The sequence below is a fragment of the Euleptes europaea genome, chromosome 10, assembly GCF_029931775.1.
Source record: "Euleptes europaea isolate rEulEur1 chromosome 10, rEulEur1.hap1, whole genome shotgun sequence".
Taxonomy (NCBI): Eukaryota; Metazoa; Chordata; class Lepidosauria; order Squamata; family Sphaerodactylidae; genus Euleptes; species Euleptes europaea.
Window position 1 is genome coordinate 12877371 of NC_079321.1, and position 143505 is coordinate 13020875.

The 143505-nt window shown below is 44.5% G+C and overlaps 5 protein-coding genes and 1 non-coding gene across 6 annotated transcripts in view; 3 read left to right on the forward strand and 3 right to left on the reverse strand.

Annotated features, from left to right (window-relative positions):
- Positions 1-10419: 10419 nt before the first annotated feature.
- Positions 10420-37672, forward strand: RCBTB2 (RCC1 and BTB domain containing protein 2). The gene is made up of 11 exons (XM_056856451.1): positions 10420-10551; positions 15450-15600; positions 18026-18192; positions 20954-21112; positions 22786-22893; positions 24645-24787; positions 26711-26901; positions 29317-29443; positions 31849-31988; positions 36141-36271; positions 37449-37672. Exons 1-11 carry the CDS (start codon positions 10426-10428, stop codon positions 37587-37589), a joined length of 1584 nt encoding a protein of 527 aa, XP_056712429.1. The 5' UTR covers positions 10420-10425; the 3' UTR covers positions 37590-37672.
- A 3432-nt stretch (positions 37673-41104) lies between these two features.
- Positions 41105-107932, reverse strand: RB1 (RB transcriptional corepressor 1). Its single transcript, XM_056856854.1, has 27 exons — positions 107829-107932; positions 103249-103309; positions 100919-101025; positions 99329-99463; positions 97196-97234; positions 94420-94487; positions 92521-92631; positions 91462-91604; positions 90070-90147; positions 89648-89754; positions 87238-87315; positions 86389-86476; positions 85283-85399; positions 84106-84162; positions 83987-84018; positions 83816-83892; positions 81849-82057; positions 54215-54333; positions 52253-52368; positions 49428-49573; positions 48485-48589; positions 46713-46826; positions 46402-46565; positions 43825-43855; positions 43240-43382; positions 42615-42664; positions 41105-41184 (listed from the first exon to the last, which is right to left on the reverse strand). Exons 1-27 carry the CDS (start codon positions 107930-107932, stop codon positions 41111-41113), a joined length of 2673 nt encoding a protein of 890 aa, XP_056712832.1. The 3' UTR covers positions 41105-41110.
- On the forward strand, positions 74012-75049 carry LPAR6 (lysophosphatidic acid receptor 6). The gene has a single exon (XM_056856249.1). It carries the CDS (start codon positions 74018-74020, stop codon positions 75047-75049), a length of 1032 nt encoding a protein of 343 aa, XP_056712227.1. The 5' UTR covers positions 74012-74017.
- A 9503-nt stretch (positions 107933-117435) lies between the features above and the next one.
- Positions 117436-136410, reverse strand: ITM2B (integral membrane protein 2B). Its single transcript, XM_056856398.1, has 6 exons — positions 136279-136410; positions 127869-128003; positions 125362-125568; positions 123803-123913; positions 120488-120638; positions 117436-118141 (listed from the first exon to the last, which is right to left on the reverse strand). Exons 1-6 carry the CDS (start codon positions 136408-136410, stop codon positions 118053-118055), a joined length of 825 nt encoding a protein of 274 aa, XP_056712376.1. The 3' UTR covers positions 117436-118052.
- On the reverse strand, positions 129013-129081 carry TRNAP-GGG (transfer RNA proline (anticodon GGG)). Its single transcript has one exon. It is a non-coding gene; the product is annotated as a tRNA-Pro (tRNA).
- Positions 136411-142733: 6323 nt separating the features above from the next.
- The window catches only part of MED4 (mediator complex subunit 4), a 10629-nt gene continuing 9857 nt past the window's right edge, over positions 142734-143505 (forward strand). The window contains exon 1 of the mRNA XM_056856514.1: positions 142734-142754. The gene's annotated coding sequence lies outside the window, so the exon portion shown is untranslated. The remainder of the gene's footprint in view (positions 142755-143505) is intronic.

The window sequence follows — 143505 nt, forward strand, 5'->3', positions numbered from 1 at the left end:
CCAGCTTGCTGGGGGTAAAGTGTAGATGACTGGGGAAGGCACTGGCAAACCACCCCGTAAACAAAGTCTGCCTAGTAAACGTCGGGATGTGACATCACCCCATGGGTCAGGAATGACCCAGTGCTTGCACAGGGGACCTTTACCTTTAGAAACGTATACATAGTGTCTGTGATTTCTAACACCTACTGATAGGTCAGGCTATCTCACTCTTGTCAGATTTCAGAAGCCAAGCTGGGTCAGCCCTGGTTAGTATTTGGATGGGATTCCACCAAAGAATTCCAGGGTGGCTATGCAAAGGCAGGCAATGGCAAACCACTTCTGAACATCTCTTGACTTCAAAACCCTGTGGGATGGCCATAAGACAGCTATGACTTGATGTCACATGCCTCCCCCCCACCCCAACAGATGTACCTACAGATCCCCAGTTTTGGCGCAGTTGGTTATATCTGCAAAGGAATTACATGGAATATTGTTTTCTACTGCATTAGTAATCTGGATGGAGAATACTGGGCAGAAGAGAAGCCTGTTAGCCAAAAAGCTTGTGGGACATGCAAGAGTCTCACAGAGTGAAAGTGGTGTTGTACATGTAAGAGGGCTTTCGTAGTCAAGAAACACACACACACCGGGTTGGATGGATGAACTTAATTTCTCATGGCATTACACAAACTCAGTTTTTCAAGTTCTTTGGTATGGCTCATTGTCTTATTGTAGTCAAACTTGGAGGCGTAGTTTGCTTTCATTCCTATTAAACACCAAATAGTTTGCATTGTTTTCCTAAAATGTGTTGTTATTTATGTTGTTTGTCAGGAATAGAAAGCATCCAGAAGAAGGCAGAAGATGTATTTCCATTATTTAGTCTGGTTTTGGATTCCTCTGTCCCTTGTTGACTCTGGAACTCATTATCTTTGCCAGAGAATCTGCTTTTGCAAAGAGGGGGCTCTCTTTGTGAACTGTTCCGGAGTCAGCATTAGGTCTGACCTAACTTTCCCCCCTGAGACAGAACACTTGGATCTATCAAACAGCAACTTATCCTCCATTCCGAGCAGAGGTCTCAGGTCCCTCTGGAAGTTGCAGGTTCTCCTCCTGAGAGACAATTATATCAGCAGAATTGAGGAGAGAGCATTCGTTTCCCTAGAAAGACTCCACAAACTTGATATTTGTAGGAATGAGATTTCATTTCTTGGAGACACTTTTTCTCTGGGACTGGTTTCTCTCCATGAACTCTCTTTGGCCTCCAATAAGCTGCAGAGGCTTCACTACAAGAGCTTCAGGAACTTTGAAAACCTCCAGAAGCTTAATTTGCAAAACAATAATATATCCTCTGTAGAAACCAGTGCTTTCCGCAGCCTTACCCGCTTGCGTCAGCTTTATCTTCAGGACAACCGCCTTCACACTCTCCACGACGGAATATTTTCTATGCTGCAACATTTGGAAGTTTTGAACTTGGAGGGCAACATGATTAAACACATTGCTCCTGGAGTCTTTACTTCATTAAGTAGCCTCACAATACTGAACTTGGTCCATAACAAAATTGAACATATTCGATTCAAAACATTCCTTTCTCTCCAGACACCCGGAACTCATATCTTGCTCTCGGACAATCCGTGGTTTTGTGACTGTGACCTTCAAAGGGTATTTGCGAAACTGCACAGCGTCCGGAGGCTGATCTTGGACGACTATCAAAATGTGACATGCTTGGAGCCTCAAGTCCTGAGAAACCTTCCTCTGTCCTCTGTGGATACCCAGCTGTGCATTGCGGAGACAGTGACAGTTCTTGTCATCACATTCACGGTCTTTGTCACAGTGGTGGCTGCCATTGTCATGGCCGAAAGGAACAGAAAGAAAAGGACAGGCAAACACTGGAGTGAGGACAGTGAGGTCTCCTATGAATCTCATCACTGACTGAGCTACTGGAAACCTGGCGATCTTTCTGTACTTTGCAAAATTTAAATACGTCTATAGGTCAAAATGAATTTGTACAGCTAGTACTTGTCATATCACCTCAGTTGTTGTTACCTGAAACTTTTGGATTCTTTTAATGCTGATCACTCCAAATCAATATTTTAAATATATATCCATCCATCCATGCCTAGGAATGATGACAAAATCAATATCATCTGGGATCAAATTTATGGATATTGATGTTTTCCAAGGAGTTGAGACAGTATTCAATTGCCACTTTGTAGATATTCTCCATTGAGTTAGAACACACTGAAAACCATTACTCTTTTATAACCAAAAATCTAGAATCTCTGATCCTAAATCCTTTTTATTTTAAAATGTAAAATTTGCCTTGACCGGTAAGATATTATATCTGTGATTTTACAATTATTAATGAAAGAAGACTTAGAAGGCATATGTGTATTTATTTTAAAGCATTGTTTTTAAATTCCCTTATTCAAAAATACAGGCTCTACTATTGTAGTGATATTGCAGAAGCTCCAATACAAACACTGTCAGTTCAGTCTAACAATCCATCTATTTCCTTTCTTCCCATACATTTTTCACAACTGTTTCTTTAAGTTATTTGGTTAGTTCAGCCTCTGAGTGTCTCTCTTAATTCAATCAATAAGATAGTCCACAGGTCAACTTTCAACTTCCTTCAGTGGTTTGCTTCTCTCTGCTGGCAATAGTTTGGATTTAAAACAGTGCTTGGGTAAGCAGGAGCCTCTTCCCCCAACTCTTGGAAGCAGATTTTCAAGTGGTGTAAAAGATGGAGAGTAGGAAAGATCTACTCTGCAAAGAGAGTTGCAGTCAGTTCAACCTAGTGTGAATTCTAATTTTGTGCATACTCACAAAAAGGGCAGAATGCTACAAATGGAGGAATTATTAAAACAACTTATTGTTGCCTGGTTATCTTTTGATGTTTCCCCTGCTTGTATTCAAGATGTTATGGCAGACCCATAAATCAGGCTTTCAGGATTAGAAGCACAGAGACCCTGGCCAATTTTCTGGAAAAAAAAGGTTTTTATTCAGCAGCTGCTGGTCCCAAGCTTTGCTCTCAGGAGCATTAAAATAAGCTGGGGGCCCAGAACAAAAGAGTGCACGATCTTTTATAACCTTTAGCAAGCTCATTACAATACATTATCTATGCATATTTTTATAATAACTTTTTATTGGATACAGAGTCTTAGCTAATAGCTTATTGGCTAATTATAATATTTAGTGTATTTCTAATTGGTTACAAAATAAAGGAATATAATTGGTCAACATAAATGCATAAAAGATCTCATTGGTCAACATAAGTTCTGTTTGAAGTTCATCACTGCACCTGGTATTTTATCTGGTTACCATTAATCATATCCCTCCCTTTGGGTTCTGGCGCCTGTCTTTCTTCTAAGATCATTTTAGTATCTGGTTAGCCTTGGACCAGCCAAGTAACATTCCTGTCTGGTTTTTGGTATCTTTACCTGTTTGCCTCCTTCTGTCTGCCCCTGAATTCCAAATCTACCTGGGGCCCTCTTTTGGAGTTTAGTGATTTCTATTTTAGCGGCCTTCTGTCTCAAAGAAGAGATGACACAGCAGCTCTTTAAGACTGAATTAATTTAGCATATCTTATGTGTTGGATATACTGATCGCAAATTCAGAAACAAGATCAGGGAAACTACACTGTGTAGTTAAAGCTTTTAGTTACAGCAGTGTTAAGGAACTCAACAAGGTGTATCTGCATTACAAGTGTCCAACCATATTATTATTTTAATAACATTTTAATCTTTTGGTTCTTGGTATCCCTAGGTCAGGGGTCTTCAACCTGTGGTTGGGCATGCAGGTACCTTTAAAACTCTGACACAGCAGATGAAGCCAGCCCCAAAATGGCTGCAGTAGCTTACCTTCACTCACACAGCGAAGATCCTTGTGCTGTGGAAGCAGAGGCTGCCAAAGCAACGTTTCGAAAAATCTGCACATCCAATCAAACCTCCAGTGGCCAATCAAAAACCGGGGGGGGGGGCAAAAAACCCACCTGACCCCATGTTAGGGACCCTGGCCCTTGGTCTTGAAGTGCCCTGGTTGTCTTATAGAGTCCAATGAAGACAACTAGGAGGAGGCTAAAAAGAGCAACAGTTCTTTATTTAGCTAAACACAGACCCTGGGGGTGAAACAACCCACAAATATGTGCAGAGTTACTCACCAGAGGAAACAAAGGAAAGTCAGGATCATTTTTGCATTCGCATGGGGCAGGCCCATGGCTGCTGACAAGCAGATTGATACACAAAAGCTCCAATGCACATTAAATGTCCACTTCACTCTCATTAGCATAGTCATAGATATTGGCCGAAGGCTGTCTCTAAGCAAGTTCTAGGTCTTGTGATCTTCGTAACTAGAAACCACATTCCTGCAGATGAAGGTAATTCAGAGCTCTCTACTGGTGAGAGGCCGTACCAGGCACAGAGGGCATGATTTGTCGGTTCATGGCTCCCGGATGCCGACTTCCCCAAAGCTTCCATGTGTGTGCGTATGAATACATAGTTGTTCTAAACCAGCCCTTATATCTGGGCATTACAGTCTTAGCATCTGTCACCTATGCCTGATAAATACCAAACTACTAGGGAACAAAGCATCCATGGCTCATTACCTGGTTTCTCTGTTTCCATTTCACACTCTATCAAATCTATTATTTCATAAGGTGGTTCAATCTTTTTTTTAAAAAAAAGTTTGACTTTATAGATATACTATTTAGTATTCTAATTCTAAAAAGGAGGGGGGGAGGAAAAAAGGAAAGACGGTGATGGTAGGGGGAGGAGCGGGGGAACTCAAGAGGTTTTTAAAAAAGCGGGGGAAGAGGACTGTTTTAAGAGGCCGGCAGGAGAAAGAAGGGCCGGCAGGTACGGAGCTCCGCGGGAGAAGACAGCAAAGGCGGTGAGCTGAAGGAGGACTCCCGAGAAAGCCTCGGGCGGCCACGACGGGCCTACTCGGGCCGGCCCCGCCATCTTCGGCCCAGGTAGGCGCCATCAACGGGCCTGCGTTTCCATGGCAACAGGCGGAGGCCGCCCCGGCCCCGCCATCTTCGGCCCAGGTAGGCGCCGTCAACGGGCCTGCGTTTCCATGGCAACAGGCGGAGGCCGGCCCGGCCCCGCCATCTTCGGCCCAGGTAGGCGCCGTCAACGGGCCAGCGTTTCCATGGCAACAGGCGGAGGCCGCCCCGGCCCCGCCATCTTCGGCCCAGGTAGGCGCCGTCAACGGGCCTGCGTTTCCATGGCAACAGGCGGAGGCCGGCCCGGCCCCGCCATCCGCGGCCCAGGTAGGCGCCGTCAACGGGCCTGCATTTCCATGGCAACAGGCGGAGGCCGGGCCGGCCCCGCCATCCGCGGCCCAGGTAGGCGCCGTCAACGGGCCTGCGTTTCCATGGCAACAGGCGGAGGCCGGCCGCGGCCCAGAGGCCCGCCTCCTCCTCGTCCTCCTCCACAGCAGCAGCCCCGCAGGACCCGCCCCGGGAGCCTCCCTCAGGGGAAGGGCGATGGCGGGAGGCGCCAAGCGTCTCGGCTTTCCCGCCTTCCTCGCCTTTGAGGCGGCGCCAGCGCCGAGCCGCCGCTTCATCCGCCGCCCGGCCCGGCCTGGCCTGTGAGGGGAGGTAAGCGGGGGCTTCGGCTCCTCCGCCGCGTGGGAGGTGCGGACGCTGGGGCGGGCGTCTCCCGGGGGCGGCGGAAAGAAGCGTCCCCGGGGACGGCGGGAAGCGGCTCGGCCTCCAGCCCCGTTTCGAGCCGTTGCCGCCTCCCAGCGCGTTTTTTGAAGCACGCGCGTCGGCCCGTTCGCACGTACTGTTGACACGCAGCATCGCGGGCGGGGGCTGTTCGCTCGCGTGGTGGAGGCGACGGGCGAATGGCGGGCGGGCGGGTGCACGGGTGTTCACGCACAGAATCGCAGGTCGCTTATGCACGGGTGGTTTTGCCTTGTCCCTCCCTAGATGTACAGTTTTCCCCATCTGAATTCTCAAAACTCTGCATGGGGGGCTTGTTTTTGAGGTCGGAGAATTTGGATGGGGGAAATGGGCATCTCGAGAGGGGCGAATCCAAGGCAAAACCTCCCGTGCATAAACGGCCATAGAGTTGGAAAAGACCACTAGGGTCATCTAGTCCCAACCCCTGCACAATGCAGGGAATTCACAACCACCCCCCCCCCACACACACACACCCCAGTGACCCCCTACTACATGCCTAGAAGATGGCAACAAAAACCTCTACAAGATCATTGGTTCTTGTAGGTTATCCGGGCTGTGTGACCGTGGTCTTGGTATTTTCTTTCCCGACGTTTCGCCAGCAGCTGTGGCAGGCAGCTTCAGAGGAGTCACACTGAAGGACAGTGTCTCTCAGTGCCAAGTGTATAGGAAGATTAATATATAGTCAGAAAGGGGTTGGGTTTGAGCTGAATCATTGTCCTGCAAAAAGTATCAAAGGTAATGTGCTAATCATTGTCCTGTAACAGATCACTTCAGGATACAATGGTTCCATATTAACATACCACACCCTCATTAGCACATTATCTTGATACTTACAGGACAATGATTAGCACATTACCTTTGATACTTTTTGCAGGACAATGATTCAACTCAAACCCAAGCCCTTTCTGACTATATATTACTCTTCCTACACACTTGACACTGAGAGACACTGTCCTTCAGTGTTACTCCTCTGAAGCTGCCTGCCACAGCTGCTGGTGAAACGTCAGGAAAGAAAATACCAAGACCACGGTCACAGAGCCCAGATAACCTACAAGAACCAATGAACTCTGACCGTGAAAGCCTTCGACAATATTCTCTACAAGATCCCTAGCCAATCTGGCCTGGAGGAAAATTGCTTCCTGACCCCAAAGTGGTGATCAGCACTACCCTGGGCGGGCAAGAAAGGGCCACACGCAGGAGCGTGAGGAGGTCGAACAAATTGCTGGGACTGCAAATAGGAATCCGGCATCACAAGCCCAGAGAAAGGGGGAAGCTTTTTCCCTCTTCGGTGGATTTTTCCACATGCAGGGAATTTTGGATGAAAAGGACCACTCAGAGGTGGAATTGGTTGCCTGCGATGTGCCCTGTTCTACCACTTCAGGTTACACCTAACCGTGATGCTTTTCATGGAATGCTTACCCAGGTGAGCATTTTATCTGGGGTTGCCCTCACATCCATTTCAGCCCCCACCCTGCCATGACCCAGTCTAGTTGAAACACAGGGCAATTCCTCCTGCATCTTAAATTAGGTAAATTTGGTGGCAGGTATTCTCTCTCTGCAGAGGAAGGCAATGGCAAACCACCTCTGTTAGACTTGCCTTGAAAACCCTACTGGGTCACCATAAGTCGGCTGAGACTGGCACTTTACACACACATCCTCTCTCTGTGGGGTGGATGCAACCATCCTCTGAGTAGCCTTCCTCCAACTTAAGTGGCTGTTTGTACAACAGAAGAGCCACCTAAGTTAGCAGAAGAATCCTTAGACTGGGGGGACCTTCAAGTTTGAGCCCAAATTAAAAGTGCTGTATACATATTTTAATAAATGAATGCATAATTTTTTTCTTAGGGGCATGGTAGGATCAGGATCCACGCCAATGACTACTTAAACATAAGTAGTAGAGTGTAAGCATGTGTGTGTGTGTGTGTGTGTGTGTGTGTGTGTGTGTGTGTGTGTGTGTGTGTGTCACAGTCTTGTTCCACCTACCCTTACCTAGTGTTTCCTGAAATTTTGTTACCAGGGCATTTTTTTTTCTAGAATAACTTTGCAGGCATCCTTAGCTCAGAATATCACAAGTGGATTTTATCAATTAGATGCCATGGCACTGCTGAGTAGCTCAGTTTTTATTTCCTCTTTCTGTTCTGCCTTGCTCTGTCCCCTGTCCATCAGGATTAAGGAATGGGACAGGAGGGCTTCTAGGATTTCCTCATACGTGGACTGCCTTGGAAAAACCTATTCCCTTGGGATGATATTGCTGCCTGTATACTGGCAAAGAGATTGGGGAATCAGTGTTGCAAGATACTAAGCAAGATTACTTAATGTGTTGATTTAAATTGAAGCTGGTTTATGTCCTAGGTAAAGACAAAAAAACAGCAATTGTTGCAAGGGAAAATATTTAATATTTGAATTGCCCCTACGCATTTCACATATGATTCCTCAGGGGGATCTTTTGTTTGGTTTGGTGCGGCCCTCTTTTCTTTTGTTATGTCCTAGGTGCCCATGTGTTTGTTTCCAATACAGACTGCTGTTTGATGCACAACAATGTCCAATATAGTCTTATTTGGCTAGAGTGATTTCTTAATTTTTAAAATTATGAAAGATGGGTAGCATTCGTATTGCAGCGTAGAGCCTCAAAATCCTAGAGAGTGCAAACTTGATACCTTCATTATATGGTATACCAGCCAAGGAACAGTGATTTTCATATAATTGCACTATCAATCCTTTGTTGATTTAATTAGCATACCTATATTTTTCTTTCAAGAGATACTACAGAATGTATGGTGTGAAATTCAAAACAGTGTTGGAGAAGCTGGAGGAAGATGGCAATCAATCAGTGCTTTATTTGTTAAGATGGGAAATTCTTGTATTAAATCTGCTTGGTGTTCTTTTCCTCTCTTGTCTTTTCTTTGTTGACAGAATATGGCAGCCTGCCTTCTGACAGGAGTGGATCAGAGAGAAAATAGAAGAACAGCATTTCAGCAGTTTTACTGGTTGGCACTTGCTTTCTGGATGCAGTTCAGCATGCTGATTGGGCAACATGGGGCCTGTGTATCTAAGGGAGCCCTTATTACTCATATATGAGCTCTTATGATCCTTAAGATTTGTGGTGCATACCTTACCAGTTATATACTAGGTAAAATGAACAAAAGGGCATGAGGCATTAATGGTGGTGGCCAAGCTTTAGGTGTCTTCTATTCCACTTTCCTTCTCAATTCACAACCAAAGCAGCCTGTAAAAATAAACAAAAGACAACAAGAATAATATGCTGCATCTTGGACTGGGAGTAGATCCACTCTGGTGGCTCATTCACTGCTACAGGCTAAAGCCAAAGGGTTTTGCCAGAAGGCCTCATACCGTTATACCTGCAAAAGGAAGGGAAAAATGGAAGCTCAGCTTATAGAGCTGGAAGGACTTTCTCCTAAGAACACTTTTTTGTGGTTCCAAACTTCGCACGTTTTTCTGTAACACTTTTTTCGTTGTTGAAACTGCCTTGTATTAAAACCGACCATTCGTCCCCTGAGCACACAACTATTGACTCCCTGGGACAGCAGCTTTCCAAGGTCTCAGACAGGGACGTGGCCTTGCATCCTTTTAAACTGGAGATAGTCCAGAAATCGAATTTTGGACCTTTATGTCTACATAGCATGTGCTCTGCCAACGTTAACAGAGATGTATTTAAAATTGGTTTGTCCTTTTTTCTCTGTGAGGTCCCCCCCCCTCCGTGTTAGGATTTTTAAAAGTGTGTGTGTATAAAATTTCAACTATGAAGTGGTTATGTAGATAACAGAATAGAAAAGTATAGAATCATAAAGTTGGAAGGGGCCATACAGGCCATCGAGTTGAGCCCCCTGCTCAATGCAGGATCAGCCACCCTAAAGCATTCCTGACAAGTGTTCAGACTTTTGGGTCAGGCTGTAGCGATTAAATTCTGCTTGCTGTTTTTTTTTATTTCCAGTTTTTGAACCAGCAGTATTATGAGCCTAGCTTAAAATAATGGGTTCGATCCAGTGATAATTTCTGGTGCTGGAAAGGTTTTCTGTTAGCAGAATAGGATTTTCTTGCCTCCCCGAACCCTCTGCAACTTGAATTATTTCCAGAAATTCTGCTGCTGGTGGGGACAGGGGTCCCTAAGGAACAACATGAGGGGGAATTGAGGGTCTTCAGTGGAAGGGGGGAAATTGATGAAAACTGCTTCTCTTTGGTTGGCGGTGGAAAGTGATGTCAAGTCACGACTGACTTATGGCGACCCCGTAGGGTTCCCAAGGCAAGAGACGTTCGAAAGTGGTTTTGCCATTGCCGGCCTCCACGTGGGCTGAAAGAGTTCCGAGAGAACTGTGACTGGCCCAAGGTCACCCAGCAGGCTTCATGTGGAGGAGTTGGGAATCAAATCCGGTTCTCCAGATTAGAGTCCGCCGCTCTTAACCATTACACCACGCTGCCTCTTCTCTTTGGTTAGCAGAAATCTTTTGCTGGTTTCCACGCAATATAAAGGAGGTCAGAGTGTAATTCTCATTGGTTTCAATGTGGCTTTGACATAATATGTTTAGTGTCAAGATGGTAAGATTTTGTCCCATTATTTTATCTAGCATTAGATTGGCTCTTCTCCTGAGGTTTTTTTCCTTTCCCAGAGCAATGTGACCCTTAGCCCTTTTTAATATTTGATGACATGAACAGAATTACTCTTTCCAATGGATTGCATTTTTAATTTTACCACTTGCTTGTTTTTCTGACTGTCTTTAAACAGATTATACAATACATTTGTCAAAAAGAAGATGCTGGATGTTGGGAAATGGCCGGTATTTGCTCTCCACTCGCAGGAGGAGCTAAAATTAATTCGCCAGGCCTGTGTATTTGGTGGTGCTGGCAACGAAGTGCTGTACATCACTGAAAATGATGAGGTACTTATCAAATAATAAGACTGTTAAATGATTTAATGTCTGTTATTAGCAGGCCTGTGGATGTGTCATGATTCAACACAGGATCAGAATTTGATCTCCTGAAAATACCAGTTTGTATAATTTTAACAAGCAAGTTTCTATTCCTAATGATTCAAAAGGCAGACCCATAGTTCTTATAGTTAAAAATGCAGACCTGAAAGCCAGGTGAGTCTCCAAAGTGAAAGAAAAAGAGGAGTTGGTTTTTATATACTGACTTTTAAGGAGACTCAAACCGGCTTACAATCACCTTCCCTTTCCCTCCCCACAACAGACACTCTGTGAGGTAAGTGGGGTTGAGAGAGTGTGACCAGCCCAAGGTCACTCAGCTGGCTTCATGTGTAGGAGTGGGGAAACAAATCCAGTTTGCCTTCAGTAGTTATTACATAGCTTATTAGCATTTTGAAGAGTGAAGGAAAGTGAAACAATATTTTAAAACCTTGCTGTGCAGACCTTTTCCCCATTCATGCATTTTTTTTAAAGCATACATTTTCTTTTCTTTCTTTTGGGGAGCCCTAGGGTTGCCAGGTCCCTCTTCACCACTGGTGGGAGGTTTTTGAGGTGGAGCCTGAGGGTGGCAGGGTTTGGGGAGGGGAGGGACTTCAGTGCCATAGAGTCCAGTTGCCAAAGCAGCCATTTTATCCAGCTGAACTGATGTCTATCAGCTGGAGATCAGTTGTAGTAGCAGGAGATCGCCAGCTAGGACCTGGAGGTTAGCAACACTAGGGGGCACGGGGCAACTTGTTTCCTCCCTGGTCCCTCAAGTGGGAGAAACACCCCCACCTCTGGACAGTGTGGCAAAACTGAGTCCTGGATGGGGATCATGGGCCATGCTTCAGCAAATGCTCCTTGGGATTGGTGAACATGTGCTTTAGGAAGTTCTAGGAGGGGTAAACATGGCAGAAGCATATGCACAGTCTTCAGCAGAGGGACCCAGTTGCTTCTGAGGCAGCCAGTCAACCGTTAGCTCCAAAATGTATTGCTCCTCCCTTGATTAGGAGGCGTGCACATATGATACAAATTCTTCCCCAGGTGATCTTTGCGAGGAAACGTTTGTTATTTAAATTGGGTGCTTTTTGTCTCGACGTTCCCTTCGGGCAGAGGTCCTACAACAGAACCTGTGATCTTTTTTTTTTTTTTAAGGTTTATTTTTATAATTAAGGGGATACAGAAGGGAAAAGAAGGGAAGGGTAAAAACCATTTGATATACAAAAACAATATAGCAGATTCAATAGAAAAATAAACTTAAGTCGAATACAATACCATATAACAAGCATGAATATTAATCAAGTAAAATAAAATATATCTAAATATGTGATTGTAAAAATATAAAAATCAATCAGATTATCTACCTATTACATAATAAAAGTGTATTATACCGTTTGAAAACCCAGGAGTTACATGACAAATGGTTGGAACATAATGGATAAAACATTGCCTATTACTCATTCTAGTACTATTCGGTATATATCAATAATTTGATTAACTGGAAATCATGTAAATGTAAAATGATTCCCACTTTTCGTCAAATTGTTCTGTAAGTTCGTTATGATTGGGGTTCAGCATAAAAGTCATTTTGGCCATACTGGCGTAGTCTAGCAGTTTTTCTTTCCAGTCTTCTATTTCGGGTATTTGCATTTGCTTCCAGGTTCTTGCCAGAACCACTCTGGCTGCCGTTGTAGCATACTTAAAAACATCATGAAATCTTGAAGGCAAATTTGATGGGACCATACTGAGCAGGAAATATTTAGGGTCTAGTGTTACCTTCGTTATTGTTATTGTCTGTTAATTCTCGTTGGATCTTTTTCCAGAACGTTTGTAGTTTAGAACAAGTCCACCAAACATGAAAGTAAGAACCATCCGTTTCTTGACATTTTCAACAAGCGCCTTTCTTTCCGGAGGAAGTCATCTGTGAAATCATATTTGGGGTCATGTACCATCTGTAGAATGTTTTATACCAATTTTCTTTCACTTCTTGGCACACAGTATATTTCAATTCAGACGTAGAGTTTTCCCCATGATTCCATTGTAACCATTTCACCAAAGTTTTGCATCCACTTGATCATATTGATTTTCACTTGTTCTTCTTCTGTGTCATATTTCAAGAGGAGTTTGTAGATTTTTTCCTAATAAGTTCTTGGTTATTGTCAATTCGAATTCAGTCAGTTCTCGAAATGGGCGAGGATGTAGACAGTTTTTTGTAGATTGGACCTGGGTTTAAGGTAAGTTAGCCAGTTTAACTTTTGGAATTTTTCTTGAAGTTTAGTTAAGCGTTTGATTTCTCCTGTAGGCTCTACCATGTCACTACGTGAAATGAACAGCCGTTTTCAATTTAACATTATCATGGTAGGCTTCGATCTGAGACATTATGGATGGTGGAGAGGGACTGACTCTTCTTTTATACCTTTTCCAAACTTTTAGTATCGCCATCTTAATATCACAGTCTTCTGATTCTTTATCCGTTGGAGTTGTTGTTGAGGAGTCCCACAAACTTTATGGAATCCTTGCCCAAAATCCGCTCGTTCTAAAGTGACGTGTCTACTTTTAGGATGTTTAATCCATTCTGTAATCCAAGTTAAACAGGCAGTGTGATAATATAGTTTAAGATTGGGTAGCGCTAATCGTCCTCTTTTCTTTTCGTCTTGCAACACTTTAAATCTGATTCTTGGCTTTTTCGCATTCCACACAAAACGATTGATTTGTTTTTGCCAATTTTCTATTATTCTGTCTGATAAATAAATCTGGAGAAACTGAAATAAAAAAATTAATCTTGGAAGCACATTAATCTTTATCACAGATATCCTTCCAAGCCAGGAAATATTCACTTTGGACCATGAACTTAAGTCTCTTTCTGTTTCTCCCCAGATTTTCAAATAGTTTAGTTTTAGAAGTGTCTTGTTTTGTGATGGTATGTTGACACCCAGATATTTAACTGACTCCTTTGTTATTTGACATCCGGTAATTTCTTTAATATGGTTGTCTTCGTTGTTTGTAGTATTAAAAGTCAGAATTTTTATCTTTACTTTGTTCAATTTATAACCGGAGTACTTTGCAAATTCCATAATGTGATGATGAACAAACGGGAGAGTTTGTTTTGGGTTTTGACATATTAACACAACATCATCTGCGTAACTTTTAATTTTATGTTCTTCATTTACTGCTGTAAGACCTTTAACGTTTGGATAATTTCTTATATAGTTCGCGAGAACCTCCATAGACAAATCAAAAAGAAGTGGAGAAAGTGGACATCCTTGTCTGGTGCCTTTAGTGATGTTGAATTCTGTTGATAGACAGCCATTAATTAGAAGACGTGCCTTTTGAGCCGAATATATTGTATTGAATACCTTAAGAAGGGTGACTCCACAATCCATTTGTTGAAATGTTTTTAGGTTGAAATGCCAGGAGACATTGTCAAAGGCTTTTTCTGCATCTAAGAAAATCATAGCGGTCTTTAATGATTTTGACTTAATATGTTTGATTGCACTGAGGACCAATCGTAAGTTATCTCTCATAAGTCTCTTTGGAATTAACCCAGTTTGATCTGGGTGCACCAACTTCCTGATATGTTTTTGAAGTCTTTTGGTGATTATAGAGACAAACAATTTATAGTCAATATTCAGCAAAGAGATTGGTCTGTATGCCTGAGGAAGAAAGGGATCGGTGCCTTCCTTTGGTATCAAAGATATATGTGCATCTTGCCAGGATGGTGGAATCTTTCCATGTTCAATTACCTTATTATACAGAGATAGTAAGACAGGAGTTAGTTGTTGTTCAAAAAGCTTGTAAAACTTTGGAGTAATCCCGTCAGAACCTGTGATCTTGAAGGTCAGCAGAAAGACCTACCCGGGGTGGGAGATGCTGTTTCCCAGCATCCTTGCCCAGGATAACCTCCTCTGAAGGAGAATGGAACAGGTGGGCTTGACTGTGGATGTTCCTCCTTTGGGGAGACAGGAGGGAACTCCTTTCCCGCCTATCATTACTGAGTCTGCTGATTTTCTGCAGGATTTTTCTGCAAGCTTCATTTCTCATCAGAAACCAGGGGGTTACCGCACTTTGTATTCCCAGCGATGTATTAAGAGTTTGAAAATGTTATAAAAAACACCACTTTAAAAGGGTTTTTGGATACCACGGCTTATAAATGGTTGGAAGACGTCTTCACAGCTAAAGGGGCCAAACAAAGTGCAAACAGTATTTTTTATAACATTTTCAAATTCTTAATACATCGCTGGGAATACAAGTGCGGTAACCCTCCCAATCTGGATTTATGCAGGTCTGTGCATGAGGCAAATCTCATTCAATTTTCTTTCTAATATTTGTTCCTAGTTGTGCTGTTGCTGTTTGATGCTTGGAAGGCTCTTCTGGCCTGATTGGGAGCAGTATTTTTCTTCAGCGTGGTGTAGTGGTTCAGAGCGGTGGTATGGAGCGGTGGACTCTGATCTGGAGAACTGGGTTTAATTCCCCACTCCTCCACATGAGCGTCAGAGGCGAATCTGGTGAACTGGATTTGTTTTCCCATTCCTCCACATGAAGCCAGCTGGGTGACCTTGGGCTAGTCACAGCTCTCTTAGAGCTCTCTCAAACTCACCTACCTCACAGGGTGTCTGTTGTGGGGAAGGGAAGGTGATTGTAAGCGGGTTTGAGTCTTCCTGAAGTGGTAGAGAAAGTCGGCATATAAAAACCAACTCTTCTTCTTCTTCAGGTCCAGACTGAGCAGGGATCTCTTCTGTAAGCCCTGCTTTGAATTGGGGTGTGCATTGGGGGGGGGTCACCATGACCACACTGCCTTCGTATATCTGGAGGGAAGGAACATGCTCACTAAGTCCAATGTGCTGTTCTGTACTAACCATATCACTTTGTAACAGGTTTTCGCCCTTGGCACTAACTGCAGTGGCTGCTTGGGGATAGGAGATATGCAAAGCACCATCGAACCACAACGAATAGATACGTTGTGCGGCAAGAAGATAGCCTGCGTGAGCTGCGGGACAGGCCCTCATGTTGTGGCAGCTACTACTGGTACGTTCTGTGCTTTGAAACATGGCAGTATGTGCGAATTGAACCCTTTGAGGGGAATATTGGAGAGCCATTCCAGTGTGGAGAGGCAGCGCTGTGTAGTGGTGAGGCTATTATGCTGGGCAGTCCTGGGTTCGCTCAGTTATGAAACTCTGCATGACCTTAGGCCTGGCCCCTCTTCTCCTCTCCCGCCTAGCCTACCTCAGAAGGCTGTTGTGATGATAAAGTGGAAGAAGGGGAATGTACGTCACCTTGAGTTTCTAGGAGAAAGAGTGAGATAAAAAAGTATTTAATTTGTACTGGTGAGAGAAATGCAGGACACGCTTTTATGCTGACATCAAGAGGATTTAAGTATTAGATTCTGGGAGCTTGTTTGTGTCTAATTTTTGTTTTTTGTCATTGGTACAATGGTCTTCTGTATCTGAGACTTATAATTTTTGGGGGACGTGTCTGTTAGAATAACAAAATGGAAGCTATTAAACGTATTTAGAACTCTGGTGTCGAAGGTTTCACAGGCAGATAGAGGCTGGAGGAGCAGCCCAACGAGGACACAAAGAGATTAAAATCCAGTCTGTTTGAGGGCTTGTGTGGAAATCTTAAGGTTAGGGCCAGGTTTTCTTGACTCTTTCTCATTATTAGAATGCGTAAATGTTACTGTGTTCTGTGCTCCGTGTTGGATCCCATCAAGCCTAGCAAGGTTTCCAGGAAAAGGACAAAAACTTTAATTCCCCTGATGTAGCCCTGTTCTTGGGAGGTCGCAGATAATGCGATCGGCTTTGATTTCACAGAACTGCCTGTTAGCAGCAGGTTTAGAATCCCTGTAAGCAAAAACATGCTGCTTATGTATACTGCAAGTAGTTTGGGTTTGGAAATAGAAGCACTGGACATATCCTGTCTCCTGAGGACTATACGAGAGTGCTGTTTTTTTGTTAAGAACCAGTGTGATGTGGTGTGGTTAGAATGTCTGACTACAGCTGCGTAGACCTGGGTTCAGATCTCTACTTAGCCATAAAGCTCATTGGTTGACCTAGAATCCATCACTTTGCCTCACCTGGTTGTGGTGAAGATAAGACATAGGATAGCATGCTCCAACATAAGAAGAAGAAGAGTTGGTTTTTATATGCCGATTTTCTCTACCACTTAAGGAAGAATCAAACCAGCTTACAATCACCTTCCCTTCCCATCCCCACAACAGACACCCTGTGAGGTGGGTGGGGCTGAGAGAGTGTGACTAGCCCAAGGTCACCCAGCTGTCTTCATGTGTAGGAGTGGGGAAACAAATCCAGTTCACCAGATTAGCCTCCGCCGCTCATGTGGAGGAGTGAAGAATCAAACCGGGTTCTCCAGATCAGAGTCCACCGCTCCATTTAAGCTCCTTGGAGAAACAGTGCAATAAAATTATAGTAGGTTTTTTTTCTAAATAAGTCCTCCTTTTAAGCATGCGTCTTTCAGCATTGATGAGCAAAGCCTGGAGTGTTTCGTATTCTTTGTGTGTGTGTGTAGTGCTGTCAAATCGTGGCTAACTTATAGCAACCTCTAGTGGGGTTTTCAAGGCAAGTGATCAAGCAGAGGTGGTTTGCCATCGCCTTCCTCTACAGAGTCTTCCATGGTGGCCTCCCTTCCAAGCACCGACCCTGCTTAGCTTCCGAGATCTGATGAGATCGGGCTATACTCTTCCATATCCCTTTGTATTCTGCATATAGTGTAAAATTGGGGGGTAGATTTTGGCACTTCGGTATTTTTCTGTGTTTTGTAAATAAATAAATAAATAAAATTACAATAGCAAGATCCCTTGGGATGGTTACTGTCCTGCCCCCCCCACCTTTTGTAAAGGACAGAATGGGAAATTAAAGCTTTATATTCTGAGTATGTAGAGGCTAAATCATAATTGTTATTTATTTACTTCATTTATATCTTATTTTTCTGTAGAGTACTTAGGACAGTGTATACATTTACAACGTTAAAAATAAAAAGTAAAAACCGATATTAGAAACTTCAACAACGAATACTGCCAGTTGAAGCGGACGCTAACAGGCAGGCTCATATATGGGCAAAGGCAAAATCTGCAATAGAGGAGAAAGTACAGATGAATACTTTGGGGAGGGAGCATCAGCCATTACTTACCTTGGGGAGGTACTTACATGGGGGGTGGCTGTGGCTCAGTGGTAGAGCATCTGCTTGGCATGCAGAAGGTCCTAGGTTCAATCCCCAGCATCTGGACTGGGTAAGTAAGGTGATGTGAAAGACCTCTGCCTAAGACCCTGGAGAGCTGCTGCCGGTCTGAGTAGACCAGACTGACTTTGATGGACCAAGGGTCTGATTCAGTATAAGGCAGCTTCAAGTGTAGCTTTTCTGGCCTTTAAGAAAAATAAAAGATGGATTGTTGATAATGCTTTTAAAAGCTGTCTTTCTCCCCTTTTAATTATAGACGGAGAAGTGTATTCGTGGGGTCATAACTCTTACAGTCAACTGGGAAATGGAACCACCAATCACGTCTTACTTCCTTGCCAAGTCTCCACTAATTTGGTGAACAAAAAAGTGATTGAAGTTGCCTGTGGCTCTCATCATTCTATGGTTTTAACATCAGATGGAGAGGTGAGGTCAGCTGTTTCGAGGTGAACAGGTTGTTTCTTAGTTCTCTGTTGTATACTGCCCTGACCTGGATGGCCCAGGCTAGCCCAATCTGGGAAGCTAAGCAGAGTTGGCCTTGGTTAGTGTTTGGATGGGAAACCGTCAAGGAAGTCCAAGGTAGCTATGCAGAGGCAGGCAATAGCAAGCCACCTCTGAACATTTCTTGCCTTGAAAACCGTATAGCAGGGGTCCCCAGCACCTTTTGGGAGCCAGCCAGCACCTTTTGGGAGCCAGAGTGGTGTAGTGGTTAAGAGCGGTGGTTTGGAGCGGTGGAGTCTGATCTGGAGAACTGGGCTTGATTCCCCATTCCTCCATATGAGCGGCAGAGGCTAATCTGGTGAACTGGGTTGGTTTCCCCACTCCTCCACATGAAGCCAGCTGGGTGACCTTGGGCTAGTCACATTCTCTCAGCCCCACCTACTTCACGGTGTCTGTTATGTGGAGGGGAAGAGAAGGTGATTGTAAGCTGGTTTGATTCTTCCTTAAGTGGTAGAGAAAGTTGGCATATAAAAACTCTTCTTCTCCTCCTCCTTTTGCTTTTTCCTTGTCTTCCTCTGCTTCTTTTTTCTGGAGCCCACCAAGTGTTTTTAGGAAGTGGGTGGTGCCAGGTAGGGGTTTTGCTCAGCAAGGCTTCTGATTGACAATTGGAGATTTGATTGACTGTGCAGATTTTTAAAATTGTCGTCTTGGCAGCAGCTGCCATCACAGCCCAAGGAACTGCACTGTGTTACTGAAGTTAAGCTGTGGCAATAGTTTTGTGGCTGGCTCCTGTGGCAGCCATTTTGTGGCAGCCATCTTGTTGCCACGCCCACCAAGCTGTGTCAGAATTCCAAATGTGCCCGCAGGGCTCAGAAAGGTTGGGGGACCCCTGCCATACGGGGTCGCCTTAAATCAGTCGTGACTTGACAGCACTTTTCACCACTACACGGTATACAAAGAAAGAGGGGAAGGAATTCCGCCTTAGATAAAAACTATTTGAAGCTTTAGTGCCAGTGACCATGTAATCTGATGAAGGTCCTTGTTTGGGCATTTTGAGGACTACACACTCACTTTATGAAAACCTATTTGTAGCACATGCATGTACCTGTCTTCTTTTGCCTCTTGCTTTAAGTGCTCTGGGAGGTTTGTGAGTTTTGAGTTCACCAAAAGTTCTTAATTGAAAATTGCACTTCTGGAAAGAGTTTGTGAATTTCCCCCCATGAGTTCCTTTTGATCTCTCTTCTCAGGGTTCCTGCTTCTACATACCTGAATTAAGGATGTGGGAAAGTCACTGGGCTCACTCTGCTGTTAGGAGAGGGAAGAGGAGGAGAACTGCTGGTTTCTGTGGTAGCCGAATAAGCTTAAGGGTCATAGGAAGTTGGAGAGTCAGGGAAGTGATGTGGAATTGCAAGTTTAGTCCCTCCTGATACCCATCTAGCCGCCACAAAAGCCTTTAAGCCTGGCAGTGGAGCAAGCCTAAATGAAGTGGGGCAATTAAGACTAGGTAGCTTGAGAAAGAGATGTCTGAAACGTTAGTGTTTTCTTAACTGGCTTGGCTTCGGGGACAGGGAACTTGGCCTGTGGTCTTTGCTGAGGTGGCTCTTAACTAGGAAGCATACTCTGTTAGGTCACTGCCTGCATGAGTCAAGATTGAGAAATTGGGTGTGTGAGTAGAAAAGGGCAAGAGTCCAGTAGCACCTTTAAAGACTAACAAAATTTCTGGCAGGGTATGAGTTTTCATGACTTCTCAGTTCACCTCTTCAGATACAGCTAGAATGTGAGTCCATCTATCCTTAAGTAGAGAAGAGTGAATTCAGACACCCAATGGCAATAGCATGTAAATGTCAATAGTAGATAAATGACACTGGCAGGCGTGATTAGATTATGTGTGATCTGTAGAGGAGCTGTAGGCGTGGAGAAATCAGCATTGGTAATGAGACAGGAGTCCCAGGTCTCTATTCAATCCAGTACAATTCATTGTCTTTAGCTTCATTATTAGTTGTAATTCAGCAGTCTCTGAATGGGTTTAATCTGATCTGATGTTAAAACCATAGAATCTTAGGTGTATGAGTGACAGATGTGGCTAACAACATTAGAAAGGCATTGCTTGTGTTTTATTTGAGACATGGACACATGAAACTGCTTTGTACTGAGTCAGACTCTTGGTCCATCAAAGTCAGTATTGTCTACTCAGACTGGCAGAGGCTCCCCAGGGTCTCAGGCAGAGATCTTTCACATCACCTACTTGCCTAGTCCCTTGAACCTGGGACCTTATGCATGCCAAGCAGATGCTCTACTACTGAGCCACGGCTCCAGAACCTGTTCTACCACTGAGCCACAGCTCCAGAATTGGGCCAGAACTTGTTTAAAAGAAATGAAGTTGTTGTCCCAGAATATATAGGGGAAAATCTGTCTCGTCGCAGGCCTTAACCTACTAAGGTTTTGCATGTGATGATATAAGCTGACGTTTCTGTCCAACATGGCACCGGGTCATTCCTGACCCACGTCACATCCCTACGTTTACTTTGTGTACGGGGTGGTTTGCCAGTGCCTTCCCCAGTCGTCTTCCCTTTACCCCCAGCAAGCTGGGTACTCATTTGACCGACCTCGGAAGGATGGAAGGCTGAGTCAACCTTGAGCCGGCTACCTGAAACCGACTTCCGTCGGGATCGAACTGAGGTCGTGAGCAGAGCTTGGACTACAGTACTGCAGCTTAATACAGTTTGTCACTGGCTCCTCTTTGCAGGTCTACGCGTGGGGCTATAACAATGCAGGGCAAGTCGGATCTGGCTCAACGGCCAATCAGCCAATTCCACGAAGAGTTACCAGCTGTTTACAAAACAAGATCGCAGTTAACATTGCTTGTGGACAGATGTGCTCAGTGGCTCTAGTGGAAAATGGCGAGGTAAGAGTATTCGTTGGCATTACAAGCACAGTTACTTTGTCCGATTTCTTTTTTGTACAACGTTGATGGTCTAATTACTGTAAGGCTTTTAAAAAGGAAAGCTGGCATTGCACAGTGGTAATGTGATAGTTGCAGAAACATGCAGTACACATGCAAATTACACACTATGCATTTTCCTTGTGTGCGCATGCAGGCTTCATTGCTTAGTCAAGTCACTTGACGTTTTGAAGTCTATGCGGAGTGGGGAAAACATCCTCAGAACCAGGAATTTGGCAGGAGAGTGTTATATTCAGGCTAATGCAGAAGAGTGTTCTAAGCAAGCTTCCCCAAAGACGAGTCATGAACTCTTACAAAACTATATGGAATGAGGCATTCCATATAAATGGAAGACCTAAAAATGAGACAGGAAAAGTCCTAGGCCCCAATGTGTCAGTAAGGTCCCTGTTAAGTATGTCATTCTGGATGTTTTCTGACATCTCCGCACTTATCACACCCCTAACTTCCCATGCCTTGTCAGGAAAAGTGGCAAGTTCTAATGATTCCTTGCCTCTTTGAAACAGTGATTAACACTCTGTAGAGGAGCTAGGTTTGAGGCCAGCAGCACCTTAGAGACCAATAAAAAATTTGGAGTATAAGCTTTCGAGAGTCAAACTTGGAGAGTCACACTTGGAATATCAGTCTCCACACCTAAAAAATGATATTGCAGAGTTTGGGAAGGTGCAGAAAAGAGCAACCAAAATGATCAGGCGACGATCATGGGGGGAAATTCACAAACTCTTTCCAGAAGAGCAACTGCCCTATGGGGGTCGGTTAAAACGCTTAGGGCTGTTTAGCTTGGAAAGAAGGCAGTTGAGGGGAGACATGATAGAGGTCTATAAAATTATGTATGGTTTGGAGAGAGTGTTCAGGGAGAAGCTTTTCTCCCTCATAATACTAGAACACGGGGTCATCTGCTGAAGCTGTAGGGTGAGATTCAAAACTGATAAAAGGAAGTATCTCTTCACACAACGCATAGTTCAGTTGTGGAACTCCCTGCCCCAGGATGTGGTGATGGCTGCCAACTTGGAAGGCTTTAAGAGGAGAGTGGAGGAGAGGGGTATTCATGGCTACTAGTCAAAATGGATCAGAGGAGCATGCCTAATATATTAGGTGCTGTGGAACACAGGCAGGACAATGCTGCTGCAGTCATCTTGCTTGTGGGCTTTCTTAGAGGCTCCTGGTTGGCCACTGTGTGAACAGACTGCTGGACTTGATGGGCCTGGGTCTGATCCAGCATGGGTTTTTTTTATGTTCTTAAAGCTCACTTTGTCAGATACTTTCATCAGAGCTTTGACTCTCAAAAGCTCAAACCCTGAAAATTTAGTTGGTCTCTAAGGTGCTACTGTATTCAAATCTAGCCGTTCTATTGCAGACCCTTTTCCTTTTAGCAGTTTTGTTTTATTGCATTAGCTCAAAGCCATAGAAAAATAATAAAAACAAAACAAAAACAAGACAATCACAGTGTCGAGTAAAATCCATAAAATATCCGTTAGACGATTACACTACATGAAAAGCATTTAAAACATAGCCTTTATAGCTAAAAGAAGCAGAATTAATGGGTAACTTATTATTCCTATAATAATAAGGAGTGATCCAGGGTACATACAAATCAGAATCTCTTTATTTCTTCTCAGGTCTATGTCTGGGGTTACAATGGTAACGGTCAGCTTGGACTCGGCAACAACGGCAACCAACCCACGCCCTGCAGAATAGCAGCTTTGCAAGGCATTCGTGTGCAGAGGGTATGTGTTGCCCACTCCTCATGCCCGTCTTTGTCACAGTCATGCTTATCTAACTATCTTAAATCATTAAGAACTAAAAAAAACAACCCATACCTTTAATAACATGACAGGAAATGGTTCTTGTTTTTATGAGGGACCCAAAACACTAGTCACAATCATGCTGCCAAGGGGCACAATCCATTTTAAGACTGCTCCATATGTATTTCTTATTTATTTATTTATTTATTTACAAAGTTTGTGTCCTGCCTTTTTGCACTTACAAGGGCCACTGAGGCAGCTAACAATTGAAAACATCCATGATAAAAATCACATTTGCATTATGTCCTTCACCATGTACTTTACAAGTAACATATCCCCCCATCCTTTATTTTGTGTAACGTCCTGCCTGAGGAAAAGTTCTATAGAAGTCCAAAGCTGTTTTTCAAGTGTAAATCCAGATAATTTGCTCCATCTGTGAAAATCTACTTGACATGGAGGTGTAATCTTGCCAAAATATAGATAAAAGCCATTGACACGTATCCAGATTAATGGCAGTTTAAAAAAATTGAACTGAGAATGGATAAATATGTGGGTGTGTGTAAAGTGCCATCAAGTCTCAGCCGACTTATGGAGAACCCCTTATGGGGTTTTCAAGGCAAGAGACTAACAGGTGGTTTGCCACTGCCTGCCTTCATGTAGCAACCCTGGACTTCCTTGGTGTCTCCCATCCAAGTACTAACCAGGGCTGACCCTGCTTCGCTTCCAAGATCAGGCTATACCATTCTGCCTTCCTTCCCATGGATAAATATAGCTCCTTCCTTCCTTCCTTCCTTCCTTCCTTCCTTCCTTCCTTCCTTCCTTCCTTCCTTCCTTCCTTCCTTCCTTCCTTCCTTCCTTCCTTCCTTCCTTCCTTCCTTCCTTCCTTCCTTCCTTCCTTCCTTTTTTTGTTGTTGTTGTTCCTGTGTGCTGTCGTGAACGGGTTATTTTGTTTTGGTTCACCCATTCTCATTGGTAATTTCTCCAGAGCAATTTATATAAACATTCAGGTTATACATATAAATAAATACGTATTTCTGTATTGAGCCACAGATAGTACTAGAAAAAATATTTTGCTGGAAAATTAACTGTGAGGGAACAAAACGGTGCAAAAATAAAGATTCACAGGTTCAGTTCACACAAGGAAGAAGCAAGATCAAAACTAAGATTTCCAAGTTGAACCAGCAGGGAGCAGAGCTTGGATAGCTTCCCTGCTTTGAGCTAGGGGCTGTTTGTATTTGCTCTTTGTGTGTGTGTGGTGTTTTGGTTTTCTTTTTTTGGCCACTGTAAACATACTTTGAATATCACCTATTTCAATTTTTAAATACCTAAAAAGGCTTAACATTCATGTGGACGTATTCTTATAACTTCTGTTAAATATCTGTTGCCAGGACAATGGGAAGTAATCCCCTCCCCCCCACCCTTGGGCATCTTTGCTGCTTCCTTGGATGTGACTAACCTGGCATGTTGTCATGGCAGTTCTTTAAATTTATGTATAGTGTAGGTATCCAAGTACATCTGAAAAGAAATTCTCTCTCACTGGGTTCTCCACAAACTCAGTACTGATGCACAGGTGGTTTAAGGGAAGGGAAAGAGGAAACACTGGGGGAAGGGAAAGTGAGATGCCCCTTGCAAGTCCTTGGCGGGTTCCTGCTTGTATTTTATATTTCCAGGTGCAAAAATTAAAATGCAATAACACAAATCACTTTAGGAATTGACAGTGCCTTTTTTTGCAGGTTGCCTGTGGCTTTGCACATACATTAGTGCTGACAGACGAAGGTCAGCTGTATGCTTGGGGGGCCAATTCCTACGGCCAGCTGGGCACTGGCAACAGAAGTAACCAGTCGTATCCTGTACCAGTCACTGTGGCTAAGGACAGGTAATGTGGGATGCAGAGTCACTCCGTTAGCAATTACAGCCCGATCACGATGGCTAGCCATGTTAGTCTGTGAGCTCACGAAAGCTCCTACCCTGCCAGAAATTTTGTTAGTCTTTAAGGTGCTACTGGACTCTGGCTCTTTTCAATTACAGACAGAGGCTTATCGCACCCAGTCCAGGGAACGTTTCTGAACCCTTTATAACACGGAACATTCCTTCTCTCCCGCACCACATTTTCCCGTTTTGGTCATGAAGCCGTTTTAGAAACCTATAAAGCCTGCAATATCCCAAAACAGTTTTATGATGATTTAAAAACTTAAGCCGTTCCCTTAACGTTCTAGCCTTGGGTGCGATAACTCTCAGACGCTTTGAGGACCCTTCCCTCTGCCCACGCCCACTTTTCCCAGCTGCCTCTGACTCCTCCCCTCCTGGTCACACCTCACCTCCCCCTCTGGTCAATCTTGTGGTCACTCCTTTTATTTGCTTGCGTCCTCCATTTTTTTTTATTGCCATCTGCTTTTGCTATCGTTGGGACAAAGGGAGGCTTGTTCGTTGAGACGAAGGGGAGGGAGTAGAAGAGAGCAGGCTACGGGATCCCAGATGGGACAATTTCAGCTGTGTACGCTCCTTTCAGCTGTGCACTCCTCCGATCACATTGGGGAATTGTCTGCTGTCTACCTAGCCTCAACGGGAATTTCATGTTTTTGGAGAGAAAAAAACCCTTTCTTAACCTCCGAACCACCACAGCGAGCATTCCTGGCAGCCTCTGGTAATTGAAGAAATAAAAGTGTACGCTTGCAAGCTCCCCCCTTTTATTTAAACCATGATAACTTCTAGTGCACCCCCCCAATCTCTAGGCAGAAGGACTTTCCCTATTCTGCTTCTGGGTCCCGATTGATTGCAAGACCCCTCTGTTTTCCCAACCACCCAACTTCTAGGGCACCTTCCCCCCCCCCCCCATTAGTTTCACTAGTCGGTTACAATGCAATCTGATTAGAGAGTTCTGTGTGTGGTTTGTGTCCGCGAGAGAACTAGAGGTGTCGGGGGGAAAACGTGAGCCTATTGGCCTATCGTTTGTCCTGTTGCACCGACGATCCTGCGCAGGCGCACCAAAATGCCGAGGGGGGGAGGTGGAGGGGAACCTAAGCAATGTCACGATTACGTGTTGCTCCCTCCACTCCCCCCCCTTTCTTGTGTGTGCGCTATTTTATTCGAGGTGCGCTCTGAAAGCAGACGTTTCAGAGATGTTAGAACAGGCAGGAGTACGAGGGGGAAATTGGAACTCGCATCCAGGACAAATGTTTTTAAGGTGTTTTCCACGTGTTTCCTGGACTGGGTGCGATAAGCCTTACAGTATTGCAGTGATTATATTATTTTTCTCAGGTTTTATCTATTAAGTTAGGATCTAAGGAAAAAAGTGCCATTATTGGATCTGGTTCTAAAGCATGTAGGTCCATAATAAGAGCATTTGAAAGGCAGGAGGGGATGACTCAGCACTGGAGACGGGTGTGATTTCACCCCCTTGCTTTCCCCTGCATTGGTAGCTCTTGGCCCACTGTGGTCTCCATGGTGGGAGGGGACCATTGGTGAAAATCACTCCCCCCCACCACAACACACACACAAACACACACTTGTGGAAATACCCTGGCGCTGGGGGAAATAGACAATAGGATCCTACATGATATTGCAGTGAGATTTAGTACTACGTGCAGTACAGCCTTGTTGCATTGTTTCCTCACCTGTCTTCTGTATTTGTTTTGTTGAAAACCAAAGGAATAGAAAGCTTTGGCAGCCATGCGAAATGGAGCATGGGGCGCACGCAGACCTCAAAAAGGGGCTCTGATGCTCCCGGCATTGAGGGCTCTGAGCTTTTGCCACTGCATGTTGTTCTTACGCCCGCTGTCTTGTTTGCTTTTGAATGCAGACTCGTTGAGATCGCTGCGTGTCACTCGGTTCACACTTCCGCTGCTAAAACTCAGGGTGGCCAAGTGTACATGTGGGGTCTGTGCCGGGGTCAGTCCATCACTCTTCCGCACCTCACCCACTTCACCTGCACCGATGATGTGTTTGCTTGTTTCGCTACTCCCGCTGTGACGTGGCGCCTCCTGTCCGTAGGTGAGCTCCAAACGGGCCTTCTTGGGTTTGTGTTGCTGTGTTGTAACTAGCAATTGAAGGCATAGAAATGATATCTTCCATCTAGCTTGGGTCTCAGCTTGCCTCCTCTCCTGTCTTCTTTCTCTGACGTTAAACGCTTATTATCCGTTCTGTTCCCCTTGCTGCTGGTTTGCAAATGCCACTGGAACTAAGGATGGATCTACCTTCCTCTGCTGTTGGAAACTCTTCTTTGCTTGGTGCTCATAGACTGACACACATTACTCACACACATTACCCATCTCTTGGATATATTTAAATCAGACTTAAAAGCCCAGCAGTGTATTTGTGCCAGCAGTTTTTTCTGGGAAGAGGTGCAGGAACACTCATACGCTGCTCTGTATTTTGGCGGTATTTTCAATGAGAGCCAGACTTTGTGCTCTCTCTTCACCAGTGGCTTGAGAAGAAGCGCTCCGGTCTATTCCTGTCATGTCCCTGGATCAGTTGTCGAGGAAGGGCTGCAGCCTTCAAAGGCGAGCGGCAGGCCGACGCTCTTTTTGAGCTGCAGATCAGCCGATTTGGGGATAAAGTTAGTTGAGATCCACGGGGTTCCTCCCTGAGCTAGAACTCGTAAAGTTGTTGCTAAAAGATTTAGCACTAGTGGTGGCGAGCTGCAAACGGTGGCTATATTCTTGGCCGCCATGTATCCTTTTTTTGTTTTGCTTGTTCAGATAAGAAGCCTAATTAGGCCAAGAGGGTGATGATGAAAAGTCTCAGCTGACCCTGTAGGATTTTCAAGGCAAGAGGGGGTCAAAGATGGTTTGCCATTGTCTGCCTCTGCGTAGCAACCCTGGACTTCCTTGGTGGTCTCCCATCCGAGTAGTAACCTTGGCTGACCAAGGTTAGCTTCCAAGATCTGATCAGGCTAGCTTGGATCATCCAGGCCAGGGTAGGCCAAGATGCTGTTTATCTGTTGCCCCAGTTGTTTTCTGTTGCCCCAGAAGGTCGGACCAGAACCAACGAGTTAAAATTAAATCAAAAGTTTCCAACAGTTAGAGCGGTTCCTCGGTGGAACAGGCTTCCTCGGGAGGTGGTGAGCTCTCCTTCCCCGGAGGTTTTAAGCAGAGACTAGATGGCCATCTGTCAGTAATGCTGATTCTATGACCTTAGGCAGTTCATGAGAGGCAGTTCATGAGAGGGAGGGCATCTTGGCCATCTTCTGGGCATGGAGTAGGGGTCACTGGGTGTGTATGGGGGTGGTAGTTGTGAAATTCCTGCATTGTTCAGGGGGTTGGACTAGATGACCCTGGTGGTCCCTTCCAACTCTATGATTCTATGATCTTTTTAGGTTGGGCCTTGGACGGAGAGTTCAGGATATTGCTGCCCTGCTGAAGGGAAAAGGCAAGAGCTTAACGGCAGCCATGAGCTGCCTGTCCGCCAGTCTTCCCCCGCCCTCCCTTCCTGGGTCTTGAAAATATACCCCCCTGTACTTCAGGGTGGTGGCTGCTGAGAGGAAAGCAGATAAAAATTAGTTCAGCGAGGCAGAAACTCAGTAACAGACCAAAGTCTTGGAATGAAGGCCATTCATGAGCTACCATTGCTAACTCTTCTTGGTATCATTTATCTTGAAGATAAATGATACCAAGGTGCTGGTTTTTGCTCAAAGGTGCTGGTTTAAGGACCTCAAGGAAATTCAGTAAGCGGCTGGGAACGTTGCCCTCCTGCACCTACAACGCTTGGTTGGGTGATTTTATTGTGTTGGATTTGAATTGTCCTGTATTGTATATTTGTTAGCACTTTGCTGACCTCTTGATTGAAAAGCAAGGTGTAAATTGCATGTGCTGTGAGAATTTTCAGCTGCTTATGCGACAAATGAGGATGTGGTTAGCCCATCAGTCACAAGCCAGACTGGACGATTCCTGTGATAAAGAGAACATCTGATGTGGCAAGTGCAAATTTCCTCTTCTGTGGAGGAATGCTGTATTAATTCATTTGCTACGTTCTCGTCAGGGAGTTTTGTAGCACAGAACAGTCTGTTTCTATTACATGCATAGAGTGAAGTTCTGCTTCTTGTTGGTTTGCATTGACGTAATTATAGTTTCAGATGAGTAGCCATGTTGGTCAGCGGTAGAAAACAGTGTTGCACTTACCTGCACAGAGGCCACGAAGATGAACAGTCCGGTAGATACCAGTCCGGTAGCACCTTAGAGGCCAACAAGATTTTGGGGGGTATGAGCTTACAAGAGTCAAAGCTCCCTTTGTCAGATACAAGTTGGACTTGTATCTGACAAAGGGAGCTTGGATTCTCTAAGGCTCATACCCTGAAAATCTTGTTGGCCTCTAAGGTGCTCCTGGCCTTCTATCTAATTGATACCATTCTTATAAAACAAGAAGTACGAGGCAATATTTTAAATGTATTCACTTATGTCTTTATTTTAGAACCTGATGACCATCTAACAGTAGCTCAGTCCCTGAAGAAGGAGTTCGACAACCCAGATACTGCAGATTTGAAGTTTCAAGTAGAGGGAAAATACATTCATGTTCATAAAGTCCTTCTCAAAATTCGGTAGGAAGCTATTTTGAACTTAATATCGCTTCTCCCTTGCTATCATCTTAGTTTTTTGCTTTTCTTTTCTTTTGACATTAAAACATTTACACTTTTTCTTGACCTCAAGGAAATTCAGTAAGCGGCTGGGATCGCTGCCCTCCTCCTGCATCTACAACGCCTGCAATTTAAGTGAGGGGCTGTGGCTCAGTGAAAGAGCCTCTGCTTTGCATGCAGAAGGTCCCAGGTTCAATCCCCAGGATCTCTAGTTAAAAGGACCAAGTAGTGGGTGATGTGAAAGATCTCTACCTGGGACCCTGGAGAGCCGTTGCCAGTCTGAGTAGACAATACTGGCTTTGACGGACCAAGGGTCTGATTCTGTATAAGGCAGCGAGGGATGGACATTGGGGGGGGGGGGCGGTTGGCTTCTTGGAATGCTTTGTTGCTGGATTTCACTCAGTTGAGCCAGATTGCCCAAGAGTTTGTATTCTGCTATAGATTTCTCGAGTTGTACCCACTTTGTATGGTATGCTGACAGTATGGCTGGTAATACCATTTCATGTAAAATAGGTGAAAGTGCTGTCAACTCAAAGATGCCCTTTGGGGGCCATAAGAGAAGTGTCACGGATGCAGTTGGCAGTAGCATTGGGGCTGTAAAATAGCAGCTACACAGCTCTGCACGTTTGGCCAACAAGTCATCGTCCTCCTCTCCCATCTAAACAAGTGAGCTCAAGATCAATAAATACTGGCTTCCATGAAGAAGTGCCCTTCTGAGAAAGAGAACTGGTATCCACAGATGGGAGCCAGCATGGGTAGTGGTTAAGAGAAGTGGTTTGGAGTGGTGGACTCTGATCTGGAGAATCCAGGTTTGATTCCCCACTCCTCCACATGAGCAGCGGATTTGTTTCCCCACTCCTACCCATGAAGCCAGCTGGGTAACCTTGGGCTAGTCACAGCTCTCTTAGAGCTCTCTCAGCCCCACCTACCTCACAGGGTGTCTGTTGTGGGGAGGGGAGGGGAGGGGAGGGGAAGGGGATTGTAAGCTGGTTTGATTCTCCCTTAAGTGGTAGAGAAAGTCAGCATATAAAAACCAACTCCTCTTCTTCATGCCTTTGCCAATTGCCCACAATGTGCATAGATCTCCATTTCCTTTCGGACCAGACTGAAGGACAATTTCCTTGTTGCTGCCCGTCATGTGCCTTGTGTCTGCTGCATCTGGTGTTCAGTGGTTGTTGATGGAATGCAGAGGTAGTTACCCAACTAATAAGCCTGTGTAGCAGTTAAAAGAGCGAAGTGTGTTTCAGAAAAGGACATTAACCACTTGTTAGAGCTTCAGGAGTGGAAATTGTCAGTGTTGTGATTACACCACCTACCGCTGCTAAGTGGACAGCATGCGAATGAGTGTCTGAGCTCTACATAATTTATTTGGTGGGATAAAACAGCATCTATTAAAATATTCTTCACCTTTTTCCATCTCTTTGCCTGCCAGAGAAGAGAGTTGGTCTGCTCAGGATTCCAAGATGAAATCAGTGAAAGCTGTACTTGTGTGGTCCGCAGCTTCTTCAACCCTGGCCTGCCTTTCTTCTCATCCCAAGCCCGTTCTTCTGATAAAAATCCTTTGACTCGTGCTCTTTCTCATCACTGAGATTTTGCCCATTTTCTGCTCCTGTAATCTGTAGATCGCAGACTTCCTTCCAAGCATTCTCTCTTGCCTCTTCCGCTCCCTTGTGACACCTTGGTGCCAGCGTGGTGTAGTGGTTAGGAGCAGCGGACTCCAATCTGGTGAACCGGGTTGGTTTCCCCACTCCTACACATGAAGCCACCTGGGTGACCTTGGGCTAGTCACAGCTCTCTCTGAACTCTTCCAGCCCCACCTTACCTCACAAGGTGTCTGTTGTGGGGAGAGGAAGGGAAGGAGATTGTAAGCCTGTTTGATTCTGCCTTAAATGGTAGAGAAAGTCGGCATATAAAAACCAGCTCTTCTTCATGTTAGGCAGACTAAAGGTCCTGCCAAATGCAGAGCTCAGAGGCACTTCACCAAAACTCCATATTCTGGCTGCTACTGTTGCTTTCTACTGGTGTCATAGAGACCATAAATCACCTCATCTTATTCTGTGATTGATAAACACCACTCAGACTTCTGGATCATACCTATCCCGAGTAAATATCAGATGACTGTGGGATCCCAAGTGACTTCTCTTTTGGTAGCAGATACCAGTCCGGAAATGATGAGTTCCGTTGCCAAATTCTTAGTACTTGTGGTTTCTTCATGGTACACCTTAAAGGTAGAAAAAAACAGCATATAAAAACCAACTCTTCTTCTTCTACCTTGACGCCTTCCATGGTTGTTTTTTGTGTTGCACAACCATCTTCTCGCCATTTGCCGGTGTCATAATTCACATTATCTTTTGCATGCAACCTTGCAGGTGTGAGCACATCCGCTCAGTACTGAACAACAATAACGACGAAATTATTGAGATAAATGAATTCTCATATCCCGTTTACCGAGCGTTTTTGGAATATCTGTACACCGACAGCATCAGCCTTCCTCCTGAGGATGCGATAGGTAATACGTTTACTTAGAAAAGCTTCGAATTCATTTCCACCAGGCTAATATTGGCTATTTTTGATCCCAGTTGCAATCCAGTGAACAGGGAGAATGACATGAAGTAGTGTGTTACAAATAGGGTTGCCAACCTCTAGGTGGAGGGTTGGGGATCTCCTGGAATTACAACTGATCTCCAGCTGACAGAGATCAGTTCCCCTGGAGTAAATGGGTGTTTTGCAGGGTAGACTCTATGGCGTCAGACCCCTCTGGGGTCCCTCGCCTCCCCAAACCCCGACCTCCCCAGGCTCCATCCCCAAATCTCCTGGTTTTTCCCCAGCAGCAGCTGGCAACCCTAATTTCAAAGCTTTTGTGTGTGTGTTGACAGCAGCAGCTTGGATAACCTGTTCAAATCCTACTACTTAAGCACCTGCAGATGGGCAGGTTGTTAAGAGACAAAGCTGCTGGAACGTTAAAAGTGCAAAAATAAACATTACCCTGCTGGATCACAGAGGAGGCCCTTCTGGTTTTTCACTCTTGAAGACAAATGGGGCACAGCAGAGAGGGCTGTCTCCCGATGTTTGTCCTGTCTCTAGCAATCTGTAGCTTCTTGTGTGTGCAACTTCACCATGAATGCATCTAATGCTGCTTTAAAGGTATCTAAGCTTGTGGCTGTGGCCACATCTAGTGGGAGTGAATTAATGAACATTTAAGGAACCTAACAGTTGGATTGCAGCCTTACAGCACAATCCTACAGAGAGTTACTCCAGTCTAAGCCTATTGAAATGAATGGGCTTAGACTGGAGTTAACTCTCTTTAGGATTGCAGCCTTGTTGTTAACTTTATCAGTGTAGAATTCCCTGTTTTGCTTGTACACGCCCTAAGCCCTCACTCATTCTGCCCGGGGTTGGGAGCAAAGGTCGTGGCTGTGGCGTATTCCCTTCTCATGCACTGAGTAAATGCCTAGCTGGGTACAAGGGGCTGATTGCTGAGCCCCTCGTTCAAACTAGTTTCTTACAGCTTTGTCCTGGTCTTTCACATCCCCACTAGGTAACATGTCTGCATTGACTTAAGACTGTTCAGCAGATTTTGTAGCAAATTTTTGCTGTGCAGTTTTGCAAAGATGCAACAGCAAGCTTTTTATTTCCCCTTTCACTTTCAAAGAGGAACTTTATGTCTGTCAGATAAAATTCTGCACATGGTGGAATCATTATAAAATTCCAGTTAGTAAGCATCTGCCTATGTGTTCCTCTTGAACTTCTGGTAAGAGAAGAACCCCTAAGAAGGATGGAAATAGGCCTGGTTTTATCCGCCTCTTAATCTTTTGACTCTCTCTGTGCTAGAGCTACAGCAGACTAAGCTGAAGCAAGGTGGAATGCATATGTAGATGGAAATGGCTGCCAGCGATGACTATCAGCAATGGAGAGCCAGCGTAGTGTAGTGGTTAAGAGCAGTGGAAACTAATCTGGTTTGATTCCCCACTCCTCCACGTATGTGGCGGACTCTAATCTGGAGAACTGGGTTTGATTCCCCACTCCTTTACATGAGTGGTGGACTCCAATCTGGTGAACCAGGTTGGTTTCCCCACTCCTACACATGAAGCCAGCTGGGTGACCTTGGGCTAGTCACAGCTCTCTTAGAGCTCGCTCAGCCCCACCTATGGGGTGTCTGCTGTGGGGAGGGGAAGGGAATGTGATTGTAAGCCGGTTTGAGTCTCCCTTAAGTGGCAGAGAAAGTTGGCATATAAAAACCAACTCTTCTTCCACCGCTTGCTTTCCTTGTATCTGTTTCCCTGAGGGTGCTGCCAACTGTGTCAACCAACTGTTATGCATTCTGTGCCACTCACTGATTTGGCTGCTCCCCCAGCCAGGCGTTTCCTACTTGCCGTGTCTTGAAGCCTTGGTTAGTTTTTCTACATACAGGGAACTGCTGACATATAGAGGGGTTACGAGAATGGTGGCACCAAAAATAGTTCCTGATTGGGAGATAATCAGGAGAATGGAATGAGCAATCGTCTGTAGGTGGAGGGATGTTTGGCAAAGGGCCTTGCCCACTCCATATTTATTTCCCCAATTTGGTGTGCATCTTTCTAATATCTAAATCTTATATTATAATAGCCGTCAGCCAAATCTTTGGATACTTAAATCTGTTGACTGGAGCTCCGAATGGGCTAGATGGATCTTTTTACAAATCTGAAAAGGGCCCCAGGTTTGCAGAAAAATCTGAAATCTTAAAAAAAGAAAAGAAAAAAAAAGATTGGGGAGTTTTAAAAATCCAAAAAATATAAAAAGAGTGCCTGTAGCTTTAAGCAACGGATTCCCACAGTGGCTATTGCTAGGCAACCACAGTTTCCAGGCTTCAGTTTCTGTCAGTAAAAGGCAAGGGGGGGATGAGCCCTTTCCAGGCCTTTTTGGCCTTTTAGGGAGGACTCACTGAGACCAGGCCTGGCAAGGGTTGCCAGCTCCTGGTTGGGAAACTCCTGGAGATTTTGTGGTTGAGTCTGATGAGGGCAGGGTTTGGGGAGGGAAGAGGCCTCAGCAGGGTATAATGCCATAGCTTCCACCCTCCAAAGCAGCCGTTTTCTCCAGGGGAAAAATCTCTGTTGTTTGGAGTTCAGTCGTAATTCTAGAGGATCTCCAGGTCCCTCCTGGAGGGTGGCAACCCAAGCCTGGCAGCAACCTCTGGGTGATTTGACACCACCCGACTTCCATGACTCAACTAGGCTTGGCTGCTTGTTACTGTTCAACATCAGCCACCCTATGAAAGACAGTGTTGTGCACCAGTTAGAGCTTCAGAGCAGGGTCTGCGAAACCCAGGTTCAAATCCCCATCTTGCTGTGGAACCTCACTGGTTTTCATATGATGTCACATACTTTCAGCCTGACCTTCCTCATAGGGTTGTTGTGTGGATAAAAAGGAGGAGAGTAATATAAGCTGTTTTGGTCCCCACTGTGGGGAAAGACCGTTGTTTTCCAAGGTAGAGGCTGCTGGAGCGGGTAGGGACACAGAAGACAGAGGCCAGTAAAGGTAGGCTGGCTGTTGGGTGGGAAGGGGATAGGGTTGCTAACTCCAGGTTGGTAAATTCCTTGAGATTTGAAGGGCGGAGCCTGGAGAGGATGGGGTTTGAGAAGGGGAGAGACCTCAGATTCCACCCTCCAAAGCAGCCATTTCCTCCAAGGGAACTAGCGTTGCCAAACTCCAGGTGAGGGCTGGAGATCACCTGGAATTACAACAACTGATCTCCTGATGACAGTTCCCCTGGAGAAAATGACCACTTTGGAGGATGGACTCTATGGGATTTATACCTGGCTGATGTTGCTTCCCTCCCCCAAATCTCCAGGAATTTCCCAGCGTGGAGCTGGCATCCCTAAAGGGATCTCTGATCTCTGTAGTTCGAGATCCGTTGTGATTCTGAGAGCGAGCTGCTGCTGCGACTGCTGCTGTGGGAGGAGGAGAGGAAGCAAGTGGGCGGCTGAGAGGGTCATGGGGAGGCAGAGAGAAAAAGTGATGGGGTTGGGGGGGCAGATACAGAAAGTGACAGGCCTATGGAGGAGAGAGGGAGAGTAAGAAAAGGGTGGCAGGAGGGAGAAAGAGTGAGACAGAAGTAGAGGGAGTGGGGGGGAGCAAAGGGGGGGGATGGCATAGCTGCTCCCGCAAGTTTCTTGCTGGTCCCCACTTGTACGGTTCTGATCTTCAATTTGGCCTGTCTGGAAATTAAAACCATCGCTCGTGTTGTCTGCCATATGTCCATTCTGGGCAGGTGTATTCTGAATTTTTTTAAAAACGAGCTTGTAGAAAAATCTCAGTTGACTAGGAACGAACCCATGCATTGAGGAATGCAACGCTTAAACGTGATGTGTGAGAAAGAGACAGAGGGGTTATCGTCACTTGTCATGCTCTGAACTGCATACGCTGGGATCTTGCATATCCTTTCCGCTCACAGTAGATCTTTGCGCTTACAGAAGAGGGGACATTCCTGCGATCCATTAACCCAGGTGTCAGAGTATTGGGGGAACATGAAGTTAGTGTGGAAAAGGGACAGTTTATTCAGGTCAGGCCTTCTTTTGTGCTGCATAAGCTCCAAGCCTTAGATTTTGTGATTTTTGTTAGGGAGGAGCAGCAGGAATCAAAAGTCTTCCTGGTTTTGTATCAGCTTGTTTCCTTTCCCTGGCAGGTTTGTTAGATTTGGCAACCTACTACAGAGAGAACAGACTGAAGAAGCTTTGCCAGCAAACAATCAAGCAGGGCATCGGTGAAGAAAATGCCATCGCTCTTCTGTCAGCCGCAGTGAAGTACGAAGCTAAGGTATGGAGAACATCTAGCCTCTTACGTCCTTTCTGAGACAAGGTTTTTGAGATGTCTGAGAGCCATTCATCTGGGGACCTGGTGTAGTGGAGAGGCGAAGAGGCCAAGCTGCAGATTAGGATGCCCTACCCAATCAGATCTGGCGTGATCCACATGATCAGGTAGCCCACCCACTCTTAGTCTCTCCCCCAATTAGCCTCACCCCCAATGTATGACACCTACTTTTGCTGTAAAGTCCTGTGCTCTAACTTGTCCACCCCCAGTCTCAGCAATCAAAATAGTACCCCATCCTGGTTGGAAGGCAGGGCACACCTTCCGACTTCATTGGCTGGGGGAGGTTCCTGGGTTCCTAGCCAACAACCTGGAGGGGAAAATATCCTGCCTCCGTAATGGAGATTTAATGGGATGTATTTTTTTAACTAGGTGATGTGGTTTACCTCCATGCTGTGGAAAGCATTATCAGCTCATTTCCTCACATTAAGCCACTCTTAAAGGGACAGAACATTTCCCCCCAGGCTTGTTGGCAACCCCTACCTCCCAAGCCCTTTAGTTTTGGGGTGGGTGGGAAATAATTGGTATTGAGAGCAGCTGTGAAAGTTTGAAGGGGGAATATAGCAGACCATCCCTGCAGGCTTCTACCTGTCCTGTGTGCTGAAATCCACTTGGTAGCGGGCTGCTGCATATACATGTTGAAACAAAGAAATTTATGTTAAGAAAGTTTCTTATCCCTGCAGCCAGATACGATTTTGTTTTTCAGAAGCACCCCAGAAAGTTCAGTCCCCCACCCCCAAAGTTTGCACCCTTAGTGCTCTCTCGCCTTGACCTGGATAGCCCAGGCCAGCCCGCTGTCGTCAGATCTTGGAAGCTAAGCAGAGTTGGCTGTGGTTTGGACTTGGATGAGAGACCACCAAGGAAGTCCAGGGTTGCCATGCAGAGGCAGGCAATGCCAAACCACCTCTGAATGGCTCTTGCTTTGGAAACCCCACAGGATTGCTATAAGTCAGCTGTGACTTCATGGCATGCTTGTGTGTGTGTGTACACACTATAGTGTTCTCTGTCTCTCTCTCTATAGTGTGTGTTCTCTCACAGATATTCCTGGGTAATTTCCTAGGATTGTTGCTTGACTGTGGTTACTGATGTTGCTCACAGACGGATGCCGACCTTTTTTCATTCCTAGGACTTGGAGGAATTTTGTTTCCGGTTTTGCATCAATCACCTGACTATGGTTACTCAGACCCCAGGCTTTGCGGAAATGGACCACGACCTCTTGAAGAACTTCATCAGCAAAGCCAGCAGAGTGGGAGCATTTAAAAACTGAAGGACCTTTGCAGAAAAACAGAAACGCCTTTAAACCTAAAGTGCCAAGATCCTGCCTGGATGCAGAGACCCCTCTCGTTTAAGCTAATATGGATGCATTTTGGTTTCATTAGCTTCAGAACACTTGGAATAAAAAAACCAACCCCACTTATGGATCATATTTACACACCGCAGCTTTAACATTAAGCTTTCCACCTGTCATGTGAACTAACTCCTTTCCTTGAAGTCTTGCTCTGAAAAGTGTTTGAAAAAGAGCTCTTCCGCCGTGTTTCGGCAGCATGTAGGTGCTCTTAAGAAGAACTTGACAAATTAAATGCTGTGATCAGAAAATCTAGACGATGATAGTCCTTGAGTGTTCCCTTTCCTTGGCCTCCTTCATCTGCTGCTCTGCTTAAAGGATTCCTCCATTGTTGACCCACATCCTGTCTTCCGAGAGTACCGGGTTTTGTTCTGCATTTAAGCTTGAGTGTCTGAACCTTAACTTGTGCTCAGAATCGTTAAGGAGCTATTTTATCTGTGCTACTTTCTGTCTAAACGTTTAGGCGTGTATCCAACCACATTCTGCTGACGTAAGAAAAGTACCCTTGGGGGGTGGCAGCAATTTTTTTCAGTTCCACCCCCCTTTGCAGCCCCCTATTTCGCTGTTACTGAGGTTCTGCTGACCTCTGAGAACAAAACGAGAAGGGGGGAGTCACTGAATTGCAATAGGAGGGGGAATCTGTGGCCATTGCCACCCCCCCTTTAGAGAAAGGGGCACTTAAGTTTTCTTGACTGTGTGATAAAGGCCCATGCTTCTAGGGAAATGGTTACAGCAAGCACATCAGTCTCTCTTGTGGCAATTTAAAGACTAACCGATTCGTTGTAAGGTAGGCTTTTGTGGGACAGAGCTCACTTCTTCAGAGGGAAGCTTCAAAACAGTCCTGCCCTTAATCCAGGTTAATGAAGAACAACCCACTGAATACCAAACAGCCTTCTCTGCTCTTGCACGATATAAAGAGTTCCTGCTCAACCCATTCTCCCAACCAAGCTTCTGAGACTGCACCAAGCACTAGTTCCACAAACTTCTCCCAATAGCTGCCCTGCCTAAGTTAAAAACAGACAAGTTACGTAAGTAATTTAAAGGGAAGCTGCTGCTAGGCCTTGCGTGTCTTTCCCCCAACTTTCCCTTTAAATGGGAGTTTAAATGAACACTTTGGAGGAAAGCTGCCAAAAGGGAACTACTCAAATATTTGGATGCGTGTATCCCTCTAGACCTCACAGATTCAAAATGTGTACCCTTCTTCAATTATATGTACTTAAAAATAATAAACAGCAACTATTTCACTTGCTTTTCAGCTGTCAGATTAATGATTTAAATTCTTAGTACCGGTACATGCATATCTCCCATAGATCTTCCCAGCGCATGGGCACAACTTTGCACGTGAGTACCTGGAAACTGAACTCCAACATCCAGTCTGTTCTGTGAGCAAATGCCACTCATATTTTGTATCACTATGCGCTACTGGTATAGAAGAGCCATGGATCTAGTTACAGCAGTGCGTAAATGTCACAGACCAGTACATAGCATTATCAGTGATCAACTGGGAAGGGGCAGGTTAAAGTGCTCATTCCCCTTACATACAGCTGGAATGGAGTTAATCTAAATTAGAATAGGCTTTGATTTTTCATTAAGGGATTTAAACTCCAAAATTTCAATTTGGAGTGAACTCTAGTAGCTTTGTACAGATAGGGCTACGAGCACATTAGATGAAGTACTTAAAAAACAAGGGAAGCGAAGATGCATACTTTAAATGTTTTACAGAGATAAATTCAGTGAGGGTCAACATTCTAGTTAACATCTAGAATTGTGAAGTAAACTGGAGTTTTCAACATGCAAGCAACTACCTTTCAGTGAAAAATTATTATTGACTGGAACTATTTTACATTCCCAGTGTGCTGACTGTAGTGTGTGCGTCACATTAAAGGTTAAATTCCATCTACGTTTCAAGTGTTGTAGAAATCTGTTAACATTGCAACCATTAATAAAATCATACAAACAATTAACATATCCCCTTGGTCTTTTTTGAAGAAGAGTTGGTTTTTATATGCCGACTTGCTCTACCTTTTAAGGAGACTTAAACAGGCTTACAATTACCTTCCCCTCCCCACAACACGCACCTTGTGGGGTAGGTGAGGCTTAGAGAGTTCAGAGAACTGTGACTAGCTCAAGGTCACCCAGCTGGCTTCATGGGGAGGAGTGGGGAAACAAACCAGTTCTCCAGATTAAAGTCCACTGCTCTTAACCACTACACCACGCTTTACTATCATAATTTTTTTAAATGTACATTTGTATTATTGTAATCCCTACTGAGCCAGCTGTTCCAGCAGGAAAATAAAACACACATTGAAAGTCAGATAGCAAGAAGCTAGAAATCCTCTCTTCTCCTAAGCTATGCTAGGACGAAGTTCCGAAGCAACAAATGAAATATGTTGTATGTCATTTTTGTAACAAAAGTGTTGCACAACTAAAGATAATCAATGCTTACTTTAAAAACTTTTATTTGTCCATAAAGAAGTAACGTTAGTATGCAGAACAGTACTTCTAATGTACAGTTGCCAATTTTCTGGAATATATAGTCATAATAAAATAAGGCTACTTGTAGTTTTCTATCCAAAGTCTTAAATAAACCTATTACTAGTAAAATCCCAGGGTTTCAGTTTCGTCTCTTTACATATTCAGTGTTTACAATCCCAGTTCTGATTTGTATGAAACCAATGTGTCTAAGAGCCATTCACACTATGGCATTTTAATCTCTCCATGTTCATGATGCAGACAGAAAAGTGCACTTTGAGTATTTTGTACTGCTGAGGGAAGAACTGCTATTATAATTTAGCGAAATTCAACCAGGCATGCCGATAACAAATAAGTGCATGTTTTAACATTATAAAAGGGTAAAAGATGGAAATGTTAACGAGGTATAGTTTTTTTGTTTCAGTAGTATGCCCAGACACTGAGTTTACACCTCACCGTCAAGTTCTACACATAGTTGTAGGGCTCAATCCTGCAGACACTTCGGCACGCGTTGCTGTGACTCCGTGGACTACAATGTGGGGACTGCATTTTTAAACACTGCAGTATTTGGATTCTAGTTTACAGAAAGGTAAATAGTGCATCAATTTCTAATATAAAAATGACATTAGTGCATTTTGACTAATTCTACTTAAACTTCAAACTTCCCCCAAACACAGGAGTTCAGTATAAATAGAATAAAATGGTATCAAACCAGTAATACTACATTGGGGAAGCAAAGAAATTTTCACTTAAAAAACCCTAATTTATATAAATTAACAATTAAGTAGATAATATTGCATACATGCTGCATCAATAGCATAAACTTTGGGAGGGGGGGGGACAAGTAAAAAAGCCGAACTACTTCAAATTAGCTATTGGTTACAAAAGGAGAAGCTAAGATTTGTTATTCAAGGGCCCGGTAAGAGTTAGCAGAGCACAGAGTGTGCGTGATAACGGCCTGCAGGGGAATTTCACTTTTGATCAGGGCTGGAAATGTCAGCTCCATCATTCAGCTTCTGATTTTGTATCCTGGTTCGAGTGGATGCTGCAGAAGAAAGCATAATTGTTTGTTAAAGGTGTATTTAAGTTGTGGCAAACAGGACATTTAGTTTAAAAACACACACACACACACACACACTGGGAGAAGACAAACAGCCAATTAATGTTGCATTCATTTTCAGAAATTATTTGTTTCATGCAAACAACAGTGCCGCAAACGTTAGGCTAAATACACTGAGGTCTCATAAGTTCTTAGAAAGTTCACTGTGTGTAAGATAAAGCTAAGTGTGGTCTTTTACACATCCACAGCAGCCCTGCTGAGCCCTGAGAAAAACTGATGCTGGGAATCTTGTGTACAAAAGTTGCCCCATTCCCCCTCGTCAGCTCCCCCTGTGTGGCATTTGCCCATGATGTCCAGCGTTAGTTTTATGGAGGGCATGAGGTTGCAGAAGGAAATGGGGAAGATCGGGGGGCTTGTGTTATCACTTTAAACTATTATAATAATCAAACGGAACAAATCTGCTAAGCCATTAAGTGTTCTACTGAAAGGAAAATTTATCATAAACATTTACGTAAAACAAATACTCATCAATGGTAATTCACAGTGTAATCTAGCCCTCCAATCCAAAGGAGAGCTTCCCAAAACTGGCACTACAGAGCAAAAACCGCAAATGTATCACTGGGAATGGAGAATGATACACATATATCATTACTCTTTTGTTGGATTGGGCATTTAAAAGTTTGTCATCAAAGTGCATTCTATAAGTGAATGCTTCCAAAACGTTTGAAGACTCTTTTTACAATATTCCGCCTCAAAATGTGAATTGCAATAGGTACTAAATAAAGTTCCTAAATGTTGACACTGTTGAAAGGAACATTGGCTGGGCTCCAAAAAGTTCCCGTAGGCACTCCCAGTGGGATTTTAGTCCCCCTCCCCATGAACTAGAGATCCTGCTGCTGGATCACAAACTGCTTTTTTAAAACTCCATTTTGTTTCTGCAGTGGGTTTGCCCTGAGGCACAGTGGACAGCTGCCAAGAAACGAAAGCCTCCCTCAGCACTTAAGAGGTAGAAGAAGAAAAGTTGGTTTTTATATGCCGACTTTCTCTCCCACTTAAGGAAGAATCAAACTGGCTTACAATCACTTTCCCTTCCCCTCCCCACACCCTCTCACGTAGGTGTGGCTGAGAGAGCTGTGACTAGCCCAAGGTCACCCAGCTGCCTTCATGTAGAGGAGTGGGGAAACCAACCCAGTGTATCAGATTAGCCTCCACCGCTCATGTGGAGAAGCGGGGAATCGAACCCGGTTCTCCAGATTAGAGTCCACCACTCCAAACCACTGCTCTTAACCACCACATCACGCTGGCTCTGTTGTGCAGTGGCTCTTGGGGGTTGCCATCGTTTGTGAGAACCTGGTTACCAGTTCCTTTGTCAATCCCTACCTGTAACTCTCTTGTGGCAGAAGACACATACTTACTCATTTCTGCAAGCTTCTGCTGGAACATGGACTCTCCCGAGAGGTGTTCCCTGTAAAGTGAATTTTTAGAGAGAGACACATGTGAGTTCAATCCAGAGACAACTACCACATGGCTAGTGGACTAAGACAACGACCCGGGGGAAAATCTACATGATACAATGCAAGCGGCAACTGTACCGACCGACTCCTTTTCCACTTCTAACTGAGCAAAGGAACCCCTTGCGTGGAAGCCTGCTCCCCCCCTGCCCCAATCCCACTTGGTGAACTGGGACCACCTCTCTGTTGATTCCTTTCAATGCTATTTCAAGCTCATTTGTCATAACCCTTTTCAAGATGCATACTAGGCAGAGCTCCTCAATCCAGTATGCTTGAATCAATTCAAATGTCGTCTGCTATGCTCAGATTTGGGACCTTGACAAAAACTGAGGGCTGTTGCTTCTGGCTCCCCCTCCCTATTGCTCTCTCCAGCACCCTTGGAGAATGGCTTGTGGTATAGCCGCAGGAGGAAACTTGCAGCCATGCCATTGTTTCTTTCTTTAGGAAAAAAACGTGTTAAATGGGAGACTTAAAATCACTTAGGACAACCTAACTCACCAAGTGGAAAGGACAGACTCAACCAACCCACCTGCCGTCCGCTTCATCCTGCCCTTCCATGTCAAAGCGCAGCCTCTTCAGAGGCTTGGGCATGGTGCTTGTTTCCGCCCCGCGTTTCAGGTGGCGATCGCTGTTGCACATCATCTGGTTTATCTTCTGAAACTTTTCGGCAGTCTATGACCACCGGAAGACAGTGCAAAATGTCAAATGGAGCCCTTGTTTTTAAAATGAAACACCTTCTTTTGAGATAGGGCTGCACACCATTGATGCTTCACAACCATCGTGGCTCAAGGGTAACTTTCCCTGATTTTTGTTTTGCTTTCCTTGACAGAGAAGAAGAAATACAGGGTCCTGTATTTTCCCCCCTTGCAGATAGAAAAGCATCTTAGAGGGAGGGGGGTGTCAACGTATTGCTGGGCCAAAAGGTTCGCTCACTTTGGTGCTCTTTCCTCACCCTCCCTCCTGCTACTGCTGCCTGCAACGTCAGGTGGCTGCTTTTCATAAAAAAAAAAAAAAAAACCTCTAGGGAATTACACAAGACCTCATTATCGGTAGTTTGACCCTAATGCTCTATACCCCAATCAAAAACAGTTGGCATTCGACACAGGAAACTCACCCCAAAGGATTCACCTATTGACACCAAGATCCTGAAAAAACAAGAAAAGCAACTTAACATTCTTTCACTTTTCAATGACATGGGGCCCCACAAAGCTATGCAGAAGACTGATGCAGAGTATTGTTCAACATTCCCTATCCAATTCACGTGCGTGCCTTCCAGCATAGCCTCAGGGTGCCAAAATCCATGGTACACTCTTCTGTTCAACTGTGCCAGCTTTGACATTTGTCTCCCTCAAAAAGCTTTGCTTCCCACAGGTGGAAAGGCATGGGAACCACTGTTTCTTCCCTTGCTGGGGTGGGGGGGATGCGGGAGGGGGAAGAGAAGCAGCTTATGAGGGAGAAGTAGCCAGCAAAACTCTGCTCTTAACCTACCCTTCCAAAGACATTTGACTTCTGCTTTTGGGCCACATGGTCAGTAACAGATACGCAGTCTGATTGGTAACCTGAGCTTAGACCAGAGAATTTTGGGGATAAAAATGGCAACTTTTGCCTATGCAAACTTATGCAGTCTAGATGCCAAGATGCCAAGCTCTGGTATCCATGGCCCATCCTTCTGACATTTTGATTATTTTATAGGTCAGACATGCTGACAGATTAGACTCTGGCACTGGAGGATTTCAGCTTCTAAGAAGTGATGCTGTCGCTTTACTCGGCTCTGGTTAGACCTCACCTAGAGTACTGTGTTCAGTTTGGGGCACCACAATCTCAGAAGGATGTACACAAGCTGCAACGTGTCCAGAGGAGGGCAACAAAGATGGTGAGGGGTCTGGAGACCAAGTCCTATGAGGAAAGGTTGAAGGATCTGGATATGTTTAGCCTGAAGAGGAGAAGACTGAGAGGGGATATGATAACCATCTTCGAGTACTTGAAGGGCTGCCATATAAAGGATGGCGTCGAGTTGTTTTCTGTTGCCCCAGGTCAGACCAGAACCAACGGGTTGAAATTAAATCAAAAAAAGTTTCCGTCTAGACATTAGGAAGAATTTTCTAACACTTAAGAGTGGTTCCTCAGTGGAACAGGCTTCCTCGGGAGATGGTGGGCTCTCCTTCCCTGGGGGTTTTAAGAAGAGGTTAGATGGCCATCTGTCAGCAATGCTGATTCTATAACCTTAAGCAGATGATGAGAGGGAACGCATCTTGGTCATCTTCTGGGCATGTAGTGGGGTCACTGGGGGGAGGGTAGTTGTAAATTTCCTGCATTGTGCAGGGGGTTGGACTAGATGACCCTGGTAGTCCCTTCCAACTCTATGATTCTAGCCTGGTAACATTCCTGCCTCTTTGAATTTTGTAATTCTGCCTATTACTAAAAGTCTGGACCAGCTTGCTTAACTGTGTAGCCAGATGTTTGAACTAGTTTTCTTGTCTTGCCTTCTCACTGCTTGTTATTTTGAAAGTATTTTAATAAATTACCTTAATCTTGATTCTTGCAGTTTTTGTCTTCAGGTTGGCTTCAATCTAATTCCAGTTCCTCGACCTAAGTGGCTCACCTACCAGATACCTATATTGTTAAATTCACGCTGCAAGTGGTCTACCTTGCAGGGTTGGTTTTCCCAAAGTAAACTCCCAGGAAGGCTGGAGGCTTGCCCCTTTGGTTCTTAATTGTTTGGGATATAGAAACAGGCTGGTGGCGCCTACTGGTGCTGAGGTGTGAGGATTTATACCCCAGATTTTGTTAATTTTGTATAAGTGCCGCAACCCTAACGAGACCTCACTGGACAGGCAGTCCTGTGGCTTCTCGACACGTCCCATTCCAGGGCTCTCTTCTAGGAGCTGGGGCAACGCTGGTGTAGGAAGAACCTTCACTGTGTGACTCCTCCTAGGTGACCAGGGACATGTGACTTACTAGACCCAATCTGGGGAGGATAATGAACTGGCCACACTGGGAGATGGAAGGGGGAGGAGACTATGGCAGCAGAGGGAGGCTCTTGAAGCTCCATAGTCATAGCCAAATGAAACCTAGTAAAAGGCTTGCACTGGCCAGACAGGTATTAGGCAGGACTGAGTTGCAATGACCTAATAACATAGCTAGAATGGGTCCATTTTGACTTTTTTTTTGGTGCCGACAAATTGCAGCTTATGGCGACACTGTAGGGTTTTCAAGGCAAGAGACATTCAGAGGTGGTTGGCCATTGCCTGCCTCCACATCACGCCTCTGGTATTCCTTGGAGATTGCCCATCCAAATACTAGCCAGGGCCGACCCTGCTTAGCTTCTGAGATCTGATGAGATCAGGCTAGCCTGGGGCTATCCAGTTCAGGGATTCTGGGATTTGACATGATCCGGCTAGTCTGGGCTATCGAGGTCAGTGCGTTTTGAGAATTAGGCTGCATTAATTTTTGTTCACATTTTGAAGATTACACTTTACGTAGAAATCAGTTAATATAAGTGATTATATGGCACATAAAATCAAATGGTTTGTGTTGCAAGCTAACTGATGACCAGCAAAACCAAATGGTATCGCATTCACATAACTGAAGGAAAGGCAAGAGCTAATTGTTTCTGTTGGGACAGAATTATTCCCTTCAGCTTGTTCTTGTATTTGGCTTAGTCATTTGCTGAGAGAAAGAGGGTACCAACCTTGATCCCGGTGTCATTTTGTTGGGAGACAACAGCCTTTCGGAGAATTTGGAGGGACTTTTCAAAGGCGAGATGTAGATGTTGTTCCCCGCAGGGACGCGTAAAGGAGAATTAGACTTGTAAGGGCTCTGAGGAATGTGTGGTATCGGTGATAATGTTGGAGGCTGTAATTCAAACACGTTGTCAGTGGTGTGGAGCATTGCTATTATTTAAAAAAATGTTAAGTTCTTTCAGATCCCAGCTCTCCCCAATCCCCATCTTAGAATTCAAGAGCTCACACCGGGCAGGTAGGACAGGAGCAAACTACTTACTCTGTTGGAAGCATACTGCAAAATGTTAGTTTTCAGTCTTTGCATGAACACCAAGTTGTAGAAGACTATGATGGAGTCGTATTGTCCTTCCCTGATCAAAACACACTTGAAAGTCTAGAAAGGTCAGAAAGCCATATGTCAGTCAATCAATCAATCACTCAATCAATCGACCTTTATTGGCATATTCTCAGAAATATAGCATAGATGGTACACAAGAATCCTCAAACCATACATTTCCCATATAAATATAATTTAAACTCTGATCCTAGCCTTGACAACTTCCATCAAAAATTCCGCCACCTTTAATGTGACTTCAGGGATAGAGTCATTCATTAAAAACCAGCATACGGAAGATTCTTGGCTAGATTTCATTTTATCAATCAAGGGTAAAATTGTTTTCTTACGAGGGCCATCATGCAGAAGACAATTTATGATTAAATGCTGAAGTGTATCATGTTGACTTAAACCGCATAAAGCCATATGTCAGTCATCTTTAACGTTTGCATTCCCCCCTGCCCATCCCATCCCCCAGAACACTCCTAATGGAAGTGGGCCAATCTTTGGAGTCTGCCCTGTGGCTCCAAGATCATATGGGGGGCCCTCACTGGGCAGAAAGGAGGGCGATAAATGCTGTAAATAAATACATAAACAATCTTTTAGCAGGAACCCAGCAACCTGGCTCCTGACAGAAGCAACAGCCAGGCCCATGGCATGAATATGGATTTTGCAAGCATGTTATAGCTAGCAAACAAGTACACAAAGTTACTTTCAACACTTGCAATTCTAAACAGAAGCCTGCTGACCTTGGTACCGTGCCATAAAACTTGCCAGGTGCTGCAGGGGTTTGTCAAAAGTCACTTAGAGATCAGCAACGGAAAATCATGTTGGTTCTGGTCTTTGGGCGAGTTTCAACGGGGCATTGCCAAGAAAAATAATTACTTCGCCTCAACGGGGTCAAAAAGGGGGCTATGTAATTTTGGAAACTGCAGGAATTCAGAATCTTCTTACTTGAAATGACTCGTGCATTAAGACTGTTCAACACGTACACAGAAGGGAAGCACACCAGTGTATTGGGAAAAGGAAATTATATATCTAATTCTGAATCTGGCACTGGAGTGTGGAAGAAAAGGAAGTGGAGGAGGTAAAGCTAAAGGGGGAAGCAGAAAACATTGATTGGCAAAAGAGAAGGGGAGAGGCTGCAGGGGAAGAGAAGGAGGGAAGGAAGCAGGGAGAGAAACTATGGGGGCTGTCAGGAAGAGGGAAAGAGTAAAAGCAGAGGTAGTATGGGGAAGGGAGGGAAGGCGGCATGGTATAGCCTGATCTCGTTACATCTCAGAAGAGAAGCAAGATCAGTCCTTGGAAGGGAGACCACCACAAAGAAGGCTCTGCAGAGGAAGGCACTGGCAAACCAATTTCTGATTAATAGCCTGTCTTGAAATCCCTTGCTGGGTCCCCATAAGTCAGCTGTGACTTGACGGCACTTTACACACACACACACACACACACACACACACACACACACACACACACACACACAGTGTGGGTAAAGAAAACGAGATTGCCCTCTGTGAGTCCCCACACGTCCTCTGTTTTTTTGTATGTTTTGTGTTGTGTGTGTGTAAATAAAAACATTGGCTCTTGGTATTGGTTGTATAAGGTCAAGTCATTTTTTGACCTGTCTGCACAATGTAACAATATCTGAGGAATCCTTGAAGGATTTAAAATTCACATTGTTTTTATAGGAAAGAAAAATTCGATAAGCTTTTCCATACCTCTTGGTTTGTATTGGGGAGTTCCTTGTATGCCGTCACAATGGTTTTAAATGTGAGGTCGATGTTCTTCACCTTACATATGCCATACATTGAACACATCATAATCTGTTGGAAAGCAAAGAGGGGACGACCATTGAGGCAAGGGACCCAATTTCATTCTGCTACTGTTTTGGCATTAATTTAGAACAGGGAGCACCGAAATCCGCTTGCTGCGGCAAATTAAATTCCTGTTTTGAGAAATCTGGCATTTTAAATAGCAAACATATAAAAATCAGCCTTATGTTTGGATACAGGCTTATAAAGAGAGCACAAGAGTATACATACAGACATATTTTGGAGCAAATGAATCTGCATAGCACAGAGAACAGGAAGAAGAGGACTGGCCCTTTCCTGTGTGTGTTTACCATGGGTTGGCACTGTGCTTTTGTTCTCATTCTCTGACCCTATTCATTCATTTGTCCATCTGTAAAGGGCTCAAGTATCTCACAGATCAGAAATGGACACAGGGGCGTCGAACTTAATTGTTACGCGGGCCGGATATGTCATAAATGTCGCTTGGTTGGGCCAGGACATGCCTCACCAGACCCAGATCGAGGTGGGGGTGGCTGCCGGGGGCGAGATAAGAGCTCTCAAGGGGCCGGATCCGGCCTGCAGGCCTTATGCTTGACACCCCTGCTCTAGCAGGTCACTAGGCAATTTCTGCTGTGCCATCTAGCAGCTTGACTGCTGGGATTCTTGCAAAGAATGCTGGCCAAGTCTCCCTTAGTACAATCCCTCAGGGCACATTCTATGTTCCTTTGAGCAAGGATGATCGCTCAGCACAGATCTGTTACGAGATCTACTTTGTAAATGTAACATATATTGGTGGATAATAGGGATTCTAGTAAAGAAAAAAAACATAGCCCACACAAGGCTGGTCAGTCCGCATTCAAGAGGTAATTACCTGGTCTAAGTGCCTGTCTTTCATAAGTTCATATTCATTTTGCAGTGTATGATGAAAAAGCGTCCAGATCAACTGTATTAGGTCCGGGTGGTCAGGGAGAAGACGTGAAGCTAAGTTATTCAATCGTATATAGGCCAGGCAGTACACTAGAAATAAGAACAAATTGTTATTTGGAGATAGCAGAATCATTTCCTGGTCTCTGCCTGGTTCCATAACAGCCTGCAACCACACTACAGGACTCTGCGACAAAGCTCTGCGATTTTCAGTAAAGCAAAGTTAAGGTTCAACTTCTTGTAACAGTCTGTAGACCAGAGGTCCCCAACGTGGTGCCTGAGGTGCCACAACGCCCACCGACACCTTTCCTGGTGCCTTCTGGGTGTTTTTACAAAGTTGGTGGGGCTCCTGCCCAGCAGGACTCCTGATTGGCTATGCAAATTAAAGTAACACTGTTTTGGTTGCAGCTACCACTACAAGTGTTGGTTTTACTCTCTTTCCCAGTATATTTTTAAAAATTACTCCTCCTGTCCCTTGAACTTGGGCTTCCTTTGTGTGTGGCCCTGCCTCTCATAGCAGCCATTTTGTAATTAGCTCCGACTTCCCCAGCTGACATTTTGAGGTTGCGCTCACCACTTTGTGTCTGAATTCAAAATGTGCTCAAGGGCTCAAAAAAGTTGGGTACCCCTGCTGTAGAAAAGTCATGTTTACAAAGAGCATGCATGGCATTTTGCTGGGGGGGAGGGAGAGAAGGGTAATAAATCACACAGCAGTTTTGAGCATAGCACATTTAATCTCTCCAGGGCTCACTAACTGGCTCCAAGAATTAATACAGAGGCCCGGTAATAATAAAAAATAATTAAAAAGTCAGTAATGAATGTACATTAATCTTCCTTATATATGAATTTTTGTGTTTTATTATTGCCTTTTAACACTTTATTTTACTTGGTTATTGCTCTTTTATAACATCTGTAAAATATTTATAGTATCACTCTATTACTTGGTAATTTTCACTATTATTGGTGGTTTTATGCTCCCGGTCACTACTATAATTCACCAATGCTGGAAAAAACCTTTGACTGGGTTGATTGTATGCTGGGAAGTGTGTGTTAAACATTACAAAGAGGTTTGGTTAAATTAATCTATAAATAAAGTCTCAATCAATAGAGACCCAAAGGTCAGGATAATGATGTCTAGGAAATTATCAAAGGGATTACCGTATATACTCGCGTATAAGCCGAGTTTTTCAGCCCCAAAAATGGGCTGAAAAAGCCGGCCTCGGCTTATACACGGGTCAATACGGGGGGAGGGAGGGAGGAGGGAGGAGGGAGGGAGGAAACTTACCGCCGTCGCCGCCGCCGGGCCCGTGCCGCTTCCTGCCGCCTGGAGCGGCCTGGGGCAGCCTCCTGCAGCCGCAGGAAGGCTGCCCCGGCCCCCGCCGCCATTTTTCCCGGGCGGGAGGGGCCTTGGGCAGCCTCCTGCAGCCGCAGGATGGCTGCCCAAGGCCCCCCGGCCCCCGCCGCCATTTGTTTCGGGCGGGAGGGGCCTTGGGCAGCCTCCTGCAGCCGCAGGATGGCTGCCCCGGCCCTTCCCGCCCCCGCCGCCATTTTTCCCGGGCGGGAGGGGCCTTGGGCAGCCATCCTGCGGCTGCAGGAGGCTGCCCAAGGCCCCCCCGCCCCCGCCGCCATTTTTTTTGGGCGGGAGGGGCCTTGGGCAGCCTCCTGCAGTCGCAGGATGGCTGCCCAAGGCCCCCCCCGCCCCCGCCGCCATTTTTCCCGGGCGGGAGGGGCCTTGGGCAGCCATCCTGCGGCTGCAGGAGGCTGCCCAAGGCCCCCCCCGCCCCCGCCGCCATTTTTTTCAGGCGGGAGGGGCCTTGGGCAGCCTCCTGCAGCCGCAGGATGGCTGCCCAAGGCCCCCCCCCGCCGCCATTTTTCCCGGGCGGGAGGGGCCTGGGGCAGCCTCCTGCAGCCGCAGGAAGGCTGCCCAGGCCCCCCCGGGCCGCGCCGCCGCTGGACCCTCGCCGCTGGAGAGCCCTGTCAGGTAAGCCTGCGGGGGGGGGAGGGGTTATAAGCCGACCCTCGGCTTATACGCGGGTGCCTAATTTTTCCCCATTTTTGGGGAGAAATTAGGCACCTCGGCTTATACACGGGTCGGCTTATACATGGGTATATACGGTATGTTTAGAAACAGAAACACAACAACATTGTTCTTTGTCCTCACTTCTGTTTGCTTGGCTACTGAACTACGGCTAGGAAAATCAGATTAGATCAAGATGTCAAAAGTATAAAGACTGGCAGAAGGAAGGTATAGATATTTTTGTAGGCTGACAACAGACGGATTAGATATTAAGAGGTAAGGGAAGGGACAGAGACTCCCTGAGTTTACTCTGGTAATATAACAGAGGAAAGGTTACAAAGGTTAAACTTTACATTTAATCTGCATGTTGCATATTACTACAATTAGTTAAAGATTCAGAGCTGATATTGTATCGAAATAAAACTTGATTGATTGAATTAGTTGAAGGCATCACTCTTGTTTACTTTTAAACTACAATGCGAAATAGATAAGCAAAGGTTTTGAGTAGCTTCCAAATATACAGGTGTGGATCCAAAGCGTAACTTGCACGAGTGGGAAGACTCATTTTTGCATGCGGAGGTCACCAGTTTTGAGCCCCCCCCCCCACTCCAATGAGCTAGTTCATATCCCACCACGGAGAGTCCTCCAGCTTTTCAAAAGATGGGGGTAAAGGAGGACTGTAGCTGGAAGGAGAACATTGTGAACAGCTGTTTGGATCCAAGCCACAATTTTTACTTGTCATTAATATTACCAACCTTTTTTGTAAAAAAGCGAGAGGAAAGTAGACTTCTGTGGTCTCTGGGGCTGATTTACCAATGCTGGCTGAATATCCGGAATTACGGCGGAGTATGCTGAACCTGGGGAGAGATATCTAAGGAAACACCACCACAGGAATGCTAGTTAATATTTCCAGTTTGTAAGTCAGTTTCACAATGACTGAAATTGAAAAAGTAACTAACAAATGTCTTTGTAACAGTTCTTATGATTTTATTGCTTTGGCTGGGCACACCCTCATTGCTTATAATATTGTCATAACAATTTCTGGGTCTCATCTCTGGATATATACTGTCCAAAGTCTACTGACTGTATAGTGACCTAATGACCTCAGTGGAGCAATCTTAAAGGGATTAGCTTAATCCACTCATTGTAAGGTACTAGACAGCCAGATGTTTGCTGTAAAGATGCTAACTCCAAGATAGAATGTATCATTGTTTCTCTGTCTTAATCTCATTAATCATTAATCGTGGTATGCATTGCCTAAAATTCCATTGCCAAAGTAATGATCAACCTTGCTATTCATTATGTGTCTTTCTTAATAAAAACCTGAGAGCCCCACTCAGATGGCAGAGCTGGTTCTCTCACGAATCAAGATACACTTGTGTGTGTTTTCCCTTCATGTCTTAAACACCATAAAATCAATTCAATAATTAGTTACCGTGAACATATTCAAATCATAAACACACACCCGCCGCTGATTTGGTTTTGAAATACAACTCTCAGCACCACGGCCTGGATTCCTTTTCTTCATCTGCATTCCAGCCCTGCTAACACTGGTAAAGCAACAGGGTCACACTTAAAAGCTGTGTGCAATTTGGTTTAAGCGTGAACAGAAGAAAAGGAACGTAGCCTACAGCCCTCAGTACACATTTAGAAAATGTGGAACGAACTGAGTTTGGAACACAGGACTGGCTCATGCTTATGGTAGCTTCCATAGAAGCACGCCAGAAACATGAGGGGATTTGGTGGTAGACACAAAGTTGGTGGTACTTATTTAGAGAGGCACTCGCTCCCCGTGTTATACAGCAGACAAATATATTTTGCTACCTTGTGTAAATGTATTAGGGAGCTGTGATTAGTACCACTTCTCAGACATGTATAATACACAAACCTAGAAAACAAGAGTCTGTTGCATACAGATTTTATGCTTGTGTATGTGCTTAAAAAAATTAAAAACCTACAAAACATTCGATTGACAAATATATGATAACATTAGCCACTGATTTTCTTGCTTTCTCAAATCCAGCTTTTCCTTGCGTATAACAGTTCTCTTATCCAATGTGTGCATATCTGCCCACGATGTCTTAAGTATATGCTGACGTCGCTTTCCTATTCTCGACAAATTTTTATAGTAGATATAATTTCAGTTAAGATATAGAGAAACCAATTTCATAATGCTCGAATCAGAAGATTTAAACACTATTTTTTTTTCTGCCATCAAGTCCCAGCTGACTTCTGGTGACCCCTGGTGGGGTTTTCAAGGCAAGAGACGTTCGGAGGTGGTTTGTCATTGCCTGCCTCCATGACACGACCCCGGTGTTCCCTGGATGTCGCCCATCCAAATACTGAACAGGGCCGACCCTGCTTAGCTTCCGAGATCTGACGAGAGCAGGCTCGCCTGGGGCTATCCAGGTCAGGGCAAACACTATATAAAACACTACATAAGATAACAAAGGTGGAGAGCCGAAGAAGTGCCACAGTTTAGTGGTAAACCTTGTGCGTACAATGTCTCCGGTTCAACTCACAAGTTGCACAACACTGATTTGTTTGATTTTGTTCAGGTTCAACTCACGGCATCTCCTGCTAAAAGGAATTAAAAAGCTCGGCTGGGAAAAACCCTTGCCTGGCATTGCAGCCGGTCAGAGTACACAGTCCTGGAATAGACTGACCAGCGGCCTCACATGATAAATGGCAGCTTCACATGTTCCTGTTTTACTTACAAGTCTGCGGAAGTGTGGTTATGCTGTGGAGGCGGGGCAAGGCAGCCGGCAGGTTCAAGTTGATCAGCCTGTCCGTCTCGCTCCCTTGACTGTTGTATAAGTTCAAACAGCGGTGAATCCTAGAACAACCAACAACAACAACGATTTTCATTTCTTAGAGAAAGTATATAATATTTAGTGGTACAGAAATGTAGTTTTAATTCCATATTTAGGTAATTATTTGGTTTGCGGAGACATTAAGCAATTACAGATGATGACCATTTATTGACTATGCTATTTGTACAACTTGCCCAAACATCAAAATGCAAAGCAATGTTGTTTGCTTGATCTGCACTAAAATCGTTATCTTTTAGTTTGTTAATGGTATGTTAGATATTTTTATTCTTCCCCTTTTCCTGTTTTTCTTCTGTATCCCTTTATTATTTGTGTGTGTGTGTGTGTGTGTGTGTGTGTATAGTATTGTTTTTTAAAAAACAATGATTTTCATTAATTAAATTCTTTTAAACAACATAACTCAGAATCCAGAACACAACAGACCAGTTTGTTTACCTGGAACTAACATTTTTTAAGCAGTCATCTGTGCAGTAACAGTAATAAGGTCTGCACTGGAGCACAGGCAGCTCTGAAATATTCCAGAGCTTCAGCCTGCAAGCGGTGTTCTCCTCTCTCTTCCCTCGGGGCCTGTGCCATGTATATATGGCCCCTAAGTGCAGGAGGGAGAGCCAGCATGGTGTTGTGGTTAAGGTGTTGGACTAGGATCTGGGAAACCCAGGTTCAAATCCTCACTCCGCCATGGAAACCTGCTGGTTGACCTTGGGCCAGTCACACACTCTCAGCCTCGACCCTGGCAAGTATTTGGATGGGAGACCTCCAAGGAACACCAAGGTCGTGACTCGGGGGCAGGCAATGGCAAACCACCTCTGAACATCTCTTGCCTTGAAAACCCTCTGGGGTTACCATAAGTCAGCTGTGACTTGATGGCAAACAAAAAAAAGTGAAGGGGTGCTTTTCTGCTTCCTTCCTCATCACTGTTCAGGTAGATAATTAGCACTGGAGGACAAAAATAAGAGGAAGAATGAAGCCTTGGATACTCACCGTAAGGGCTCATTCTCTTCTGAGGCGAAGGGAATCCTGATCAGTGGGTTGTTTTCCTCTACATCCGGGTAGGCAGGACCTAAACTTAAACTTAAACTTCCAGTCTCCCTTGGCGGGAAAACAGCCCACAGGAAGCCAGTTACCGGTTAGACCAGCTATGTTGACAGGAACTATAATATTCTGTGGAACGCCTTGACAATCAAAACCAGAATAATCATAATAAATGTAACACAACATTTAACATACGGCAAACAAGATGGACCCATTGATTACTGATTTAGCCAATTTGAATAACTATGGGTGGGCAGGATGCCCTTCGCCTCAGAAGAGAATGAGCCCTTACGGTGAGTATCCAAGGCTTCATTCTCCCCTGAGGCAAGGGCATCCTGATCAGCGGGACTTTACAGAGCTCTCCACTGGGTGGGAATCGTACTAATCTACCACGTTTTGAAGTACTCTGCGACCAAAGGCCGCTTGCGCTGAAGACCAGGTGTTTATCCTGTAATATTTTACAAAGGTTGACACCGACGACCATGTGGCCGCCCTACAGATCTCCTCAACAGGAGCTTGTTTGTCAAATGCTGCTGTTGTGGCCGCGCTACGTAGTGAGTGGGCCGTAATTCCCTCTGGAACTGGTGTACCACAGCTCTGGTATGCCTCTTTAATACATTGGCGCAACTTGTACCCAATGGCCGCGGTTGTCATTCTTTTCCCTTTGTTAGGACTAGAGATCCCTACGAACATGAAATCCGACTGCCTGATTCCAGCTGTCCTGTCTATGAAGATACGTATGGCTCTCCTTAGACCCAGAGTATGCCACAGTTTCTCTAGAGTTCCCTTTGGCTTAGGGCAGAAGGAAGGTAAATTAATTTCCTGAGTCCTGTGAAATCGGGAGTTAACTTTGGGCAGGAAGGTCGGGTCGAGAGTTAACACGACCTTGTCTTTATGAAAGACACATAATCCTTTCCTAATTGAAAGGGCTCTAAGTTCCGATACCCTCCTTGCAGATGTTATAGCTGTTAAGAAAAGGACCTTCATGCGAAGGAATCTTAAAGGTACAGACCTAAGGGGTTCGAAAGGTGGTAACGTAAGGGCTTTAAGTACTAGGTTAAGGTTCCATGAGGGAAACCTATGAACTGTGGGTGGTTGTACTTGAGTTACCCCTTTTAGAAAGGCTGACACATGTTTGTGTTGAGCTATAGTGACCCCGCCATAGCGAGGTAGGACAGTTGACAAGGCTGCCGCTTGTCGTCTTAAGGTAGAGGCTGATAAACCTAGACGAAACCCTTCCTGTAGAAATTCTAATACCTTTGGTATACCTGGTTGAAGAGTATCAACCTTCTTTCTTTTGGTCCATCTGACAAAGGCTTTCCACGACACGTTGTACATGCGTCTCGTGGACGGACGTCTAGCCTCTATGATTGTATCGATCACTTCCTTAGTGTATCCTTCGCCTGCTAGCGCTATCCTCTCAAGTGCCACGCGGTCAAGCAGAACCATTGTGGATCCGAGTGCACGAGAGGGCCCTGGGTCAGCATGTTCGGAGATTGCGGAATCAGCCAAGGTTCCTGGCATGAAAGCCTCTTTAGATTTACAAACCACGGTCTGCGTGGCCAAAATGGGGCTATTAGAATAACATTGGCCCTCTGTTGATATATCTTTCGCAATACTTTGGGCAGGATGGGTATCGGGGGAAAAGCATAGAGGAGACCCTGAGGCCAGGGACTCAGAAGGGCATCGGTTCTTTCTGCTCTGGGGTGGTAGTACCTTGATTAGAATCTTGGTACCTTGTGATTTAAATCTGAGGCGAATAAGTCGACAGAGGGGGGTGCCAAATCTGTTGGTAATGAGCTGAAATGTTTCCCGATCTAGTTCCCACTCTCCTTCGTCGACGTACTGGCGGCTTAGCCAGTCTGCCTGCACATTGAGACTGCCCTTGATGTGCTCTGCCCGTATTGATGGTATGTTTGTCTGCGCCCAAGTAAATATCAGGGATGCTTCTCGGTGCAGAGCCGAGGACCTGGAGCCGCCCTGCTTGTTTATATAGGCTTTTGTCGATGTATTGTCGGTCCTTATGAGGATGTGGTGACTCCTGAGTTTGTCGGCAAAGTGCAGTAGGGCTAGCTTTACTGCCCTCAGTTCTAACAGGTTTATATGTAGTGTTGACTCCTGATGAGTCCAGCTTCCCTGCGCTATGTGTTGGTTCAGGGTGGCTCCCCAGTCTGTTAGGCTGGCATCCGTAAATATTTGCAAAGGCTCGGCCTGTATGTATTGGGTTGCCTTGCTTAGAGTCGATGTTTTGGACCACCAGTGAAGACTGTGTCTTACCTGTGCAGGAATTGAGATCGATTTCACCTTCTTTCTGACAATGTCTGGTTGGTATGGGCGAAGGAACCTCTGTAATGGGCGAGAGTGAAAGCGGGCCCAGGGGACCACCCCGATACAAGATACCATCAGGCCCAAAAGTCTTGCTAAGGACATGAGCATGGTTTTCTTCATCTTGGCCGTAGTCGAGGCCAATAGAATAATTTTGTCCATTCTGTCTCTTGGCAATGAAATTGTGTCTTGTTTGGAATTGATTCGTACTCCTAGGTGCGTCATGGTTTGGGACGGGACTAAGGAGCTTTTCTGGAAATTTACTAGGTACCCGTGCTCTTGCAGCACCTGTAATACCATGTCTGTGTGAAGTCTGGACTGAGCCAAATTCGGGGCGCAAATCAGTATGTCGTCCAGGTACGGGTGTACCTGGACCCCTCGTTGTCTGAGGGCTGAGATGACTGTAATCATGATCTTCGTGAATACCCTTGGAGCTGATGTCAGCCCGAATGGGAGTGCTTTGAACTGATAGTGATTGGTCCCATATGCAAATCTGAGGTATCGCCTGTGTTCGTGGTGTATAGGGATATGAAGGTATGCCTCTGTGAGGTCCACTGCCGTCATAAAGGTGCCAGGGAGGAGTGACTCTACTATAGATTTTACAGTTTCCATGCGGAAATGTCTGTGTGCCATCCTCCTGTTGATATACTTTAGGTTGAGGATGGCCCTCCAGTCCCCGTTCTTTTTGGGAACGGTAAAGAAAAGTGAGTACACTCCCTGGCATCTTTGTCGGGCAGGGACTGGTTCTATTGCTCTGATATGCAATAGATGTTGTATGGCTGTGAGGGTTCTGATGTGCTTCCCCTTTTGGAATGACATTGGAGATTGCATGAAGCGGTCGGGGGGCTGAGAAGTGAATTCCAGCAGGTACCCCTGTTGTAAAATTTTTGTTACCCATTTGTCCGGATTGGACAGTGACCACTGATTTGCAAAATGTTGCAGCCTCCCTCCTATTGGCGTCACTGGGGATTGGTGTCACTGGGGGATTGGTCTTGGAGAATCTATCCCCTTTATCCGTTCTAGATTGGGGTCCTTGGAATCTTTGGAATCTCCCTCCTCTGCGAAAGGAATGTGAGTTGCCCCAGGCTCCCCTGGATGCTCCCCAAGATCCTCTGCGATTGTCTGCTCTAAATCTGGGTGCCACCTTTGAGGAACGAAAGGACGGGTATGACGAAGGGCGATGGTCTTTCCTAACCTGCATAGGTAGGGCTTGCTTTTTGTCTTTTGTTTCAATCAGAATGCTGTCCAGCTTATCGCCAAACAACCTGCCTTCCTTAATGGGATAGGCCATGAGGTTGGTTTTAGCCTTAAGGTCAGCAGGCCAGGCTCTCAGCCATAACGCCCGCCTAATTGACGTAACCGAAGACATTGACCTAGCCACGAACGACATGGTGTCAAGGGATGCGTCTGCCATCAGAGAAACTGCACTTAGAACCCTTTCCAGGCCCCCTATAGCTCTCAGGTTGTCATCTGGGACCAGCTGTAAAATTTTCTTTAACCATAAGTATGATGCCCTTGCAAATATAGACGTTGTGGCGCTGGCTTGGATAGCCATTGCTGAAGCCTCGTGGGACTTTCTTGTTAGATAATCACATTTTCTGTCTAGTTGATCCTTTAAAGAACCAACTCCATCTTCTGGGACTAAGCCCGGTGACTGGAGATCCAGCACTGGCGCGTCCACCAGGGGAACTTTTAGCATAGTCATTGCATGTGGGGCGAGTGCATATAACTTTTTTATATTGTGTGGGGCTTGGCGATTGGAAGAGGGATTATCCCATTCCTCTCTGACTGCCCTAATGAAAAATTCAGGAAAGGGCACCAGGTTAGATTGAAGTTGGGGTCTCGGGAAACACTCCTTAACTCCCTGCTTTAGCTTAGATTTGGGTTTCTCTGAGGAATTGATATCCTCATTCAAGTCTAGGGCTAAAATGGCCTTGGCTAACAGCCCTTGGTAATCTTCCCCAGTGAACAATCTGGAGTGTTGTTCATCAGACTGAGAGATTTCCTCCTCGTCTGTGTCAAACTCTCCTTCCTCTTTCTCCTCACCTTCTTCTTCAAGGGAAGAATTAGTAGATTTGGAGATATCAGTCTGGGATTCCCCCTGTTCGACCACAGGGGCTTTCATGGCCGCCTTAGTGGGCCAGGGAGCAGTTCTTGGGGGCTCTGGAACGCCAGGTCTATAAACTCCTGCAGGTCCAGGAGTTTGGATGTATGGGTAAGACATATGGCCATCCGGGACCACCCAAGCTGGTGGGGGTAACCGTGCCTGAAAGGCCTGAAAGGCCTGCCATTGACGCTGGAGAGCGCAATTAATTAGCTCATCCGCGTTTTCCCATGAAAGAAAATGGCCTCCCGCCTCCGCTGGAGCAACGGGGGGGGGGGTTGCCAACTCCCGACGGGGGAAAAACCATTGCCGCGAATTTACCCGGTCCCATCGGGAAGGAGCCTGCCGCCGCCGCCGCCAAATGAGACGCCTGATCTCTGGGTAGTATCCTCGGGTCGTTAGGAGGCGAAACGGGCGTACTTGGTGTGTTTTTTTCGGCCAGCGCACGCTTTGCTGCCCCGTCTCTTTCTTCTCCCGCTCGGCTGCAGCGACGCGGCTTTTCGCGCCTTTTTTGTCTTCGGCTGCGCCAGAGCGGTCTCGTCAGCCTGAGCTTGGTCGGAGCGCGGCGAGCTCCCTAATGGTCCGCTATTGCGGCCGTTGGGAGAAGCAGGCTGTTTTGGGATGGTTTGGACCACTCCCCTTTCGTAGTCCTTCTCGGACAGGAGATCGTCCTCCCTGGGCAAAATGGCGTCGGCCATTTTAGATCCCCAATGCCTTCACTCCCGAGGGTTTAACAAAGGACACACTGGGGAGGGAGGGATAGGAAGGAATAAGGAGGGAATAAAAGGGATATAGACACACTTACAAACACAGACAAATGGCACAACAAGTCAAGGCTCTCTCAGCTACTCCTAATCCTATACGAAGGCATGGAGCTATGCGATGGTGCCTGCTCTACCCGAATAGGCAGGACGGAAACTGGCTTCCTGTGGGCTGTTTTCCCGCCAAGGGAGACAGGAAGTTTAAGTTTAAGTTTAGGTCCTGCCTACCCGGATGTAGAGGAAAACAACCCACTGATCAGGATGCCCTTGCCTCAGGGGAGAATGGTGGGTGGGCTGTATGACTGCTCAGCTGACCGCTTGAAAAATGTCAGGCACACACAAATAAGCTGTGCTTTGTGCTCCCTGTAATGTCACAACAATGGGAGACATGCATGTACCTGTAGAAGGCTATTCTGTTGGAAAAAAACAGGCAAGACAAAATGAGGCATCTAAATAATGCATTGACTGAGTTGCACAACAAAGACCTCATACATCAAAGACCTCATACTCAAATACAGCAAGCGCATGCACACCTCACAAGTAACACACTGACCACACAGTTAAGACACATACCCACGCCTGAAGAAAACCGCAAGTTCTCACAAACTGATCTAAATTTCTGTCGAGCCATACCAAAAAGCCAGCGTGGCGTAGTGGTTAAGAGTGGTGGACCCTAATCTGGAGAATTGGGTTCAATTCCCCACTCCTACACAAGAAACCCGCTAGGTGACCTTGGGCTAGTCACAGTTCTCTCCAAACTCTCTGAGCCTCACCTACCTCACAAGGTGTCTGTTGTGGGGAGGGGAAGGGAAAGTGATTGTATGGTGCTTTGAGACTCCTTAAAGGTAGAGAAAAGCAGGGTATAAAAACCAATTATTCTTCTTAAAACTCAGTTATCTGTCATGGAGATATGTTCACTGACAGGACTGTAAGAGCAACTTTGGCCAGCTCTAGATGCCAAAAAAGAGACATGCAGCAGCAGAGAATGCAAAGAGGGTGTCCCTGCCCTAGAATCTGAACATCTAATGTCTGGAGAATACCTTAGGCACAAAATGGCATATCTAATTGTTTTGGCCATTACAAGGCAGAGCAATACTTGATGCATGGAATGACTAGTGACTTCCAGAACAACACCCCAATTAGGAAATTTGCATATACAAGAGCTCATGAGGTAAGAACCTATTCACCTGTTTCACCTATTTCATAGTGGGGAAATACAGCATTTCCAGAAACTTCCCCTTAATCAGTTTACTTTTGTTGTCCCACCTGCTCTTTAACCTAGCCTTTCAACCATGAGTTTAGACAGTGCTAGAAATAATTCATCAATGCTTCCTTCTGGTGCAACGTTAGACTTGAAGATGTAAAATGTCCCCTTTCTGTTAAAATATAACCCAGCATGTAGTAAAAGGAAGGCACAGTTCTTTTCAGGCACATGATTCAATGTTTGATCCGTTCTCACTTGTATCATTGCCTTTCTGTTCAGCACCCTCACTTTTGAGGTGGGTCAGAGTGGTAAAGCTGCAGCACTGTAGTCACTGGAAAAGACAATCATGCTAGGAAAAGTTGAAGGCAGCAGGAAAAGAGGAGGACCCAACAAGAGATGGATTGACTCTATAAAGGAAGCCACAGCCCTCAGTTTGCAAGATCTGAGCAAGGCTGTTAAGGGTAGGATGTTTTGGAGGACCACAGGGTCACCATGAGTTGGAAGTGACTTGACGGTACTTAACACACACACACTGCAGTCAAAGCTCTGTTCACGCCCTGAGTTCGATCCCGACAGAAGTTGGTTTCAGGTAACCAGCTGAAGGTTGGCTCAGCCTTCCATCCTTCCGAGGTCGGTAAAACGAGTACCCAGCTTGCTGGGGGTAAAGTGTAGATGACTGGGGAAGGTGATGGCAAACCACCCCATAAACATAGTCTGCCTAATAAACGTCGTGATGTGACATCACTCCATGGGTCGGTAATGACCTGGTGCTTGCACAGGGAACTATCTTTACCAGTACAGAACCCTCAAGATAGAATTGTGCTCTCAAACCTCAATCTGAAAAATGCCAAATTTGTCTCCAAACTCTCCTCTTTCAAGCTTATGTGATGGGCCGAGAGCCTGGTTTGTGACTCTGAAGAGGCACCCTAACAACATTCTGCAGCTACACAGGAGAGTTGGACATATCACAAAGTTCCTTTCAGTTTATCCTCAAGGGAAGCAGCAAAGGAGAGGAACCCCTGCTAGATCTTGGCAACACCCAGTGATTCCATGTTCACAAACAGGAAGGCCGCCTCAAAAAAAAAGAGGCAAACCTGGCCAACTGTCTAGAAGATAAAAGCTAAGAACCCTTAACATTAGGGTCGATAGGTCAACAGACAAACAGTAACAGGAAAACTCTGGCATTTCCTACACTGAAGAACTGGGGAAACATACAAACATGAGCCTTGCCCCCTGCTCCATGGGGCAGCCTGACCCCCTCCCCTACGTGACTTGTGAGTGTGCCTGCTGAACCGATAGCAAATATAAAAAACTTCTTGGTAAGTTCAACTTCCTTTCCTTGCATAGTGTAGGGTAGTGCTCAGGAAGGGGACTTAACACAGCTGACGCACAGAACCTGCCAGCCAAAGTGACCCAGAATTCTAGCTTTTTTCTCTTCACGTGATCTGGAGGGAAGCCAGTCAGGTACTTTCCCTTCCTAAGCACTTTTCTCTGTGCTGTTGAGGTGCTATTGATATGAGAACATCTCCCACCCCCCGAGAAGAACCAGGATCTGTCTCCTGTAAGCCAAGAGCCTTGTGAACCTCCTTGTGGTTGTCGTGCCTTCTGTGGCTGGGGCTCGAAAAACAAGAATCCATGGATGGAGAACAACACAGAAGACTCCCCCCTGCATTTATGGGAGCAGTGATGTCCTCTGTACAGTTTAGCTGATGCATCCTTCACCACAAAGAGGAGATCCAAGTGCAGAGACTTGCCCCCTCCCCATTAAGGAGGGGTTTTCATGTTCCCCTGCTGGAACAGAGTGCTTCTCTTGGGACTCTCTACGGCTCCTCAGGTGCAGCTGTTGCAACAATTATTAGAAGTGAGCACTGGGCAGAAGGGGCCCAAATTATTTATACACACACACACATATTGCTTAAACACACACTTCCAGGAGGGGAACATGCAACTTGTCAAGTGCAGAAGATAAACCACATATCTACCCCACTGGAGGACAAATTCACCTTTGGGATACAGTCCTATGCACCGTGCACACCTAAACTGAGAGCAAATTCTGTTGAAATCCATGAGATTTCACAGAAATTAAGCATCATTCGGCAAAGTCTACAGCATCCTAAACTGCTACACCCTGTTAACTGCCACTTGCACCAGAAACCACAAATAGCGTGACAACAAAAATGCAACAGGTCCTTCATCCATTAACATCCATTCTTAATATTACATTTTTAAATGAAATAGCTGAGGCAGAGGGGGAGATTACATGGTGGCAGTAATGAGTACCTCAAATGCTTTACACAGACTGCTGAAAGCGTTCACTTCAAATATGAACTAACTCATCAACTGCAAAAAAAATCCGAATATGGCTTAATATAGTGTAACCATACTGTATTATTAACATCCCAATTGCCTCACCAAATTCACTCAGATAGCACTGGACGATGCAGAAAACGACCAAACCTTACTATATGTTGGGTTGCACAAGACCAGCTCAGTGAGGACAGAGACAACCTCAAATGTCTTAATGGAACACTTAAAATGGCTTCTAAGAAGCGACTTCAGTACTACCGAGATCTGCGGATACGAAGCGCTTCTCTTAAAATGTCCCCCTTGTTTTCGAACAGATTCAATCGTGCATTTGCCCCCACAATTCCTCAGAAGTTTTTTTTTCTTAAGATAAAGACAAGAGGAGCTGCTAACCAATTCTCTGGTCAAGACTTCACACAGTTCTAATAGTCAACACTGCACGGCTGAACTTTGCTCAGGCTTAGGGGACCCTTAAATCAGTACTTTGTACTCTATTCACTTCTAATCTACAGAAAACATTTACTTCATCAGGCCTGCACGTAAGTTTAGTTTAAACAAATTATCTTCAACTCCTGCTCAAAGCTTTTAAGAGACATTTTGGGTGCCAAGTTTTTTTTTTTAACATAGCACCAGCTCAGGTATGCAAATAAAGCAGCAATTTATTGATTAAAAAAATGACAGATTAATCAAGGGGCTCACTTAAGGACACCTGCAGGGTGTTCAATGCAAGAGACGTTCAGAGGTGGTTTTGCCACTGCCTGCCTCTGCATGGGCTGCGAGTCCTGAGAGAACCGTAACTGGCCCAAGATCACCCAGCAGACTTCATGTGGAGGAGCGGGGAATTGAACCCGGCTCTCCAGATTAGAGTCTGCCACTCCTAACCACTGCACCACACTGGCTCTCATCTCATCAGAACACACCTGCAAGGAAATAATTCAAGCTTCATTTGCAGGCTTCTCTTCCTGATTCTTCTGCAGTAAAAACAAAATAAAACCCACGTAGCAATTTTCAAGGGTAATGAAATGCTAGTAGTTTGCCTGCCAAGATAGTGCGCTAAGTCACTGGTTTCTGAAACTGTGGGATTCGCCAAGCAAAACGCTGACTAAACTTCAAAACACTACCTGCCTTTGAATCATGCAACTCCTACTGAAGTACAAACCTCAAGCGCTCAGCTGACCACATCAGTAGTAATCTTCTCAGAAAGAGGGTAAAAAGCCAGGCTGCACAATCACAACATTTTGACTGCCTTAAATGAGTGCAAAAGAGGAAGAACAAAAGAAAAACACAAACACCACATATATTTTTCAATCCTTTCTGCACTGTGAATGTGTCCTACTGCACGTGATGCGGGTCTGCCAAGCTACAGCCTTGGTGGAAACACAGTGGAAACACAGATAAACTTGGTTATCTTTAGATCTGTCAGCAGCACATTTATTGCTGGCTCTCTTTTCAACCTGGATGATCGAGGCTAGCCTGATCTCCTCAGATCTCAGAAGTTAAGCAGTGTTGGCCCTGGTTAGTGGATGGGAGACCACCACCAAGGATGCCCAGGGTCACGAAGCAGAGGCAAGTCATGGCAAACCACCTCTGTTCATCTCTTGCTTTGAAAACCCCATCAGTTTATTGGATTTTATCTGCAGCCTTCGATACAGTACATCGTGCTATCTTGCTGAGGTAGAAGGAGATACCAGGAGAGGTGCATTGAACTGTTTAAAACATTATTCACGGGTCAGAGTCAAAGGGTTGCTATTGGAAACCAGCTGTCATCGATGTGGGAGCTATCTTGTGAGGGTCTACAGAGCACAGTTCTATCCCCCCATGCTTTCCAATCTCTACGTAAAGCCCTTAGGACAAATCATACATAGCTTTGGGGTTGGTTGCCATCAATATGCTGATGATACTCAGCTGTATACATTCTTATATAAAGGTACAGGTCCCCTGTGCAAGCACTGGGTCATTCCCGACCCATGAGGTGACGTCACATCCCGACGTTTTCTAGGCAGATTTTGTTTTACCGGGGGGGGGGGGGCGTTTGCCAGTGCCTTCCCCAGTCATCTTCCCTTTACCCCCAGCAAGCTGGGTACTCATTTTACCGACCTCAGAAGGATGGAAGGCTGAGTCAACCTTGAGCCGGCTACCTGAAACCAACTTCCATTGGGATTGAACTTAGGTCGTGAGCAGAGCTTGGACTGCAGTACTGCAGCTTACCACTCTGTGCCACGGGGTTACTACATTCTTATATACTACTGGCTAAAAGTGAAGAAATTGAAACTACATCATAAGAACATAACATAAGAAAGGCCCTGCTGGATCAGACCAAGGCCCATCAAGTCCAGCAGTCTATTCACACAGTGGCCAACCAGGTGCCTCTAGGAAGCCACTAACAAGACGAGTGCAGCAGCACCATCCTGCCTGTGTTCCACCACACCCAAAATAATAGGAATGCTCCTCTGATACAAGAGAGAATAGGTAAGCAGCATGACTAATATCCATTTTAACTAACAGCCATGAATACCCCTCTCCTCCATTAATATGTCCACTCCCCTCTTAAAGCCCTCCAAGCTGGCAGCCATCACCACATCCTGGGGCAGGGAGTTCCACAATTTAACTATGCGTTGTGTGAAAAAATACTTCCTTTTATCTGTTTTGAATCTCTCACCCTCCAGCTTTAGCAGATGACCCTGTGTTCTAGTATTATGGGAGAGGGAGAAAAACTTCTCCCTGTCCACTCTCTCCAAACCATGCATAACTTTATACACCTCTATCATGTCTCCCCTCATCCGCCTTTTTTCCAAGCTAAACAGCCCTAAGCGTCTTAACCGCTCCCCAATTCTGAAAAGACAGCGGAAATGCTGGGTGGGGAGGAGGAGGTCTTAAAGGACATTGTTCTCCCAACTTTTGATCGAGTTCAACTATTCCTTGCTGACTTAGGTAAAAGCCTTGGGGTCATACTGGATCCAGCTTTATTACTGGAGAAAAAGAGTTGGTTTTTATATGCCGGCTTTCTCTCTCCTGGCTTTCCAAAAACTATGCAAAACGGAACTATTCAAGAGGGCTTTTCTGCGCAGGTAATAGGGTTGCACTGCCCAAAATGGTTTTACAAACTTGCTCAAATAAATGATTAGGGACTATAGTCTATGCGGCTGTGTTTAGTTTATTGTAAATCAGATCCTATTTATGTAATTCCTGTACCACCCAATGTGTCATGCTGTCAAGACAGAGAAACCATCTTCAAACTGTTTCACCTCTGTGACATCCATTTTGTTCTCCTTAGCTATAGCAGCCTGTAATATTCCACTCTCAGGCATAGCCTGCTCACAAACACCAGGTGTCCGTTATCAGCAGAGGCTGGATTCGAGGTTCCTTCTCATGCTATTGTTAATTAGTTCGTGAGAAATATCTGATAGGATGATATGGGAGGGGGGAAATTTGCTCATCTTCCTTGGGGGCCCTAATTCTGGTTTGAACCGGTCCAATGCACCTAGAAGGTTCAAGCCAAGAACCCCTGTGATTGGGAGCTAAGTACCACCTGTTCATGGCCTGCTTTTCCCATAAGTTTCAGCATTCAGAAGTCAAGTCACTCCTTCTGCAACTGTCTTTGCTGCCCGTTACCATGTCACTTTGAGGCATGCTTTGCTTAGCAGACCTCAATGCCTTAAGAACCAGCCTTATTATGTAACATCTTTAAGTATTTAGCTAAACAGACTATTTTTTTGTTACATAAAGCCTCATAACTTTGTTTTTAACTCTTTTTGCTTATTTTACAATCAATAAAGCTATTATTGGTGAGTTTACTGACCAAACCTAAACCCTCTCAGTTCCATTACCAGGAAAGAAACGGGCTCTGTTTCTACACATGTGAATACTTACGCTATGCTTCAGTTCTTTCTGGTGGTTCCAGACTTCTAAAATCCTAATACACTGGTTACTGAATATCCCATTTTTTGTGATTGTACTGGCTCACTATGTGTAGTCCGCCCTGAGCCCCTGTGAGAAAGGCGGACTATAAATAACATACATAAATAAAGTCAGCTGCAACCTGACAGAACTTTCCACCACACTTTTCAACTTGATTCACTTAACAAGGAGAACCAGATATGCATTCTGTGGGCGACAGCAATAGACAAAAGATTAGTCCTGCAGGCGTGGAAACCCATTTCATACCATATGTAGAACTTGGGCAAGACGGGATCTTGGACTTAGTGTATAGTTGTCCAGAAAAGAGGAGTACAACAAACATGACGACGCTTGGTCAGACTTCTTACAGCCACATGGTTTGGGTTGATTAGTGTGCTTCTTTTGCGGGGTGAGACATTTGTTGGGAATTCATGTTTATTTTTTAATAACAATAATAATTCCACCCCATTGCAAGTTTGAGTCCCCTTACAGAAACAAGGGCCTATGAAGATAAGATTAAAAGTGAAGGGGCAAAGACCAAAGTGGAAGATTACAATCCAACTCACTGGAATTGACCAAGTATGGGTTTTTTCCCCTTGACCGCACTATCTTTATATGGATTAGAAGGCCCAATACACCAGCCATCTGCAGCTGCCTTTATCATACTGGAGGCTGACTCATGATTAACTGATGACACACAGGCCATTCTGAAAAGCGAAAGGCCAAAGAGTGGAAACGGATTCTAAGAGCACAAACAGCCTTTCCCGTAAACGAACAACTGCCAGAGCCATCTAAAAGCAATGCCATCACACCTGTTTCTTATGAAAGGGTATTAACTTGCCTGGCCACACCCAGGATGTCAACTACATACATACGCACTCCTCTACTATCATCTTCTCATAGATGTTACTGCATTTGGTTGGGTGACAACACATATATTAGACAAACCGGTGTGAATGAGACCCTAAGTTTCCAATCTGATCCAAATTCAATATGGGGGAGGGCAGAGCATTAGGAAGGGACAAAGGGAGACCTTCAAGAAACTTAGAATATGCCTCATACTGGAAAAATCCAAGAGTACTGACTAAGAGAGAATAGATGCAGAAACTTATGGACTTTGCTACGATGTCTAAACTAACCTGTTTAATTAAGAAACAACCCTTCGAAGACTTCTGGAACAAGTGGCAACCTTTCTACGATAAACTTGGATAGAGAGACAATTTGTAGTCAATATAATATCGCAACTTGTGATACAATACAGAGATTTTATTAAAGGGGCTAAATATAAGAGCTGTATAAGTAAGATACCCAATAGTTGATAATGAAATCTAATGTAGTCTGATTATAGACTATAGTATTATAAAATTTTGTAACAGAAGATAATGAAGAATATAGATTAATAGTAGAGATCAATAGAAATTGGTGAGATTATGAATATTGATTTTAGATTAGTAACGCAATGAATATTCTCATTTTAGATTAGAAACGCAATGTAAGAATGCGTCAAGTATCAGATGTAGTGGTTTGTCATAGAAATAAATGTTAATTTTACTGTTCCTTCCCCTCCTTTCCCATTTTATCTTGTACCCAAAAAATCCAATTAATTTTTTTTTAAAGAAACTTAGAATCATAGAGTTGGAAGGGACCACCAGGGTCATCTAGTCCAACCCCCTGCACAATGCAGGAAATTCACAACTACCTCCCCTCACACCCCCAGTGACCCCTACTCCATACCCAGAAGATGGCCAAGATGCCCTCCCTCTCATGATTTTCCTAAGGTCACAGAATCAGCATTGCTGACAGATGGCCATCTAGCCTCTGCTTAAAAACCTCCAGGGAAGGAGAGCTCACCACCTCCCGAGGAAGCCCGTTCCACCGAGGAACTGCTCTTAACTGTTAGAAAATTCTTCCTAATGTTTAGACGGAAACTTTTTTGATTTAATTTTTAAAAAGGTTGCTGTAAGGGGACTCAGACTTGCATGGGATAGAATTATTATTATTAAAAAAATAAACATAAATCAAACTTGTGGAGATAGGTGGGCAGAGGCTCCCCCCCCCCGCTCCATCCCCATCAGAAGTGCACCAGGCTTCCTCCCCACCCTCTCTCCCTCCACAACACGCCAAGGCTCACACACCCGCTCTGAGCTCTGAACAGAGGGCTGAATCTCTCATGCTGTCTCGATGGCGCGCCAAGCCTTGTGCGCGCTCTCTCTCTCGCACCTTCCCTCCCGAGCCTTCCCCCCCCCCCGCCCTCTTGCACCCCCATTTTAAAAAAATGTCAGCTTTTTTTCCAGACCAAAGAGATCCCCCCTGGGTCTGCAGAACCATCTGTTTGGGGTGCATGTGCCCCCAATCTGTAGATTTAAGTATCCACAGGCAGGGGGAACAGGCAGGGCTGCCCATGGCCCTACCGCTGCTACACTTCTTAGCCTTCTCCCTCAAACGCATCCCTGTCCATGAGCTTCTCTCTTCCAGCTCTATCAATCTCAGCTAATACACCTGTGCTGGGAAGCATGCAAATAATGACTAACCTCAGACAACCAAAGGTCTCCTGCTCCCTTGAGCTCTGCCACACCTTTTCTCCTTTATGGCTTGAATCATGTCAAACCTATTCATGCATGGGGGAGCAGGATCTTTTACTAATGCCTCCCTCCTGCAGCAGTCCAGCTCACTGTTTCTGGGGGGGCCCCAATCCCTCAGAAAGCACTTCAGGGGGCGTTTTTGGCCTGCACTTGGAGGCGGGGGAGGCAAGAAAGTCACATTTCACAGTCAGAAAATCCTACTGTCTGTGGTAGATTTCAGTGGGATCCAAGCCAATGTCTGGAACGACCATCTACAACATATGTGATCCCTTTCTCCTCTCCTTCAAAAAGAGACATTTCTGTCAAGAATTTGGCACAGTCCTTTGTACTCTTAAGTGTATACTTCTGGAATGAATGCATATTTTTCTTCTATTTATTCACCTCCCGTTTCAGTATTTTTGCAATAAATTACTTGCACTTATAATAAGAAAAAAATCCTTCAAGGATAAGGATTTCAAATGCCTAGTTCGGGTTAAGCATTTGTGTTTTTAAACTGAATAGTTAGCAGCAAATGTTTTTATGAGGCAAAATAAGGAGAACAGTAAAATATTTAATTTCATTTTAGTATTCAAGCGTACTATTTTTCTGATTAATACTACAAATGAAACCCATATAATAGAACTTGTAATTGTCAGTGCCTACAAGGTTGAAAGAGTCAGTGTGGTGTAGTGGTTAAGAGTGGCAGACACTAATCTGGAGAATTGGGTTTGATTCTCCACTCCTCCACATGAAGCCTGCTGGGTGACCCTGGGCCAGTCACAGTTCTCTCAGCCCACGCAGAGGCCGGCAACGGCAAACCACCTCTGAACGTCTCTTGCCTTGAAAACCTTACAAGGTCGCCATAAGTCAACTGTGACTTGACGGCACTTTCCACCACCACAAGGCTGAAAATTAAATCCATGTTGATAGCCAATGGGAACTTCAATAGAACAATATTGTTTTATGTGGTGGTGGAAAGTGCTATCAAGTGACAGCTGACTTATGGGGACCTTTAGGGGTTTCAAGGCAACAGATGAACAGAGGCGGTTTGCCATTGCCTGCCTCTGTATCGCAACCTGAGACTTGCTTGGTAGTCTCTCACCCAAGTACTAACCAGGGCCGACCCTGCTTAGCTTCTGTGATCTGACAAGATCAGGCTAGCCCAGGCCATGACCATGATTCATAGTGTCTGCAAAATACTCTATGGCCCTTCTGTGAGTTACATGATGGATCAGATTTGAAGGAGTTTAAAATGTACTTCTTTTTGAAAATGAGAATGTGCATGTCTGTTCACGATAGTTTGCTTTGCGGTACCATTAATGAAGAGTAACATGCCCAAAACATATTCTCTTTAGAGAATAATTTTTTTTTCTGCACTGGCTTTGGATGTTTCATAAACTGACACCGTTCTCGTTTCTTGATAGGCCAGATCAGCAGCAGCAACTGCTAGTGAGAAGTTCATTGCACTTTTCTGTTGAGGGATGAACCCTTTAATTTTTTTAAACTGACGTGTATCAAGAGGCATAAGGCAAATTTAATTCCTCGTCAGGGAGTCCAAGAGCTATGTTTGTTTTTAAGGCTATGATGGTTTTGATGTGTTACTGTGATACTGTGTATGGTCAGGTGTCTGGAGAGTCAACCTCAGCAGTTGAAAAGATGAGACCAAAGAGACTGATCTCAAAAGAAAAAAATCTATTCATTGTGATTAAGTTTTCTGTAAGTGACTGACTGTATTTTGTCGGAGTGGACAGGGAGAAGCTTTTCTCCCTCTCTCGTAATACTAGAATGCGGGGTCAACTGCTGAAGCTGGAGGGTGAGAGATTCAAAACAGATAAAAGGAAGTCTTCCTTCACACAATGCATAGTTAAATTGTGGAACTCCCTGCCCCAGGTTGTGGTGATGGCTGCCAACTTGGAAGGCTTTAAGAGGGGAGTGGACATGTTCATGGAGGAGAGGGGTATTCATGGCTACTAGTTAAAATGGATACTAGTCATGATGCATACCTATTCTCTCCATGATCAGAGCAGCGTGCCTATTATATTAGGTGCTGTGGAACAGAGGCAGGATGCTGCTGCGGCAGTTGTCTTGTTTGTGGGCTTCCTAGAGGCACCTGGTTGGCCACTGTGTAAACAGACTGCTGGACTTGATGGACCTTGGTCTGATCCAGCAGGGCTTTTCTTATGTTCTAAGCTGCCCTAAGCCTGGCTTTTGCCAGGGGAGAGCGGGGAATAAATTGAATAAAAATAAATAAATAAAATAAACATAACCATGACTACAAGAACAGACATTTAGAAGTTTCCTAGTTGGAAGGCCTGACACTCCTAAAGTTCCACCAAGATTCCCTCTGTGGTTTCAGAAAAGTCATTACAGGGCTATTGCACTTCATCAGTAGACTTACTCCAGTAGATTGAGCTGCCCTTTTTATGAAGGGGTAAGAGAAAGATATTAAAAGAAAGAAAGCAAAATGGCCGATTTCTAACACTCAGCGTCTTATTAAAGCTGCCATCAATTCTCACATGTTCTTTAATGTCACAAAAAAAACATCTACATTGATATTTTATTAATACACAAATAAGCTTATACCTAATTAAACGGCAAGGGATTAATTTTTAAAAAATTCTTTAGTCAGTTGTCAGAGGTAGAAGGTCTAAGATCTACTCATTTAAATATATGTTAGCGGCAATGCTCGTCTGTTAATGAGTTTCTGTCTATTGCACATAGTCATTATTTGTGTGCTTCCCGGGCAAAGTATATTGCTGGCTAAACAAGTCATATAAAAAAAGCCCCTTATGTGAAAAGGAACTGAAAGCTGAAACCGTCCTTTGTTTTAGCCCTCCCTCCTCTTCCTGTGATGTCAGCTTACAAACTGAACGAAGGTAGTGTGTATGTGTCAGGCATATTTTGGCACATTAAGCAACGCACACCACATAATCTGTATCTGGAGAGGAAGCTCCAACTCAGCAAGAAAGGACACGCTTTGGAATTTTATTCCTGTGCTCGCTTCCCGCCGCTCAGACAAGCTGAAAAGCTTGTTGAACAGCACAAAGGCAGGAAGGCCAGCATTGTGCTGAGACAAGGAAGTCAGTTCCCCAAGGAGCTTCAGTGGCTGCTATTTGCACGCAACCTCTGCAAATGATTTGTCTTCTTCACCGGAAAAAAGATCAGCTTCTTCAGCCAAGTTGGCAACACGTGGAGAAATGAGAACGTGGTTTTAGCTGAGCTCAAGGATGGTGGCTTTTGTGGACAAGGAAATGTTTACTGCTGCCCAGGTTTGCCAAACTGAACTATGAAGAAGCTAGAAGAAAAGAACTCTTTGTTGGTGACGACCCAAAATCAATTCAGCGTCCAAGTTTTTGAAGAAAAGCCGATTGCCTGTGAAAGTTTCAAAAGTCCAGATGTCCCTACAAGCCCTCTGAGGATTTTATTGGCGTTACAGCAACGTACACAATGATTCAGCTTTACTAAGGGAAGACCAAGTTGGAAAGAAAAATTTCCATAACAATGGTAAGCGCCAACTGTACAATTGAAGACTCCTTTAAGTACACTTTATATGGATGTATGTTCAGTATGGTATTTGTCCTCGGTTTACTATCAAACTGTGTTGCTATATACATTTTTACCTGCGCTTTAAAAGTGCGAAATGAAACTACAACTTACATGCTCAATTTGGCAATATCAGACCTACTTTTTGTGTTCACGTTACCCTTCAGAATCTATTATTTTACAACAAAGGACTGGCCCTTTGGGGATGTACTCTGCAAGATTTCGGTCATGCTGTTTTATATAAACATGTACGGGAGCATTTTCTTTTTGACCAGTATAAGCTTTGATCGCTTTTTAGCTATCGTGTACCCGTTTCGTTCTAAAACTGTGCGGACAAAAAGAAATGCAAGGATAGTCTGTGTTGCAATTTGGATGACTGTGATAGCAGGAAGCGCGCCAGCAAGCTTCTTCCAGTCTACCAACGCTCGGGTCAGCACAGAAGGATTGAAACAAAACACATGCTTTGAAAACTTTTCTGAAGAGACCTGGAAAACCTATCTTTCAAGGATTGTTATCTTCATTGAAACTGTGGGATTTTTAATCCCGCTGATTCTGAATGTGACTTGCTCTACAATGGTTTTAAGGACTTTGAATAAGCCAATTACATTACATCGGAATAAATTAAGCAAAAAGAAGGTACTCAGAATGATCTTCGTCCATCTGATGATATTCTGCCTCTGCTTTGTACCTTATAACATTACTCTAATACTTTATTCGCTCATGAGGACACAAACATGGATTAACTGTTCAGTTATTACAGCCATTAGGACTATGTACCCGATCACTCTGTGCATTGCAATTTCAAACTGTTGTTTTGACCCTATAATTTACTACTTTACTTCAGAAACTATTCAAAATTCAATAAAAATTAAGAACTGGTCAACTAGAAGATACGATTACAGATTATCTGAAAAAGTTTCTGACACATTCATTCAACAAGGACTCCAAACCTTAACAGCAAAAACTTTTGACAATGAATCTACAATATGAATAGAGTTGGAACTGGAAAAAATAAAGCATTTCCTAAGGTTATGGAAAACAGTTCTGCTTAAAGATGTACCTCCAGCATCTCAAAACAGTTCCTATGAATTAAAACCACTGTAATTGCAAATTAAAGTAAAAAAAAAAGTCTTTATTTTTAAATGGTTGTGCAATGTTGTCTGTACAGTTAGAGAAGTTACCATGTTTTATCCTTGTGGGGAGGCTGAACATCAAAAAAAGAACTCTTTCACAGCTTAGTGTGTTAGAAAAAAGTACTGTTTGCACTCTGCATTAAAGTATAGGACAATTCCAATTACAGATGAAGTTACAAAATTCCTTTTCAGTCTGGAAAGCAACAAGCAGGGGGGCCTACAAGCCTTCCCTCCCGCTGGCAGCCTCTCTGGAAAAACTCTGGCCAAGTTGTAAAGTGGGGAACCTGCAAAGACCTGCTTGGGGGGGGGGAAACACCTCCCTTTCTCCCAATCTCCCTCCCAACACTATTTCCTCTCTCTCCTCCTGACAGCCCCAATATCCTCAGATTTCCTTGCTTCCTTCTCACCCACCATCAATTATCTGCCCCAACCTTCAGCTACATTATTTACTTCATTCACAGTGCATTCCTAAAGAGAGTTACTCCAGACTAAGACCACAGAAATGAATGGGCTTAGACTGGAGTAACTCTCCTTAGGAATGCACTGTTAGACATGTGCCTTTCTCCACATTGGGGACCTAATGTGGCTTACATCATTCTCCTCTCCTCCATTTTATCCTAATAACAACCCTGTGACGTAAGTTAGGTTGAGAGCGTGCCACTGGTCCCAAGATACTTAATGAGCTTCCAAGGCAGAATGGTGATTTGAACCCGGGGCTCCCAGAGCCAAGTCTGAAACGTTTAACCGCTACCTCACTGGCTATTGTGGGGTGGCTGCTGTTGAATAACAGCAAGCAACAGGGTCTGGTTGAGTTGTACAAGTCAGGTACTGGCAAGTTGCCCGATGGTTGCTGCCAGGCTTGGCCTCAATGTGTCCTCCTCTCAAATGACAAAACAGCCCCGGAAAGGGCCCTGCTCCCTCCTTTGGCTTTTTAGTGACAAAGTAAGGATTGAAGGCTGGCAATACTGTTGTGGTTGCCTAGCAACAGCCACTGAGGGCATTTTTTTCGTAAAGCTACATGTGCTGCTTCTATCATTCTGGAGGATTTCCCCCCCCCCTTAAGATTCCAGGTTGTTCTGCAAACCTGGGGTTTTTCTCAGGTTTATGGAAACGTTTGTCTTGTTTGTCCATGGCTCCAATCTCTGGGTTTAAGCATCCATAGATGGGGCCATGCTGAGAATTAGATATACTGATACATATTCCAGCGTGGTGTAGTGGTTAAAAACGGTGGTTTGGAGCAGTGGAGTCTGATCTAGAGAACCGGGTTTGATTCCTCACTCCTCCACGTGAGCAGCGGAGGCTAATCTGGTGAACTGGATTTGTTTCCCCACGCCTACACATGAAGACAGCTGGGTGACCTTGGGCAAGTCATTCCCTCTCAGCCTCACCTACCTCACAGGGTGTCTGTTGTGGGGGGTGGGGAGGGAAGGTGATTGTAAGCCGGTTTGATTCTCCCTTAAGTGGCAGAGAAAGTTGGCATATAAAAACCAACTCTTCTTCATTATTTAGTCAGGTTTTTTGCCATAAAAGCTTAGTGTGTGTGTGTATATATACATATATATTCGAGAACAGTACTTCACACATAAACCGAACCAAACAGATAACAAATGGTTTGGTGTGTCACAGTCCCTTATTAAACGAAGCTACACAACTAAGAGTACAATAATTAAAATGGCAGGAAATGGCAAAAATGTCAGTCGGTGTTTATTAATCTTTTTAAAAGTTTCTTTTGGAAACTGTGCTGCTGCAATGCAATCAAAGTTAAGCGCCCTTTTATTTCCCGCTGAAACCAACAAGACCTAAATGTGCCTACACTGGTCTGTTTATGCCAAGTATTATTTTCTATTAGAGAACCTCGCTATTCCTTTCATCCCACATAAGATCTGCTGTTTACTCTTCATTGCTGCTGTTAGTTGGGCGTGTCTCACACCCACTCTAAGTAAGTTGATTATTCCTTTCAACTGGATCTTGGTTTACACCAGACTCTTTTCGCAACATTCCCTCCCCCTTCTGCTCTACATACAAAATCAGATCTAATAGATGTGTTCTCCTACGCATCTGATGAAGCGACTACTGACTCATGGAAACTTGTTGAAATAAACTTGTTAGTCTTTATGGCACTACGATTTTATTTTATTTATTTTTTTGCTATCAAGTTGAAGCTGAATAAAGATGACCCTTTAGGGTTTTCAAGGCAAGAGACATTCGGAGGTGGTTTGCCATTGCCTGCCTCTGCCTCACCTGGTATTCCTTGGAGGTCTCCTATCCAAATACTAGCCAGGGTCAGGGCTGAGAATGTGTGTCTGGCCCCAGGAACTTAGTCCAATACCTTAACCACAATCCCATGCTGGCTCTTGTCACTTCTACAGTATAATAAAATATTGTATTTGAAGTATTTATATCCTACCTCCCAGCAAGTTTCCATGGTGGGAGTGGGGATAGGAACCTGGATTTCCCAGGTCCTAGTTCAACACAGGGCTGTGGCCCAGTGGTAGAGCACCTGCTTGGCATGCAGAAGGTCCCAGGTTCAATCCCCAGCATCTCCAGTAAAAAGGACTAGGCAAGTAGGTGATGTGAAAGACCTCTGCCTGAGACCCTAGAGCTGCTGCTGGTCTGAGTAGACAATACTGACTTTGATGGACCAAGGGTCTGATTCAGTATACGGCAGCTTCATGTGTGTTCATGTGTTCAACACCTTAACCACTACACTGTGTAATATCCCTTTTCAGACACTTTTATTATGAAGAGTGAACACACTGGAGGTGGGAAGGAGGAGAGAGGCAGGGAGGAGTAATAAAATCATTGATAGCTGATTCCTATCTCAAATCTTACTTCCTGTAAAGACCAACAGCGGCAGCCCGCCCACCAAGCAGCCACACCAGGGAGTGGGAGGGTACCAGAAACACCAAATGACAGCAGACCCACACTTAGAAATATATTCTGAAATGTACTCAGAAGGCATTCATTTTTATGCACTGGATAGAGGACGTACATAGTCATCTTATGAACTCATTTTTGCAGTAGGCAAATGTCCCAGTGCAATTGCACACCGCAAACTGTATGACCGCTATGCTTGATTGTCCCCTAGAAGGAAAATATTTGAGCAAAAATGTTTTTTTTTAAATACAGTGATGTGAAGTACAGAAATACAAGTACGTCCAACAGAAATGCAGTAACAACCAGAGCTATTAATACCACAACTAGATCCGTGAAAGAAAATGTACTATCACAAAATGACATGGGATAAGAATATAAGAACGTAAGAAAAGCCAATCAACGTCACCTCCACTTTTTCTGTATAAACGAATTATATTTCCTCAGTTTTCACTAAACGTACTACAGGTTGCATTTTATTTTGAGACAAGGACAAGAGAGAAAACATGCCTACCCACCTTATTTTTGTTTACGGTAATATACCCTTTTCCTTCCCGCCCCTTTATCTAAAGATTTTGACAATTACACTAATGGTCACATCATATCACAGTCATGGGGCTGCGATTATCTTCCACTAAATGAGGACTCTTGCCACACAGATTAAAATACGAAAGCTGTTCAACTCCATAGGTCACTCTAACCAAATCATTTTCACTCTTGTTATGAGGCAGGAATAAAGGGATTTCATTGTGACCTTCCCTTATCCATGGAATATGACAGGAAATAATAAAACGGGTTTAAACTAAATGAGGGATACCGCCTACTGATCTGAGTATAATGTCTCTCATCTGCCAGGTTGATATGGCTGGTATCATGGAGGATGCAATAAAAAAAATGGCTTCTAGATTGAAAGGGAATGTGTGTGTTTTTTCTTTAATACCCGGGTGAGAAAGCTTGACATGTGCAAAATTAGTAGCTAGCAGAAAAAAGATCAACTTTTATGGAAATGTGTATTGCTGGGTGACGATAAACCACAAAAAAAGCATTTGTTTTTTCCTGAGATGGCAGAAATGACTCTATAGTCTGCCCTTCTCAGCAGAGCTATTTTTACAAAACAAGGTCTGGCACTTCAGCTATCTTCATATCTTTTGGAGGAAGTGGGCTCTTACAACCCAGTTGTGGGTGAGTTGTTGGTTTTTTGTGTGTCTCAATATGCTTAATTTAGCAGAAACACAGAACATTAACTGCCTTGCAATGATCAGATTCCAAAATCTAAGCTAAAGCTCCTGCATTCACCGTAACAACAAGTGCTACTGAAGGTCACACACCGTACCTTATAATTAAGGCTCCGAAAGATACTGAAGTCTTAAATTATGTATACAGGCACGTATACATGTTTATTATCTGTTTCAATTTTTATCACGCCCTCTATCCCTGGCCAAGGCCGGGCTTAGGATGGCTAACAACACAGTACTTAATTTTCACCTTTATTTCTGTGCAGAAATTGACTCGTTTGTTTTTATTAAAAAAGACCATATTTAGATTTAATTTCGGCAAAGTTTCAATATAATTTTAGAGATTTAAACAAAGAACAAACAATCTATTTAAAAAGGGAAATGTCCGCCCCTTTGGGCCAATTCATGTATTAATTTGGCAACACCTGCGCTACTTCTACATGCTCAGATCCCTTGCCACTGTGTTTACAGCTGAATCAGGGAAACTCACAGAATGACTCACTTTGATTCCTTCCCACACCAGCACCACCACTTCCTAGGGAGGGGCACTGATGCGGGAGGTAACCATGTTATCCACCAGATCCATACAGCTCTTTCATGCAACATGGGAACCTGGACACACAAAAGCACAAAAAGCCACATGTGAATCAGCACAAAAGGATGCTCCAGTGGCTTGGGGGAATCCTCCAGCAGCGCTATGCCATTTTTTAACATTCATTGTTTACAAGGCACAATGCAAGATACACGAAGCCTGCTGATTCTTCACATGCTGTGAACTGAGGAGGCAGCTGGACTTTAGATCAGGCCCTGGACAACCTTCCTGCCTTTGTACAGCTGTATGGACTGCCTTGACGCAGGGAAGCGTGGTCCGCCAACTCAGGAGAGATACCATACCACCTGCTGGCTCCAGGCTTTCTGGACGAGATAACCTCCTTTTGCCAGCACTGACGCCAAGCAGCTAGACAGTCTGTTGATTCTACTCATACCACTGATTGAGAGGGGAAGCTGGTTTTAGAATTATTCCCTCCCTGCAAACCTAAGTCATACATGCCCCATAATGCAGCCTAAAGCTAAAATTAAAGGCTTGGGAACCAGGGGTACATTTACATTTATTGTTACGGCCATTGGCCAGCACAAAACAACAGAGCAGTGCAAACAACCAAAAACAAACTGATTAAACACACCATCAATATGATAGGGTACCAGATAAACATTGTACATTATATATTGTGCATTGCTTCACCCATCATCTGATATGTCACTAATAGTATAACCCTTTTTGTTTTGATAATGTCTTTTAATAATGGCCTTCCAGCAAAATTTAGCTACATCCTAAGAAATAGCAGGGTTTTTATCTTCAAGCAGAAATTGGATAATTAATCTCTCTTCCATTATAGGTTGATGCAAATAACCATATTGTTGTAACCAGGGCTCGATTATAGATCTTCTAAATTCCTCATAGAGTTCACAATATAACAGAATATGTGACAAGGACTCCTCTGCTCTTGCACACATTTTCTCATCTCTCTGGGTGGATTTAGAAATCTACCCAGAACAGCTGAAGGGAGTACATCAAAACGTGCTCTCAAGAGGAACCAGGGGTACCTGAAAGACCGTCTTCTCCCATGTGTTCCTGCCCAAGAATTAACATCACAGGGAGAAGGCCCTCCCGACTGTCCCAGCAATCAAAGAAGTTTGTTTGGTGAGTACGTGAGAGAGGGTCTTTTCAGTGGCAGCCCCACAATTACGGAACGACCTCCCTAAGGAGGTGTGCCTGGCCCCCTCACTTTTGATCTTTAGGAGGCCGACTTTCTCTACCAGTTAAGGAAGAATCAAACCGGCTTACAATCACCTTTCCTTTGCCTCCTCACAACAGACACCCTGGTAGGTAGGTGGGGCTGAGAGAGTTCAGGGAGAACTGTGATTAGCCCAAGGTCATCAACCTGGCTTCATGTTGAGGAGTGGTGAAACAAACCCGGTTCACCAGATTGGAGTCCACTGCTCCTAACCACCACTCTTAACCACTACAATCCGCTGGCTCTCAAGACCCCATTCCTCACTGCCCTCACTGCTGCATCCAAAATAACTTTACAACCAAACAGAACGATGGAGATTGCAAGAGAAACATAAACACACAACAGTCAGGAACATTCACGTGAGCAACCAACATTTGTTCAGTGTCACTCCATATTACTATTAGAACGTATTTGCTGAGATCCAAAGACATGGGGGTGTCCAGTGGAAGCAAAAGGCAGTTTGTTTGGGCCTGTCCTCCACCTCGTGGGAGAAGGGCTTCAGACCTTCGTCTGAAGGGGAACCCACCACCACTCCTTGTAGGGATTCACCTTCCACCTGCCCGGCCCACAGAGGCATCCTGTCTCTTCCCACCTACAGAACGGTGATGAGTAACTCCCATAACCTATTTATTAAGCTACTGAAAACATTTAACAAATTGACATAATTCAGGCAATTTTCCGAACCTGTATTTATATACAGACACAACAACAAGGTTGGCATTCTGATGTATTTAAATAAACACAAACTTACTGACTGCCAAGCAAGGGACTCCATAATACGGTGCTCACAGCATTCTAGGTGTTTTATCATTTCTCTTGTGAGGCTGGGCTCTGCTTTAATGAAGCTTTCGATAACCTTGTACAAGTCGAAGGCTTTTAAGTCGAGTATGTTGATAATCCACGGGAAAGACAGGTCCGTTTCCATAATCGTGTGGTCATTTTGGGAAGCATTCCTTGGGGCTAGAGAAAACAACAACAACAAATTATGTTACCATTAATAGAAGATACTGCAAACATTTTCATGTATCAAGATGTAACTTTGAGTGATATTCACTCAGAGGTTCAGGAGCCACCTGTGGCTCTCCTGGCACCATTCCTCAATGTGGCACCTGTCCCAAGAGCAGAGTGGGCAAAAAGAGAGTGTAGTGTGCTGTAGTGTGCAGCGTAGTGTAGTGGTTAAGAGCGGTGGTTTGGAGTGGTGGACTCTGATCTGGAGAACTGGATTTGTTTCCCCACTCCTCCACATGAAGCCAGCTGGGTGACCTTGGGCAAGTCACAGCTCCCTTGGAGCTCTCTCAGCCCCACCTACCGCACAAGGCGTCTGTTGTGGGGAGGCGAAGGTGATTGTAAGCCGGTTTGATTCTTCCTTAAGTGGTGGAGAAAATCAGCAGATAAAAACCAGCTCTTCTTCTACTCACCATCCCCCAGGAAAAGAGCAAGCTGGCCACAGCGAGGTTGTGATTTTACTTTCTTTTCTCTGTGGCCAGCAGGCACTCCTCCACATGCCTTGGCAATCTCACTCTCTCACCCGACCCTGCTGTGCCACACAAGCTGGGGAGAGAGCAGGAAGACAGAGAGGGGAAGGCTGGCCCTCACTCCAGGAGTCGTGCAGCTCTTTCGGTGAATGGAAACTGCAAATGTGGCTCTTCACAAGCCGCCAGGTAACTACCATTGGTCCTCAAACCATTTGTATTGGAAAACATCCTTCTGAACAAGCAGCATGTTTTGTTCCGACATTACATTTTATTATTTAAAGTACCCATCTACCACCTCTCTAAATTCTAGTTGAGGTGGTACTGAAATAGAAAAACCCAATGTGTTACAGCAACAGAAACAACAGAACAGCCTAGACAGCTGTGGCTCAGTGGTAGAGCATCTGTTTGGCATGCAGAAGGTCCCAGGTTCAATCCCCGGCATCTCCAGTTAAAGGGACTAGGCAAGTAGGTGATGTGAAAGACCTTTCTCTGCCTGAGACCCTGGAGAGCCGCTGCCGGTCTGAGTAGACAATACTGACTTTGATGGACCAAGGGTCTGATTCAGTAGAAGGCAGCTTCATGTGTTCAAGTGTTAACAGAGTAAAATGCCATAGAAGTGGCAACACTAAAATTAAATTCAAAAGCTTAAGACATGCCTAGAAGTCTAAAAACCTTTAATAGGGTAGGAACCTATGAACTACAAGCAGAAGGTGCTTGCAATACCTCAGTTTGCCCCTTCTTCTAGCTGCCCCTTAGAACTCCAGATAAACCAGTGCTAGGGACCACAGAAACATGAACAAAATGCCATGGCATTGTGTGGGAGATGACAGGCAAGAATCACTACTCCCTTGTTCTCTCCCAATATAACACTGGCACCACTGAGAAAGCGGCAGGGGCAATGTCGCCCACTTCCACCCCCTTCCTGCAGCCTTCCGTTCACCTTGTGACATTTTTGCCCACAAGGCTTTGGGCTTTACAAGAGTCTGTTGTGGAAAGCAGAGGAAAGATCCAGCTCAACAAATACCCCATTCTCGCTGTTCACAGTAATGGTTTTAAATTTTGGATTCATGTATTTAGTGCATTTTATTTTATGTGTTTTCTCTATATGTGTAAGCCGCCTTGAGCTCTGCAAGGAAGAAAGGCATCTAATAAATGTTTTAAACAAACAAACTCCCTCAGGTTAAGATGTAAGATCAGGCTAATTACTTATAACCACATACGCAGGCATTTTCGTCCAACTTACTGCCATATGTAGCCATGACAACCTCAAGAGCACAGGCCAGCAAAGAGAGGTGGAAGATGTTGTTGTTCAAAAGTTTGCTGTAAAAGAGGGGGGGGGAAAGAAAGACTCAATAATAGGTTGCAATATTTTTAAAAAGCGAAGAATCTTTGAAGTTATGTTTGCCCAGCATACCTGAAATTGTGAATTGACAGTCGTTTTTCTTCCTGGAATAGAGGCACAGAATGAAGACATGTTTTAACATACTAAAAAACTAACAACAAATGTACACATTGTGTATTATGGTGGCCTACCGATTTTAAGATAGATTCCATCACTCTGTAGTATAACCGTACTCCAAGTCTGTACCTCTGAAAATGATACAAAGAAACAAAATGGCATAATAATTAGTAACATGATCCATTCTCTAAGAGCAAAATATTACCCAGTACATTTCTGCTCTGTTTTGATGAATGATTTGGTAAGGCAGCTCAAAGGAACAGCTCTACTTAAGTGAACATTAAAAGGGACAGAATTAAGACCAGGACATCTGCCTCAAGCAATGTACCCCAAACGTATGAAGAAATCAGAAGAAACAGAGAGCAGACATCCTATGTATACATCTTGGAGTGGGGGGGACCACCTTGCTGGAAAAGTTAGAGGAACTGGCTGATTGAATTTGCTCAAAGAGCCAAGTCAAACCTATGATTTTCTTTTTAAAGCTTCAGAAGGCTGGGGCGCTAAGCTAAACTAGAAGCACAACAGTTTATAAAGGAATGGGACATACGTTTAGCAACACACACTAGAGGAGTCATGAGAAACCAGCAACAGAATGGAAAAGGCTGGGAAATGAAGGCACTTTTTAAAGGGGGATGTTACAGGAGTTTATGATTTTTTGCTTAGTAGTCAAACATCACTGGACTGCATACATCAACTGGAAATTTGAGCAGGTTCTAGGGTATTTCGTTTGTCCTCAGTGTCTTCTGGAAGTGAGAGGTACAACACACATCCTGAGGAAAAATAAGTGTGTTCGTTTGGGTTACTTCTCTGTAATGTCTGGTGTCTCAAATGTCACCTGGTCTTTTCACGCTTGTAATGCCATTCAAGTGTTGTATACCATTTCTGCAGCTCCCTTTTTGGTGCACAGAGAAAAGAGACATGTTCTTTTCCAGCTTTGGACTACACATTAAAATGGCATGGCTAAAGAGTGGGCTTGCTAAAGGCAAGGTGTTTGCTGAAAAAAACTTTTGAAACTGCCACAGCAACTAATGAACAGGCATTTTTTAGCAGACGGGGAACCAGCATTAATGATGAATTTAACAACAGGGAAACCCCACCCCGGAGTATAATTTGCTTATGATTTCCAGAGGACCCCTTTTCCAGCATGTCACGAGCACTCAACAATATAATGAACATCACCTACAACTCAAAGGACAGTGTCCTCCTTCTTACCCGACATTTATCCATGAACAGTGATCAGAAAGTATTTACCTGTGATCCAATTTCAATACATCCTTGGCCAACTGCTTCAGCAAATTTCTGCCTGAAGACACAACCAAGATTTTCCACTCTTCCCAATATGTCTTGCATAGGATTTGTGGTGCAGTTCTGTAATGATTTGGGGAAAGCTTTCTTTTAGACAGACTATTAGGAGACCCAAGAGCAGTCTTCTCCTATTGGAACACAAGCTTCAGCATGACACACTTTGGGCAGCATTCTATAGTGGTTAGAGCACCAAGCTAGGATCTGGGAGACCCACGCTCAAACCCCCATGCTGCTAGGGAAGTTCTCTGGGTGACCTTGAACCCATCACTCTGTCTCAGCCTAACCAGCCTACCACACAGGATAGTTGTTGCGAAGATATAATGAAGGAAGGGAGAACAATGTCGTAAACTACAAGGGGAAATTAAAAAGGTGGGAAAGCCTGAAACTTTTTTAAAGCCCAAAAAATAAAGATGCAAATCTCAGCATTTAGGTCTTATTTTTTTATTTAGAAAATGCCTATGCTGCCTCTCTGGAGACCTGCTCAAGGCAGCTCACAAAGTAAAGCACAACAAAATCATAAAAGCATACAATCATTCCCATTAACGAACCATTAAAAAACCAGCCATGAAAACATACCTAGGCTTCTCTGAAACTGAATTAAGTAGCAAACGATTAAGTCAAGAGACTGGTGTATAACGAGAAAAGCATCTGTGCAATTTATGCTGCATAATCTAACATGTCTTTCCTTCTGCCTTTTCTTTAACATTTCAAATAATATGTTAGTCACCCAGTCTTTAAAACATTTTGGGCCAGGCCAGGTCATAAACGGATAAGGAAGAACAATTTTTTTTTTTTTTTAACTGGTGAAGCCAGGAGCCCTATTGTTTTTCCGATAGGCTTGTGCTGCCAGTAATCCCTTTTAGGTCCCTGTAATGCACCTTTTTTGGTAAGGATAGATATTTGAGGCAATGCCTTTGGCCAGAAATAAAAAAGATGATGCCATCTCCACAAAATGATCATGAAGTAGTCTTTGGTATTTTTTAAATTGATAAGTGGCTGTGAACAATGTGATGAGACCCTTTTCTTCTTTTAGTTAAAATATTACCACTTACATTAAAATAGGAGACAAGGTTGTCTGACGGTTCGTCACTTGCAGAGTTTAAAATCATCATTAACTGCTGGATGGTATTCATGGCAGCCCTGTAGTAGGAAAATTGTTTTGTTATAATTTTCTGAAATGTGCATGAAAATAAACTAAATTCAACTAGTTAAAAAAACAGGACAGTACAGGCAGGCCTAATCTTGTCAGACAGAAAGTAAGCAGGGTCGGTTCTGGTTAGTACCTAGATGGAAGACCACCAAAGAATACCAGGGTTTCTATGCAGAGGAAGATAGTGGCTAACCAGCTCTGTTAAGTCTCTTGCCTTGAAAACCCTACTGGGTTGCCATAAATTGGCTGCAACCTGACGCACAGTTTTTTAACACAGTTGAAAACACACATGACAACTGTAGTTTAACAACAAAATTAACATGATTACCCATGTGCTGTTGTTAACTATGGGATGCTGGGCAGCAAAAGAGGGGTGAAGAAACACCCTCTGGAGTCCACTGGCTTAGCGGATCAGATGTTACGGAATATGCACAATAATTCTTTTTTGCTGATGCCAGCAACAGAACACTGAGCTTTCCAGTTCAATTTTCAACAACAGACTGAAGCCGTTCCGCTGAAAACAGGATCAACATAATCGCTATGGACCGGTGGGATTTTTCAGGTGGAAATCTTAAATAGCAGCATCACGTTTAAATTGGGGCTCAGAACTGAAGGTTCAAAACACGGTGCAGTACTGAAGACCAATTTCAGCTACAACTTAGAAATATTAGAAACAACATACACACTTAGATATATTTTTTCTAAAGCTTCAGACAAAATTAAAAATCAGCAGAATTTAAATAATTCTTACCGGACAGGGGTCTGTGGAAGTACACCTGGAGGATCTTCATCTAGGTTATTTTTTGTTGGTGTTCTCTCCAACTGCAAACTTAACAAGAACAAAAAAAAGTAGCTTCTATCAAATGTTTTAAGTTTTCAGTATACAAGACCTCACTTTTATTTTCCAAATAAGATTTCTAAACACACTTGTTTCCTGTTTTCCAGGAAGAGTGAACACTTTTCCATGTTATTGTCGAAGGTTTTCACTGTCAGAGTTCAATGGTTCTTGTAGGTTATCCGGGCTGTGTAACCGTGGTCTTGGTATTTTTGGTATTTTCTTTCCTGACGTTTTGCCTGCAGCTGTGGAAGGCATCTTTAGAGGAGTAACACTGAAGGACAGTGTCTCCATGTTCTTTTCCATGTTCTTCCTCTGGCAAGGTTCCCTGTATGTTCCAGGAATGGAATTTCCTTCTCTCTCCACCTGTTCTCATTACCAGTTCTTTGAAGGGTTATCCTCTTAATATGTATTGCTTGTTTGAATGCAGAACCTACTTTCCACCCCCAAAGGTATTTTGATGATTTCTCGTTATTTTTTACATTAAAAAGATGCTATAATTCACATGGTTTGGCTCACTATCATCTTCTTTGCCCTACCTGAGATGTATGATGTCACACTGCAGTGCTGAGTCACAACTAGGAAGGATCAAACAATTGCATTCAGTAAACTCATTCTAACAAACCTTCAGAATTTCAGTTCTCAATGGAATAATTAAATCTGATGGACAGTTTATAGGACCCTTTGGGGGGAGAGGGAAGGCTAGCTCCTATAGACCTCCTAATCCAGGCCATTCTCATAATCTAAGGATAGAAATTAAATATAACAATGTAATGGTCCTCTGGATTTTAGGCACATTCCAATCCATGACTTTGACCCCCATTTCTTCAATATACATATGCATAACAACTTTACATCCTTAGAGAGGATGCATAACAACTAAATCCTTAAATCCTTGTAAGCTATGGGGATTATCAGGGGCCTGGAGACCAAGCCCTATGAGGAAATGCTGAGGGACTTGAAAATGTTTAGTCAGGAAAAGAGGAGGTTGAGGGGGGACATGATTGCTCTCTTTAAGTATCTGAAAGGTTGTCATTTAGAGGAGGGCAGGGAGCTGTTCCTGTTGGCAACAGAGGATAGGGTATAAATTATGGGTGGAAAGGTACCTGCTAGACATTAGGATTTTTTTTATAGTGATAGTAGCTCCTGCTCTTTGACAGTCTTAAAGCATTATTATTCAAAACAGTGGTTTGCATGACTCACTAAGGAAGGTAACAACAACAGAATTCAAAACAGTAACAATTGCACGTCTATTCAAAATCTAATTAAAACTTTTTAGTTTAATTTCGTCAGCAAAACTGATGAACTTGATCCAGTGATACTAGCTTTTCAAAGTCTGAAAAAGATTCTGATAGTTTCCACCAAATTGGCCAGCACGGTGCCAGAGCTTGATCTATTGTAAATAAGTGAACAACACAGTGGAAGGGGTCTACCTCCAGCGCCCCCTTGCCTCTTAGTCCCCCCACTAGGCAATCCCACCGCCCCCAGGGGGCGGTACTGCCCACTGTAGGAACCATTGCTCTAGTCTGATCCTGCATTGAGCAGGCAGTAGGATTAGATGGCCTGTATGGTTCTATGATTCTATGAGAGATGCTGACAGGCATCCTACCCTTCTGCTCAGCACAGTTTGAAGCCTTCCTCCAACTAAACAGCTCTTCATTCAGAGGGAAAGCCACTAAAGCAGGGAGGAGGCACCTTCAGCTGGAGGAAGGTTTCAAACTTGGCTGAGTGTAGTGGTGAGATGCAGGTCAATTGTTTTACATCTCTGAATTAGATCCAGGGCAAGAGTTCACAGAAATGGTTGCTGCAACAGACATCTTGCTGCTTTCTCCTTCTCTGAGCCATCTGCCATTTGTCACAAAAGTCCTCTCTGAGGATCAGCAGACCCTTGCAAGCAAAATGCATTGCGTAACGCAATCAAGTGTCACAAAATCCTTTTTGGGGGGTAAATGTTTAATTGTCATATAATCCTCCTCAAACCATTTCATAATTTTCATCTCAATGGCTGCCAGAACAATCCTAGTTTTGGCTGAAGGATTATGATTCCCAAAGAGGGGCCACAACTCAGTGGCAGAGCACCTACTTTGCATGCAGAACATCCCAGGTTCAACTCCCAACAACTCCCAATTAAAAGGATCAGGTCACAGGTGTCTGAGGCCCTGGACAGCCACAGTCCATCAGAACAGACGGGTCTGATCTCAATAGCCCAACAGTATAAGGCAGCTTCATGTATTCAATGGCCACCCATTTACCCTTATAGCTCAGTTAGAGATTCCTGCGAAGTTATGCACAGATCACACAAAACAAAAAAGAAAAAAAATATTACCATTCCGTGTGATTCTGTAAAGTTTCATCATTCTCCAGAAACAATCTGGCGTCGATATCCTTGTTTCTCAGATACATTTCTTCATATTTGCTTGATATACTCTCAACCTTTGATTTTCCAAAACAACAATAACATTTTTTAAAAATAATGAAACACTGAGATGTTTGCTATTCTTGAAAGTGATTTAATATACTTCAGTTAGTTTAAAGAAAAGGCAGTAGTAAACTAGAAATCCACCTGGCCTGGTACTTTAACTGACATTCAGATATGTTTACATTCAGCTTTTTTAATAAGCTGTTATTAGTGGCTACTTGAAAACTTATCAAAACATAGAGAGTGTATGGAGAGTATACAGTTATCAGAAGTAGAAGTAGGGTTCATTGAAAACCCTCTTTAAAGATATTATATTGTTCTCATATTACCTCTGGAAGTCCACTGGAAGCTGTGATACCCACAGAATTTAGGAATGGAATAAAACTAGTGAAGTAAACATTTTTCACCTTAAAAAAAAGAAAACCAGAAGAAAATCAGCACTATGGAGAGTTCCCTTATATTCCTATTACTTCCACGCACACTATATTGAAATGAATGTGTCGTGCTAATTCGTTCAGAAACTCTAAATTACTGCCATCAGTATGAAAGTGCCTTTTGCAGTCATGTTTTGATACCCAGCATGGTTTGCATGCCCCATCCTGTGAAAGACCTTAAAAGTTGCTTTTTGTTTTGGAACTGAACTCAGGGCCAGAGCTGCCAAGAGCCACCATGGGCCTCTAGACAAAAATTCCATTCTCCCCCCCACAATTGTCCTGTTCCAAAACAAATATAACAAATCACTTGGCTTTCTGTGTATTAAATTTTTGTTCTTATGTTTAAGATACTTGAATTATTTGAATGTCCTTGCAGTGCTTAATGGTAGAGATTAATTTTTTAGTTGTCGATTCTATCCTCTACTGAGTACTGGTCATGTGGGCCTGAGCAGAAGTTTATGTATTTTCTGTTCATGTAATTTTCATTCATGTTTTCATGCAATTTTAATGTAACCACTTCAACATTGGGGGTCCCCCCTCCATTCCCTGGCCTTTTATCATTTTTTTAATGTATGGATTTTATTATGCTTTTGTAGTATGTCAACATGTAGTGCCTCAAAAATTATTATTTTTAAAAAACAAAACAAATATTACCTACAGCCCATTCAATGTTGACAAAACTTACAGCTTCTCTGAACAATGGAAGAAGAAGAAGAGTTGGTTTTTATATGCCAACTTTCTCTACCACTTAAGGAAGAATCAAACCGGCTTACAATCACCTTCCATTCTCCTTCCCACAACAGACACCCTGTGAGGGAGGTGGGGCTGAGAGAGCTGTGACTAGTCCAAGGTCACCCAGCTGGCTTCGTGTGTAGGAGTAAGGAAACAAATCCAGTTCACCAGATTAGCCTCCGCTGCTCATGTGGAGGAGTGGGGAATCAAACCCGGTTCTCCAGATCAGACTGCACTGCTCCAAACCACCGCTCTTAACCACTACACCACGCTAGCTCTCCCAGAAGTCAATCCCAGTGGCACAAGTACAGGTGTATCTGTACTCTATTGGTGGGGATCGTGGGAAAATAAAGGGAGGGTGGACCTGGGCAAGGGTCCAGGAAGCATTAGAGCCAAGGATAGCGAAGGAGCATACTGAGAAGAATACCGGAGGGGGCAGGGAACTGAAGGAGAGGACACAACAACACTGAAGTGTTTCTGCGATTTTAGATAAAATAGTCCTGGCAACCGCTAAGGAAAAACTAAACACCATTTCAAAAATTTAGCTGGCCTTACCTCATCCAAATTACAATCATGTTCTTTGCAAAGTTCCTCAATAACCTTTATATCTGTATCAGTTTGTTTTGCACGTATACTTCTGTTCTGGCGTCGAGGAGTTCGCGTGGAGCCGTTAGCAGACAAGGCACTCACAGTAGATTCTAGGATCAGAAAGCAAGCATGGGTTCATAATATATATAATCATAATGGGCAGTATTCTACCATGCCATGCAGCTAATGGCAATAGGTCCTGTCGGCAGAAGGATCTTTGCACTGTCATTAGCTGCATGGGATCACAGGATACAACCCTTTGTCAAAATGCTTCCCACTCTTTTGCCAAACCCACCATTTGGATTAACCCAACAGCCTATCCCCATTACCTTTCTTCTCTCAAACTAAATCAAGAGACTCACTTTTTTAAAAGTCTGGATACGGTTTTTATCTCCCCTCCCCCCATACTTTCAGCAATCATTACTATCTCTGCTACTATTTCAAGTGATACAGAAGAGAGTCTCCATGCGGAGAAATATTTTGTTTATTTATTTGGTGGAACAAGAACAGAGCAATAGGGAAATCCTGAAGTTCTCGAGAGACAACATCACCAATATCTGACAAAGGGAGCTTTGGCTGTCGAAAGCTTATATCCCCCCAAATCTCGTTGGTCTCTAAGGTGCTACTGGATTCAAATCTAGCTGTTCTACTGCAGACCAACATGGCTACCCTCTGAAACACCACCAGTGTTATGCAAGTACTGTAAGAATGCCACTGCTATAATATTCTTCATTTTCCTGGCACGATTCAAGCTTAAAGTGTTCAATTTCCCTCTGCTTTTTACAACAACGTAATGGCAGAAATGCCTTACGACCACATGAGTTCAGATTGCGCTGGAGGTGCAGAAGAAAAGAACAAGTGACGCCGTAGAGAAAAGTTGGGTCAATTCAAATATCCTGTCAGCGCCTCTAAATATGGAAAATACTGTTATGAAGCATGCCAGACAAAACACACTGAATTTCTTAAGCGGACCACTTTTGATGAACGGACACACCAATTCATTTAAAAAAAAGATTAAATTTTTACTGTATGGTTCCTTGAGTACTGCAGGAGGCAACAGCTTGATAACATAATCGAGAACACAAAGCAATAGCTGGAAGGAGATAACCAGATCGTCTTCCATCTGTAACACTTTCCCTGAAAATGGTAAGAGGACACTGTGTTAACAGGGCAAAAAATATCTTACTGCACAATTATCAGGACACCTGTAATATTTCAAGTGTAGGAAAATCACACTGGTACATTAGGTTGGAGCCAAAGAACGAACCAACAAACAAACAAACAAACAAAAAAACAGAGCTCTGCTCATAAGGCTGATCTTTTCCACCTCAGCCTGTCTTCTGCCACTTCCTGTACCACTTGGAAAGTTGTTCCTGAGGGCCTAAGCACCTTCAGAAAACAGAATGACACACAAGGCGGAGAGCTGAAACGCAAGCCAGAGATCTATATAAGTTGTGGGACCCCATCTGTTGGATCTAACTTATAATACTCAGGAACAGAGAAAACCCTAAATTGGCCTAAGCTGGGAAACGGCTTTGGGTTGGAATATACTAAACTGCAAATGCAACAATCTTGCAGAAAGAGTATTGCCATGTTCCTCTCCCCCCCACACACACAGCAGCATCCGCTCCTTCCTGACTCTAAAAAGCCATTCCTGAAAGTCTCCAGACCCTGAGGAACAATTTGGCATGCAGCTGCAAGAGTGTAAAATCAACAAAAAATGCCTCCAACCCACTGCTTATAAGAAGCATCAGCAGTGGCTCTATGCCCCCCTCCCCCAAGGAGCCAGTGAAAAGGAGGAGCTGGCAAAAAAAGCTTATCTGTGAACTTGTTCCAATCATTAGGATAAAAACAGAAGGAAGAGAACATACTGCACATAGCAGACTACTGTATATTTTTGTTTCATTTGTTTTAAAATGAAACAATCATCAAATTGTAACTTGAATTTTCAGAAAACAGTACATGTTCTTCCTAGGCACAGCTCTTTACTGAACTAAGATTGCAATGCTAAGAACATTTTACTAAGGAATAAGTCACATTACATAAAACATAAGAACATAAGAAAGGCCATGCTGGATCAGACCAAGGTCCATCAAGGCCCAGCAGTCTGTTCACACAGTGGCCAACCAGGGGCCTCTAGGAAGCCCCCAAACAAGAAGACTGCAGCAGTGTTGTCCTGCCTGTGTCCCAAAGCACCTAATATAATAGGCATGCTCCTCTGATCCTGGAGAGAAGAGATGTACATCATGACTAGTATCCATTTTGACTAGCAGCCATGAATATGTCCACTCCCCTCTTAAAGCCTTCCAAGTTGGAACATTAATCTCGCTGGGATTTCTGAAAAAATGCACTTAGCATCCTACTGCAGACGTTCCCGGACTCCTGACACTCGTGTATGGTCTATCACCACCAAGCCTCTAAGATGTCATCCTGGTAAAGATCTTATTACGTATTTGCACTACATACTAGCAACACCAGGTATAATGCAAAGGAGCAAAAAAAGCTCTAACAGAGACCAGCTGGTGACAAGAGTTTCCCTTAAATTACCCTCTTTTAGCATGAAGCCAACTTTAAGTTCATCTCAGTCAGAATCAAACAAAAAAAATTAGCTTTACAACTTTGATGGTTCTAACACACTCAGAACTGCAAAGATATCATTCTTAAAACTCTAGCTTTCTCCTCCCCCTGGACTTCTGAGACAGTTAAAAGAAATATTAAGTATCGCCGTCATTCATTTTTCCCCTTGATCAAAAAAATTATACTTAGAAATCTGCATATTTTCTATGACTTCAAATTAGTAATGAACCAAAGTAGACTAAGTATGGCAAATACGAGTTCCATCAGCACACTGTATTATTAATTGTGAAACTATAACTGTCATTTGAAGCAACTCAAACAAATAAATCTAAACATTTCACCACTTACCTTTTGCCAAAAGAAACAGGATCCAGCATAATTTCAGAACTAATGAAGAACTTAGTTCGGAGCAATTTCTACAAACAGATACAATAAAACTGTAGTGAAACTTCCACACTTGCAGCTTCAGGACAATTTTCAGTCACACAATCGGCAATCTGTTGAAAGCTGCTGCTAAAGGTTCAAGTCTGTGTCCCAGGAAGTTCCAAGTCAAGAAAAAATAATTATACTTGGAAATGTTTGATATCAGCTGCCACCACAGCACAAGGATCTTTACTGTGTGACTAAAGGTAAGCTGTGGTTGCCATTTCATGGCCTCCTGCAGCAACTATTTTGTGTCAAAATCCCAAAGGTGTTTGAAGGTTTTAAAAGAATGGGGACCTCGGATTTAAAATATGATGCCTTTACTATTTCCTGCAGCTGGTGTCCACACCCCAGAAATCTTAACCAGAATATTTGGCTGTAAATCTCATTAATCTTAGTTGACAGTTGCACTGAATTTAGGATTACGGCCCACGGTTTTTCTTTTTTTAAATATTTAGGTATATGGATATCGAATAATAATCTTAACTTATTTCAAGATAACTATGTAAACCAATGGCAACAAATAAAAAAAGATTTGATAAGTTGGGGGAAAGTCCCATTATCACTGTGGGGAAGAATTTCGGTAATTAAAATGATGTTATTACCTAAAATGCTCTTTTTGTTTCAAAACCTACCAATAGTGAAAGGTGTACAGATATTTGAAGATTGGAAAAAAGATATTATGAGATTTCTTTGGGGCAAAGAAAAACATAGGATTGCATATAATAATTTAATAGAATTAAAGGAAACGGGAGGATTGGGATTACCAGATTTGAAAATGTATTATCAAGCAGTTTGCTTCACCTGGATTAAAAATTGGATCCTCTTAGAGAATCCGAAGTTATTAGAATTAGAAGGATTCAAATTGCGATTTGGGTGGCACGCTTATTTATGGTATGAGAAGGAGAAAGTAAATAAAGAATTTAATTCTCATATTATTAGGAAAAATTTACTTCAAATATGGAATAAATATAAAGATGCTTTTGAAAGTAAAACTCCCGGTTGGATAAACCCTATAGAAGCATTTATGAGAAGAGGCACACATTTAAATTTGGATTGCAATAATTATAGAGAAATGATAGAATATAGAGATGGGATATGGGTATTGAAAACACTAGAACTTCAGATAAAAGATTGGTTTATGTACTATAAATTTTTAATGGGATGTTTTTAATAAGGATAATAGGTTGGGTTTTAATCAAACCAAATCTAAATTTGAGATTATATTATTAAAGGGTAATAAAGGACTGATAGGTAGGATTTATAAAGTACTTATAGAAATGAATCTAGAACAGGAAAGGATTAAACCAGTGATGTTGAAATGGACGAGAGATTTAGGTTATAATATAGATTTGGAGATTTGGGAAAACTTATGGAAAAAGGAGTTTAAGTTTACTATTTTGAATGAAATAAGAGAAAATTTATATAAAATGTTTTATAGATGGTACATAACCCCAGTATTACTAAGTAAAATGAAAAAAGATGATAAAATTTCTTGTTGGAAGTGTGGTACGGATATAGGTACATTCATGCATGCTTGGTGGTTTTGTAAAAAAATTAGGAGATTCTGGCAATTAGTTTTGAATGAAACTAATAATTTGATTAAATTAAAAATTAAGAGAGATCCCGCCTTTTGTTTATTGGGTATTCCAAAAAAAGATTTAGATAAAGGTGTCAGAGTCATATGTCAATATAGTTTTGCAGCAGCAAGGATTATAATTGCTAAAAAATGGAAGCAAACAAATAAACCTTCAATTAAAGAATGGAAAGAAAAATTATGGATGTATATGAAGATGGCCAAAATTACAGTTTCTTTACGTGGTAAAGATATGGAGGAATTTAAATCTACATGGTCAAAGGCCGCTGCATATTGGGATAAATTGGGAAAAACTGATTTTAAAGATATAGTTAACGAATTATAGTACAATGTGATTTTTAACTAATGATATAATAAGTGAATTTTTAAGAATTGTCACAACATTCCATCGGAAGTCCAATGGTGAAGGGCACCGTGGTGGGGTGTGGGATTTGGACCCAGGGCATTATGAGGTTTTTATAACAATGTATTATAGATAATCAGAGCTCTGTGTATCTATTCTCTTTTTTGTGTGTGTATTTTATGTTTTTTTTCTTTTTCTTTTTTTGTATTCTTTGTATTTTTTGTATGTTTCATTATAAAAATGCAATAAAAATATTAAAAAAATTAAAATGTAAGTGCAGCGTCACTATGGCCATGTTTGCATGGTCAACTTTGCTGCTCGCTCAAAGCTCTTTTTAAAAATGCGAATTTAAAAATGCCTTTTCATGGTCCCTTTCATGCAAAAGGAGACATTCCACTCCCCCACTCGCCTGCTCCTTTGTTCCTGTTTGCATAGACATTAGCATATGCATAGCTAACGCCCCTCGGTTGTTTTGCATTGTTCCTTGAGAAGAAGTCTTCGTGGCAAACACCAAAGGTAGCTTTAAATGGGTTCTTTAGTAATGTGAAGCAGGTATGCGCCGACTTCCCAGTCACTTCCGGAATGACAGTTCAGTGTGCAAAATTCAAAAAAATATACGGGGCAATTCAGCCTGGAATGCGCTGCTAATTACCATGCAAAAATCACGTATAAAACTGAACACACCAGCTTCCCATCTGCCCATTATCTACTGCTGCAAAGCTTATACATGAGCTCTTATTCATTGCACAAAACAAACTTACTGATCACTAGGCTGGTCAACATAGATCTGTCTCCAAGTCCTAAAAACAAAAAGAATCATGCATATCACTAGGCAATACCTTTCCAAATCTGCAAGTTTTTTTAAAAAGATAATAATTCTGTATACATGCATATGACATTATAAAATCATGAATGCTTTAAAGAAATTTCCCCCCTCCCAGGAAAAAAAACAATCAAGCTGACCAAAAGAAACAAATGGAGCACAGTGGTTTGTTAGCAGGAGCCAAACATGGAATAATATAATATCAAACCTCTTTATTACATCCACGAACATTCCAGAACTAACACAAAAACTAAGCAGAACAGAATTAACTTGGTTTCAAATTAATGTGCTCAAGAGCAAAACAAACAAATAAAATGAATACAACTGTTAAAAGACTCATCCGCATATTACATAGGCATTTATCTACATCAAGTTAAAGTTTACAAAAGTCACTAGTCCTCAGAAACTTAATAACCCACGTTGTTTACGTCCCTGGTGGAGAATACAAGCATTTGACAAATGCTAAGGCCCTGAAAAGATTGTTTTCATACATGAATTGTGAGCTGGCTTTCTTTAGCAATACCACCACTATGGATCTGTCACAATTTGGGCACGGCCTTTTAGAACATCCATAACTGGTTGTGAGAGATTTGACCCTGCAGCAGACTGGTATGGTATAGGGATTATGCAGGGAGCCTGAACCAAACACACATATCCGCGGAGTCAAAGACAGCCACGACCACGTGTGTGCATCAGTTATTGCAATTGAGAAAGCTGATACCCGAGGAAGACGTCAAGTTGCATTTCTAAACATTTGAACCCATAAACTTTGTAACTACCGTATATACTCGGGTATAAGCCGACCTGAGTATAAGCCGACCCCCCAAATTTGAGGCCAGAAAAGGGAACTTCTTATTGACCCGTGTATAAGCCGAGGGTCAATAAGAAATTCCCTTTACCGGCAATGCTGCGCTCTAAAATGGTGGCCGCCATTTTAGAGCGCAGGGCTCCTGCCGGCGCAGGAAAGCCCCTGCCGGCCGGAGGAAGGCGCCCGGGCGCGTGGGCGGTGGCGGCGCGGCCGGCAGGGGCCTCCTGCCAGCGCAGGAAGGCCGCTGCCGGCCAGAGGAAGGCGCCCAGGCTCGTGGGCGGAGGTGGCGCGGCCGGCAGGGGCCTCCTGCCGGCGCAGGAAGGCCGCTGCCGGCCGGAGGAAGGCGCCCGGGCGCATGAGCTGCGGCGGCACGGCCGGCAGGGGCCTCCTGCTGGCCCAGGAAGACCCCTGCCAGCCAAAGGAAGCCGCCTGGGCTCGGCGGCGGCGGTGATGGCGGTAAGTTCCCCCCTCCCTCCTCCCCCCTCTACCGTATTGACCCGCGTATAAGCCGAGTTCGGCTTTTTCAGCCTTTTTTTGGGGCTGAAAAACTCGGTTTATACGCGAGTATGTACGGTATACTCTGGACTGGCTGTTAGTGAAATCAAGCAACCTTCTGTCCTCCAACTGGGAGAACTTTTCATATTAAACATAAGAATTTAAAAAGGTTAGATTACAATTACTCAGTTGAACCAAAACTGGTGCTGATGGCAATGCCCAAGATGCTGCTCCATAATCATTTTACTCCTCTTTACAAATCGTGAATAAGGCTTCAATCCAAAGTAAGATTAAGTGCTCATTTTTAAAATGTCAGCTCTAGTTAAGCTATCAAGTATAAAACTAATTTGTAGATCACATTATTTTGCCATGCTGTGATACTCTGATATTGTTCAAGTATGTCTGCTAAAATCTGAGTGATTTCTGTCTTTTTTTGATAAGCTTGTTCTTGGAGCCTGTTCCTCTAAGAAGTTTAGGGTGCCCTACACCTTCCTACCAAAACCATAACAGGTGAAGTGTACAGGCAGGTAATGACTGCCCGTACCATTATTTGTGAAGGTATTTTTGGAAGGTATTTTTGTAACACTTTTTTGGAATTTTTCAAGCTGTGTCTGGATTTCCAGAAGCAAAATAATTTCTCACCGTTCATCCCTCAAAACAGAAAGCAAGGATTTTTATTATTGAAGTCCCCTTTCAAGTGCTGGACTAAGCAAATAGCAAGACTTCTAAAATAAAGGATATCTTAAGGATGAACAACACACGCTTTACCTTTCAAATTTCTGGTATAGTGCAAACAATACATCATATTTCTTCTTCTGGCGTAATACAATACTACGCACTTTAGTACTAACTGTGTCTGTGCTGTCCTCCATTCCTTCGAACAGAAGAACAAATTTACACATGCTGTAAAGAGAGAGACAAAAGGCAAAACATTTAATTTTTAAATAGTTAGTATGAGATTTGCCTAATACTCCTTCAGATTCAGGGGCAATGTCTCATTATGATGCAATCAAAAACCCATCATGTTGTGCCCAACCAGCAAGATCATGCAATTATATGTGACAGTGTGGCTCACCGAAGTACTATTAACGTTCTTAGGCCAAAGCCCAGCTCAATGAGTGACTGTTTTGGGGCAAAGTGAGTGACAAACCCATTGACCATAATTCAAACAGCAAACAATATTTTTATAAGCGTAGATGGTAATCATGCTATGTACTGGCAGAAGGTATTTCAACTACAGAAGAGGGAGGTGGTAATTTTGGCCAATTATCCCCTCTCACTGTAGACACTTGGTTGGATCCAGTGACCTGCAGATACCAAGGATCACGGACCTTTCCTGCGTTCCCCATTCCCCATCAGCCTTCAGGAAAGTTTGCTCCCAGGGTTGGGGGGCCTACTTGGACCTCTGTTGGGAAGCCACAGAAGGAAGGGGGCTGCACTGATGAAAGAGGCAGAAGGGGAAATTTTGTCCCCTTCACCCTCCGCTGCAGCTTCACAGCCCATGTGGCTCTTGTGTGTGTAAAGTGCCATCAAGTCGCAGCCAACTTATGGTGACCCAACTGGCTTTTCAAGGCAAGAGACTAAGAGAGGTAATTAACTATCTATGCCAATAAAGTTTATATGTATGTATTACTAAGAGAGGTGGTTTGCTATTGCCTTCCTCTTCATAGCAATCCTGGTGTTCCTTGGTGGTCTCCCATCCAAGTACTAGCCAGGACTAGCCCTGCTTCTGAGATCTAGCGAGATCAGGCTAGCTGGCATGTGAAATCACCTGCAACCTTGGTAATAAACTACCTGGGGTTGGAAAGAACTGCTGAGAGGAGATTCAAAACTGATAAAAGGAAGTATTTCTTCATACAATGCATAGTTAAATGGTGGAACTCCCTGCCCCAGGATGTGGTGATGGCTGCCAACTTGGAAGGCTTTAAGAGGGGAGTGGACATGTTCATGGAGGAGAGGGGTATTCATGGCTACTAGTAAAAATGGATACTAGTCATTATGCATACCTATTCTCTCCAGGATCAGAGGAGCATGCCTAATACATTAGGTGTCTTGTTTGTGGCTTCCTAGAGGCACCTGGTTGACCACCATGTGAACAGATTGCTAGACTTGATGGGCCTTGGTCTGATCTAGCAGTACTTTTCTTATGTTCTTATGACTGTGAGAAAGATCTGTGACTCTCAATACCTCCGGGCTGCTAGCTGGGGCCTACTGAGCACCCAGGGCATTATTTCAAGGGACACAGCAGGAGGCTGGAAAGTCTGCTTCGGTTGCTCCAGGGTCTTCGCCTTAGAGTTTAGAGTTATACAAATAATGAACATCTATTTAATTGCATGACTCTAACCACCAGAAACCTACCTAATGCTCAGACATTTCAGAAGTTCTGTAAAAGTGAATGTGATCTCATCCAAGTCAGCTGCTGCAGTGAAGATACAGATCCCCCACAAGTCTTTTTTAAGACCTTCCTGGAAGAAAAAGTTTCCACAGGCACTGTAAGTCAGCGGCAGAATACAGCAGTCGACATAAATTTGATGCATTAAAATATAAATGTCTTTCTCCTCAGGCCCATTATGTCTGCACGCTTAGTCAGCGGGTGGAATGACGCCTGTAGGTGTAGGGCAGACTACACCTGAATGAGGAATAATTCAGTGACAGCAGTCTCAGGCTTGTCTGTGGGCAGAGGCTTCCACCTGATGCCTTTTCTTCTAAGGCAGGGGTTTCAAACTCATTTGTTACAAGTGCCGGATATGACATAAATGTCACTTGGTCAGGCTGGGGCATGCCTCGCCAGCCAAGATCGGGAGCGGTCTGTGTGTGTGTGTGGCTGCCTCAGCTGCCGACCCTGCAGCAGGATCCCCAGCCCAGATTGAGAGTGGGGGGGCGGTGTCTGCCTTGGCTGGCTCGAGGGCCAGATAAGAGCTCTCTCCTGGGCTTTCTGTTTGACACCCTGTTCTACGGGGTATGGTAGGGTGGAAGGCAACTTGTAGTCCCCTCTGGCTAGCCATTCCAAAAGGGATAGTTAGGGGTGCTATCCTATGAAGTGCCAAAAGGAGGAAGGAGGATTTCCCCCCATGTTCCTCTCCACCTTGCACTCCCCTTTTGACCCCCCAGAAAGATTATTCCTGGAGTTATGGGATGTCTGTGAGCAGACAATAACATGGGAAATATGTGAACTGGCTTCCTCTTCCCATCAGCATAGCTGTGGTGACAGAACACCAAAAGGTCTCATATTGGGATGCTACACAGTTCTATCTTGGATCTGGGGATCTTCAAAGTTTTTATCAATCACTTGGAGGAAGGGGAAAGAGGAATCATTATCAACTCTATGACACAAAACTAGAAGGAATAGCAAACACCACAGAGCATAGAAATAAAATTCAAAATGACCCTGATAGGCTGAAAAGCTGGGCTGAAAATGACCAAGTAAAATTCAATAGTAACAAATGCAAAGTTATCTGTTTCAATAAAAAGAATCAATGCACAGGTGTAGGATGAGGGATATTCGACTTGGCAATTGTATGTTTGAAAAGAATCTTGGGACTATGGTCAATTACAGGCTGAACGTGGACTGGACATGTGAGGTCAATGCAAAAGAGGCCAATGCAACTTTTAAACAGCATTAATAAAAGCCCCATATCCAAGTCACAAGCAGCAGTAGTTCCACTCTGCTCTGTGCTAGTCAACCCTCATCAGGAGTTCCGTGTCCCGTTCTGGCAACGCACTTTAAGAACAATATAGACAAATTGAACAGGTTCAGAAATGCAGCAAAGATGACTGGGCGCCTGGAAAGAAGAAAAGTTGGCTTTTATATGCTAACTTTCTCTACCACTTAAGGAAGAATCAAACCGGCTTACAATCACCTTTTCTTCCCCTCCCAACAACAGACACCCTGCAAGGTAGGTGGGACTGAGAGAGCTCTAAGAGAACTGTGACTGGCCCAAGGTCACCCAGCTGGCTTCGTGTGTAGGAGTGGGGAAACCAACCAAGCTCACCAGATTAGAGTCCTCCACTCATTTGGAGGAGGGGGGGAATCAAACCCAGTTCTCTAGATTAGAGTCCGCCGCTCTTAACTACCGCTCTTAACCACTACACCATGCTGAAGTCCTCGTTTCTGTTCCATCTTGTATTTCAGAATCAGGGCCTTTAAAGCAACGTCCCTAGGCTGCAGAACTATTTGGTGAAGTTGGTGGCTCCTTTTCCTTACTGGTTTTTAGAAGAGGATGTAGGATATCTGTTTGTTTTCTGGTGGGGGGGGCTGGCTGGCTGGCTGATGTTTTAGAGTTTTCTTATTGTGTTGGGTATGTTTTAACTGTTGACTCTGTACTTTAAGACACCTCTCCCTAAGGTCACCCAGGGAGCTTCCACAGCAGAATGGGGATCTGAACTTGGGCACGCCAGACCCTAAGCCCATCACTCTCACCACCACACCGGCTCATCCTGAACGCAGATGAAAGTTGGGGGTAAAACAGAGGCACGGAAACTTTATTTCGATTTGAGTATGCTGAGAGGGCAACATAGTTTTCGTCTGGTGTTACTGTCACGTCATCTTTCCTAACATTTTAAAACGTCATAACACACGCTAACAAGAATGGCAGTTATACCATTTTTTTTTAAAAAAGTGATATACTCACTAAAGTTCTGCATGTACACAACACTTTTTCGTACAACTGCCAAGCAGTGGCTCTTACGCTGTCCGTTACCCGTAAAGCACAACACACGGCAACAAAGTCCTTCTCGGCAAATGGTAGCCTAACAAAGAAAAATATATATAATTTCTCAGGAAGACATATGCAACACACACACACATATATATATTTAGAATGATACAGCCCTTGGTCCTAATGTTCATAATGTGAATTCAGCAGATCACATAGCATAGAAAAAGAAGAAAAAAGAAGAGTTGGTTTTTATATGCCGACTTTCTCTGCCACTTAAGTGGGACGCAAACCAGCTTACAATCGCCTTCCCTTCCCCTCCCCACAACAGACACTCTGTGAGGTAGGTGGGGCTGAGAGAGAGAGTGACTTGCCCAAGGTCACTCAGCTGGCTTCATGTGTAGGAGTGGGGAATCAAACCCGGTTCTCCAGATCGGAGTCCACTGCTCCAAACCACTGCTCTTATCCACTACATCATAGCAGCCACTTTAGCACACAATCTGACTTCTGCAGTGTTTCTACTATGCAGAAGAAACATGAGTTACACATATAATATACAGGGGCACTGTACAAGGCCTTATGCGACATAGAAGTCACAGATTCCAAGGATTATGGTACTTTCCTACAACAGTACACAACATGGCACTCCAAAAACTTACATACACACACTAGTAAGTACACATTTCTAGAGATATGCCCACTCCCACACATTAAAAATATCATGGTGCAGCACTGACCATAACATCACTAATAACAATAGGAACACAACACTCCTACAGACCCCACCAAATATACACATGCAAATGAGGGGGAGGGAGAACTGAATCCTAAAAGATCAGCACAGATAATACTGGGAATTATCCACCAATGCCTACAAAAGAGTCAATCTTCCTTACTTCGATATTAAGGCAGTGGGGCACATGCCCAACAGGAATTGTAACTACTGTATGCAGCTGCCAGAATCTCCATTTGTGGCACCTGTTACCACATAACAGCTTTTCTACGTAGGCATTAGCGCCAATTTCGTCACATCTCGGAAGTTCAGAGTTGCTATGCAGAGGAAGACAATGGCATACCACCTCTGTTAGTCTCTTGTCTTGAAAACTCCATAAGGGGTTGCCATAAATCGGCTGCGACAAAATGAGCCATCTTACATCAGAGATCTTGCCCAGCCTAGCCATTTGGAGACCTTACATCATCAATGCCAAGGGCTGAATTTGCAACCTCAGTCCCAAATAATCACAAATTCCATCTCAGAACTGTGGACCCTCCAAAATTGGGCAACACAAGTACTACTCAGGTTAGGGCTGGCTGAGTACCTCGTGGCAGTTAGCCGCAAACCCTTTTTTCCTCCATCATGCTCCAGACTCAGATTTAGAGCTGGTGATATAATATGGGGAAGGGGTTTACACAGCTTTTCTTCTGCTGTGCTGTGCTGGTTGAGGGCTCCCCATACTGTACACACTCCAAGCTTCCAAGTCTTTATCTCAGTAAGGTTGCTTGCCTTTCTAATGAGAACATTTAGGCAAGAGGTAGGCAACTTTTTTTGGCTTGAGTGGCAAAAAATGCATCTACCTTGCCAGCAAACTGGGATGTGTGTATGGGCGGGGGAGACTTGGCTAGACACACTTGGGACACACTGAAAATCAAGACATAATCTACAACCCACTTCACACCCTCGGTCCATCAGTATTGTCTACTTAAACCGGTAGCGACTCTCCAGGGTCTCAGGCAGGGGTCTTTCACATCACCTACTCGCCTAGTCCCTTTAACTCAGTGGTTCTCAACCTGGGGGTCGGGACCCCCAAGGGGATCGCGAAGTGTTTTCTGGGGGGTCGCCGCCACTGTCCTGGGACAGCCCCCATCCCGGGCTGTCCAGGACTAACCCAGACACCCTGTAACCCTGATCCGTCCGTGAGGGCAGGGAAGACCCCAAGCAGAGAGGTGAGGAACTGGCCGACTGACAGCCAGAAGGAGCCGGGCTGCAGAGACGCGGCGGCATGCCGCCGCACACCAGCTGTAGCCCCGCTGCCCAGCTGAGAGGCGGGCGGGCCAGCCCTGGGTGCGGTCGCACCTGTGCTGGGCCGATGATGCGGCAGGATGTGTGGGAGGCCGAGGAAGCTCCCCTGGCTCGGCCAGTTCAGGCCTCGGAGGAGAAGAGGGCGGTCCCCCTTGAGGCCGCTACAGCCACGTTGTTTTTACTTTTAGCCGCGCTCGGGTGGGGCGGGAGCTTCAGCCTGGAATCCAAGTGCGCATGTCTGTAGTGTGGCTTCACTTTTCTGCCTGAGTCGTCAGTTCCGCTCTGGCAAGGCCAAGGGGGAGAGAGTCGAGGTGCATGCGCAGTTCAGGATTTTCCCCTCGAGTGCGCAGGTTCGGTGAGGCGCAGAAGGAGTGGTGACTGGCAGAGGGGAGAAAAAGGCACGAAAAGTCCAAGTGGGATAAGCGGCCCTTGGCTCTTTCCTGGCCCTTCGCTCTCGTGAGGTGATTAAACGGAGCTCCGCTTTGAGGGATAACTGCAGTTCTGAGCACAAGCAGTGTCCCAGTCACAAGAGAGGGGGTTTCCTCGCGAGAGCCCCAGCCTGCTTCGAAGAGTTTTTGGGGAGAGAGGGGAGGACATGGAACGCAGTGCATGCTCAGAGGCACTCTTTCCTCCGTGCCAGGAAAGGTTGCCGCGCCACACAGTCACAGCCGCTGCGCAACAGGTGGTAGTACCGTTTGCTTGTTTGTTTTAAACTTTAAAATTTACAGTAATTATATATATGGATACCCTGGACTGCCAAAAAAACAAATGTGTTTTCTTTATCCTATTGAAAATGTCATTTATGAAAGTTTATGCAAATGTGACGAGGGTCACAGGTTACTTGGCAATTGTAAAAGGGGGTCGCGACTCAAAAAAGGTTGAGAACTATTGCTTTAACTGGAGATGCCAGGGATTGAACCTGGGACCTTCTGCATGCCAAGCAGATGCTCTACCACTGAGCCACAGCCCCTCCCACTTCCCACTTCTTTGCCTTTGGGATTTTATCCACTCCTGAGGATGAGAATCTATGTAAGACCTGAGCACCCCTTTCAACGTTGCATCAAACTGTTAGATTGTGGGTGACAGGCAGCAGCCTTAAGGTGTTTCACCCCACAACTTCTCCAGACATTCCATCTTTTAATGTCTTGTTTTAATTTGTAAGCCACCTCAACCATGTTCCTGGAGAGGCTGCATAAAAAAATTCTTTTTTAAATTAATACATATATGATGGGAGTTACCTACTCCAAAGCAGGTGACTGTTTGACAACAACAGCAGAAAGTGGTGTGGTTGACTCTTGTTGCTGATCAAAGCACAATAGCCTCAGTTTAGTCATTTTAGCTTTTAGGGACAGTTCAGGCTTAGTCAGATCTATAACCTACTGATTTGTCTTTTTGGCGGTCCACGGTATCCGCAACATTCTCCTCCAACACCACATTTCAGTTACATTGTGAGTAATCTATGTAGATGACTGGGGAAGGTAATGGCAAACCACCCTGTAAACATAGTCTGCCTAGTAAACATTGGGATGTGACGCCATCCCATGGGTCAGGAATGACCTGGTGCTTGCACAGGGGACTACCTTTACCTAATCTATGGTTGCACTTGGGGAAAGTGAGCCTTCTGAACTGTCTCAGCCCAACATGTTTTTTTACCTGATCTAGACACTGGCTGTCAGAACCAGACAGGTGTATTGACATCACTGCTGATGCTGCAGCAATACTGACCTGCACAGGGCTACAAACAAATGCCATAAAAGTCCTCTTTCCTCTACTCCCCCGTAGCCTCTTCCTCCCTCCCATCCTTACATTTCCCTCACGCTCCATCCCCAAAAACTCAGGGGGATTTATGCATGGGAAGTTTTGCCTTGGATTTGCCGCTCTCTAGATGGACATTTTCCAAATCCCCAAAACTCAAGAATAAGCCCCCATACAGAGTTTTGAGAATTCGGATGGAGAAAACGTGCATCTAGAGAGCCGCACATCCAAGGCAAAACCTCCCATGCATGCCATTTATACCCCCATTTATACCTGTTTTTTTTTTTTTTTTTTTTTTGAGGCTCTCAAGATGCACATTTCCCCCATCCAAATTCTCAAAACTCTGCACGGGGGCTTATTGTTGAGTTTTGAGAATTTGGATGCAGAAAATGTGCACCTAGAGAGCCGCACATCCAAGGCAAAACCTCCCCTGCACGAGTGGCTCTAAACTCGGGGTCTTCCCCCCCCAACCAGGCCAACAGGCTAGGCTGAAAAGGTGGGGCCGAGGCCAAGACCCGACCCGGGGGGTCTGCCCGCATCTCGAAACCCCACCCACCTGTCACCGAGCCCCATCAAAGCCCCCCCCCCCAGCGACAGGTAGCCAAGCCCCCACCGCCCCGGGAGACTTTCCTCGCCCCCCCCCCAGGGGCAGCAAACGGCGAGCCCCACGGGGGACGCTCATGCCGCAATTAGACTCCGAGGCGGCGACCCCGAGGCTCCCCCCCCCCCGCGCCATATCCTCGCCCTCAGGGCCGCTCCCCCGGCTCCAAGGCCTGGACGCGCACCGAGGCCGCCCCGCTCCCCCGAGGCCGCCCCCACAACACGCAGGCTTGCTGACCTGTCAGGGGCCGGCGGCGAAGGGGCCGCGTCGGCGGGAGCCGGGCAGCCGCTCTGGCTGGCCGGGGCGGCCTCGGCTTTCCTCAGGGCGCGGGTGGGCGCCATGAAGGGGCAGGAGGAGGCCGGAGAGAGGGGGGGGGGCGTCTCTCGGGATGCTCCGGGCGGCTCCCGTCAAGAAGCGGCGCGAAGGGCGAGGCGGCCCCGCCCCTCGGCCGTCGTCATCACCCCCTCCCCTCTCTGTCTCCGTCTCTCTCTCTCTCTCTCTCTCTCTCTCTCAAACGGCGGGAAAACGCTTCACGCCCACGAGCGTCGCGTCACTTCCGGTTTCTTCCTCGGAGGGCTGGGAGGCGGCCGGCTGCTCGTGCGCGTGCGCGTTTTAAGTGCCGCCAGGTCGCTTCCGTCTCATGGCCGTTTAGGCAGGGGAGGTTCTGGCTTCGATTTGCCGCTCTCTAGATGGCCCGTTTTCCCCCATCCGAATTCTCAAAACTTTTTTTTTCTTTTTCCCCTAGTAAATGGATGTTTAATCCATTGTATATCTATAATTCTGTGTCCAATTAATTTTATGCGTACTATTTGGTAAATAGCTCCGCTCATACCCTACCAGAAAATATTTTTGTTAGTCTTTAAGGTGCTACTGGACTCTTGCCCCTTTTTGACTACTGCAAACAGACTAACACGGCTACCCACTGTGAATTATTTGGTAAATGTATGCATAGTATTTGAAGCATGACCTTTCACGTTAGACAAGGCAAACATTTTGAGTTTGAACGGGGCTTATTCTCCCCACCCCCCTAATAAATGGATGTTTAATCCATTGTATATCTATAATTCTGTGTCCAATTAATGTTATGCATACTATTTGGTAAATATATGCATAGTATTTGAAGCATGACCTTTCACGTTGTTAGACAAGGCAAACATTTTGAGTTTGAACAGGGGGCTTATTCTCCCCCCCCCACCCCCAATAAATGGATGTTTAATCCATTGTATAGCTATAATTCTGTGTCCGATTAATGTTATGCATATGGTAAATGTATGCATAGTGTTTGAAGCATGACCTTTCACGTTGTTAGACAAGGCAAACATTTTGAGTTTGAACAGGGGGGTTATTCTCCCCCACCCCCCTAATAAATGGATGTTTAATCCATTGTATAGCTATAATTCTGTGTCCGATTAATGTTATGCATACTATTTGGTAAATGTATGCATAGTGTTTGAAGCATGACCTTTCACGTTGTTAGACAAGGCAAACATTTTGAGTTTGAACAGGGGGCTTATTCTCCCCACTCCCCTAATAAATGGATGTTTAATCCATTGTATAGCTATAATTCTGTGTCCAATTAATGTTATGCATACTATTTGGTAAATGTATGCATAGTATTTGAAGCATGACCTTTCACATTGTTAGACAAGGCAAACATTTTGAGTTTGAACAGGGGGCTTATTCTCCCCCCCCCCCTAATAAATGGATGTTTAATCCATTGTATAGCTATAATTCTGTGTCCAATTAATTTTATGCATACTATTTGGTAAATCACAGTGGGTAGCCGTGTTAGTCTGTCTGCAGTAGTAGAAAAGGGCAAGAGTCCAGTAGCACCTTAAAGTCTAACAAATACCCTACCAGAAAATATTTTTGTTAGTCTTTAAGGTGCTACTGGACTCTTGCCCTTTTCTATTTGGTAAATGTATGCATAGTATTTGAAGCATGACCTTTCACATTATTAGACAAGGCAAACATTTTGAGTTTGAACAGGGGGGTTATTCTTGAGTTTTGAGAATTCAGATGGGAAACCCCATGCATAAATGGCCTATCTGGATGGGGGAAAATGTGCATCTAAAGAGCGGTGAATCCAAGGCAAAACCTCCCGTGCATAAATGGGCCGGGATATAAGAACTCCATTCGAGAGATCTCTATTCCTACTCCTTTCTGAGGAAGAGAGATTTGACTCTGGGAAGCTCATACCCTGAAAACCTTGTTGGGTCTTTGGCCATTTATGCATGGGAGGTTTTGCCTTGGATTTGCTGCTCTCTAGATGGCACATTTTCCCCATCCGAATTCTCAAAACTCTGCAGGGGGGTTTATTGTTGAGTTTTGAGAATTCGGATGGGGAAAATGTGCTTCCAGAGAGCGGCAAATCCAAAGCAAAACTTCCCATGCGTAAATGGCACATATGACAGCCCTGTAATAGGCCATTTATGCAGGGCCGGTTTTGATGCTTGCTCAAAGCTGCTTTTTAAAATCCGCTCTTTAAAATGACTATTTACAGTCCCCGGTGCAAGGGGAGAAATTCCCCATGCGCGCACACTGGCCTGTCCTTCGTTTGCATAGCCACTAGCAATGGTCGTTTGCATAGCTAAGCTGCGACTGTGAGTTTTCATGGTTCCTTCAGTAAATGCTTCGATGTCGGGGCAGAGCAAATACAAAAGGTCCCGTTAAAGGGGCTCTTAAGAAATGCGAAGCAGGTATGCCGCCGGCTTCGCAGCTGAAGTGGCCGTGGAAAACCCCCAGCATTCGCATGGACACGTGTATGTATAAGCAAAACTCCCCCCACCCTTCATTCACTTCCGTGCCTGAAAGCAGAAACACACAGACACGCACACACACATCATCCGATAAAAACTGTCCTCTTCAAGGACGGAACTTTCCCTCCCTCCTTTCCCTGCTCTGGAAGATAAGGAATTCTAATAGAATGCTTTGTTCCCCCATATAGCGGAAAGGCTAAGTTATGTATCACAATGCTGAACAATGATGACTGCAAACTCGTATGTTTGAAATACGTAATAGCCTAAAAGTTATAAAGCTAACTGCTTGCCTCTTGGGGGAGGGGGGTGTCAGTCTCCCGCCAGTGTTTGGGTTGGAGCCTGTGCATCCAGCTTCTATTCTTTGGCCAAATAAAAGAGCTGTTGGTTTATCCAAACCTCCTCTCAATTGCCTTTCATTGGACTCCACGGATAATTGGGTCACAACACTGTGACATCTGGAATGACTGTTCAGCGTGAAGAAATTAAAAAAAATATGCGGGGCACTTCAGCCTGGAACGCGCCACTAGTTAGCAAGCATAAAGGGCCCCACCAATGTCCTCCAAAACGTCCTATTGTTAACAAACGTGCTCGGGTCTTGCAAGTTGAGGGCTGTGGCTTCCTTTATAGAGTCCATCCATCTCTTGTTGGGTCTTCCTCTTCTCCCGCTGCCCTCAACTTTTACTAGCGTTCCCCTGTAGAGTTAGGGAAACGCTGCCCTGATCCCGCCGGCAGCTTCCGACCTGAAACCCAACTAGGGTTGCCAGGTCCCTCTTCATAAGTGATGGAAGGTTTTTGGGGCGGAGCCTGAGGAGGGTGAGGTTTGGGGAGGGGAGGGACATCAATGCCATAGAGTTCAATAGCGAAAGCGGCCATTTTCTCCAGGTGTAATGCCTGTAATCATTATTGTATGCTTATGTGTTCAGTTTGCATAATTGCTCTTCGGGAAAAAGCTAGGCCTAAAGTGTAAAAGCAGGTTTGAAAAACTATGCATTCATGTGCACACACATGGGGGCTTTGGGAGGGTGGCAACCAGGAGCCAGGAGTCAGGAAATCAGGCTGTCAGTGCCTGATACAGCCATCCACCAAGGCACGGCCCAGAATTACATATGGCCTAAGGAATGTTCCCTACCCCAGATCATGTAACCAGCTAAGGTGCCGCCTCAACTGCCACTGATAGGCTAATCCAAAGGTGTCCATCATTGGGTCTTTGTGTATCTATGCGCTATATTACATATCTTGTAACACTCCTGACCAGAGGTTATAAATGTTGTGGCAATCCTTTGTTCTGGTGTGCGAGCTGTCCTGCGCTTTTGGGAAGCTCCCACCTGGTATGTATTATTAAGCTTAATAAAAAAACTGCTTTGAATTATCAACCTCTTCCTGTGTTATAGTTATTGGGACTTAAAACTATGACACAAGGCATTTCACAGGTGAACTGATCTCCACCGGCTGGAGATCAGTTGTATTAGCAGATCTCCAGCTAGTACCTGGAGGTTGGCAGCCATAAACCCAACGCTTCTTCTCACTGTCTAATTGATAATTGCCAACTCTGGGGTGGGAAATTCCTGGAGATTTGGGGAGGGAGGTGGAAGCTGGAGAAGGCAAGGTTTTTGGAGGGGAGGGATCTCCGCAGGTTATGATGGCACATAGTCCACTCTTCAAATTTGCCATTTTCTCCAAGTAGATTGGAGTCCAGTGTAGGGTTGCCAACTCTGGGTTGGGAAATTCCTGTAGATTTGGGGGTGGGGGCTTATTTTTCTCCTCTTTGGCAGCACTGTGTAATGCAAGTGAAGGTGGTGTGTGACTGAAGCAGCCACTGTAAGGCTCACTCCGCCTCCTGCGGCAGCCGTTTTGTGGCTGCGCCCACCATACTGTGTCAGAATTCCAAAGGTGCCCACAAGGACAACAAGGTTGGGGACGTAGGGCCTAGAGGTATCTTCCCATACTTGCAATACGGTTTGAAAATGGCACAGCCAGATCTCTCTTTGTAATCTCTTGAATCTTGGTCATTTAAAAAAATGTTTCTGAAATGTGCCAGTATTGTACAGCTCAAAAAAACAGACTTGCTAAAGAACCACATAGGCTGGACAGGATTCTTGAAGTCCCTCTCTCTCAGCCTTACTCTCAGAATGAGGGCAAACATTTCTTCTGTGTTTGACCATCGGGGCGGGGGGGAAAAACACTACACGCATTTTAACTACACCCTTTCCCCCTCTTACACATAGAATAAATAAATTTCTGAGTACATCCTTATCTCAAGAACCTGAAAGGAGTACCAGACTCACAGTGCTTCCACTCCAGAAAAATAAATCCATTCTTGGTTTCTCTGCTGCCGCCCAGAACAACAACGAATGATCAGACCCTCTGAGGAAGAAAGATTTTCTATACCTGGATGCCTCAAGGAAACAGGCTTCTCAATTGCAAGGGTCTGAAAATGGCTCCCGCAGATCAGACATGTGCTCTGCAGCTAGCTGTCACCTTAGTTCCTGGATGAAGAACTCGCCTCACCACACCATATGTTGTATACTACCTTAGAGAACAGGTGCGTGTGTGTGAAGTGCCGTCAAGTCGCAGCCGACTTATGGCGACCTCTTTTGGGGGTTTTCATGGCAAGAGACTAACAGAGGTGGTTTGCCAGTGCCTTCCTCTGCACAGCAACCCTGGTATTACTTGGTGGTCTCCCATCCAAATACTAACTAGGGCTGACCCTGCTTAGCTTCTGAGATCTGACGCGATCAGGCTAGCCCGGGCCATCCAGGTCAGGGTTGGAGGACAGGTAGGATATTTTAAAAATTACCAACAAGTTACACAGACGAATTACATAAATGTTTCTACAGAGGACAGCATCTGGTAGAATCAAGCTTACTGAGCCACTGCAGAAAACTACAGTTGCTACTTAACTTTTCCATTGGCATATGTAATTCACAGTGGCATATGTAATTCTCACTTCTGAAGAAGTGAGCTGTGGCTCACGAAAGCTCATACCCTACCAGAAAATATTTTTGTTAGTCTTTAAGGTGCTACTGGACTCTTGCCCTTTTTGACATTGGCATACGTGTGAGATCTCTTCACAGAGGTCCACCTAAGGGGAAAAAGTGAAATATTAGAACTGGAACAGAGCTACACAGGCATTATACAATTGATACTTTACAGAAAACAAACATTGGAGAAAACAGGAATTTTCCAATCACTATTGACTCTCTTTTACAAATATATATATAAAAAATCTTTCTAGGCTCCCTCCTTTCCCCTCAAGCCAAAATCACTTCTCTAAAACAATGCCTCGTTGATATTACCATCAAATCTAAACACATTTAAAAGCCGTTCTCTGTATACACTTCCTTTACAGGAAAATGTTGCCTGTGGGCCAGAGTATTTACAATGGAAGAAAGTTTACTCTCAGGAAATCACATTAGCAAGAAATCCATTTTAGCCTGGAATGGTAAACTGTTTCCCAGCAGCCACTAAGCTACAAGCTTAATGCAATAATTCTGCATGGATAGTTTAATCAACATACCCAATAAACAGAAATATTTGTCATGTTTATCTAAAAGGCAACATAAAGCTCACCGTTCCTACACTGTAAGTCAAAACTGACATTGGAGGTTGGAGGAGGGAATGTTCTTCCTATTACTTTCAACTTGAGAAGATTATGGGACACTACCTAGCTCATGGGTCCCCAACTTGCTGAGGCTGTGGCTACTTTTAGAATTCTAAGGAGGGGTTGTGGGTGCCACCGCAAGATGGCATCCATAAAGTGGGGCCAATCACAAGATGGCAGCCATAGGGGACAGGGTCAATCACAAAATATTGGGATGCTCCAAGCCATGCTTCCTAGTGTTGCCCACCTCCAGGCACTAGCTGGAGATCTCCCGCTATTAGAACTGATCTCCAGGTGACAAAGATCAGTTCCCCTGGAGAAAATGGCCACTTTGGCCATTGGGCTCTATGGCATTGAAATCCCTCCCCTCTCCAAACCATGCCATCCCCAGGCTCCACCCACAAAATCTTTAGGTATTTCCCAACCCGGAGCTGGCAACCCCAGCGCCTCCTGCAGACATACAACGGCAATGCATCCTGGAGTCTCTTAAAGAACTTCCTGCCCCTGAGTTGGGGGGAAACCAGAATTGGTTTTGGGAGAGAAATGCTGCTTGGTTTCAGTTTCCAAAGAAGGGGGATTTGGTCTGCATAGCCACGGGGAGATTTCCAAGACAACAAAGGTTTTGTGCCTACCCAGGATGAAATCAGAGCTTTGGCAGTTAATTGGCTGGTAGGGAGCAACTTGAAGTTTCCTGCTTTTTTCTGTTCATTTTGACACAGTTTGGATTTAATCCCCAAGACAGGAAGAAGCAAGAGGTCACCAAGAAACCCATCAGAAAGCACTCTGGTGTTCCTAGGCACCATGCTGGGGATAGTAGTTCTTCCCATATGCTCAAGTAACATAAGCTAGCCAAAACCTGCACACCCTATGAATCCAGTGTGTCAGATCTTGAGCAGCTCATCCTAAGAAGGGCATTAACTTTGTAAATTCTTCAGTACATACCTATAATTATGTAGTTTCAGTGGTACTGTACTCCAATTTCTGCAAATGCAGAAATTCTCTTTGGGGCTTTTAAGTTTAGCAAAAAAATTATTACAATGTAGGATCTCTGGACACATGAAGCTGCCTTACACTGAATCAGACCATCAAGGTCCATCAAAGTCAGTATTGTCTACTCAGACCAGCAGCGGCTGTCTGGCAGAGGTCTTTCACATCACCTACTTACCTGGTCCCTTTAACCGGAGATGCTAGGGATTGAACCTGGGACCTTCTGCATGCCAAGCAGATGCGATGCTCTACCACTGAGCCATGGCCATTCCCCATATATACTCTCAAGCTACAGAGAAGCAAACCCCAAGATTGCCTTTTCTCTCCTGCTATGCTGTTTGCTGTTACATAACTCTCTTACCTTCAGTGAAGGCTGATACTTCCAAAGGAACGATAATCACAAGTGGAAGTCAGACATTACAACCACTAAGCCTGGGGTAAAGCCAAGATTCAACTTGCGCCAGGAATGCACAGGTGAAAGGCTGGCTGGGAAAATGTAAAACAAGGAATATGACTAGGAAGTGCTGACCCGTTGGATTACTTCTCAGGAAAAAATAAACTATTGAACACATGCACCAAAACATCTGAACTTTAGTAAATATTTAGACTCCAAAGTAATATAAGGCTGTCAGGGTGTCAAGAGGCCCCAGGCAGTCTTTGGGGAAGGTCAAATCTGGTCGCTAGTTCCCTTTGGGACTTGCATTTCTCACTATGGAAGTGAATCTTTTTCCTCAACAGGTTAACATCCTTTGGTTTTGCTTTCAGATTAGTTTATCCCCATAGAGTTATATTTAGCGTCTTCCTAAGGAGGCATTCACGTAAATGATTAGCTATTTGAATTGCACCCTATATACACAAATATTTTCGGCACCAAATTTGTGTTCACCACTGTTGCCAAGTCCAGGCCACCACAAATTGGACACTACAGCGTGGTGTAGTGGTTAAGAGCGGTGGTTTGGAACGGTGGAGTCTGATCTGGAGAACCGGATTTGATTCCCCACTCCTCCACATGAGCGGCGGAGGCTAATCTGGTGAACTGGATTTGTTTCCTACACACGAAGCCAGCTGGGTGACCTTGGGCTAGTCACAGCTCTCTCAGCCCCACCTACCTCACAGGGTATCTGTTGTGGGGAGGGGAAGGGAAGGTGATTGTAAGCCAGTTTGAGTCTCCCTTAAGTGGCAGAGAAAGTCGGCATATAAAAACCAACTCTTCTTCTTCTACAAACAAACTGGAGTTTAGTCAGCATTTTGGGAAAAAGAAACAACCTAGAATAGAATGGGAACACTGGTGGCAGCAAGGTGGAGTGTATGTGTATATATGTGTGTGAGGTAGTTTCCTTCCACTGCAAATCCTTGCAAGTTCTCTCTTGCCAACCCCTAATACCATAGGTATGATAGCTAAATGGAGCTGTTCAAAGCAGTATGTTTTTGAACATTAGTTGCAGGGAGAGCTATTACCTGCTTGAGGACATGACTGGGGAGATCCATTCAAATCCTCAGCTACGAAATCTTTAGCCAGTGAGTTTCTTTCAGCCTAGCCTGCCTTACAGGGTTGTAATGAAGATGGAAAGAACAGCGTATGCCACACTGGGCTCCTTGGCAGAAAGGCCGGATTTACCAACAGGAGGCTTCCTGTGACCTTTTGACTGGTCACCGTTCGAAACAGGATGCTGGACAAGATGGGCCTTTTTGGGTTAATCCAGCAGAGCCTTGCCTTTTAGCCTTGTCATCTCTAATACTTTTGGTGTTCCCTTCCGAAAAGTGTATTATCAAGTGAAAAAGCCTTAAATTTAAAAGCTAGTCCTGTATTAACAGTTCTTGCGCTAAACATAACATCTTTCTACAGGAAATCCCCATGGACTCTTAGACAAAAGTGTAGCTAACCACTGATCTAAAGCATGAAGGCAGGGAGCCTTGCTTGGTACTACATGTTAATATTAAGCTGGAACCAAGGAATGAAAACGGCAACAATAGAAGAACTCACACACTGCTAAAAACTATGTAGGTTGTCAGTTCTCACGCTTTTGAAAAATGCTTACATTAGCGGAAGAAACAGTTTAGAATTCGTTCCACTTCCCTCCAAGCAATGCCTTAGCAGCACAAGGTGTAGAATGGCCCTTTTGCAAACAGAAGAACCTTGTCTATAAAAGAAAGGCACATTTGGATCCAATCCTTAGTTACTGAATGAAATAATGAGCACATGCCAATATTAATTCAAGTGATTAATAATTAAATACTGAGCACCTCCCCAAAAAAGATATTTACTGATGAAAAGAGCCAAACTAACCACTACAAAGTCTTCTCTCTTTTGAAACTAATGCCTGTGGAGCACCCAGCTACATGGCAGAAAAAGCAACAAAATTAAGGATAACAAGTATTCTTTCTGGTTATCCCCATATGACACAATTTACTTGCATTAGCCTTAATTCTCGTCTTCATGGTAAATTCCTAGAGAACTTTTCAAAATACAGGAAGGTGTATTAAGAAAATGTAAAACTTTTAGACAAACAGATTTGTAATATTTATTTTCCATTGCACATATATAGCTTATATACATGTTAGTAACCTGAAGTTACAGTGTAATTTCATTACAACTGACACATATTAATATACCATGGCAAAAATGAAACTTAAGTATGACTGCGTTTTAACAAAAACACACACCAAGAAATTGCACTTATTAAAACTCTTTTCCGATCTCCGTAAACCACCCACGTCACTAGTAATATGTCATTAGAACTCTCAAGTGTTTACAGTTAATTTGTACACATATTTTTTGTTTTTAATTCAGAGGGATCAATCTATCCAATTGTGCTAGAAGATGGAAGGTATTATGCACCTCCTGCTACTTCGTCAAGGCTCATTACATGAAACGCACTAACGACTAAGCCATTATACAACTGCTATTCAACATGAAAAAACCACTCTTTAAAAATATGGAAACACAATTTTTAAAAAACCAGATGGTGTATCATCAGAAGAAAAAGTGTTGGTGTTCAGCTATGAAGGGCAGTCCACTACTTACATAACCAATTTAAAATAAAAATCACGGCGTATGAGAGGAAGGGTGGGGCCAATGAGGTTCTTTCAATCTTCTGTTGCAAGCGTAATCTCTCACTGTTCACAAATGAGGGTTTCTACAGCAAATCTGTTCTCAAAATGTCTGATTTTCCGGCAGTTACTCACTTCACGTTTGTGAATTCCTGGTAGGGAATAAAGCAGGTTATCAAGTTATTTTATTTAGAGGTAAGGAAATGGGAACTGCATTTTTTTCCCTATGGAAGTAAAATATTTGTCTTTGCAATTAGCTATAAATAATCCTTATTTACCACAGGATCATTATCGAAACAAGGACACTGGTTCTGCATCCACCAAACCCAGGCTCTAGCAAATACTATCCGAACCTCATTCTTACCCTATCATTCTTCACACGTGCACACTATTGGCAAACGCAGGCTATGCAGGAGAAGTTGCCATATTCCTAGGGTCACCAGGTCCCTCTTTGCCACCAGAGGGAGATTTTTGGGGCAGAGCCTTAGGAGGGCAGTGTTTGGGGAGGGAAGGGACTTCAATGCCATAGAGTCCAATTGCCAAAGCGGCCATTTTCTCCAGGGGAACTGATCTCTTCAGCTGGAGATCAGTTCTAATAGCAGAAGATCTCCAGCTAGTACCTGGGGGTTGGCAACCCTATATATTCCTTAGATACAATTTCTTCCTTGGTGCTCACTCTCCTACCCAACAGGAGCACAGTGACAACAACTACCTGTGAAAATACCTCTCCCAGCAAACAGCCCTTATGCAGGAAATGAAACAGCGATGGATACCACAGCCAAGGCTGCTTGGGTTTCCCTACCACAAATGTTTCATTTCCTATACAAGGGCTGTTTGCTGGGAAAGGCATGGTCTAATCCAACTGAGCACAGCAAACATTGTCGAAGGCTTTCACGGTCAGAGTTCATTGGTTCTTGTAGGTTATCCGGGCTGTGTAACCGTGGTCTTGGAATTTTCTTTCCTGACGTTTCGCCAGCAACTGTGGCAGGCATCTTCAGAGTAGTAACACTGAAGGACAGTGTCTCTCACTTGACACTGAGAGACACTGTCCTTCAGTGTTACTACTCTGAAGATGCCTGCCACAGTTGCTGGCGAAACGTCAGGAAAGAAAATTCCAAGACCACGGTTACACAGCCCGGATAACCTACAAGAACCAACAGCAAACATTACTTCTGCATAAGATCACACTATACAAATCCTCCCCCAAGAAGCAGACCAGAAACAACTTTGTTTTAAATGTATTATTTGTAATCAAGGTCGCAGTTTTCATCAAAAGATTCTTGCTCTCCATCTTCTACTATCCCACAGCAATGAGCCAATGAATTGAAGGTTCTCTTTCGGGATGATGCATCACTGTTAGATGATGTAATCCATTTAAATCCAGTGGCCATAATCTAGATCACAGCTTCTTAAACTGTGGATCGCGACCCCATATGGGGTCGCATAACTGAATGTGGGGGTTGTGAAAAATTTGGCAACAGCAAATGGTACAATATGTGTACCAAAAGAATTATTTTAAAATAAATTTCTTCGCAATTTATTATAAGTAAATGTTTGATTTGTATACCTATTTTATATACCTATATACCCAGGGTCACGTAACAATTTATTGGGCAAAAAGGGGTTGTGAGTGGAAAAAGTTTAAGAAGCCCTCATTTAGACAACACTAAGCATTATTCTCCCATGGATTTCAGTATGAAAGACTTGAGCATATACTTGGTACTCTCGTTGGAATTTACAAGAATTAAAATGGTTAAACTTTGTAGATCCATTATGTGATCAGCTCCATTTTATACCAACTGCTTGACACGTACACATGGTATTGGCAAACTGATCAACATTGCAATCCTTAGTAGAATTATCCTAGCTAAGCCCATCAGTGGGCTTAGCCAGAGTAACTCTAAGTAGGATTAGTCCTCAAGACAATGAAAAGGGGTGAGATATTCATATTTTGCGATACCAGGCTATGCAACAGTGTACAATGTCCAGAAGTCATCAAAAATCCTCAGTCCGAAGACTTGCAGTGCAGGCATGCAAGTATTGAGGATGAGGCGCCCCAGTATAAAAGCAAGACCAAATCAGCCATGCAACAACACGGCACTGAGGTTGTCACAGTGTGACACAATGGGTTAGATCCAGACTAAATTTCTCAATGGCAGAATGGAACATTCCTCCTTCCCACCCCCCCAGCCTATTGATCTTCGCTCCTGGGCGATGAAGAATGACACGAGGATGTTCTGCAGCCCGAAGCAGAAACTGGCAGTCTTTAAGCAGTGGCTGGACAATCACTTGTCAGGGATGCTCTAGGCTGATCCTGCACTAAGAAGGGGGTTGGACTAGATGGCCTTACAAACTCTATAATTCTATGGTGGAAATCGCCACTCTAGTCTGGCTCCCACCTGAGTCACCAAACTTATGTAATTTCATTTGGGAACTTTGCCTCTTGCAAGACAGAGAGGTGCCTTCCCCTTTGGTTTTCTCGGCACTGCAATCCATACCTCTCAGTGTTTCCTTGCGCTGCAATTTGTAGGTCTCCTTGTCACGACAGAGGCGATAAATAAAAAAGCCCAGTTGGTCCACATTTTCTATGCGATCAGTAACAATCATCTGCTCGTGAATCAAGTATGACTGAGGCAAATAGGTTCCAGCCTGCAGCAAGCAAAATACAAAAGAACTTTATATAAAAATATAAAGTTGCCATATTCACTTCTTTAACAGTCTTAAACATAAAAAGCCATGCTTCAGGCCCACTGGATAAGAAAGTTTAGCTAATGAGAACCTTTGATAGAAGAGCGTGATTACTTATAGCTAACAGCTAACATCAGAATCAAAACAACCCAAGATGCATTAAGACCCCTACAAAGGCCCCCCCTTTCAGTTGCCAAATCAGGTAGCCGCTTCTAGTCCGTTCAGCTTGTAAGGCTGTCTGTCGCTCATTTTTTGGGCCATCCACATTCTCCTCCTCCAATTAGAGAAAGATGCACTCTAGCACACATAGGGACACGAGGCCTGAAAATTGCTTCTAATATCTACATGCATTTGGGAGATGAAGAGGGCTTCCCAGAAAAATGTCGTTCACTCCTAATTTGAAAAAACACAACTTATTTCATTTCAAACTGCTATGATTAGAGTTATTTAATGTCACATGATTCTTCACTCTTTGGTTTTCAAGCCTTTATAAAACGACTATATGTGACAACACTATTCCTCTCACCCTGAAATATAAAGCTGATAAAAAATTCCATGTGTCTGATGAAAACCATGCTGATTAGACAGTGAACTATATATGCATTTTTATCCATACTGGAACATACATTTTTATATTTCCAGATGTAATTTTTAAAATACTGGTTAAAACCTTAAAGAGTATTATTGCAAGGTAATGATGGTATAACTGTAGGTGGGAGGTACAGAGTACCGGTAATCTTGCGAACTGCTCCTTAATGTGTTTGCTGCTTGTAGTTTTGTTTTGCCATCAAGTCACAGCTGACTTATGGTGACCCCGTAGGGTTTTCAAGGCAAGAGACGTTCAGAGGTGGTTTGCCATTGCCTGCCTCTGCGTCACGACCTTCATATTCCTTGAAGGTCTCCTGTCGTGAGTCAGCCTGAACTCTCCTCGGAAGAAGAGGAGGAAGGAGTGGCAGAGCAGGGTGATGCACCGGTGGAAGTCTTACCAGGGCGACCAGACCATAGATCTGAACCAGCAAAGACGACAGATGCAGAAGAAGGTGGTACATATTGGGAAGGAGCAGAGGAACAGAGAAGGTTATCACCTCCAGACCCGCCCAGCCCAGTTAGCAGTGGAAGATCAAAGGTTCGGCTCAGTTTGCAGGAGAGGCGTCGCAGCGCGAGATTGCAGGCAATTGGTCGTAGGTGTTTGCAGGAGTCAACACCCGCAAGTGATGCAGAACAGCTGGCCCGGGAAGGGAGTGAGGAGGAACAGCCATAAATCTTAGGCTGGCCAGTCAGTCAGTGTGGGAACAACTTTGCTAATTACTGCAAGCTCTGCTGCTCATGCTGAGATCTCTGCGCTCAGTATTATCTCGCTTAGGTGCCAGCTACCAGCTCCTGCCCTTCTGGTATCCCTGCAGAACCTGGGAGGACTGAGCCTAGACCTTAATGCAAAGGAGCTCGTTCTGGTGAGTAGACCTGTTCCTTGTTTAGAGTGCTGCCTTGGTTACACACTCAGTCCACCCGCACTACCGGGAAGAGTAAACCGCGACAGGCTCTGCTCCCCCCAGTACTCTCCATTGCTGGGAGTGGAGACAGAGGCCAAGCACCTCTGCCTGGTCCCTGCCTGTACGCAACATCTCCCATCCAAATACCAGCCAGGAATTCCTATAGTTTCCTACAGAAACTATATTTTTAATTTATCGTCCGCTACTTTGGGTATCCTTTGGAACAGAAAGGAATGGTAGAAATCAGCTAAACAAAAATAAATAAATAAGATTCTGCTGAAACAGATGGGATTCTCAGAAGAGGACAACCGGCAGCATTGGGCAGGGAATATCTGCTGTTTCTGAAGCAGCCAAAAACCCCTGCTGTTTGCAGACAAACAGTGACATGCCCCTAAAACAGGGCTTGAGGCAAGTCAGAATATTTCCCTTGGCACAGCAACTCCCTTTCTCCACTCTACAGCAGGGATGGGCTCTGCCTGGCCAGGGCTAGAAGGTGGAAGGGCAGACTGGTAGCCAGCTGGATTCTGAGGTGATTCTGCAGAGCATCTACTGCTTAAAATTAGAATTTGGAGCGTGGCAGTAATGAGAGTGTAAACTCTCCCATGGGGTATCCTTGTGTCATACTAGGATCCGGCTCACAAAGCTGCTCTCAGGACCAGACCTCTCGCAGGTATTCTTTTCACACATGACAAGCGCTTTCCTAGGTGTCTGCATTGTTAGGCACAAGCATTGTTTCATACCAACATTTCCAAAGCTGCCTTATTTTAGTCCTATCCCCTCCCTAATTTAAACACAACACAAGCAGTGCGTCTGACCAAGTACAACCCTCCCTCCCCCTTTTAGTTCGCTAGTGACACCAACATCTTCACAGGTAGAAACTGCATTTTGTTCAGCCCTTGAGCCAAAAAACTTGCCTACCCCTGACCTTAGGAGACTCTCTGGGTCATGGTACGTAGATTATGGCACCTATATGGATAATCCCAACATGGCGCCCACCGAGTGTTTTTAGAAAGTGGGTGGGGCTAGGCTGGGCTTTTGCTCAGCAAGGTTTCTGATTGGCTAGGCAAATTTGTTAAAAGTTGCTTCAGCAGCAACTGCTACCATAGCACCAATATATTCACTGTGCAGCTGAAGGTAAGTTGTGACAGTCATGGAATGTCTGGTGCCACCGCCTGCAGAAGCATTTTGTGGCTGCGCCCACCATACGGTGCGAGAATCCCAAAGGTGCCCACAGGCTCTGAAAGGTTAGGGACCCCGGTCTATTAAATATAAAATTCAGTTAAAGGGGGGAAAGAAGTTACAATATCTTGTTGACCTTTATAGCATTTTAGGGTTGGATCTGGAGTTCACTTTGGATCTGAATGGCATTGGGTGCTCAGCTTGTGGAATGGGACTTCACCCCTCCAGCTGCTGCCCTACATAGCCTACTCAGAAAAGACTTGAGATGCAGAGGGGAAACAGACACAAACTACAGACGCAGCCCACCAGTCTCTTGCCTTTCATTCCTTGAAGAAGCACTCTGGATCCAATCCCATGTTATTTAGTGCTTACACAGACTTTTCTAAGAATATAAATGTTTAACAGATACAGATAATTGACTTTATTACAAATAAGCTAGCTGTCATTTAATCATACCTTGATATTGATCAGCAACTCCAAGAAGTTTTTAGGTGGCATAACAACGGATGTGTTTAGAGGAATGACGTAGCACTTATCTAGGCTAAGATCAAGGTAAGCTGTAAGTCTCTGATGAAAAAATGCAGATCATCATGTTAGTAATTGTAGAATAAATTTAAGTGAGTAATAAACTCTAATTAACCACCAATTGTTTTCCTATTGAAGTCTATCCCATAGATTGATTATTAAAAACATTTTGCGGAATGCCCAAGACACAACTTCCCTTATTTTCTATAACTGCTTCCACAATTCAGATTGTGCAGCAGATAGGAGGGTGAAGTTCAATGTGAGGCTGAAGATTCTGAATACCATTTTAATGCTCCCTCATGTTAACAATCTGCCAGTAAAAGAAGCTAGAGGAAAATCTCACGTCCTTCAATGCTAATTTTAGGAAATTCTTCACAAAGCATTAAATCCAATTTATCATCTTAAGATTCCAGCATCTCACTGAATAGAATGCATATATCATATCAGGACTGATACAACAGCTGACAAAACGTAACATCAATCATATAATTTACGTAACAGTTTTAGTTTATAAAAATGCCATGAGAGAGTATCACACAGCTGAAGTACTTTGAATGTATTAAAATTCTTCATATTCAAAGATGTTGGATCCATACTAAATCACCGTTAGATACAACGAAACCTTCCAAAAATGTGGGCAGGATTCAAATGGTTCTTTAATGTAATTTTCTTACTCAACACACTGAAAACAGTTCTTGGTCCTGTAGGAACGCAGATGAACAAGCAAGGATTGAGAATTCTGTATCAAATTCCAACTGCTATTTTTGTTTTGTTTTTTTGCCATCAAGTCACAGCAGACTTATGGTGAACACGTAAGGTTTTCAAGGCAAGAGACATTCAGAGGTGGTTTGCCATTGCCTGCCTCTGCGTCACAACCCTGGTATTCCTTGGAGGTCTCCCATCCAAATACTAGCCAGGGTCAGGGCTGAGAGCAGGGGCCTGGCCCAAGGTCACCCAGCAAGCCTCCATGGCGTGAGAGGGGATTTGAACCTGGGTTTCCCAGCTCCTAGTTCGACACCTGAACCACTACACCATGCTGACTCTGCTATGTCAACACAGCCCAATTTATGAAGCCCATTATACAAATTGTCACTTTTGTATACTCCCCCCCACCAAGAGTCTTTCAATAACAAAATTGGGGAGGCAGGAATCTGTCCATAATATGGATTTTCAGAATTCTGAAAACCTTTCCCACTATTTCTTTATAGGACAAAGTCTAGGAAAGCAAATTAAGTCCTTGATAAATGCCTGGGATCTGTGCCATTTGCAGGTCTCTAGCTTTAAAGTCTCTCACTTTAGGCCCTCACATAAACACGCTCTGCTTGCACTGGATCTAGCACATGCCTATGTTGTGCAGCAGGTCTCTTACCCCCACCATGGTCAAATTTGCATGCCATTTGCTCAACATGCTGCTAATGCAAACCCTGCTTCCAAAAGATTGAGGAAATGAAACAAAGGACTTGCTCCAGTTATACCCAGATGATCCTCACCCTCTGAAAATCATGAACGATATCCGCTGGATCACTGTCAGCAAACTCCGGAATGGGCACACTGATGAACTCAACGTCGTCCTCCTCCAGGATCTGAATGTTCTCTTCAATTATCTGGTAATGAGGAGCTGGAGCACCCGGGTCGGGTTCTGTTAAAGTCAAGCCATCCTCGATGTACTTTATTCCACAGAAGTAAACGCCGTTTTCCTAAAAATCAAAGTGAAAACACCAAAGGATTATACAAGCTCCCAGACAGGTCTTGCCTGATGAACTCTAAGCCATGCATAGGCCCCATTTTTATTCTCTCACCTCTCTCTGAGTGAGGAATACTGTTAACACTGTATTGGGAGAAAGACACTTGCAGGCACCTTTGAACAAAAGACAGGCCAGCTGCCCAGTCAAAGTGCTTTACCAGCACACTTGGTCACCAAATCCTTCATGCTACAAGCACAGCAGAAAGAAGAAGAGTTGGTTTTTATATGCCGACTTTCTCTACCAAGGGAGACTCAACCTGGCTTACAATCACCTTCCCTTCCCCTCCACACAACAGACACCCTGTGAGGTAGGTGAGGCTGAGAGAGCTGCGACTAGCCCAAGGTCACCCTGCTGGCTTCGTGTGTAGGAGTGGGGAATCAAACCCGGTTCTCCAGATCAGGCTCCACCGCTCCAAACCACCGCTCTTAACCACTACAATGAGTGAGAGGAACATCCGTCTGCTCAGAGGAAGGAAGAGTTAAGGCTGGGTGGAGTGAGCAAAAGAATCAGCCCTCCCTTGGGTTTGTGTTCTTGCCTCTAATTCTCAAGGCCATTTCAGAAGCATGATGATCCTTGGGTGGCACCCAGCTCTGACTCAGACCATGAGCTGCTAACGCCTATTGTACGTGCATGTTTGTATTTTTATATATGTGTGTGTGCACACCCAGTGAATTGCAATATAAAGTAAACATGCTATCATTCACAATTATTCCCTGAAAAATTTAACTGCAATATCTTCACAAGTCTTGATAGTAAATACTGTACTACGTTAACCCCACAATAATCAAGAACAGGACTACAAAATAGTTCTGCGTGATTTGAGCAGTTCCAAAGCCCGACCGTTTCTGATTTGATGTTTTCACAAAATCTTCTCCCAAAATAATCCTCTATGTGTCTATATTGCAAGTGGTGAACTGAAGCACATACACTACATCACGGCCAGCATCTCAATACAAGGTGGAACATCCACCTCGAAACAAGCCTAGAGTTGTCTGTAAGAGCAAGTTGTGCTTTATGAGTACTTTGGAAGATTAAAAAGTTGAAACGGGCAACATGTTCATGAGAGAAGGACAACAGTTCAGTGGCACTGCACATGCTCTGGATGTAGAAGATCCCAGGTGTAATCTCCGAGGTCTCCAATTAAAAGTATAATGGGAAGCAGGACTCAGAAAGATTCCCCAGTCTCAGACCTTGGAGAGCTGCTGACACTCAGATAGACAGATTTCTGCTACGTGAAACAATGACCAGACTTTGTATGAGACAATTTCATATGATCATAATATAATTTCTGAATGGCACGTATGCATTTGTATAGTCTGCAATGGGCCTCCCATTTTTTTCTTATTGCTGCTTCCAGACCATTTAAAAAGATCCATATAATATTTACAATTGACAGTCATACATAAATTCTGCTCTTTAGATTTGGTTAATCAGAGGTTCAGAATTGCTAAATAGTATGACTTTTATATAATATACGTACAACTTAAATAGAATCATCTGCATTGGTTTTAGAGTAGTTCATTAACAAGTTAAATCTATTGTAAGGTCTAAAAGTGTTTTTGTAAAGGCAATTATTTACTGATCTCCCTGGAAAAATGATCAGATCGTATGCATGTGTATGTCATTGTTATGTTTTTCATGAGAAATTTTTAATAAAAAATATTTAAAAAATTAATTCTGCTCTTTAAATTCGAATGAACGTGAATGCTTAAGTACGAAGCCTTTCAAGTAATGGGTGAATTTGTTCTAAGCAGGCAATGAGTATAGATTAACCCATTTTGGGATTCTCCTCTCCTAGATTACAAAAAAAATTTTTTTCCCAATTTCAATTTTCTGATTTGGGTCTGTTTCCAAACAGCCTCTATCCTGGACTCCATAATTCTATTCAGATATTTTCAGAATCTGCTATAAAGGATTCAAATACTTTCTGATGACACACCTGCCTATAAAAAACTGTTGTTTGTCTAACAAGCAGGGAGCAGCTGAACAACCTCTTCTACCAGCCAAGTAGTGAAGAATGAGATCTAGGCTTAAATTCTAATCTGTCCTATATCATCCTGAAGTCAAACATAATCTAGAGCGTGCTTTGTTTTTAGAGCAGGTTTTGCCAAATATATCAAAATTATGCAACCTGACAGACCGCCCAATTTGATGTCCTTGTTTTCACATGAAGGTGAAGGCTCAGCGCTATAAGGTGGTAATTCTTAAAACCGTCAACAACTGGCACAATTGGAGTAATTCGTTCAGCTTACCTGATGTGAAAAATACTTGTACAGGTAGGCACCCCCAAGTATCACGACAGCGAGCATAAAAGCCAGCCCAAAGCACATGCACCAACACCAGCACCAAGCTCTCCTTTGTCGAGCAGGCACCACCGCCTCGGGATCCTACAGATAAAAGGAAAAAACAACAATAATTTATGTCTCCACAAAGTTGCAGTGTGGTTATACAAGTTGAGAAACCAACCCAGAGTTTGAACACTGGCATTGTCATTCCTGCCTCCTTATGTCTCCACAAAGTTGCAGTGTGGTTATACAAGTTGAGAAACCAACCCAGAGTTTGAACACTGGCATTGTCATTCCTGCCTCCTTTCACTTAAGTACACAGCTGTTCAGCAGGGCGGGGGGATGAAGTTATTCTGGAATGCAAGGGCCATTTCAGCAAATGATGGACCATGAATATACCGTACACTCAAGGTGGCTCTTAACCTGGGAGAACAAGAGTTTGCAGCGGAGCTTCACTGCCAAAAGTTAGCCGTATTTTGTGCCTTCCTCAATTTCCTTGACTACACCAGAAGCTTTCTCCAGCAAGGACCCACCATCTCTGGGCTACAAGTCTTTCCAACAAAGGCAAAGGTTCCCACTATCGTCTGCTTTTTACTCAGCTTGTGTTTTTCTGAGATACCGTTCCTTTGCTGCCTGTGAAAACTAATGCACCACATGAACACATGAAGCTGCCTTATATACTGAATCAGACCTTTGGTCCATCAAAGTCAGTATTGCCTACTCAGACCGGCGGCGGCTCTCTAGGGTCTCAGGTAGAGGTCTTTCACATCACCTACTTGCCTAATAGGAAGCCCCGTGGCGCAGAGTGGTAAGCTGCAGTACTTCAGTCCAAGCTCTGCTCACGACCTGAGTTCGATCCTAACAGAAGTTGGTTTCAGGTAGCCGGCTCAAGGCTGACTCAGCCTTCCATCCTTCTGAGGTCAGTAAAATGAGTACCCAGCTTGCTGGGGGTAAAGGGAAGACGACTGGGGAAGGCACTGGCAAACCACCCCACAAACAAAGTCTGCCTAGTAAACGTCGGGATGTGACATCACCCCATGGGTCAGGAATGACCCGGTGCTTGCACAGGGGACCTTTACCTTTATCTATATACTTGCCTAATCCCTTTAACTGGAGATGCCAGGGATTGAACCTGGGACCTCCTGAATCCCAAGCAGATGCTCTACCGCTGAGCCACGGCCCCTCCTCCAAAAAACACATGAAGCTGCCTTATACTGAATCAGACCTGTGGTCCATCAAAGTCAGCACTGTCTACTCAGACCGGCAGCGGCTCTCCAGGGTCTCACATGGCATGCCTGTGTCTCCCTCTCCGGGGGCTGTCGTTTCAATTGCTGTGTTATATTGTCATCATGAACCAGGTTCTGAGCCCAGTTTCTGAACTTAAGCCACTCCAAATAATTCCAGTACTAGGACTTTGAGTTTTTTTCAGCTGCAGCCACAACATTCCCTAAAGCGGAGGCCTGGAAGTGGCCTTCCCTTGAGGAGTGACACCTCAGAAATGTTTAACCAACACTCAGTTTATCATACACTTTGTTAGGCTCATCTGAATATTTGCTTCCAAGAGAACCCAACGCTTCACTTAGCTTCAACTTTTAGCAAGCTTACACAGTGAGTCAGGAACAGGTCAAAGGGTGTATGTTTTCATCTTGGTAAGTCGCCAGCCAAGACGAGAAATAACAGCCATACCAGTTCTTTTTAACACAGAAAAAGCAAAAGAGAGCAACTTGCGGGCTTAAAGCCTGACAGTGGGGAGAAGGCAAAGAGTAAGGGGTAAAGCCTAGGGACAGGTGGGCTCAGGAAAAGAAGTTGAAGAGAGATGTGGCACCATGTTGTAGATGCTTCGATGTGGGAGCTCCAGACACAGCAGCATGGGAGTGGCTGGACTAGAAGAATTGCTGCAATGTTTGTTATTGTGAGATCTCCAAATATATCCATAGCAGCCCCCCGTTGCTCAAGATCCCTTTTTTCATATTCAGAAACTTCCTTCTACATATTCAGAAACTTCCTTCTACAAAGCTCTCGCAGAGGGTTTGATTTGTTGCAGAGAAAAGGAGGAGAAGGAGGAGTTGGTTTTTATATGCCGATTTTCTCTACCAGTTAAGGGAGAATCAAACAGGCTTACAATCATCTTCCCCTCCCCACAACAGACACCCTGTGAGGTAGGTCGGGCTGAGAGAGCTCTAACAGAGCTGTGACTTGCCCAAGGTCACCCAGCTGGCTTCATGTGGAGGAGCGGGGAAACAAATCCAGTTCACCAGATTAGCCTCCATTGCTCATGTGGAAGAGAGGGGAATCGAACCCGGTTCTCCAGATCAGACTCCACCACTCCAAACCACCGCTCTTAACTACTACACCACACTGGCTCTTGTATTAGCATTGTAATGCTTGTATTAGACAAATTAATTCATGCCTAGTGATGACAATGAGCCGGTTGGTTTACATCTGAATTACATACATAGTTCCCCAGCGTAGTGCAGAGTGAACCAGGTTCAAATCCCTGTTCTGCCGTGGCAGCTTGCTGAGTGACCTTGGGTTAGTCACACACTTTCAGCTTAACCTACCTCTTAGGGTTGTTGTGAGGATAAAACAGAGGGGAGAATTACGTAAGCCACCCTGAGTCTCCACTGGGGAGAAAGGTGGGATATAAATGAAGTAAATAAATAAATAAAACTGGGCAGCTGAAGGCTATCAGTTTGCGAAACCCAACTACCTGGAGCTAAGACTGACTGTGTGCGTGTAAAGTGCCGTCAAGTTGCAGCCAACTTATGGCGACCCCTTTTGGGGTTTTCATGGCAAGAGACTAACAGAGGTGGTTTGCCAGTGCCTTCCTCTGCACAGCAACCCTGGTATTCCTTGGTGGTCTCCCATCCAAATACTAACCAGGGCTGACCCTGCTTAGCTTCTGAGATCTGACGAGATCAGGCTAGCCTGGGCCATCCAGGTCAGGGCTAAGACTGACTAACCATGTCTAAAAGATAGACGTGCATTTCCCGTGCTGTTGTAGCCTGCCACAACCAGATACCAACATCCGCAAAAAAAGAAAACAGTTTGCAAACTAAATTTAGTCTAATTAGAAACATAGAGCTGGAAGGAAACCCAAGGGTCATCTAGTTCAACCCTCCTGCACAGTGCAGGAAATTCACAGCTACCTTCCCCCCACTCCTGCAATGACCCTTGCTCTATGCCCAGAGGGGCACAAAACACCTCTAGCATCTGTGGGCCAATTTGGCCTGGAAGAAAATTCCTTCCTGATCCCACAGCATTACCCTGGGCATATATAAGAAAGGGCCACAAGGGCCGAACACTGGCTCATCCCTTCCTGCCCTCCCTCTCACGATCTGCCTAAATTCATAATTTTGCAGGATGTCTGCAGAAACATTCATATCATACTGTACTTGTATAAATATTATTTACATAGTATTTGTGTTTCATTAAGCAGCATACGGAAGGAGAGACGAAGAATGGGGACTTTTAAATGGCTCTTAGCTCCAAGGAGAAAAATTCTAAACCTGCCTCTCTTTGGGCTCCTACTGCAGTTTGCGTCAACCCTGCACTAATGTCCCAAGCAAGGGGTTTTTCTCAATCTTGTCTGTGCAGGGACCATGCCTCCTTATTCAAAGCCCCCCCCCCCTCTGGATATCTACTATGAAGTACTCACAGAATGTGCACGTCAGTCCATTTCAGTCCTGCTTGTTCTATACACAGCTCTCCTAACCGCTGGGCTGACGGAATTAGAAAGGAGAAGAACTGCTCTTACCTCTGCCTGTAAGTCTCTACAACCATATTCTGGAGGAAGCGAGAATTGATTCAGTGCTGTTAGCCATGCAACCGAGGGTTGCCAACCTCCGAGTACTAGCTGGATATCTCCTGCTATTACAACTGCTCTCCAGCCGACAGAGATCAGTTCCCCTGGAGAAAATGGCCGCTTTGGCAATTGGACTTTATGGCATTGAAGTCCCTCCCCTCCCCAAACCTCGCCCTCTTCAGGTTCTGCCCTCAAAACCTCCCGCTGGTGGTGAAGAAGGACCTTGCACCCCTAATGCAATCATGATAGTTTCTGTGCATACTTGCTAGGGGAGTTATCTGTGGGTGATATTGTGATTGTTAGTACTGCTTTATTGCCATGGAGTTTGTGGAAGAAGCTGTGGCTACTGCTGTGTTAGCTTTTCTCGTTTCAAAATATATACAAAGGCCCAGGCAAGATGACCACAGCTGTGTTACGGTCTGCACATGGTAAGAATTTTTAAAATTTGGAATATATGGGTCATGCGCTACTGGAATATAATGAAAATTGGAGATATGCGTATCTGATTAATTATGGAGAAAACTGGAGATATGCGTATCTGATTAAAATAAATGTTGCAAAAGGACGTGAATTATGTTAATCATGATCCATGCTCAAAAGTCTGCATACATCAAAAAGATATGCTGGACAACAGTAAGAAGACATAAAAAAATCAGTGAAAAGCCATGTTAGTACTTGCCCACTGGCCACTGTGAGACCAACGTCTCTCTGTGTGTTTTTTGCCAGCAAGTCACAACTGACTTATGGTAACCCCACAGGGTTTTCAAGGCAAGAGATGTTCAGAGGTGGTTTTGCCATTGCCTGCCTCTGTGCGGGCTGAGAAAGTTCTGAGAAAACTGTGACTGGCCCGAGGTCACCCAGCAGGCTTCATGTGGAGGAGCAGGGCATCGAACCCAGTTCTCCAGATTAGAGTCCACAGCTCTTGACTACTACACCATGCTGGCTCTCTCAACAATGTCTACCAGATCTAATTAGAAAATTTCCATGTAAAACTCCTGTCTGAAGTCCCCCTTTCCTGTTGATAGTGGAATAAAGGAACATATTTGATGGACACTGTCTGTATTCAGACAGACCTAAAGAAACTGATGAAAGTTTGCACTGATTTTTGTCTTGTTCAGAATATAAAGTATCTTAGTAGGACGAGGCAAAGTCGAAGCTGCTTTTTTACTACTGGAGTCAGGATTTACCCTGAAGCTAACAAAAGGAGGAACTGAGATAGGGACAACTCACAAGAGTTTATTCCCATAACTGCTTTCTTCTATTTAAATGGCCCATCCCATATTTTTAATGGTTTGAGTCCAAACATCCAAAGTAAATCATTGACAATTCAGGTTTGTTCTCCACTGAAACAGGTTTTTATTTTGATTTGCAGCTATGTTGGAGGACAACAGCAGCTGTCAATATTTGTTTCCAAGTCTAAACTGAATTCCATGTTAATATATTACCCACAAAGACAGGACCAATACACCAATTCCCTCTCTATTCCCCTCAAAGGAAGGGCAAGATAAAACTGTATTAAATGTACTGCAGAAACACAACTCAATCCTGTGATAAATGCTCCTAAACCATTAATTTAGAATCAGAATGTAAATCAGAAAGCTAAACTACAGTGAAAGTTTGATCTGTAATTTTCTTGTCTATATTATTGTGCTTCAGCCCAGCCAACCAGAAAACTTTAAGAGCATCTCTGAAGACTCACAGGCAAGGTGCGAGTTTGAAGTTAAATCCCAGAGTGCTGTAGAATTTATAATCTGGTGAGATAAGGCCTAACTAAAACAGCTAAAATATCTGAGGGAAGTGCCAAATAAATTATGAAGACAATGTCCCAACTACACAGCATATGTATATTTCCCCAGAAACTTTGTGCAATATCATAATGAATAATATATTTGCAGAATACCAGCAAAGGAAAATGAAAAGTGTGTGTGGGGGGGAAAGCTTACGAGTAAAATGCAAACTTAACAGATGAGCTGGATCTAGTGGTACACGTTCAGTGCAATCTTAAACAGAGTTACAGCCCTCTTAAGAACTAAGGACATTTACCTGCAGTTCTTGCAAAAAGAAGTCAAGGGAAGTTCTGGAACGACTCTCCCCTTAGAGACAACAACGCAAGCAGTAGTTCATACACAGTTTTTAAATATCAAAGTAATCTACTCTGCAGATAAAATTATTAATACTTCTCCTTCCCACCTCTACAATGTACAAATATTAACGTATCTGAGTCACTTGGGCTAGATCGGCATTCCATCTTTCCTCCACAGAGCTCAGGGGACATACCTAGCCTTCTCTATTCCAATAAGAGTGCTGCAGATAAGGAGAAAGATTAACAGGGCGATCCTATACAAACTTACTCCAGTCTACACCCACTGATTTCCAGCCTACGTAGAATTCGACAACAACAAAAAACATGTAAATGCATTTAGTAAGACAAATCAAAATACACCAGCAATAAACCAGTTGTTCAAGACCATCTAGTCCCATTAGGTCAAAGGGCCATAAAATCAGAGTATACTTCTGTGTAAAAATGGACACATTCATGCAGATTTCAAAGAGGCAGAGGTGTTAAGGCTGTTGAAACAAACTGAAGCAAAAGTCCAATGGCAGCGTAAAGACTAACATCTATTTCAATTTAACGTTCACAAGTCAGCATTCACTTCTGTAGATACCTATGGAAATCAACGGACAATCCTTTTAACAGTTCCTTTTCTCCACATAGTGAATGGGCAACCTAAAAACTCATGAGGGAATTAACTCTTAGCCTTAACTTTCACCCCTACTGTCTAACCCTGCCCCATAAGGATTCTCAGTTTGATTTCAGTATCTGAAGAAATGAGTGGTGACTCACAAAGGTTGGTCTTTAAATAAATGTGGTTAGTCTTTAAGGCTCCATTGGACTGTTTGATGTTCCTGCTGACTGGCTCTCTCACAGTCAAGGTGAGATTCAGACTAGGGATTTCTCCGCTCAGGCATTTAGCCCTTCTGCTACACTAGCACCTGGGAATCTAATACCATACAACATTTGGAACAGTTGCAAAACAGGTGAAAGCTGTCCAAATGCGGTGTCTGTCTTGTAGGCTCCTATTCTCCTCCGTGTCATGCAGAAAACGTGGCTCATCTACTGTATATTAATTGAATACGTGGATTACATATCCTGAAGTCCATTTGCCCGTTTCCCACACCAAATAAAGGAGATCGGCACAGTGCTGCAGCTCAGACTGTGCAAACGCAGAGTTGTACATTTTTAAAAATTATTATTTCCTGTAGGTTCGTATTGTGACAGTACCCCAGAGATCTCCCGGTAATAATTGGCTTCCAGACTGTAAGGGAAGGAATTTCGGCCTAGCTACAAGCCTGCTCTGTGCACTGGGTAACTGGGCTAAGAGTCATGGAGTGTCAGAGTGAACGATAAACAATGATAGGAGATTGGTTCTTGTAGGTTATCCGGGCTGTGTGACCGTGGTCTTGGTATTTTCTTTCCTGATGTTTCGCCGGCAGCTGTGGCAGGCATCTTCAGAGGAGTAACACTGAAGGTTATCTGGGCTGTGTAACAGTGGTCTTGGTGTTTTCTTTCATGACGTTTCGCCGGCAGCTGTGGCAGGCATCTTCAGAGGAGTAACACTCTCTGAGACACTGTCAGAGAGACACTGTCCTTCAGTGTTACTCCTCTGAAGATGCCTGCCACAGCTGCCGGCGAAACGTCAGGAAAGAAAACACCAAGACCACGGTCACACAGTCCGGATAACCTACAAGAACCAATGAACTCTGCCCGTGAAAGCCTTCGACAACGACAGGAGAAACTGGATGAAACTGCAACTGTACTGAGCCGCCTTTCCGTCTGTAATACAATCAGATATGCATCACTTGTGGACGTATCGTCATAACTTGAACCTGGATCAATACCTCTTCCCCAGTATAATCGGGACTCAAGAGATTTCTGCCCATTAGGGCCTCTGAGCCAGCAGCTGCAAAGAAGCTGTTTTCTTGATCACGATCTTGGGTCTCCCCGCGAACCCCTGTTTTACTGCAACAGTATTATACAGCGAGAGCTTCTTTCCTGGCTTCTGCTGCAGGAGAGAAGGCGAGAGAGGCAAGTACAGTTGCCCTGCTAATTGCAAACCCCTGGGGCGGCTGTGGTTTCCCTGCAGGTTCCCTTGAGCTTCAGATCCAGATTTGGGGGATGGAGGGAGGGAGGGAGGTGGGGGGAGGGAGGTGGGGGGAGGGGGAGCTGATGATGCAGATTGAGAAAGAGGTTTTAAAAAAAGAAAATGGGGGGGGGAGGGGGGAAGGGAGAGCCAAGCTGGAGCCAGCCCGAAGGCGGCCGGGGCTAAAATAAAACCTCCTAAAAGTAGCCAGGGAAAACCAGCCAGCCCCGACGTCAGCCATTTTAGCGTCAGGCGCCCGGCTGCAGACCCAGGGCGGCCGGATCGGGTCCTCCTCCGTCTTCACGGCGTTTCTGGACAGGCCTCGGAGTGGGGGGGGGGTGAGAGAAAAGGAGGCCTCGCAGGCCCACCCGCCGAAGCCCCTCTGCCCCTTCCCGGCCCTGCAGCGGGGCGTCGCCGGCCTCCCCCTCACCTGGCCCCCGGCGGGCACGATGAGCACCTGGCCCAGGCCGCCGCCCTCTTTGCCCTCCTCCTCCTCCTCGCCGTCGTCCTTCTTGCCGCCCTCCTTGTGGGCCAAGGCCGAGTGAAACGACACCTTCACCATGGCTGAGGCGATCCCGGCCGCGCTCCGGCTCCGGCTCCCCCTCCCGGCCCACAAACCCGTCTGGCTCCGCCCCGGAGGCCGAACGAGCCGCAGGGGGGAGGGGGGAGGGGGGAGGGGCGGCCCGAGCCGAACCTCGGCGACGCGATGGGCGGGGCTGAAGGACGGGCCTGGGAGGATGGCGGTGAGGCAGCAAGGTAGACTCCCCCTGACTAGGGAAGATCCACTGATTTAGCCATTGGTAATAATCTCTTTTCCTTTCTGTAAATGTATTAGGGCAGCAAGGGAATAGCTTGTTGCTGGGCAGGATATCTCTGTGTGTGTATGTCTGTGTGCGAAGGAATTGGGGCAAGAGTCGTGGAGGGTTATAGTAAACCATCACCAGAACTGGGTGAAACTGTTACTCTACTGCCGCCTCTATGCCTGTAGTGCTATCAGCTTCACCCTGGATGTGGATGGGTTGTCACGTCTTGAATTTGGATAAATATCTCTCCCTCAGTACGATCGGGGCTCAGAGATTTCTGCCCATGAGGGCCTCTGGGTCAGCAGCTGCAAATAAACTGTTTTCTTGAAATAACGATCTCAGGTCTCTCTCCCCCCCCACGAACCGTTGTTTACCACATCAACGGCATTGAGACAGCAAGGTAGACTTCCCCTGACTAGGGAAGGTCCACTGATTTTGCCATTTGTAACAATCTAAATATTGTCGAAGGCTTTCACGGTCAGAGTTCATCGGTTCTCGTGGGTTATCCGGGCTGTGTGACCGTGGCCTTGGTCTTTTCTTTCCTGACGTTTCGCCAGCAGCGGTGGCAGGCAGCTTCAGAGGAGTCACGCTGAAGGACCCTCAGTGTCTCTCAGTGTCAAGTGTGTAGGAAGAGTAATATATAGTCAGAAAGGGGTTGGGTTTGAGCTGAATCATTGTCCTGCAAAAAGTATCAAAAGGTAATGTGCTAACCATTGTCCTGTAAGTATCAAGATAATGGGCTAATGAGGGTGTGGTATGTTAATATGGAACCATTGCATCCTGAAGTGATAATGTGTGAAATCCAAGGCTAATCTGCATGGCTATTGTGGACTACAGTCTTGTAATAGTCTCTTATCCTTTCTGTAAATGGGGACTACAAGACTACAGTCTTGTAATAATCTCTTTTCCTTTCTGTAAATGTATTGAAATGTATTAGGGCAGCAAGGGTATAGCTTGTGGCTGGGCAGGGTATCTCTGTGTGTCTGTGTGCCAGTCACTGGGGCAAGAGTCAGGGAGGGTTACAGTGAACCATCACAAGAACTGGGTGAAACTGTTTCTATCCTGCCGCCTCTCTGTCTGTATTACAATCAGATATGCCCTGAATGTTGATGGCTGTCATATCTTGAATTTGGATATCCCTTCCTCAGTATGATCGGGACTCAGAGATTTCTGCCCATTAGGGCCTCTGGGTCGCAGCTGCCAGAATAAACTGTTTTCTTGAAATAACGGTTTGGGTCTCTATTTCCCCCACGAACCCTTGTTTACCGCTACAGCGTTCAGACATGCGCTCGGAGTTCCGTGTACGGCGATTCCCTCCCCCACCCCCATGCAAGCACGCTGGGGCCTGATTTGGATCTCTTTTTTTTTTTTTTAATTTAAATTATTTTTCAATAATTGCTATACATCTCATTTGACAATACATCCCATATACCAATCTTTGAATCGATAAAAAAATTAAAGAATTATTAGGTGTATGTCTTCAGTATTAAATATAATTAATTATAATTGACTTCCCCACCGACTTCCTCCCTCCCTACAAATATCTGGTGTCTCCTTTGTATTAATATTTTCTAATCCTTATAAGTCATTATTTTAATTCGAACCTGGGTCTCCCAGATTGAGTTCCAGCGAGGACAGAGGGTGGTGGTGAACCAGTGTCTGGTCTGTTCCACTTAGGCCAGTTCTTACTAACTTGGTTGAACATTTTCTGTTTCTCAATATGGAGAACATATATCTGTGCAGAACATCTGTGCAGGTAGAAGAACATCTGTGCAGGTAGAAGCCAGAACTAGAATGCTTCCCCCTGAGACTGAGGAGTGCTCTCCCACAAGCAGGGAAACTTTTTGCATGGACAAAAAAAAAATTAGGTAGCCCTGTTGGCCCGTAGCAAAATCCAAAAACCCTGTAATAACTTTAATTAAGTTGTGCTGTCCTACATTTACCGACACAACAACCTGAGGGAAGGTTAGGCCGAGATTGTGTGACTGGCCCAAGGTCACCCAGTAAGCTTCCAGGCAGAGTGAGGATTCGAACCTGGCTCTCCCAGATCCCAGCCCAACCAATGTACCCAGTGGGTTCCATGAGGCTGTGAAATGTGGGAGGTAACGGGTGAGATGCGATTGTGAAAATTCAGATCTAATCAGGAAAAATATAGAGATAATTTATGAGCTGACATCTTCCATGGGAGGGGAGCCTCAAGTTTTGTTCAAGGCTGCCCATGAGTCAGTGGGGATTTGAACTTGGTGCTCCCAAGCCACAGGCGTTCATTATGCCGTACAGTCTGCCATTCCTTTCAGCTTTCAGTCATATAACACTTGCAGAAAGGCTCACTTTGTTGACCTAGAAAAATAAATGGAATATCCCATCGAGTGGGACCGAGGTAAAAATGGAAAATCACTGAAATTTGGGAAGGGCCGTGGCTGTAGTGGAAAACCGTGGAAGACCACTGCCTTACGCGGAGAGAGTGGTGAACCACATGCTTCTCCACTATGTCATAGATCGTCCTACGACAGCGCTGGGCCGGAAGGGGTTAATGGGTCTGAAGTACTCTAGCTTCTCTCCTAGCAAAGGGCACTTTTGGGGAGGAAAAGGGAGTAATCTGCACCTGGCGGTGGCCTGCCAAAGCTGCCTTATCTCCTGACCTTGGAGAGCTCCATCCCAGGTTGCTGGCACCAGAACTTTCACACACACACTTTTACTTTCTTGTAAGAAAGGAAGGGGGGCTACTTTCTCATAGGGGGACCTCATCCCAAGCCGACCTGTGGAAACTGCGCTGTGTGTTGGTTTGTGCTTTGGAGTCTACCTATGGCTGTGAGTTCTGGGGTCTTCGCAACAGCAAAGGGATGTGGGTATCATTCTCTCTTGTGTTATTCTGCCTGTTTGTTTAATCATAGAATCATAGAGTTGGAAGGGACCACCAGGGTCATCTAGCCCAACCCCCTGCACAATGCAGGAAATTCACAACTACCTCCCCCCCACACCCCCAGTGACCCCCACTCCATGCCCAGAAGATGGCCAAGATGCCCTCCCTCTCATCATCTGCCTAAGGTTATAGAATCAGCATTGCTGACAGATGGCCATCTAGCCTCTGCTTAAAAACCTCCAGGGAAGGAGAGCTTACCACCTCCTGAGGAAGCCTGCTCCACTGAGGAACTGCTCTAACTGTTAGAAAATTCTTCCTAATGTCTAGATGGACATTTGGGGAAGGGAGGGCCCTCAGAGGGGTATAACGCCATGGAGTCCGCCCTCCGAAGCTGCCATTTTTTCCAGGTGAACTGCTTGTAAGCAATAAAATTGCTTAATTTCTCCCAGAGTTGTACTCATTGCCTCTTGAAATTCCTAAGGAAAGAACCATTTGCCCTCTGGCAATACAATGGCTCATTGGTAGAGTGCCTTAGAATCATAGAGTTGGAAGGGACCACTAGGGTCATCTAGTCCAGCCCCCCTGCACAACACAGGAAATTCACAGGAAAATCTCCCCCCCCCCACACCCCCAGTGACCCCTACACCATGCCCAGAAGATGGCCTTCTTGGCATGCAGAAGCTCCCAGGTTCAATCCCTGGCATCTCCAACTGAAAGGACCAGGTGATGTGAAAAGCCTCTGCCTGAGACCCTGGAGAGCTGCCGCCAGTAGACAATACTGAACTTGGTGGATCAAGGGTCCAGGTGGTGGCTGGAGATCTCCTGGGATTACAACTGATTTCCAGGCGATAGAGATCAGTTCACCTGGAGAAAATGGCAGCTTCGGAGGGCGGACTCCATGACGTTATACCCCTCTGAGGGCCCTCCCTTCCCCAAACCCCACCCTCCCCAGGCTCCGGCCCCAAATCGCCAGGAATTTCCCGACTTGGAGATGGCAACCCTAGATAACAATAAGGGTTGGGAGCTGCTGCAGCGCCAACTTCTTTCTGCTCTGCTGGGGGTCACCTGAAAAGCTCCGTGCCGTGAGCCCCACGTCACCGTCAACTCTGCCAGAAGTGGAGTTAAGATTGGCAAGGGAAGGGCCCGGCTGGGAGACTCCTCTGGCATAGCTTGGCGGTGCTGATATTACCATGGTGGCAGAGCAGGAAGAAGCAGCCCTGCAGCATTTCCTGTGCCTCTCAGGTAACATGAGAATCTGGGCTATATATCCTAGGGCGGGGTACTGAGACTCAAGGCAGATTACACAAGATATGTTAAACAATGCAGAAAAGGGCCGGAAACTTGAGTTCAAAATCCCTGTTTTTCCAAGAGGCTTGCTTGGCGACCTTGAGCCAATGTGGCTGGCTGTGGATATTCAAAGGAAACAAAATTCAGGTGGTCTAACTCAGCAGGCTAAAGAAAATGCACACTGCATAAGGCTGTGGTGGGCAGGAGGAGCCGTTGCTTCACCCCCTTTCTGTTATTGGTCCCCCACAGACACACAAGAAAGGGTCCCACACACTGGCCAGCGTCTGGCCTGACTTGGGATTTTTATTTTATGCTTTTGCTTTGGGTAAACACATCTGCACATACGTCAGCGGAGAAGAGGATGCCTCTCTCCTCAGAGAGATTTGCCTCCCTCCCTCTAAAGCCAGCCGGTGAAGACTTTTTTTTGTCCTGTTTGGTATTCTCCCAATAACCATTACTGACCTCCCTCTTTGGTTTTTGGTGTTAGCTCTGTTTATATGTAATTATTACTGTTTTGCCACCAAGTCGCAGCTGATTTATGGCTACCCCATAGGGTTTTCAAGGCAAGAGGCATTCAGGAGTGGTTTGCCGTTGCCTGCCTCTGTGTCATGACCCTGGACTTCCTTGGTGGTCTCCCATCCAAAAACTAAGCAGGGCCGACCCTGCTTAGCTTCGAAGATCTGATGAGATTGGGCTATCCTGGTCAGTGCAGAATTAATGTGTGTGTGTATATATAATTTAAAAAATGTTTTAATGTTCAAATGTGGTTGGTGTTCACTGCTGTGGGGGTATTATTTGGAGTGGAAAGGCAGCACATAAATGTTTTAAATGAATAAAGATTTAATGGAGTGCTAGAAGTACCTTTTGCCCTGACCTGGATGGCCCAGGCTAGCCTGATCTCGTCAGATCTCAGAAGCTAAGCAGGGTCAGCCTTGGTTAGTATTTGGATGGGAGACCACCAAGGACGACCAGGGTTGCTGTGCAGAGGAAGGCACTGGCAAACCACCTCTGTTAGTCTCTTGCCATGAAAACCCCATAAGGGGTCGCCATCAGTTGGCTGCGACTTGACGGCACTTTACACACAGAGAAGTACCTTTTATCTAGAACAGTGGTTCCCAACCTTTTTTTGACCAGGGACCATTAGGACTTTTTTGTTCGGTGCAGGGACCCCAAGGTTCAAAATAAAAATTCCGAGAATTTGAAAATAAACTTTAATCATAACTGTTAGTTAAACATTAAACTTAGAATAATGTTTGAATATATATATTTTTATAATAGAGAACTTTTAATTGAAGATATAAATTTATTACGGGTTTATAACTTTGTTTTGCGGACCTTAATTTAGTTCTCGCGGACCCCTGGGGGCCCGTGGACCCCCGGTTGGGAAGCAGTGATCTAGAACGAATTCAACTTGTAATTAAGTAGCTCGATTGCATGACTTTTCCTAGAATTTGAAGTATGGTTTTTGCGTGTGTGTTTCCCCCCTAATCTAGCCTTGGTGGCCAGTGACACATCCTTACACTTGAGGATTTTTTCTAGCTCCTTCATGGCTGCCCTTCCCAGTCTCAACCTCCTTCTGATTTCTTGGCTGCAGTCTCCCTTTTGGTTGATGGTGGAGCCCAAGGAATACAAGCGCGGTAACCTGGTATCCACAGAGCGCTCCTCGTCCCCGCCGCCTTCGCCGGGCTGCTAAGGTCTCCCGGAGAGATCTTACCCTGCAGCTGACTCCACCGAGCGCCAGAGGGCGCTGCCGCTCCCCGTGGCTTCCTCTCCTATCTCCAGCGCCCTCTCTATGTCCTCCGGAAGAGCCTCCTCGCGGGCTGAGAGAGGAGTGGGAGTAATGGCGGCAACAGCAGCGGCGCCGGTAACAATAGCCTCCGGAGGCGGCGGGGAGCGGAGCAGTACCCGCGACCGCCTTTTGGCCGCGTTGGATGACCTGGAGCTTCTCGCTCGGTGGGTTCCCTCCGACGGGCGGGACGACTCCCTTCGGAGTCGGCCAGGGACCATTTGGCGACGCTCAGGGGGTCCCTGCGATGGGGGTCGCTGCACTTTCTGCGCATGCTCAGCGCTGGCGCTTTGGCTTTCAGCTGCCTTCTGCCCTCGCATGGACGCACATGCAGCTGCCTTCTACTGGATCAGACCCTGGGTCCATCAAAGCCAGTCTTGTCTACTCAGACCGGCAGCGGCTCTCCAGGGTCTCAGGCAGAGGGTCTTTCACATCACCCACCTGCCAAGTCCCTTTAGCTGGGGGTTGAACCTGGGACCTTCTGCATGCCAAGCAGAGGCTCTAGCACTGAGCCACGGCCCCTCTCCATGGCTCTCAGGCAGGGGTCTTTCACATCACCTACCTGCCTAGTCCCTTTAACTCAGTGGTTCCCAACCTTTTTTTGACCAGGGACCACTAGGACTTTTTTGTTCGGTGCAGGGACCCCAAGGTTCAAAATAAAAATTCAGAGAATTTGAAAATAAACTTTAATCATAATTGTTAGTTAAACATTAAACTTAGAATAATATTTGAATATATATTTTTATAATAGAGAACTTTTAATTGAAGATATTAATTTATTACGGGGTTATAACTTTGTTTCGCGGAACTTAATTTAGTTCTTGCGGACCCCTGGGGGTCCATGGACCCCCGGTTGGGAACCAGTGCTTTAACTGGAGATGCTGGGGGTTGAACCTGGGACCTTCTGCATGCTAAGCA

What these genes read in the sequence shown, in the direction of transcription:
- RB1 (XM_056856854.1), bottom strand. Translation starts at nt 107,932, where the DNA reads ATGGCGCCCACCCGCGCCCTGAGGAAAGCCGAGGCCGCCCCGGCCAGC. An exon ending in CCTGTTTCTTTTGGCAAAAG is followed by an intron (nt 92,632 to 94,419) that starts GTAAGTGGTGAA and finishes TACCATTTTCAG; the next exon opens with GGAAAGTGTTACAGATGGAA. An exon ending in TGGAATCTATCTTAAAATCG is followed by an intron (nt 84,019 to 84,105) that starts GTAGGCCACCAT and finishes CCTCTATTCCAG; the next exon opens with GAAGAAAAACGACTGTCAAT.
- RCBTB2 (XM_056856451.1), top strand. Translation starts at nt 10,426, where the DNA reads ATGCTGGATGTTGGGAAATGGCCGGTATTTGCTCTCCACTCGCAGGAG. An exon ending in CTCTAGTGGAAAATGGCGAG is followed by an intron (nt 21,113 to 22,785) that starts GTAAGAGTATTC and finishes ATTTCTTCTCAG; the next exon opens with GTCTATGTCTGGGGTTACAA. An exon ending in GTCACTGTGGCTAAGGACAG is followed by an intron (nt 24,788 to 26,710) that starts GTAATGTGGGAT and finishes TTTTGAATGCAG; the next exon opens with ACTCGTTGAGATCGCTGCGT.
- ITM2B (XM_056856398.1), bottom strand. Translation starts at nt 136,410, where the DNA reads ATGGTGAAGGTGTCGTTTCACTCGGCCTTGGCCCACAAGGAGGGCGGC. An exon ending in TCGTGCCCGCCGGGGGCCAG is followed by an intron (nt 128,004 to 136,278) that starts GTGAGGGGGAGG and finishes TTTTATCTGTAG; the next exon opens with GATCCCGAGGCGGTGGTGCC. An exon ending in ACAAGTATTTTTCACATCAG is followed by an intron (nt 125,569 to 127,868) that starts GTAAGCTGAACG and finishes TTTGATTTTTAG; the next exon opens with GAAAACGGCGTTTACTTCTG.
- LPAR6 (XM_056856249.1), top strand. Translation starts at nt 74,018, where the DNA reads ATGGTAAGCGCCAACTGTACAATTGAAGACTCCTTTAAGTACACTTTA.